Here is a 144,179-nt window from a genome sequence, read left to right as displayed (position 1 = left end):
AGCAATTGTTGGCTGCTTTTCTTTCACTCTGCCATCGAACTCATCCTAAACCATCTCAATTGGGTTGAGGTCGGGTGATTGTGGAGGCCAGGTCACCTGTTGCAGGACTCCACTACTCTCCTTCTTGGCCAAATAGCCCTTACACAGCCTGAAAGTGTGTTGGGTCATTGTCCTGTTGAAAAACTAATGATAGTCCCACTAAGCACAAACCAGATGGGACGGCGTATCGCTGCAGAATGCTGTGGTAGCCGTGCTGGTTAAGTGTGCCTTGAAATCTAAATAAATCCCTGACAGCGTCACCAGCAAAGCATTCCAAGTGAATCTGGTTGAGAGAATGCCAAGAGTGTGCAAAGCTGTCATCAAGGCAAACGGTGTGTACTTTGAAGAATTTGTTTAACAATTTTTTGGTTACTATATGATTCCATATGTGTTATTTTATAGCTCTGATGTCTTCGCTATTATTCTACAATGTAGAAAATAGTAAAAAGGAAAGAAAAACACTTGAATGAGTAGGTGTGTCCAAACTTTTGACTGGTACTGTATATCAATCAGTAGCGCTGACTACTAGGCATTTTGTGTGTGTAGTGTTGTCTACAAGTAGGCCTAATCGCTGGCACTTGGGATGCTGTCTGTGGTGCTGAAGTCGTCTGTTCATGCAGGGCAATTACGTGGGGCACAAGCTATTATGGCCTGTGTGAATGTGTGTTTAAGTGCCAACCAAACTGCAAGTGTTTGATGTTTGGTTGTGGTTGTGTCATACCGACGAACACCATAGCAAAAATCTGCAGCAAAAAAACGCACATTAGTGGGCTTTATGAAGTACATTTGATCGATTGATTCAATAGATGTGTGATTTCCCTGAAGGGCAATTATTGGGCACTGTAAAAAAGACATATACAGTACATACATAAAACATACGCTCAGCAATATACAGAGACATGGGGATTTGTTTAAACCATGAACAAGAGAATGCCATATACTTGACCCGAAGGCCAATCAAATGATTGATTTGCTAAATGTTAGAATACTATATACAATGTAACTTTTCCATCTTTCATAAAGGACAACAAATCAATATGACACATAATACAATATAGAACTAGAAGAACCAGTCACACCAAGGGAACCTCTTCGCAACCAGTGGGGAACAATGCCCCAATCCAAATAAAATTTTCAACACTCTAGTCCCCATTCTAAACACACACAGTGTAGCTCACTAATGGGCTATACACGTTCCACATATGTGATGATTAATCTCACCTCCCTCCCTACATTCCCTCTGCAAGGTGAGGCTTTGGCGCTGAGATCATATCCTGTGTGACACATCTGGCCACCAGTGGCCTGTGTTTACAGCCATAGAATGGTAACGGGCCAATAATGGACCTTGTCTTGGCTGTGGAGGGTCGTGCCTGGGGGCATCAGCATAAAATTTGGGAGAGTGATGGAACCTATTACCCAAACCATTACAAGTGTTTTTCTCACGCTAGGGATCATGGGTGTCGCGTTCTGACCATAGAGAGCCCCTGGGGTTCAATAGGTCAGAGCGTGATTTGGGGGTGTTCTAGTCTAGAATTTCTATGTTGGTGTGAGTATGGTTCCCAATTGGAGGCAGCTGATGATCGTTGCCTCTAATTGGGGATCATACATAGTGTGGTCCTTTTCCCACCTGCGTTTGTGGGATATTGTTCCGTTTTGGTTTAGTGCTATAAACGTTTGTTTATTCCTTTTTTTTTTTTTAAGGTTCACTTTAATAAATATGTGGAGCTCCCCTCAAGCTGCGCCTTGGTCCGCTCATTATGTTTACGACGAACGTGACAGAATATCCCACCACTACAGGACCAAGCAGCGTACCATGGAGGTAAAGGAGAGCTGGACATGGGAGGAAATAATGGGTGGATGCGAGACCCTTCTTTGGCAGGAGTCGCCAAGGAGTTTAGGAGGACAGCGACGACGCCGGGGTCCACGGCCACAGAAACCCCAAGATTTTTTTTGGGGGGGGGGGGGGGGGGGCGGCACAAGGGGCTGTTGGTCGAGCCGAGGAGAGAGCTAGAGACCATCTGGGAGTCGATGGAGCTGTTGGAGGAGGGAGATCGGAGAGAGATGTTGGTTAGGTGTATTCTGCACGGCACTCACCCTGAAGAGCGTGTAATCAGTCCGGTGCCACCTGTGCCGGCTCCATGCACCAGGCCTCCAGTCTGCCTCCCCAGCCCGGTACGTCCTGTGCCAGCTCCCTGCACTCGCCCTGAAGAGCGTGTCATCAGTCCGGTGCCACCTGTGCCGGCTCCACGCACCAGGCCTCCAGTGCGCTTCCCCAGCCCGATACGTCCTGTGCTGGCTCCCCGCACTTGCCCTGAAGAGCGTGTCATCAGTCTGGTGCCACCTGTGCCGGTTCCACGCACCAGGCCTCCAGTGCGCCTCCCCAGCCCGGTACGTCCTGTGCCGGCTCTCCGCACTCGCCCTGAAGAGCGTGTCATCAGTTCGGTGCCACCTGTGCCGGCTCCACGCACCAGGCCTCCAGTGCGCCTCCCCAGCCCGATACGTCCTGTGCTGGCTCCCCGCACTCGCCCTGAAGAGCGTGTCATCAGTCTGGTGCCACCTGTGCCGGTTCCACGCACCAGGCCTCCAGTGCGCCTCCCCAGCCCGGTACATCCTGTGCCGGCTCTCCGCACTCGCCCTGAAGAGCGTGTGTACAGTCCGGAGTCTCCAGTGACGGTCTACAGCCCAGAACCTCCAGCGACGGTTCACAGTCCAGAGCTTTCAGCGATGATCAACGGTCCGGAGCTTCAAGTGACGGTCAACGGTCCGGAGCTTCAAGTGACGGTCAACGGTCCGGAGCTTTAAGTGACTGTCAACGGTCCGGAGCTTCAAGTGACTGTCAACGGTCCGGAGCTTCCAGTGAAGGTCAGCCGGAGCCTTCCCCTGCGCCGGTGCTCAGTCCAGGCACGGCGTCCAATCCCGCTCCATGGCCGGAGCCTTCCTCTGCGCCGGTACCCAGTCCAGGCACGGCGTCCAGTCCTGCTCCATGGCCGGAGCCTTCCCCTGCGCCGGTGCTCAGTCCAGGCACGGCGTCCAGTCCCGCTCCATGGCTGGAGCCTTCCTCTGCTCCGGTGCTCAGTCCGGGTATGGCGTTCAGCCCGGCTTCAGGGCCAGATCCGCGATCCGAGCGGGGGCTATGTCCCGCACCGGAGCCACCACCGACGCTAGTTGCCCACCCTAACCCTCCCCATCCAGGTTCAGGTTTTGCGGTCAGAGTCCGCACCTTTGGGGGGGGGGGGGGTAATGCCACATCCTGACCATAGAGAACCAATGGGGTTCTCTATGGTGCAATAGGTCAGAGCGTGACTAGGGGGTGTTCTAGTGTAGAATTTCTATGTTGGTGTGAGTATGGTTCCCAATTGGAGGCAGCTGATGATCGTTGCCTCTAATTGGGGATCATACTTATTGTGGTCCTTTTCCCACCTGCGTTTGTGGGATATTGTTTCGTTTTGGTTTAGTGCTATGTGCGCTACAAACTTCTTGTTCGTTTATTATTATTTATTTTTTTAAGGTTTACTTTAATAAATATGTGGAACTCTACTCACGCTGCGCCTTGGTCCGCTCATTATGTATACGACGAATGGGACAATGGGACACAATTGAGCTTGTTAGAAGGTGTCTTCGAGTTTTGTATCTGCTTGTTAATCATTAATATATGTCAGAGCCAAATGTACTGTAACTCTACATTTACATTTTGGTCAATTAGCAGCTTTCTTTTATACAGAGCAATTTACAGTCAGTGCAGGTAAGACATCCACATATCTCTCCTTCCTGACTTGTCCCTTATCCATATACGTTACTGATGCATGCAGTATTACTTTCATGCTTTAGCAGTGTTTCTTTGTTCTTGTTGAAAGTGCCCTCAGGTTAGAACAATGCAGTTCCTTATGCTTTGGCTGTGTTCTCTTTTATGTTACCTCATGGTACAGCTCTGTATTCAAATATTGACACAGTACACTAGCACAGCAAAAAAATATTAGCATATGAATTATTATTACTGAGTCTTTGAGCACACATCATAACGATATCATTGTCCTTCACATAACTATAGGTTACATGAGCATAATTTGTGTACATACTTCTGTTATAATATTTGAACACGGAAAGGACTCTTTACATGTTATTTGTACTCCTGACGGCATAACATTTTCAGACATGCTCGGCACGTTTGCTAAGCTCTGAGACCATGTCAATATAAATGATGTGTTACCATTGGTGTAATTTGATTTCAATGCCAACTCAGTCAGGAGTATAAAACTTTGACCACGTTTAAAGCTGAGGGTTCAAAACCTTTTTATCATTTTGTTTCATTCATTTTTAATGCTTTACCATAACCTCGGTTAACGCTACGGATCCCTTTTACGGGATCATTTTCCCAAAAAACGCTGAATTGCAGGGCGCAAAATATTACTAAAAATATTTATAAATCATGCAATCACAAGTGAAATATACCAAAATACAGCTTAGCTTGTTGTTAATCCACCTATCGTGTCAGATTTTGAAAATATGCTTTACAGAGAAAGAAATCCAAGCTTTTGTGAGTGTATCAATCAATGCTAGAACAGCTAGCCCCAAATTAGCATGGTCACGAAAGTCAGAAAAGCAATAAAATTAATCGCTTACCTTTGATAATCTTCGGATGTTTGCACTCACGAGACTCCCAGTTACACAATAAATGTTATTTTTGTTTGATAAATATTACTTTTATCACAAAAAAACGCCATTTGGGTTGCTCATTATGTTCAGAAAACTACAGCCTCGTTCCTGTCCTGAAAGCCAGAAGAAAATTCCCAAACGTATCAGATTCAAAAATATTACAAAAAATATTTATAATCATGCAATCACAAGTGAAATATACCAAAACACAGCTTAGCTTGTTGTTAATCCACCTATCGTGTCAGATTTTGAAAATATGCTTTGCAGCGAAAGCAATCTAAGCTTTTGTGAGTGTATCAATCAATGCTAGAACAGTTAGCCTTATATTAGCTTGGTTAGCTTGGTCACGAAAGTTAGAAAAGATATACAATTAATCGCTTACCTTTGATAATCTTCGGATGTTTGCACTCACGAGACTCCCAGTTACACAACAAATTTTATTTTTGTTCGATAAATATTACTTTTATAACAAAAAAACACCATTTGGGTTGTGCGTTATGTTCAGAAAACCAAAGCCTCGTTCCGTTCGACGAAAATTCCAAAAAGTATCCGTAATGGTCGTAGAAACATGTCAAATGTTTTATATAATCAATCCTCAGGTTGTTTTTAACAAACATAATCGATAATATTTCAACCGGACCGTAACCTATTCAATAAGAGAGAAAAAGAAAATGGAGAGCTACCCTCTCGCGCGCAGGAACTAATCAGAGGACACCTGACTAGATTTTAAAAATCTCGCTAATTTTTCTAAATAAAAGCCTGAAACTATGTCTAAAGCCTGGTCACAGCCTGAGGAAGCCATTGGAAAAGGAATCTGGTTGATACCCCTTTAAATGGAAGAAAGACGGGCCAGGAAACACTGTTTTTTTTATTTTTAAATAACTTCCGGGTTAGATTTTCACAGGTTTTCGCCTGCAGAATCAGGTTTGTTATACTCACAGACAATATTTTGACAGTTTTGGAAACTTTCGAGTGTTTTCTATCCTAATCTGTAAATGATATGCATATTCTACAATATGGACCTGAGAAATAGTCCGCTTACCTTGGGAACGTTATTTAAAAAATAAAAATAAATCTGACCCCTAGCGTCAAGAGATTTTAACACAGAACTAAAGTCTTGCAATATTGGTCAGAGGCTCGATAAAGTTCTGGATCCATACGGTACGCGTTAAAAAGAGAAGAAAGAGAACGAGGCTCGGAACCAGAACAAAGAGCGCCGGAACTAATGCTGCTCAATCTCATTGAGATTGTTGTATCTTGCCAGATCTACGGTACCGTTTATGTTTACGCAGTCTGTCCAAGAGATTATCTTTACCATAATGAGATAATGAAAACATAATTTTTTTATTGCAAATTGCAGTCTTCTGGCAAATTAATTTAGAGGATTAAAGAAAAATATAACAGAATGAATTAAGACCAATATTTATTAATAAAGGGGTCATTCTTGAATTGCGGTGGCATTTAAACTTGCATTTTACTTTCTTTACCAAAATGTATTATACAGTGGCTTCAGAAACCAGTCACACTCCGTGATCTCTTCCACATTTTGTTGTGTTACAAAGTGGGCTTAAAATGTATTTAATTGCCATTGTTGGTCAACGATCTACACAAAATACTCTGTAATATCAAACTGGAAGAAGAATTCTAACATTTATTACAAATTTATGAACACCAAAACACTAATGTATCTTGATTCGATAAGTATTCACCAACCTGAGACAATGCATGTTACAGTAGAAACATCTTTAGCCATGATTACAGCCGTGAGTCTTTTGAAGTAAGTCTTAAAGTGCTTTGAACACCTGGATTGTACAATATTTGCTGATTATTCTTTTCTTAAATTCTTCAAACTCTGTCAAGTTGGTTGTTAATCATTGCTAAAATGCCATTTTCAAGTCTTGCCAAAACTGTAACTAGGCCACTCAGGAACATTGAATGTAGAAATTATGAAAATAAAGAAAAAACGTTGAATGAGTAGGTGTGTCCAAACTTTTTGACTGGTACTGTATATTATTATAATTGTTTATATATTTTTTTCCCAATTTTGTGATATCCAATTAGTAGTTACAATCTTGTCCCATCGCTGCAACTCCCATATGGACTCGGGAGAGGCAATGGTCGAGAGCCATGCGTCTTCCGAAACACGACCCTGCCAAGCTGCACTGCTTCTTGACACACTTCTCGCTTAACCCGAAAGACAGCCACACCAATGTGTCAGAGGAAACATCGTACAACTGGCGACCGTGTCAGCGTGCATGCACCCGGTCCGCCACAGGAGTCACTAGAGCACGATGGGACAAAGACATCCCGGCTATATAAACCCTTCCCTAACTCGGACGATGCTGGACCAATTGTGCGCCATCTCATGGGTCTCCCAGTCGCGGCCGGCTGCGACACAGCCCGGGATTGAACCCGAACATGTAGTGAAGCCTCAAGCACTGTGATATAGTGCCTTAGATAACCGTACCACTCGGGAGGCCCAACAATTAAGTATATTTAACATTTATATATTTTACCACATAAATATGAAATAATTTATATTTACTTCACAAATCTAAAAACTAAATGATACTACAACCAAATGATGGTAAATATGCATTTGAATATTAATGTGGATTGTAGGGTGGCACACAATTGGCCCAGTGTCGTCTGGGTTTGGCCAGGGTAGGCCGTTATAGTAAATAAGAATGTGTTCTTAACTGACTTGCCTTGTTAAATAAAAATGAATTACAAAATCCTTGAAAAGAATAAGCACATTACATAAGGGAAAGAATATATTTCCTTTTGGCAGCATATGCAAATTAACTCTACTTTTGCTAAAATAAGAGTATGTTTTGGTCCATTCTTATTTTAGAAAACATTATTTACATGTCTAATCATGTTTGATAAGAATAAAGTTTTATAATTAGCTAAAATTAACCCCAGTTGGTAATCTGTGTGTAAATTATGTTGGTAGTTTGAGGGTTAAATGCTAAATAGGAATGTGGAAATGATAAATGATTTTTTTTTCATGAGCGTGCCACTATTAAATTGCAAAATGTAAATAGAAAATGGTTCAATTAAAATTGGAAATGGTGTAAATAGTGTAAATAAGAATTTGTTCTTAACTGATTTGCCTAGTTAAATGAAGGTTATATTTATTTACCATTTTCTGTTGACCATTTACCATTTTCTGTTTACCATTGCCATTTTGATTTAGAATTTCTGTTTGGGCGATTCCATGCCAGCTTAGCCCGACACTTTTGGAGGTGTGTCTGAATTTGTCCTGACAATTCTTACATAGAAACTCAATTGGGAAGAAAGATGTTTGACATGCTTTCTAAATTTGTATCACAAATTTGTTTTGAGAATCATAATGAAATTGGCATTTTTTTTTACCCTTTTTAGACCTATACATGACTTCTTTAAGACCCTATGATCCAAGAACCGTACATGATACATACAACATATTGGTGTCATTATACCCCTTTATATTGTGTTCTCAAATATGGAGTATGTCTTGATTATTCAACATACTGTATACAAGAGCTTGAGACTATAAGGTTTTATCTGCAAAAAGATAATTCTGAGATAATTTACTTTAAAGTTCCAAACACTCATTGGTTTAAATAGTATGTCAGGGCTATGTTAAAACAAGTCTATGTTAATAACAGCATTTTTACAAAAATGCAAATAGAAGCTCTCTAAAAATGAACAAAATTAAAAAGAGTAGTTTTGAGATATTCATATTAATATTTTTTATGTAGAAGAAATGAATGTTAAAATGTGATACTCTGTATGTTAGAGCACACTGTAAAGAGTACAATGAAACCAATATGTTGTCTGTATCATGTACGGTTCACAGATCATAAGGTCTAAAAGGGGCATAAAAATTTCAATTTTCATTATGATTTTCTTAACCCCCAAAAAATGATAAAATGAACAGCATTTCAAACATCCTTCCTCTCGATTAAGTTTCTATGTGAGAATTGCCAGAACAATCTGAGATACCAAAATGTTTATTTATTATATCACCCTTTTACTGTTTCCAATTTCCAATCAACTATTTTCGATTTTCATTTTAACATTGCAATTTCAGTGTGAAATTAATCATATGCACTGATATGAAAATGTAAATGCATTTATTAATTTCCTATTTGGCACTAATCACTCCACATACTCAAGGATGTTGTATGTTTAAAATGTTTTCTTTCCTTTTAAGTGATAACAAGAATTACATTAAATTGAGGGACAGGTATTCCTTTTAAATTATTTAAACAATTTTGTAACAATATATTTTGTTTGGTTATATTGTAAAACTTTTGGCATTCAAAATAATATATACAGTATATTTCTGTTGATCTACTCAAAACACCTCGACACATGACCATCGTGAAAAGCCAATTTGCTTGCCCTCAGTGTTTTCTGCAGTCATACACATATATATGTTTTACAGTATGAATGACTGACATATGTTTTCTTATTAAATAACAGTTTAATAAAATGAACCATGTATTATTTGTATTTGTTATTTTTTTGTGTTTTTACATGGTGCCAAATTCCAAGGACAGCATTACAGCACAATTCAAGAATAACCCAAAGATATATTTAGACTTTGTCTTCTTTAGTTGCCAAGGAACTAAATTAAATGGACCTTTATTCGAAGAAGAAAAAGTATTTAATGGATTTAATCTAACCTCAGGAAAAGTGAATCTGTCAATCTTATGGGGAAACAACTCATCTTGACTCGAAATGCTAATTACTTGGCCTCGGCTAAGTGTGGGAACTGAACGCAAGATTGTTGGCTTCATCTTCTGTGACAGCTTGTAGAAGATATCACATATTTGGCCAGTTTTGCAGGGTTCCTTTCCTGTCCCCAAAGTTACAGACCGGCAGTTTGCAAAGCATGCCACATCGTGGGCTATTACCACAGTTTTGCTGGTTAATTTCCTGTTCTGAAGCATTAGTGCTTTTAAGTGTCCCTCCAGCATCTCCCACTCTGATTTAACACCAATTTGTCTTTACCCCCACTCCTTTCCAGCTTGAGAGTGTTTTACTTTAGGAGTGCCACATGGAAATAGCCAACGAGCAGAAGAGACAGTAGTCTTTCAAATAACAACGGGTGTTAAGATACATTTAGTTGGTGTCATCCTTGGATCATGTGTATAGTGCCAGGCGCCATAGGAACAGATGGCACAAGGATACCCTGTATAGGGGAAAATTATTTGTGATCTAAAACAGATTGAGTTTGCCTATAGTGTGTATGTATGATATCTGCTAGACATCACCTTGTTAACATGTACTTATTATTATCCTCCATTTTCTCTTCTTATGGCTGCAGGGGCAGTATTGAGTAGCTTGGATGAAAGGTGCACAGAGGTGCCCATAGTAAACTGCCTGCTCCTCAGTCCCAGTTGCTAACATATGCATATTATTATTCATATTGGATAGAAAACACTCTGAAGTTTCTAAAACTGTTTGAATGATGTCTGTGAGTATAACAGAACTCATATGGCAGGCAAAAACCTGAGAACAAATCCAAACAGGAAGTGGGAATTCTGAGGTTGGTAGATTTTCAACACAGCCCCTATTGAACAAACAGTGGGATATGGATGACTTTGCACTTCCTACGGCTTCCACTAGATGTCAACAGTCTGTAGAACCTTGTCTAATGCCTCTACTGTGAAGTGGGGCCAAAGGAGACAGGAAATAGTCAGGTCTACCATGACCTGGCCATGCTCTGACCATGCGCGTTCACATGAGAGGGAGCTCTGTTCCATCGCATATCTGAAGTCAATGTAATTCTCCGGTTGGAACGTTACTGAAGATTTGTTAAAAACATTCTAAAGATTGATTCAATACATTGTTTGACATGTTTCTACTGACTGTTATGGAACTTTTTGACATTTCGTCAGATTTTAGTGAACACGCTTTCTGACTTTGGATTTGTTTACCAAACACGCTAGCAAAAATAGCTATTTAGACATAAATGATGGACATTACCGAACATTTCTTGTGGAAGTGGGAGTCCTGCGAGTGCATTCCGACGAAGATCATCAAAGGTAAGTAAAGATTTATAATGCTTTTTATGAGTTTTGTTGACTGCACAATTTGGCGGGTAACTGTATGGCTTCCTTTTATGGCTGAACGCTGTTCTCAGATTATTGAATATTGTGCTTTTGCCGTAAAGCTTTTTGAAATCTGACAGCGGTTGCATTAAGAACAAATGTATCTTTAATTCTATGTAAAACATGTATCTTTCATCAAACTTTATGATGAGTATTTATGTTATTTGACGTGGCTCTCTGCAATTTCTCCAGATATTTTGGAGGCATTTCTGAACATCGCGCCAATGTAACTGAGGTTTTTGGATATAAATATGAGCTTTATCGAACAAAACATATGTATTGTGTAACATGAAGTCCTATGAGTGTCATCTGATGAAGATCAGCAAAGGTTAGTGATTAATTTTATCTCTATTTCTGCCTTTTGTGACTCCTGTCTTTGGCTGCCATAAGAAGTTTTAAGGAGAGTACTGGGATCATTGGATCATCTTTATATCAAAATAAATCACATTTTATTGGTCACATACACATGGTTTGCAGATGTTAATGTGAGTGTAGTGAAATGCTTGTGCTTCTAGTTCCGACAGTGCAGTAATATCTAACAAGGAATCTTACAATTCCACAACAACTACCTAATACACACAAATCTGAAGGGATGGAATAAGAATATGTACATATAAATACATGGATGAGCAATGACCGAATGGCATATGCAAGATGCAATAGATGGTATAAAATACAGTATATAAATACGAGATGAGTATGTAAGATATGTAAACATTATTAAAGTGGCATTATTAAAGTGACTAGTGATCCATTTATTAAAGTGGCCAATGATTTTGAGTCTGTATGTAGGCAGCAGCCTCTCTGTGTTAGTGATGGCTGTTAAACAGTCTGAAGGCCTTGAGATAGAAGCTGATTTTCAGTCTCTCGGTCCCAGCTTTGATGCACCTGTACTGACCTCGCCTTCTGGATGGTAGCGGGGTGAACAGGCAGTGGCTCGGGTGGTTGTTGTCCTTGATGATCTTTTTGGCCTTCCTGGCCAAAAAAATCGTGCCCAAATGAAACGGCCTCGTACTCTTTTCTAGATCATACAATATGCATAGTATTATTACTATTGGATAGAAAACACTCAGAAGTTTCTAAAACTGTTTGAATTATGTCTGTGAGTAAAACAGAACTCTTTTGCAGCAAATTTTGCAGCAAACTTCCATGCAGGAAGTGAAAAATCTGGAAACGAGGCTCTGTTTCAGGGCCTGCCTATTCAATTACCTTATATTTATCGATATGCATGCACTTCATACGCCTTCCACTAGATGTCAACAGGCAGTGGAAGGTGGAATGGGGTGTCTAGTTTGATCTGAGGTCGAACAAGAGCTTTTGGAGTGGCAGGTCAGGAATTTCCTTTGTTTACCAAGGCGCGCGAAGCACCTCGATATTGTCTTCTAATAAGCGTTCGGTTTACACGGCGAATATCTCCGGCTCTGACTTTATTTGATACATGTGATAATAACATCGTAAAGTAGGTTTTTTCAACCGAGTTTTATCAGATTATTCAACGTTTATTGGGACTTTGAGTTTTCCGTTCTTTGCGTCGAGAGAAAATGGGAACGTTATCAACATTGGCTAGCATTGTGGCGCGAATTCGACAGAAGAAAAGGACATTCTAAAACCAAACAACGATTTATTCTGGACCAAGGACTCCTTGTACAAGATTCTGATGGAAGCTCAGCAAAAGTAAGAACAATTTATGATGTTATTTCGTATTTCTGTGGAAAATGTTGATTCCTATTCTCCGCCGTTTTGGCGAGCGCTGTCTCGCAATAACGCAAGCTGTTTGTTATGGTAAAGTTATTTTTTTAAATCTAACATGGCGGTTGCATTAACTTCTTGCAACTATAGGGGGTGCTGTTTCGCATTAGCATAATTTGCTCTACAGATTAAACTGCCTAGTACTCAATTCTTGCTCGTACAATATGCATATTATTATTATTATTGGATAGAAAACACTCTCTAGTTTCTATAGCCGTTGGAATTTTGTCTCTGAGTGAAACAGAACTCAATCTACAGCACTTTTCATGATAGGGAGTCAGATTTCAGACATCTTGGCCCCTGATCTGGAGTCAGTTTAAAGGTCCGTGTAAATGCTATGGAGAAACAGACACTTCTTACGTCTTCCCCTGGATGTCAGTACGTGATGACGCTTTGAATGGAGTCGATTGCGCAATCAGTGCCTCTATAAATCACCAAATACCGGAAGTAGCGTTCTTTTGGACTCTGCGCTCAACGCAAGAAGGACATCTGACTGGCCTTTTTCCAAGCCTTGGTTTAGCCAGTAATATAGCGCCGGTCATGTTTTTACTCGTAATAGGTGTTAAAAACATCATAAGGTAGTTAATTTAAACCGTTTTATAGCAATTTATATCCGTTTAGTGCGATTTTGAGGCATTGCTTTGTAATACACTTTGAAGAGCCGGGCACGTTTCGGGGTCCCGGTCGTACGTTAGTGGGCATTTCGACGGACAAGTGGACATCTTTCGACCAAAATAAGATTAGACCCAAGAAAGGATTCATTGGCCAAGATTCTGATGGGAGAACAGCTCATAGTAAGAACAATTTATGATGATAAATCGTGTTTCTGTCGAAAAATGTTATACGCTTATGCCGCCATTTTGTTTGCTATAGCTTCGCTTGGCGCAACCTGTATTGAAAAGTAAGGATAATTTAAAAAATGTAATTCCGCGATTGTATTAAGAATTAAATTGTCTATCAATCGCTGTCCACCCTGTATTTTTTAGTCAAGTTTATGAGTATTTATGTATAAGACTAGATCACTGTCTAATATGGCGCACGACATTTTCTGACCAGCTGGGCTACTTTTATCATTGTCTAACCATGATTTTGGTGGCTAAATATGCACATTTTCGAACAAACTCTATATGTATGTTGTAATATGATGTTACAGGAGTGTCATCGGAAGAATTCTGAGAAGGTTAGTGAAAAAATTAATATATTTTGGCGATGATAATGATATCGCTCTCTTTGGCTTGAATCAGTGCTCGGGTAACGTTTGCATATGTGGTATGCTAATATAACGATTTATTGTGTTTTCGCCGTAAAACACTTAGAAAATCTGAAATGTTGTCTGAATTCACAAGATCTGTGTCTTTCCATTGCTATGTGCTGTGTATTTTTAAGAAATGTTTTATGATGAGTAAATTGGTAATACAAGTTGCTCTCTGTAGTAATTCTAGTCGCTTTGGTGAGATTTGTGATGGTGGCTGCAATGGCAAACTATGATTTATACCTGAAATATGCACATTTTTCTAACAAAACCTATCCTATACCATAAATATGTTATCAGACTGTCATCTGATGAGGTTTTTTCTTGGTTAGTGGCTATCAATATCTTAGTTTAGCCGAATTGGTGATAGCTACTGGTGGAGAGAGAAAATGGTGGACAAAGAAAAATGGTGTCTTTTGCTAACGTGTTTAGCTAATAGATTTACATATTGTGTCTTCCCTGTAAAACATTTTAAAAATCTGAAATGGTGGCTTTATTCACAAGATCTGTATCTTTCATTAGGTGTCTTGGACTTGTGATTTAATGATATTTAGATGCTACTATTTAATTGTGACGCTATGCTAGCGATGCTAATCAGTGTGGGGGGGGGGGGGGTGGGGGGTGCTCCCGGATCCGGGGTTGAGGCTCGTGAAAGGTTAAGAACCAGTGTATCTTTCATTTGCCATACAACAAGTATTTTTATGTAAAGTTTATGATGAGTTCTTTGGTCAGATTAGGTGAGTGTCCAAAATAGCTCCGGACATTCTGGGGAAATGTTCTGGGGAAATGTTGCTACATATTCACAATGTATAACCACGGTTTGCAACTCTAAATATGCACATTTTCGAACAAACCATAAGTATTGTATAACCTGATGTTATAAGACTGTCATCTGATGAAGTTGTTCAAGGTTAGTGATTCATTTTATATCTTTTGCTGGTTTTTGCGATAGCTACCTTTTGCGGTGAATAAATGCATTTGTGTGTTTGGCTATTGTGGTAAGCTAATATAATTCTATATTGTGTTTTCGCTGTAAAACACTTTAAAAAATCGGAAATATTGGCATGATTCACAAGATGTTTATCTTTCATTTGCTGTACACCATGTATTTTTCATAAATGTTTTATGATGAGTATTTAGGTATTTCACGTTGCTCTCTGTAATTATTCTGGCTGCTTCGGTGCTATTTGTGATGGTAGCTGCAATGTAAAACTATGATTTATACCTCAAATATGCACATTTTTGTATAACATGTTATAAGACTGTCATCTGATGAAGTTGTTTCTTGGTTAGTGACTAATTATATCTCTATTTGGTCGGTTTTGTGATAGCTACCTATGCGGTAGAAACATGGTGTAAATATACGGTTGAGTCTTTGGCTATTGTGGTTAGCTAATAGAAATACATATTGTGTTTTCGCTGTAAAACATTTTAAAAATCTGAAATGATGGCTGGATTCACAAGATGTTTATCTTTTATTTGCTGTATTGGACTTGTGATTTCATGAAAATTATATTATATGATATCCCTGTCCCGTTAGGCTAGGCTAGGCTATGCTAGTCAGCTTTTTTGATGAGGAGGATCCCAGATCCGGGAGGGTGACTCGTTAGAAGTTAAAGTAAAAACTAGTAAAGTGGATCTGAAAACTAACTGAAACTAAACTGAATTTCAAATAAATATCTGAAGACAAATAGAATGTAAACGGAATGTAAACTTTAATAACCTTAGTGTGAAAAATGTGAAAACATGTCCGCAACATCCCCAGTCAAATGAAAACCCCAGCAGTGAATCCATTGTAGTTATCACGACTCAGGTTAAGACCCAGATGCAGACAGTTCGAAACACAGATGTTTATTGACCAAACAGGGGGCAAGCAAAGAACAGGTCAAGGGCAAGCAGAGGTCCGTTATCCAGTGCAGAGTCAGTAAAGTACAGAACGGCAGGCAGAGGTCAGTAATCCAGGGCAGTGTCAGACAGGTACAGGAAGGCAGGTAGGCTCAGGGTTAGGGCAGACAGAATGGTCAAAACCGGTAAAAGAGATAAACAGGAATACGGGAAAATCACGCTGGTAGGCTTGACGAGACAAGACAAACTGGCAACAGACAAACAGAAAACACAGGTGTAAATGCACATGGGATAATGGGGAAAATGGGGGACACCTGGCGGGGGGTGGAGGAAGCACAAGATGTGAAACAGATCAGGGTGTGACAGTAGTAAATACTGTAGCATTGTAATAGAAGAGAATAAGGAGTGTGCTTCTGCCTACATTGAGAGGATTACTCAATTAACAGTAATGCTGGAAGGAGAGAATAATGTGTTTACCTTTCTCAAGGATGTGACATCCTGCATAGACAACGATTAGTGTTGACACACGCCCTAGGCCTTAGAAACTGACTGTTTCAATCATTGCCCCAAGGCCTATAGCTAAAGCTTATAATGAGAATTGTCAATGCCAAAACACACTTGTGGATTCAGAGCTTACTTCAGTGGTGAAGACAGACAAATAAGTGGTACTTTATGGTAATATAAGGTGTTTGACACCTGGTGTTGTTTAAATATCTCTCTTACATGTGTACAAGGGTGTCTTCTAAGGGGGCCCTAAAGTGGCTTTTACACATTTTGCGACTTCACACGCACAGTTCCTGCAAAGACTTTTATATGCATGTGATATACAGGAAGCATTTGACCACAGGGTACATGTGAAACAACATGGTGGTGAAAATGTTCTTCAAATGCATGTATGATAGTGTCGAATTGTATACTTAGCAATCTGTAGTCGTTGTATCGTGTTTCGATGCACCTGCTGTTGCCGAATCCTCCTTCATTCAGTAGAAAAACATTGTTTTCAGGCAGTAAAGATCTTTCGTTCCTTTCAAATTTTTTATTTTATATATTTTATTTTATTTCACCTTTATTTAACCAGGTAGGCAAATTGAGAACATGTTCTCATTTACAATTGCGACGTGGCCAAGATAAAGCAAAGCAGTTCGACACATACAACAACACATAGTTACACATGGAGTAAAACAAACATACAGTCAATAATACAGTGAAAAATAAGTCTATATACAATGTGAGCAAGTGAGGTGAGATAAGGGAGGTGAAGGCAAACAAAATATATATATAAATAAAAATATAAAAAAGGCCATGGTGGCGAAGTAAATACAATATAGCAAGTAAAAAAAAACACTGGAATGGTTGGTATGCAGTGGAAGAAAGTGCAAAGTAGAGATATAAATAATGGGGTGCAAAGGAGCAAAATAAATAAATAAATACAGTAGGTAAAGAGGCAGTTGTTTGGGCTAAATTATAGATGGGCTATGTACAGGTGCAGTAATCTATGAGCTGCTCTGACATCTGGTGCTTAAAGCTAGTGAGGGAGATAAGTGTTTCCAGTTTCAGAGATTTTTGTAGTTCGTTCCAGTCATTGGCAGCAGAGAACTGGAAGGAGATGCGGCCAAAGGAAGAATTGGTTTTGGGGGTGACCAGAGAGATATACCTGCTGGAGCGCGTGCTACAGGTAGGTGCTGCTATGGTGACCAGCGAGCTGAGATAAGGGGGGACTTTACCTAGCAGGGTTTTGTAGATGACCTGGAGCCAGTGGGTTTGGCGACGAGTATGAAGCAAGGGCCAGCCAACGAGAGTGTACAGGTCGCAGTGGTGGGTAGTATATGGGGCTTTGGTGACAAAACGGATGGCACTGTGATAGACTGCATCCAATTTATTGAGTAGGGTATTGGAGGCTATTTTGTAAATGACATCACCGAAGTCGAGGATTGGTAGGATGGTCAGTTTTACAAGGGTATGTTTGGCAGCATGAGTGAAGGATGCTTTGTTGCGGAATAGGAAGCCAATTCTAGATTTAACTTTGGATTGGAGATGTTTGATGTGAGTCTGGAAGGAGAGTTTACAGTCTAACCAGACACCTAGGTATTTGTAGTTGTCCACATATTCTAAGTCAGAGCCGTCCAGAGTAGTGATGTTGGACAGGCGTGCAGGTGCAGGCAGCGATCGGTTGAAGAGCATGCATTTAGTTTTACTTGTATTTAAGAGCAATTGGAGGCCACGGAAGGAGAGTTGTATGGCATTGAAGATCGCCTGGAGGGTTGTTAACACAGTGTCAAAAGAAGGGCCAGAAGTATACAGAATGGTGTCGTCTGCGTAGAGGTGGATCAGAGACTCACCAGCAGCAAGAGCGACATCATTGATGTATACAGAGAAGAGAGTCGGTCCAAGAATTGAACCCTGTGGCACCCCCATAGAGACTGCCAGAGGTCCGGACAACAGACCCTCCGATTTGACACACTGAACTCGATCAGAGAAGTAGTTGGTGAACCAGGCGAGGCAATCATTAGAGAAACCAAGGCTGTCTAGTCTGCCGATGAGGATGTGGTGATTGACAGAGTCAAAAGCCTTGGCCAGGTCAATGAATACGGCTGCACAGTATTGTTTCCTATCGATGGCGGTTAAGATATCGTTTATGACCTTGAGCGTGGCTGAGGTGCACCCATGACCAGCTCTGAAACCAGATTGCATAGCGGAGAAGGTATGTTGGGATTCGAAATGGTCGGTAATCTGTTTGTTGACTTGGCTTTCGAAGACCTTAGAAAGGCAGGGTAGGATAGATATAGGTCTGTAGCTGTTTGGGTCAAGAGTGTCCCCCCCTTTGAAGAGGGGGATAACCGCAGCTGCTTTCCAATCTTTGGGAATCTCAGACGACATGAAAGAGAGGTTGAAAAGGCTAGTAATAGGGGTGGCAACAATTTCAGCAGATAGTTTTAGAAAGAAAGGGTCCAGATTATCTAGCCCGGCTGATTTGTAAGGGTCCAGATTTTGCAGCTCTTTCAGAACATCAGCTGACTGTATTTGGGAGAAAGAGAAATGGGGAAGGCGTGGGCGAGTAGCAGAGGGGAGGGCAGTGCTGTTGACCGGGGTAGGGGTAGCCAGGTGGAAAGCATGGCCAGCCGTAGAAAAATGCTTATTGAAATTCTCAATTATAGTGGATTTGTCGGTGGTGACAGTGTTTCCTATCTTCAGTGCAGTTGGAAGCTGGGAGGAGGTGTTCTTATTCTCCATGGACTTTACAGTGTCCCAGAACTTTTTTGAGTTTGTGTTGCAGGAAGCAAATTTCTGCTTGAAAAAGCTAGCCTTGGCTTTTCTAACTGCCTGTGTATATTGGTTTCTAGCTTCCCTGAAAAGTTGCATATCACGGGGGCTGTTCGATGCTAATGCAGAACGCCATAGGATGTTTTTCTGTTGGTTAAGGGCAGTCAGGTCAGGAGAGAACCAAGGGCTATATCTGTTCCTGGTTCTACATTTCTTGAATGGGGCATGCTTATTCAAGATGGTGAGGAAGGCATTTAAAAAACATATCCAGGCATCCTCTACTGACGGGATGAGATCAATATCCTTCCAGGATGCCTCGGCCAGGTCGATTAGAAAGGCCTGCTCGCTGAAGTGTTTCAGGGAGCGTTTGACAGTGATGAGTGGAGGTCGTTTGACCGCTGACCCATTACGGATGCAGGCAATGAGGCAGTAATCGCTGAGATCTTGGTTGAAAACAGCAGAGGTGTATTTGGAGGGCAAGTTGGTTAGGATGATATCTATGAGGGTACCCGTGTTTACGGAATTGGGGTGGTACCTGGTAGGTTCATTGATCATTTTTGTGAGATTGAGGGCATCAAGCTTAGATTGTAGGATGGCTGGGGTGTTAAGCATGTTCCAATTTAGGTCGCCTAGCAGCACGAGCTCTGAAGATAGATGGGGGGCAATCAGTTCACATATGGTGTCCAGAGCACAGCTGGGGGCAGAGGGTGGTCTATAGCAGGCGGCAACGGTGAGAGACTTGTTTTTAGAGAGGTGGATTTTTAAAAGTAGAAGTTCAAATTGTTTGGGAACAGACCTGGATAGTAAAACAGAACTCTGCAGGCAATCTTTGCAGTAGATTGCAACACCGCCCCCTTTGGCCGTTCTATCTTGTCTGAAAATCTTGTAGTTAGGGATGAAAATGTCAGAATTTTTGGTGGTCTTCCTAAGCCAGGATTCAGACACGGCTAAAACATCTGGGTTGGCAGAGTATGCTAAAGCAGTGAACAAAACAAACTTAGGGAGGAGGCTTCTAATGTTAAAACTTCTACTTCCTCCCAATCCCGGGTCCGGGAGCACCCCCACCAGTAAAAAAGCTGACTAGCATAGCCTAGCATAGCGTCACAAGTAAATAGTAGCATCTAAATATCATTAAATCACAAGTCCAAGACACCAGATGAAAAATACACATCTTGTGAATCCAGCCATCATTTCTGATTTTTAAAATGTTTTACAGGTAAGACATAATATGTAAATCTATTAGCTAACCACGATAGCAAAAGACACCACTTTTTTTGTCCACCATTTTTTTCCTGCATAGGTAGCTATCACAATTTCGACCAAATAAAGATATAAATAGCCACTAACCAAGAAACAACTTCCTCAGATGACAGTCTGATAACATATTTATTGTATAGCATATGTTTTGTTAGAAAAATGTGCATATTTCAGGTATAAATCATAGTTTACCATAGCAGCCACCATCACAACTCTCACCAAAGCAACTAGAATAACCACAGAGACCATCGTGTATTATCTAATTACTCATCATAAAACATTTCTTAAAAATACACAGCGTACAGCAAATGAAAGACACAGATCTTGTGAATCCAGCCAATATTTCAGATTTTCTAAATGTTTTACAGCGAAAACACAATATAGCGTTATATTAGCTTACCACAATAGCAAACATCACAACAGCATTGATTCAAGCCAAAAATAGCGATAACGTATAAACCACCAAAATATATAAATTTTTTCACTAACCTTCTCAGAATTCTTCAGATGACAGTCCTGTAACATCATATTACACAATGCATATAGAGTTTGTTCGAAAATGTGCATATTTAGCGGCACAAATCGTGGTTATACAATGTGATTAGTGGCCAAAACTTCAAGCAATCTGTCCGGCGCCATCTTGGAGAGGCACCTATTCTAATCGAAAACTATTCATAAACTTGACTAAAAAATACAAGTTGGACAGCAAATGAAAGACAAATTAGTTCTTAATGCAATCGCTGTGTTACATTTTTAAAATTAACGTTACTTCAGCATACAGCGTGCGCTAAAGCGAGACCGCACCGAAATTCATGGCGGAATTATTATTTGACATTTGTCAACATAAATACGAATTAACAACATAAAGATTGCTTACTATTTGCCGAGCTTCCATCAGAATCTTGGGCAAGGTGTCCTTTCTCCAGAACAATCGTCTTTTGGTTGAAAGATGTCCTCTTCTCATGTGGAAATAGCAGCTAACGATAGCCACCCACTGGAGAGGTGTCCAACACGTGAAAGCGCATCACAAAGAAATCCAGGAAAATCGCAATAAACTGATATAAACTGCTATAAGTCGGTTTAAATTAACTACCTTATGATGTCTTTAACACCTATAACGAATAAAACATGACCGGAGATATAGAACTGCTAAAACGAAAGCGTTTGCAGGACGCCATTGTGATGTCCCCTTGCGCCAGATGCCCCGTTGAAAAGAAGGCTACTTCCGTTCCATGATCCTTTATAGTGGCCCAGATTGCGCAATCCACTCCATTCAAATTCTCCCCGCTTACTGACATCTAGAGGAAGGCGTATGCAGTGCATGTAGCCCGATGGCTTACATGGGGACTTATAAACTGACCTCAGAACAGGGACCTCGATTTCTGAAATCTCACTCCCTGACAGGAAATGTGCTGCAGAATGAGTTCTGTTTCACTCAGAGAAATAATTCAAACGGTTTTAGAAACTAGAGAGTGTTTTCTATCCAATAGTAATAATAATATGCATATTGTACGAGCAAGAATTGAGTACGAGGCAGTTTAATTTGGGAACGTAAATATTACAAAGTCCCAACAGCACCCCCTATTGAGAAAAGGTTAACATGCATGAAACCAAGGCTATTACGGTTACAGAAGTCATCAAAAGAGAGCGCCTGGGGAATAGGAGTGGAGCTAGGTACTGCAGGGCCTGGATTCACCTCTACATCACCAGAGGAACAGAGGAGGAGTAGGATAAGGGTACGGCTAAAAGCTATGAGAATTGTTCGTCTAGAACGTCTAGAACAGAGAGTAAAAGGAAGTTTCTGGGGGCGATAAAATAGCTTCAAGGAATAATGTACAGACAAAGGTATGGTAGGATGTGAATACAGTGGAGGTAAACCTAGGTATTGAGTGATGATGAGAGAGATATTGTCTCTAGAAACATCATTGAAACCAGGTGATGTCATTGCATATGTGGGTGGTGGAACTGAAAGGTTGGATATGGTATAGTGAGCAGGGCTAGAGGCTCTACAATGAAATAAGCCAATAAACACTAACCAGAACAGCAATGGACAAGGCATATTTACATTAAGGAGAGGCATGCTTAATCGAGTGATCATAAGGGTCCAGTGAGTAGAGGTTGGTTGGGGTCACGGCGATCCAGACAGCTGGCCGGGTAGCTGGCTATCGGTAGCAAGATAGCATAGGATGGAGGTCTATTTTTAGTCACCTCGTGCGTTTTCGTCGGTAGATTAGTGGGGTTCCGTGTGGTAGAGGGGATCAATCCAATTGGCAAAATAGATATAGTGACCCAAGAAAAATTGTCCGATATACTTATTCAGATAGCAGCCGATAAGACAGCTAACGATTAGCGGGCCCCAGATGAGCGTTCAGGTAACGTCGCGACGGAGGTGCCAGTTGGATAACTCCCTCGGGCAGATAACGTCGGTAGTCAGTCGTGAAGGCCCTGTGGGGCTCCGCATTTGTAGTAAAAAAAAAACGGGTCCGGATAGGTGATTGTAGCCCAGGAATGGCTGATGGAACTCTTCAGCTGGCTAGCTCCGGAATAATTTAAGTTTGCTCCGGATCGACGTAAGCCAATAGTCACACGGTTTGCAGCTAGCTAGCTGCGAAATCAAGGTGTAAATGTCCAGAGCTTGCGGTTGAAATCCGGGGATATTGAGAAAAATAGCTCCGGTATGTTCTGGTCTGAGTCGCGTTGTACAAAAGTGCCGATAGATTATCGAGCTAAAGGAATAGCTGATGACCACAAAACGTGGGTAGCTGAAATACTAACTTCTGGGTAGTTTCAGGTTAGCTTCTGGCTAGCTTCTGGTTAGCTTCTGGCTAGCTTCTGGCTAGCTTCTGGCTAGCTTCTGGTTAGCTTCTGACTAGCTTCTGGCTAGCTTCTGGCTAGCTTCTGGTTAGCTTCTGGTTAGCTTCTGGCTAGCTTCTGGTTAGCTTCTGGCTAGCTTCTGGTTAGCTTCTGGCTAGCTTCTGGCTAGCTTCTGGTTATTCAATTGTGAATTTTCAGATTTGAGGTAAATAATACTTTTTTTCTGTAATTGGTGAGGCGGGTTGCAGGAAAGCTTTTTGTAGTTGAGTTCTTGGATAATAAAATATATAAAAGATATGCGAAGAAAGGTGTAAATATATATATATACAGGACACGACAATACGAGGACAAAATGACGTCTGAACTGCTATGCCATCTTGGAAGCCGAAGTATATAGGCTGGCTGTTTTCTTAAAAGATCTAACTTAATTCTTCCATCCAGAAACTATGCACACATCAGTTCATCTCGCGGTCTCCTCATGACTCCTTTTGTGTACTCTAGAGGAATTTGACTTGGAGTCAAGCAAACAGCACAATCTCTGCCACAGGCTTTGCATATGTGTCTTCTTGTTCTGCCTCAGCCAAGAAATAGATTTCAGTAAACATACCTGAATGTCATGTTCAAATGTTGAACAGGGATAACATCATTGTCAGTCTCATCACATTGTAGATGGATAGTACGGACAAATACCTGTATACACAGTCATGCACGCGTGCATATATGAAGAAGATAACATTTTGTTTAATTCCGCTTTTTACTTAGATTCTATCTTCATTTTCGTCTTCAATCAGATTTAATAAATGTTTCATTACAGACCCAGAGGGCACTATAAAATATTTACAGACTGTGTTAATTCATGTTTTGTTGCTCAGGGAAGCTTCTCATGGAATTCTTTTTTCAGAAATGGGCTTACTTTTTTTTTTTTTTTTTTTGTCAGAGAAGTGAACGTATTACTTAGTCAAAGAAAGCTACCAAGTGAGTTTATTTTTGCTATTTTGGGACAAGTCCTTCTTATAAAGGGAGTTTTTTAATTTCAATGGGATCACCTATGAATAAAATGGTGCTTTATAAATAAATAAAACGTAGAATTACCTGTGTAAGTGCCTTTCTTATCCTCCAATCTCAGACAAGGAAAGAAAAGCTTAATTGTCTGAGCTTTCTTGATCACAATGCTCTGGTCCTCTGAGAAGAAAAGCGTGGAATAGGGTGCAGTCATAGTACTGTACAGTATCTCTGGCCCTCTCACTACATTCTTTTTCATGGAAATACTCCTTTTGTATAAAAGATTTCCCAGAAGTGACATTACTGTACTTGTGCTTATTCATTTGGGGAAAAAACGACTTCAACAATGGTATTTTTTTCCATTAATCTCTGTACCACTTCACATCACTTACTTTGCCCAATTCAGGAAGTGTTTGGTTTGTATTTGATCATACTCCTTTTCTTCCAATCCTCTACTTTTCTAACAAATATAAGTTTCTCAAGGGGCGATAGTCTGCATTTTTCAGTCATTTTTGCACCAGAGTGTGAAAGGCTATGGTCTGTGAACCAAACAGGTAGAATGAATTAAACATTTTTGTGGGGAAAATGCTTTTAACTAACACTTCCCTAAACCTTCTTACCTCTCTGAACATTGTCAATGTATGTGCAATTTGACGTATCGGTGGCTATTTTTGATTAATTTGCATCAGCCTGCAATACACAAGCCAAACCTCATATTCACAGGCAATTTCACAGTTGGAGTTTTTCTAAGATGTTTTAATCATTTTGGTAGCATGCAAGTATTTGTCTCCAGTTCCAGCAATCCTGTACCTGCACCCTTGCTTCTTTCTATTTGAATACCTAAGACATTACCTCTCAGTCAATAAATCACAATATGACATGGTTTTGCTATAACAGGGGCAGACAAATAAAGCTGTAAGACTTGTGGATAGCAAACAGTACAGTGCTTCCGCAGTGAAGTCTAGGTTGCTATGAGAACTGCAAATGTGTTTTTACCTGCATTCTCAGTGGGGCATCATTAAGCCATTTCCTGTGTATGCCTTCATGTTGTGCTGAAAATAGGTGTCATTATGGGTGTCTTCCAAAAAATCTTCCAAAAAAGAATTAGGTCTTTTCAAGATCGCTCTTGACCTGCCCCTAAAAGCCAACTAATCCCTTTGAAAACAGAACAATTTATTCTAATGTCAAAATGTATTACAAAGTGTAAATAGGATCATTTTGGTCATAAAGTCAGTCTCGTCAAAAATGGAGTGACCTCAGGGTGTCACAACGAGTAAATTAAGGTTGGGTTTGGATTACAATTATGTCAACAAATCATGCCCCCTTTTGCCAAGCTCACGTGCAGTCTACTTTGTGACACCCACAGAACACAACTGTGAAGAGATTATACAAATATTAGCATTGTACCTAATATTACGGGACTCTGAAACCACTGAAATGAGCCACATTTAGCTACCAGTCAACCTACTATGTGTAGCTTATTGGACATTCATATTGCATTGTACAGCCTTACCGTGGATTGTGTCTCAATGAAATGAGGTTGTCAAATTCCCGAAATAAGCTCTGTGATGATAATATGTATATAAACTCTTCGTAGTTGTGTTCTGTGAGTGTCATTAAGTAGACTGATACTCCATTTCATTGATCCACAATATAGGTCAGGCTGTAGAGTGAACTATGAGTATGCCCCCAATGCAATTCTGAAGTCTAATACATCCACAGTGCGATTTAGACATTCTTTTTTTTTGTACAAATATGGTATGATTCCACAATTTGTATCCATTTACCTGCTCCTGTACTCCTTGTTTATCCACGACTGCGTGGTCAGGCACAACTCCAACACCATCATTAAGTTTGTAGATGACACAACAGTGGTAGGCCTGATCACCGATGACGATGAGACAGCCTATAGGGAGGAGGTCAGTGACCTGGCATTGTGGTGCCTGGACAACAAGCTCTCCCGCAACGTCAGCAAGACAAAGGAGCTGATCATGGACTACAAGAAACGGAAGGCCGAGCATGCCCTCATTCACATCGATGGGGCTGTAGTGGAGCAGGTCGAGAGCTTCAAGTTCCTCAGTGTCCACATCACTAAGGATGTATCATGGTCCAAACACACCAACACAGTCGTGAAGAGGGCATGACAACGCCTCTTCCCCCTTCATTCACTGTTCACTTGCTATTTTCACAACTTGTCATGCAAGACCTCAGAATAAAAGTGTGTCATGTGACACAAGTACCCATATGACACCTCCTCTATTGTTGCCAGTCTTTCTCGACTAGTATGAAAAGGACACAGGATAACAAGGCCTCTAATAGTGAACCGAGTTACTGCCTTGATGACACAGACAGCTTCATCAACATGACAGGTAATGTGAAAAGCTCTATATAAAAATGCCCGGCTTGATAAACTAGTAGGCGCATTCTCCGGCAAAGCAGATACAACTAGTAGAGTCATTTTGGTTGTGAAGTGCATTAGCAGAAAGCTTTTTCCTTTCTTTAGAACAAAACTCAATTTACCACTTGACTGTCTATTATATCACCCTGTCACTTCATAAGATTGCCTGCTGCAGTTGTCCAAGAGTTTGCAGCCGAACATGCAGCATAGACCAGCAAGGGGGCCTTCACCAGCGGCATGTAGACATGGCCTTGCTATGAGCATTCCTATGAATGGAACAGTCAGACACATGTTGGCAAGTATCCTGCCAGCAACCTACACCTCTCAGCGGCAACAGCTTTCATAGGCGCATCATTTGTACAAATACAGAAGGTAAACCACTTCATTGCTTTGATATATTTGATTGTGAAACATTAGTTATGTAAACTGACATTTCTTGCGTTTTTTCTACTTCTTAGATGTATATCAGTGGAGGCTCCTCAGAGGAGGAAGGGGAGGACAATCCTCCTAAGTGAATTTCATAAAAATATTTTTAAACATTTTAAAAGTTATCCTTTTTAGATAAAACTATACTAAATATAATCACGCCACCAAATAACTGCTTAAAACACACTCTTTTGCAAAGAACGTGTACAGTAGCCTCAACAGCACTCTGTAAGGTAGCACCATGGTGTAGCCGGAGGACAGCTAGCTTTCGTCCTCCTCTGGGTACATTGACTCATGGTTCTCACCCCCTTTCATAGACTTACGAAGTAATTCTGACAACTTCCGGAGGAAGTCCTCCAGCCTATCAGAGCTCTTGCAGCATGAACTGCAAGAGTATTAGGATCAGAGTATGAATCTAGTACTGAAAGCATAAACTACAGATAGATAGCACGGCAGTGTATAAAATGTGGTGAGTAGTTGACTCAAAGAGAATGAAGGAGAAGTAAGAAAGAAATAGAGAAAGAGAGAGATTGACATTTTTTTTCACTTTCAGTTTCAATTACTTACAGTAGCTAGCAAATGCAGCTGTCTAGTATAGCCTACTGAAACACCCTGCTCAAACAGAGGGATGCTATGTTAGCTAGCTGGCTATGACTTTCCAACTCAACACTGGAACTCTTCCAAGTCAAGGTAAGCTTTTTGGTATTACTAATTTATTGCCACTGAGGCCCGCTGGTGTAAGTGCTTATGACTGTACACTAACGTTACTGCATGGTTGTAGCGGGTTTACTAACACTTTAGTTCTATTAGCAATGCTGACTATGACGTTACTTTAGGTAATATGTTGACAATGATGTAGGCTGTTTGTAGAGGTTTGGCTTGGAAAGGTTTTTTGCCTGGTCACATACAGCTGATTTGTTGTCCACAAGCGAAGCGAAGAGAAGGAATACAACATGGCTGTTATGAGAGTGAACTCTGCTTACTCGTGATCAGGGGTGTATTCATTCCGCCAATTCTGTTGAAAAAGTTTCTTAAACGGAAGCAAATGCAACAAAACATGGATAAACATACCTGCAATTGTCCAATAGAAACTCTCTTTTGCAACTGTTGGACTAAGGATTACACCCTATATCAGCTCGATGCACAGACCTGTGTGCACCTACATTGTAAACTTTCTTTCATAGGCTAGGTTGTAGCAACCTCATGACATGTATAGGGAACAACAGAGAATTGAATATGAATGACAGTCATCAAATATGCTGTAACAGAAATAAGGCCATTCTCATGAAAAAAATAAAATCTTAAACAGCACTGACCACCATTGATGCATCTAATGTCCAGGGCATAACCTAGCCTGATGTAACCAGCCTGATCACTGTGTTCATCATTATTTTTCACTTCACATTTTATGTTATCTGAAGCAAAATAGAAAGATGAACGCAAAGAATGGAGAGAATGTGTCTGAATGGATAGAGACCTGGCACTCAGCTCAACAATTTTACTAGAAACAACATTTACTTGTATTGTCTTATTTAAAATGATTGAATTGAATGGCATCGGTCAATATGGGGAGGGAGAAACAATGTGTATTCTGCACCACGATCAGGGAACTCCTGTTGTATACTGGGTAGAGCTGCTGCTTTCAAGGAGCGGAACTCTAACCCGGACACTTATAAGAAATCCCGCTATGCCCTCTGACGAACCATCAAAAAGCAAAAGTGTCAATACAGGACTAAGATTCAATCGTACTACACCGGCTCCTACATTCGTCGGATGTGGCAGGGCTTGCAAACTATTATAGACTACAAAGGGAAATACAGCCACGAGCTGCCCAGTGGCACAAGCCTACCAGACAAGCTAAATTACTTTGATAGTGTGCCTCGCTTCGAGGCAAGCAACACTGAAGCATGCATGAGAGCATTAGCTGTTCCAGATGACTGTGTGATCACGCTCTCTGTAGCCGATGTGAGTAAGACCTTTAAACAGGTCAACATTCACAAGGCTGCGGGGCCAGACGGATTACCAGAACGTGTACTCCGAGCATGTTCTGACCAACTGGCAAGTGTCTTCACTGACATTTTCAACCTGTTCCTGACTGAGTCTGTAACACCAACATGTTTCAAGCAGACCATCATAGTCCTTGTGCCCAGGAACACTAAGGTAACCTGCCTAAATGACATCCGACCCGTAGCACTCATGTCTGTACCAATGAAGTGCTTTGAAAGGCAGGTCATGGCTCACATCTTAAATAAGCATGCCCCTTTCAAAAAATGTAGAACTAAGAACAGATATAGCCCTTGGTTCACTCCAGACTTGACTGCTCTTGACCAGCACATAAACATCCTTTCGCATACCGCACTAGCATCGAATAGTCCCCGCGATATGCAAATTTTTCAGGAAAGTCAGGAACCAATACACACAGTTAGTTAGGACTGCAAAGGATAGCTTTTTCAAACAGCAATTTGCATCCTGCAGCACTAACTCCAAAAAGTTTTGGGACACTGTAAAGTCCATGTAGAATAAGAGTACTGTGCAGCCGTCTTCATCGACCTGGCCAAGGTTTTTCGACTCTGTCAATCACCGTATTCTTATAGGCAGACTCAACAGCCTTGGTTTCTCTAATGACTGCCTCGCCTGGTTCTCTAACTACTTCTCAGATAGAGTTTAGTGTGTCAAATCGGAGGGCCTGGTGTCCGGACCTCTGGCAGTCTCTATGAGGGTGCCACAGGGTTCAATTCTCGGGCAGACTCTTTTCTTTGTATATATCAATGATGTTGCTCTTGCTGCGGGTAATTATTTTATCCACCTCTACGCAGATGACACCATTCTGTATACATATGGCCCTTCTTTGGACACTGTGTTAACAGACCTCCAAACGAGCTTCAAAGCCATACAGCACTCCTTCCGTGGCCTCAAACTGTCCTTAAATGCAAGTAAAACGAAATGCATGCTCTTCAACCGATCGCTGCTCGCACCCGCCCGCCCAACTAACCACACTACTCTGGATGGTTCTGACCTAGAATATGTGGACAACTATACATACCTAGGTGTCTGGCTATCCTGTAAACTCTCCTTCCAGACTCACATTATGCATCTCCAATCAAAAGTTAATGCTAGAGTTGGCTTCCTATTTCACAACAAAGCATCCTTCACTCATGCTGCCAAACATACCCTTGTAAAACTGACTATACTACTGATCCTTGACTTCAGCGATGGCATTTACAAAATAGCCTCCAACACTACTCAGCAAATTGGATGCAGTCTATCACAGTGCCATCCGTGTTGTCACCAAAGCCCCATATACTACCCACTACTGTGAACTGCATGCTCTTTTGGCTGGTCCTCGCTACATATTCGTCGCCAAACCCACTGGCTCCAGGTCATCTATAAGTCTTTGCTAGGTAAAGCTCCGCCTTATCTCAGCTCACTGGTCACCATAGCAACACCCACCCGTAGCACGCACTCCAGCAGGTATATTTCACTGGTCATCCCCAAAGCGCCTCCACCTGTGACCGCCTTTCCTTCCAGTTCTCTGCTGCCAATGACTGGAACGAATTGCAAAAATCACTGAAGTTGGAGACTTATATCTCCCTCACTAACTTTAAGTGTCAGCTGTCAGAGCAGCTTACCGATCGAAGCAGCTGTACACAGCCCATCTGTAAATAGCCCATCCATATCAACTACCTACCTCATCCCCATATTTGTTTTTGTTTTTCTGCTCTTCCGCACACCAGTATTTCTCCTTGCACATCTGCACATATATCACTCCAGTGTAAATTGCTGAATTGTAATTACTTCGCCAGTATTGGCCTATTTATTGCCTTACCTCCTTACTTCATTTGCACACACTGTATACAGATTTTTCTATTGTGCTATTGACTACACGTTTGTTTATCCCATGTGTAACTGTCACAACTTCCACTGAAGTCGGCTCCTCTCCTTGTTCGGGCGGTTTTCGGCGATCGACGTCACCGGCTTTCTAGCCATCGCCGCTCCATTTTTCAGATTTCTATTTGTTTTGTCTTGTTTCCATACACACCTGGTTTTCATTATCTAATCATACTGCATGTATTTAGTCCTCTGTTCCCCTCCATGTCTTTGTGTGTAATTGTTTATTGTTATGTGGGTATGTTCACGCGCAAGACTTTTGTACATGTTCCATGTTTTGGGCACTTTGATGTCATTTTGTGCTTACTGATTGACCGGAATAAAAGTGTGCCTGTTAACTCTACTCTGCTCTCCTGCACCTGACTTCGCCTCCCGTACACACCCATAACAGTAACTAAGTGTTGTTGTTTTTGTCGCACTGCTTTGCTTTATATTGGCCATGTCGCAGTTGTAAATGAGAACTTGTTCTCAACTGGCCTACCTGGTTAAATAATGGTGAAATAAAAAAATACAAATAAATAAAACATCAACACCATTATCCTAGAAACCCTAGACCCACTCCAATTTGCATACCACCCCAACAGATCCACAGATGATGCAATCTCTATTGCACTTCACACTGCCCTTTCCCACCTGGGCAAAAGGAACACCTACGTGAGAATGCTATTCACTGACTACAGCTCAGCATTCAACACCATAGTGTTCAGGCCTACCTAAAGCTCATCACTAAGCTAAGGACCCTGGGACTAAACACCTCCCTCTGCAACTGGATCATGGACTTCCTGTTGTGCTGCCCCCAGGTGGTAAGTGTAGGTAACAACACATCTGCCACGCTGATCTTCAACACGGGGGCCCCTCAGGGTTGCGTGCTCAGCCCACTCCTGTACTCCCTGTTCACCCATGACTGCATGGCTAGGCACGACTCCAACACCATCATTAAGTTTGCCGACGATACATCAGTGGTAGACCTGATCACAGACAACGATGAGACAGCCTATAGGGAGGAGTTAAGAGACCTGGCCATGTGGTGCCAGGATAACAAACTCTCCCTCAACGTGATCAAGGCAAAGGAGATGATTGTGGACTACGGGAAAAAGAGGACCGAGCACTCCCCCATTCTCATCGACGGGGCTGTACTGGAGCATGTTGAGAGCTTGAAGTTCCTTGGTGTCCATATTACTAATAAACTATCATGGTCCAAACACACCAAGACAGTCGCGAAGAGGGCATGGCAAAGCTATTCCCCTCAGCAGACTGAAAAGATTTGGCATGGGTCCTCAGATCCTTAAAAGGTTCAACAGCTCTGCACCATCAAGAACATCCTGACTGGTTGCATCACTGCCTGATATGGCAACTGCTCAGCCTCTGACCACAAGGTATTACAGAGGGCAGTGCGTACGGCCCAGTACATCACTGGGGCCAAGCTTCCTGCCATCTAGGACCTCTATACCAGGTGGTGTCAGAGGAAGGCCCAAAACATTGTCAAAGACTCCAGCCACCCTAGTCATAGACTGCGGTACCGGAGTGCCAAGTCTAAGTCCAAAAGGTTGCTTAACAGCTTCTATCCCCCCGCCATAAGAGTCCTGAACAGCTAATCAAATGGCTACCCAGACTGTATGCATTGTGTCACCCCCCCCCCCCCCCTTTTACGCTGCTGCTACTCTCTGTTTAGTAAATATGCATAGTCACTTTAACTCTACCTACATGTACACTACTGTTCAAAAGTTTGTTGTCACTTAGAAATGTCCTTGTTTTCCATGAAAACATACATGAATAGCAAAATGAATAGGAAATATAGTCAAGAAATTGACAAGGTTATAAATAATGATTTTAATTGAAATAATAGTGTCCTTTGCTTTCTAAGATTCCTCCATTTGCAGCAATTACAGCCTTGCAGACCTTCGGCATTCTAGTTGTCAATTTGTTGACGTAATATGAAGATATTTCACCCCATGCTTCCTGAAGCACCTCTCACAAGTTGGATTGGCATGATGGGCACTTCTTACGTGCCATACGGTCAAACTGCTCAATAGTGTTGAGATCCGGTGACTGTGCTGGCCACTAAATTATAGACAGAACACCAGCTGACTGCTTCTTCCCTAAATACATTTGAAGTTGGATGTTTCCATACACCTTAGCCATATACATTTAAACTCAGTTTTTCTCAATTCATGACATTTAATCCTAATAAAAATTCCCTGTCTTGGGTCAGTTACGATCATCACTTTATTTTAAGAATGTGAAATAGGGACAACAAAGTCAAGGTATTGGAGTGGCCATCACAAAACCCTGACCACAATCCTATAGACCATTTGTGGGCAGGACTGAAAAAGCCTGTGCGAGCAAGGTGGCCTACAAACCTGACTCAGTTACACCAGCTCTGTCAGGAGGAATGGGCCAACATTCACCCAACCTATTGTGGGAAGCTTGTGGAAGGCTACCCCAAACGCTTGACCCAAGTTAAACAATTTAAAGGCAATGCTACCAAATACTAATTGAGTGTATGTAAACTTCTGATCCACTGGGAATGTGATGAAAGAAATAAAAGTTTAAAGAAATCACTCTCTCTACTATTATTCTGACACTTCACATTATTAAAATAAGGTGGTGATCCTAACTGACCTAAAACAGGGAATTTGTACATGTCAGAAATTGTGAAAAACTGAGTCTAAATGTATTGGCTAAGGTGTATGTAAACTTCCGACTTCAAATGTAGGTACAGGCACGTATAGAAAATCCAGATCAAAGGATGCAAACTGATCTCATAACGTGACTCCATGGCTTTTCTGCTCTGCATGTCCGTTCTAAAGATAGACAATCAAGTACTAGGCCTTGTGACAAACTTACCATCTCTTTTTGTGAAATGATCAAAACGCAAAGAATGCTAGAAGAGCTGAGGAGGAAGGTATTTCAATGAATAATTCTTCCATGAATTTGGAAAAATCCTCAGTGGAAAAGATGGGCTATTTTCCATTCAATTTAATATCAATTTACTATCTGAATTTACAGATTTTGACCCTAACCCTGATACCCAAACTGTATGGAATATGGAAAATCTTAAATCAGCCAAAAGGTAAGCCAAACAGACCATGACGTAAACATCCTCTCGAAGTGTTCTGTCCCAGGCAAATTTCTTTGAGGAACATATTTTCTTTGACATTTCAGAATTTCAGGGAAAGTGGAGGGGGTTGACAGAAAGGGTCACGTCTAGATGGGATACAGCTTATGTCAAATTAACGCTGCTGGTAAGTTCTCCAAACCTGCTACGAAAGGTCAATTTTTATATAAACTGTACTCCATCTAGACGAAACCGACATAAAATCGGGGCATAGAAAAATTGCAGACAGGGATCGAACCCCCAGAGTTGAGAGCATTACCACTTGACCAGACTCGGGCACATTTCAGGACTTTGAATGATCTAGACTAACCAACACCCTGTGACATTTCCATTTGACACATGGTGGATCTAAATGCCATTATATTGAATTTTAAGGGACTGTACATGACTTAAATCACTGAATCAGGAAAATCCTGAATATTGAAGGATCTACACATCTGAGCTAATGTCCTCAGATGCTACATTAGTGTGGCGGTGGAATGAAGCAAGTCTATCTCCTTAGTTCTCACCATAATAACACTGTGTCTGAATGTCACCATGATTCCACATTGAAGAGAGATAATGGTTCCTAAGCAACACGTCTGCCAACTGTAGGTTTACTATAATACACCCGTTAACCCTCAAGACTGAGGCTTTGCGTTTCTGACTCCATAAATGTGAGTCTAATTAAATTTGGCTTTAGACTTAAAGGAAAACACCACTCAAAAACAATATGTTGGTATTTGTTTCATTAGTCCACTGTTGATATATTTTGCGCTAAAGCAATCAAGTTTTCAAGATATAGAACTTTCAATATACAGAAAGTGTCAGAGTATGATGCGTTTTGGGTTTTGCAAAACCTTTAACTGACATGCTGACCACACCACTCATGTCACGTGCGCGTCAACGAGAGTCTGCGTAGCTAGGCGCTAAAATAGAACCTGGTTCTATTTGTGATGCTTAAGGCGCTGCAAGTTCCGCCTCTCCCATCTCCTCATTGGTTTTTAGGAGCATATACCCACGTGGGTGATTGACAGATGAACTGAGGTCCACACTCCAGTACAATCGGTAGTGGTAATGCACCTTAAAGTTGGTTGCCAACTGCCATATAAAGTCCCCAAAAAAAGAAGAAGCCTGAAGGAGGAGAGAATACTAGAAATCAAACTTTTACCCTTTTATCTGTGGATTAATTGTCGGAATAGAGGACCTTGTGCATTGCAGGTAAAATAACAACCCAATGTTAATATCCCAGGTTAATATCCCAAATTAGCTAGTAACAGCAAGCTAGCTAGCTAAATTGACATAAATGTTTCATGCTTTTCGACCTGCCCCCAAATTAATATAGTTGGTTCATAGTTTGTTTTGATATTTCAACCTGTGTGTCCTGATCACGTCTGGTGTGGGGGGACAAAATCAATATGTGCGCGTGTGGTCTGGTCAGCATGTTAGCGTGAAGATGAACGTGTGTGGATGATTAAAGGGCATGAATTCCCTTTGGTAACCCCTCGTTTGAGTGACAGCATGTCGTTTTTGGGTTGCTGCAGATGTGCTTTGGCTGTAGGTCGGGGTGAAGACACAAGAGGTGATTAGGTGGTACACACACACACACACACACACACACACACACACACACACACACACACACACACACACACACACACACACACACACACACACACACACACACACACACACACACACACACACACACACACACACACACACGTTTTCCCCCTCCAAATCCTCCATGCAGTAACTCCCTCTGGCTGATTATGATGTACAATGTGTCTGATAAGAACAGTCCTGTGTGTTTTAGAGTGCTGGCCGCCACCCCTCGTCTCTGCACCTCTCAGGTAATCAGCCGAGGGCTCCTCTTTCTGAGCACCCTTTCCAGGCTGGAAACAAGGGGGCTCCATTACTAGCCTACTAGGGGGCAGTGGACAGCATGAGTGGCATTGATGAAAGGACTGTGTGTGTATGTGTGTGCCTGCTTGTATGTGTGGGTCTGCGAAAAGGTACACTCTAAAAAAAAGGTGCTATTTAGAACCTAAAACAGTTCTTCAGCTGCCCCCATAGGAGAACCCTTTGAAGACCCCTTTTTGGTTCCAGATAAACCCTTTTGGCTTCCATGTAGAACCTTGGAGAACCCAAAAGGGTTCTGCCTGGAACAATAAAGGGTCCTACCTAAACCCAAAAAAGGTTCTCCTATGGGGACAGGCGAAGAACCTTTTGGGTTACCACACCATCGGAACCTTTCCAGTTGAATAAGGTTCCTCTAGGAACCGCTATGAAAAGAGTATTCAAGGAACCCCTGAGTAATGGTTCGAACACGAATCTTTATGTGATGGGAGGACTTCAAATTTGAATCATATATTTTAGAGGCGGCACCCTATCAGATTGGAGGTGTGGCTTATTGGAGGCTCGGCTTGGTGCAATATTCTATTATGCTGTTCAGATTGTATTCATTTGAAATGGTTAGATTTATATGCACTTTGTTTATATACATTAAAAAGTGATATTTTAAATGCAAACGTTTAATAGCATTCTTTTTCATAACAAACCAATGCATTTCAAAATACATTGTGGTTAAGGTAGAGTATGACTTCATTTAATAATGTAATTAGAATTCTTTTAACACCAATCATAGTCAAACTATCACAAACTGTTTGACTTGAAAAAATACAAAACATATATTTTTTAAAGAGCCGTTTGGGAGCCAAAAGAGCCGGCTCTTTTTGGTGAGCTGAGCTGAGCAAACCGGCTCACTGAAAAGAGCCGGAATGCCTATCACTACTCAACATGTCACAAGAATACATCAGAACAGATGAACAGGAATGACATTTAATCTAATGGGTGGCCCAAAAAATATCTAACTTAAAACCACACCCTTTCTAAGCCACGCCTCCACTACATTGAACCATTAAAAGTTCCTCCAATAACCCCTCAACTAACCGCTGGTGCAAATATGAACCATTGAATAGCAATGGTTCCTTGAGGAACTCCAGGGGTTCCTTGAGGATCTCCAGGGTTCTTTGAGTCACCACTAATTCTAAGAGTGTACGTGTGCTTGCGTTCGTCGTTTGTGGGAGCATTCTTGCGTGTATACATGCGTGTTCTGAGAGAGTATGTGGGTGGCTGGCTAGCATATACTTCACAGGCTCTATCTTCATAACCATAGATGTATGACGTCTGTTTGTTGGACAGATGGGGGTTGAGTCAGCCACAAAGCCATGGTGGCATACTGTGGCACAAAACTAATGACATTCGAGTCAATCAATAGACTAATTTGTCACATCTAAAAGGCCTCCACAACTAGAATTTCATTTTTTACAGAAATCTAAAATTCAAATCCTTTTTTTGTATCTATCTTTTGAAAGATACCCGCAAATGGGTTTCTTTGTTGGGTAATAAAATAAATGCCCTATAATGCTTGCAAGTAAGACAAATCACCACAGAAGCCCCAGAGGCTGGTGTACGTACACATTTCAAAGAATTCATGAATAATAGAGAACCTTGCAATAACATCAATATATCACTGTAGCTACACCATTTTTTTTCAGAGGAGCTATTGTCCTGAGGGAGACCTACACAACAAATTGGCCAGTATCGATTTTTCAGTGTTACGTTTGTAGTGTTGATTCAGAACTTAAAGTGGAACTGGCAGCATTTTAGCAACATGTCTTCTTGTTAAAATCTATTCTTATAGACATACAGGAAGAATATGACATGTTTTTTTTTATTTGGGGGACAAGAGAGCACTTAGATGTGGTCATTTTCATGTTTCCATAAATTCATAGAATGTTTGGGAATGACGTAAGGCATTTGTGAAAATTCTATAGCAATATAGAGTGGGAAAGTGGCCGTGCACCTGGACAATTAATAGATACTGCAATAAATAAAAACAAATAAAAACATATGTCCTGTCCAGGACCGGAGTCTATGCAGACCGGTGTGCCATAGCCAATCAGATCTACAGTAGGCCTCTATGCAAATATGCTATTTGCCACATTGGCCTGCCATCATTCACTTTGAACTGGACTGTGTGTTTACAGGCAGTAGCAACAGTGTGACTTTAGATCATTATAACGCATTCACCAAAAGCCACAAAATACTCCTGAATGGATTTCTGCAAATTTGTAAATACCACGGGAGTTCTCTTATATTTGGGAACTTCACAATCCTATTGATCAAACAAGTATGAAAAGGTAGGCTCTCTCTCCCTCAGTTGCCTATGCACATCAACAACAACAAGATCAACAACTAATGCCATCCAGAGCGAGATGAGCTAAAATCTAACGAGAGAACTGTCAGGATTTGGCCAGGATTGTTCAGGTTTTGGTCACTAGATGCCCCCATTGCGCCTTTTTGAACCTTTTGTTTTTCCCTTGTTCTAGTTATTATTTGCACCTGTGCCTCATTTCCTTGTAGGTATTTAAACCCTTAGTGTTCCTCAGTTCTTTGCTCTGTGTTTGTATGTTAGCACCCAGCCCCAGCCATGCTGTGAACATTTATTTCTCTAGTTGGATTTTCCTGAGGTACTCTGGTTTTGTTCTTGTTTATTTTTTGATTATTCTTTTGAGGTTTGTTTTTCCCTGCTGTTCTTACCACTTTGTGGATTTTCATTGTATCTTGGAGGATATTCATTTTTTCTCTTGGCATTACTTTTGACGTTGTTTTTTTTGCCTGAAGATCTTTTTCCTTTATTAAACCACCGTCTCTAGTACTGCTGTGTCTGCCTCATCTTCTGGGTTCTGCCGACTATTAGTGACTGTTTCTCACACCGGGTCCTGACAAGAACATTAGATAAACTCTCTCAAACAACTAGTTTGCCTTCAAAACTGCACTGATAAACGATGGAGAAATGTAGCCTGCTCATCAATCTGCAGCTTGCCTGAAAATAAATGCTCTTCCCAACCCACATTTTGACAACTGAATGGGAACTTGCCTGCCCACCCATTTGATCGATGCCAAATACATTTGATTGACAACTAAGCGATATGCTAACTGCGGATAACAGTCGTTCAAGTTCAGCATAGCTACCTAGCTAGCAAAGTGATTCACATTTCTTGCTAGCTAAGTAAATGACACCTGCAGCATATCTAGCTGTAGCCAACAAAAAACGATATAAGGGGAAAAAGTTGGTCACTCACCCACTCCTCGAAAGACATGACATCCTCCCATCAGCTAGCTAGTTAGCTAACGGTAGGCTCCGTGTTTTTAGCTGGCTAAATAAATAGCTAGTTACATAAATAGATACACTAGCCCAGGGATATGCCTGCAGATGCAAGCAAAGCTTTGGTGCTATGCTTGCAGATGTGCATAATATGCTGTGACCCTAATCAAAAAGTATTTAATATCTACAAATAACAATAACTTAGCTATAATTTGTTGTAACAATTAAAACTTAAAACATGTTTTAATTTTTTTTGCACTGTATGGATCAATGGTGCAGTTCAATGCAGCATTGCTGTATGGTACACTCAAAATGTATTGTAGTTGAGTAGCAAACCTAGGCTACTGCTCAAATGTTGCTGTAATAGGCCTACATCACGTCAAATCCTTTCCACTGAGGGCCGAGTGTGGGTTTTCCTTCCACCCTTGTACCTGATGGATGAACTAAGGTCACTAATTAGTAAATAACTACCGTCACCTGGTTGTCTAGGTCTTAATTGAAAGGAAACACCAAAAACCCGCCGACACCCCTGGCCTACATGTTTCTCTTTTGCACTGTGTTTTGTTGAAGGTTTTGTTTTTTGCTTATTCATTGTCAAGCTTTAAAACATATTAGTTGCTTTGGCTGTACACTTTCCCTCCGCAACGCTGTAAACGGGCTACAGGAAAGCACTGCAATTGAAGTTGAATTCACCAATGCCAGCGAATCAGGCTGTAATTTCATAAAGTAGATGACTCAACTGTTGACTCATTCAGACTCACTTGCGTGTCCGATTTGGCCCGCGGGCCTTGTGTTTGACACATTTGTGCTAGGATATTAGCCACACTATGACTGACTTGTGATCATTGCCCTTGCTAGTTTGATTGTATTGGCATTTCCAGCCTTAGTTACAGTCTTCCGTTCTTGTTCAAAATGTTGAGTCATTGAAGCTGAAACGGTGCATCCCAAATGGGTGGAGGCAGGAAACAACATCGCAATATGTTTTGACCATGACAGGTTACAATCTAGGGTTACTCCAAGCAGTTTAGTCATCTCAACTTACTCAATATCAACATGATGTATTACAAGTTCAGTTGAGGTTTAGGGTTTAGTGAGTGTTTTGTTCCAAATACAATGCTTTACGTTTTAGAAATATTTAGGGCTAACTTATTCCTTGCCACCCACTCTGAAACTAACTGCAGCTCTTTGTTGGGTGTTGCAGTCATTTCAGTCGCTGTAGTAGCTGACGTGTATAGTGTTGAGTCATCCGCATACATATACACTCTGGCTTTACTCAAAGTCAGTGGCATGTCGTTAGTAAAAATTAAAAAAGCAAGGGGCCTAAAAAGCTACCCTGGGGAATTCCTGATTCTAACTGGATTATATTTGAGAGGCTTCCATTGAAGAACACCCTCTGTGTTCTGTTAGACAAGTAACTCTTTATCCACATTATAGCAGGGGGTGTAAAGCCATAACACATAAGTTTTTCCAGCAGCAGACTATGATAGATAATGTCAAAATCTGTGCTGAAGTCTAACAGCCCCCACAATCATTTTATCATCAATTTTCTATAATAGTCATGTACTGTATAGCAAAACCTCTAGGGTTGATGGTGGAATGAAATCCATCTGTCTCCATTTTAATGTTGAATTGCTGTGCATTTTTTCCACCATCACAATGAGCCTGGGTGCAATCAAGAAAACATGGTAACACTTTACTATAGGGGGGTATGCACAACACCTTTACAGTGACGTTTGGTCATGGTAGGCAGTGTAGTCAGATATTATTATCAAAATAACTGTAATATACTAATATGCATTTTCCATAATTTTTTGTTAATTTTAAGTTATCCATTTTTTTTGTAACACTTCATATTAAGGTACACATATTAGCCACTAAATTGTAGTTTATAAGTATGTATAAGTAGCTTATAAGGCCTTTATTATGTCTTATTAGCCATGTACAATGAGTGTGTGTTCTTCATTGATCAAACTGTTTTATCAACACAGTGTGTTGCCTGTGTGAGAGTTTGAGTTTAAACACCTTTACAACCACATGTTGTGTTGTGTGTGTTATATACACTGAGTATACACAACATTTAAGAACTATTTCCATGACATAGATTGACCAGGTGAATCCAGGTGAAAGCTATAATCTCTTACTGAAGTCACCTGTTAAATCCAATTCAATCAGTGTAGATGAAGGGAGGAGACAGGTTAAAAAGGGAGGTGCCAGGCGCACCAGTTTGAGTGTCAAGAACTGCAACTCTGCTGGGTTTTTCACACTGATCCATTTCCTGTGTGTACCAGTCAAAAGTTTGGACACACCAACTCATTCAAGGGTTTTTCTAAATGTTTGAGCTATTTTCTACATTGCAGAAAAATAGTGAAGACATCAAAACTATGAAATAACACATATCCAAAAAAACAATTCCAAATACATTTTATATTTCAGATTCTTTAAAGTAGCCACCCTTTGCCTTGATGACAGCTTTGCACACTCTTGGCATTCTCTCAACCAGCTTCATGAGGTAGTCACCTGGAATGCAATTCAATTAACAGGTGTGCCTTCTTAAAAGTTCATTTGTAGAATTACTTTCCTTCTTCATGCATTTGAGCCAATCAGTTAGGGGTAGGGGGTATACAGAAGATAGCCCTATTTGGTAAAAGACCAAGTCCATATTATGGCAAGAACAGCTCAAATAACTTTGAAAGTTTCTTCAAGTGCAGTCTCAAAAACCATCAAGCGCTATCATGAATCTGGCTCTCATGAGGACCACCAAGGGAAAGGAAGACCCAGAGTTACCAGCCTCAGAAATTGCAGCTCAAATAAATGCTTCACAGAGTTCAAGTAACAGACACATCTCAACATCAACTGTTCAGTGGAGACTGCGTGAATCAAGTCTTCATGGTCAAATTGCTGGAAAGAAACCACTACTAAAGGACATCAATAATAAGAAAAGACTGGCTTTGGCCAAGAAACACGAGCAAAGGACATTAGACCAGTGGAAATCTGTCCTTTGTTCTGATGAGTCCAAATTTGAGGTTCCAAACCACCGTGTCTTTGTGAGATGCAGAGTGGTGAATGGATGATCTCTGCATGTGTGGTTCCCACCGTGAAGGTGTGGGGGTGCTTTATTGTGATACTGTCAGTGATTTTTTTTTAATTCATTGCACACTTAACTAGCATGGCTACCTCAGCATTCTGCAGTGATACACCATCCCATCTGGTTTGCGCTTAGTGGGACTATCATATATTTTTCAAAAGGACATTGACCCAACACACCTCCAGGCTGTGTAAGGACTATTTGACTAAGAAGGAGAGTGATGGAGTGCTGCATCAGGTGACCTGGCCTCCACAATCACCCGACCTCAACCCAAATGAGATGGTTTGGGATGAGTTAGAGCACAGAGTGAAGGAAAAACAGAAAACAAGTGCTCAGCATATGTGGGAACTCGTTCAAGACTTTTAGGAAAGCATTCGAGGTGAAGCTGGTTGAGAGAATGCCAAGAGTGTGCAAAACTGTCTTCAAGGCAAAGGGTCGCTACTTTTAAGAATCTAAAATATAAACATATTTTGATTTTGTTTAATACTTTTTTGGTTACTACATGATTTCATATGTGTTATTTCATAGTTTTGATGTCTTCACTATTATTCTACAATGTAGAAAATAGTAAAAAATATAGAAAAAATTATTGAATGAGTAGGTGTGTCCAAACTTTTGACTGGTACTGTAAGTATTCACACCCCTGAGTCAATACTTTGTAGAAGCCCCTTTGGCAGCAATTACAGCTGTGAGTCTTTCTGGGTAAGTCTCTAAGAGCTCTCCAAACCTGCATCAAGCTGTCAAACTGGTTGTTGATCATTTCTAGACAACCATTTTCAGGTTTTGCAATAAATTTCAATTCAATTTAAGTTAAAACTTTAACTCGGCCTCTCAGGAAAACTCACTGTCTTCTTGTTAAGCAACTCCAATGTAGATTTGGCATAGTGTTTTGGGTTATTGTCCTGCTGAAAGGTAAATTAATCTCCCATTGTCTGGTGGAAAGCAGACTGAACCAGGTTTTTCTCTGGTATTTTGCCTGTGCTTGGCTCCATTCCGTTTCTTTTTTATCCTGAAACACTCCCCAGTCCATAACAATTACAAGCATACCCATAACATGATGCAGCTACCACTATGCTTGAACATAGAGTTGTACTCAGTAATGTGTTGTATTGGATTTGCCCCAAACATATCACTTTGTATTCAGGACAAAAATATAATTACTTTGCCTAATTGTTTGCAGAATTACTTTAGTGCCTTGTTGCAAACAGGATGCATGTTTTGGAATATTTTCAGTCTGTCAATTAGGTAAGTATTGTGGAGTAACTGGAATGTTGTTGATTTATCCTCAGTTTTCTCCTATCACAGCCTCAGGGTGAAATCCCTGAGCAGTTTCCTTCCTGTCCAGCAACTGAGTTAGGAAGGATGTCTGTATCTTTGTAGTGACTGGAAGTATTTATACACCATCCAAAGTGAAATTAATAATTTCACCATGCTCAAAGGAATATTCAATGTCTGCTTTTGTATTTTTATCAATCTACCAATAGGTGCCCTTCTTTGCGAGGCATTGGAAAATCTCTCTCATCTTTGTGATTGAATCTGTGTTTGAAATGAACTGTTCGACTGATGGACCTTACAGATGATTGTACATGTTGGGTTATGAATACTTTCTGAAAGCACTGTACATGTGTTTCTCTCTCTCTCTCGACCGTCTCTGTGCTTCATCGCTCTGCTCGCAGGCTCAGCGAGCCTGCGAGGAGAAGGCCTACTGCTTCTACCTGCCCTGTAAATTCGTGGTGGTCCGTGAGTGGCTGTGTGTGTCATCCTGGAGAAGGTGTTCCTGCTGAAACCGTGTGGGACGGAGGTTACACAGAATCAAACGGGGAGCTTTCTGAAGGCTCTGTACGCCATACAGCCAACATTAAAGTGAAATTTTTATGTAATCAACTAAACGTTCATATTTCATTATATAAATGTAGGCTGTAGAAGATTGTTATGAATCGCAAAGGGGCACACCTCCCCAAACCCTTGAGCAAAAGCGTATAATGTTTGCCTGAAACTGAGGATTTGTGTAGTTTAATGACATAGTACATGTATTCATAAATAGTGCTGTGAAAAAGTATTTGCCCCCTTTTTAATTTTCTCTACTTTTGCATATTTTTTTATACTGAATGTTGTCATATCTTCAACCAAAACCTAATACAACATTTACATACTTATTTAATTTATTCCATAACCAAAGAAATGCAACACCCAATGCCCCTGTGTGAAAAAGTAATTGCCCCCTTACACTCAATAACTGGTTGTGCCACCTTTAGCTGCAATAACTCCAACCAAATGCTTCCTGTAGTTGGTCAGTCTCTCACGTTGCTATGGAGGAATTGTGTCCCACTCTTCCATGCAGAACTGCTGTAACTCAGCAACATTTGTGGATTTTCAAGCAAGATCTGCTCGTTTCAAGTCCTGCCACATTTAAATTGGGACTATGTCTGAACTTTGACTAGGACATTCCAAAACTTCTAATTTGTTGCTTTTGAAAAATGTTCATGTTGACTTGATTGTGTGTTTTAGATCATTGTCTTGCTGCTGTTACGTCCGTCGTTGGAAGGAGAGCAAGGTGCATCGTGGTAGGCGTACATTTTTCTTTATTTTCAAATGACACCAAAAACAACAAACCACGAACAGAACGTAAAGCTCTGTAGCGCTAAACAGTAACTATACAAAGACACCCTCCCACAAACAAGGGTGGAAAACAGGCTGCCTAAGTATGATTCCCAATCAGAGACAACGATAGACAGCTGCCTCTGATTGGGAACCATACCCGGCCAACAAAGAAATAGAAAACTAGAATGTCCACCCAAATCACACCCTGACCTAACCAAATAGAGAAAATAAAAAAGGCTCTCTAAGGTCAGGGCGTGACAGTTGCTTAATCCAGCTGTGCTTCAGCTTCAGTTTACAGATGAATGGCCTGACAAGTTGCTATGCATACCCCCCTATTTAATTTATTTAATTTAATGTAATGCCCGGGGTGTCGTGGATGAAAGGAGTCAAACGCAGGAGACAGAGAGTTCAGAGTAGCGTTCCAAATTTAATTCCCCACACGGGTGAAAACACGACGCTACTCTAAAACAAATGCTTCACCACAAACAAAGTGAGAAACACGAATAAACACAAACCAACGAGCACGTACCCTGACACACAAGAATGTACAGACTGTACACACAACAATCCCGCACACCCAGCAGGCCGGGCTGCTGGGTAATAAAGCCCCACAAATCACCCTAACCACAAACAGGTGTCAATAATCAACAAAAAGGGAGGGGGAGGAAAAGTCAGTAGCAGCTAGTAGGCCGGTGACGACGACCGCCGAGCGCCACCCGAACAGGAAGGGGAGCCACCTTCGGTGGGAGTCGTTACATTTAACCTTTATTTAACTAGGCAAGTCAGTTAAGAAAAAAAACGTATTTTACAATGACACGGCCAATATCTTAACTTCATGAAGGTTATAGTTATAGTGATTGCAGATATTGTAATTTTGAGTTCATTGTTAAATCAATTGGGAAATTATTTTTCAAGGCTCTCAGGCTTTTTAAAACACAACAGTGTCATGTCGAGCTGAGAACTTTCTTTGACAAAGTGAAAGAATATCAATTTGTCTCCCTTTTGGTCAATACAGCAACATTTGACATGTTAATGTCATGTTTTGTCTTTGATCATGTCTTGTCCCTGTGCTTCCCTCTGCTGGTCTTATTAGGTTCTTTCCCTCTTTCTCTCTCTCTCTCTCTCCTCCTCCCTCTCTCCCTCTCCCGCTCTCTCTCTCTATCGTTCCGTTCCTGCTCCCAGCTGTTTCTCATTCTCCTAACGACCTCATTTACTCTTTCACACCTGTCCCCTATTTTGCCCTCTGATTAGAGTCCCTATTTCTCCCTCTGTTTTCCGCTTCTGTCCTTGTCGGATTCTTGTTTGATGTTTGCTGTTCCTGTGTCCTTGTTCCGCCCTGTCGTGTTCTTTGCCTTCTTCAGATGCTGCGTGTGAGCAGGTGTCTATGTCAGCTACGGCCAGTGCCTTCCTGAAGCGACCTGCAGTCTGTGGTCGCGTCTCCAGTCGTTCCTCTCTATTGACGAGAGGATTTCAGTTTCCTGTTTTGGATTGACCATTGATAATATCCAGGAGAATCATTATTTGTTTAATACTGGAATAAAGACTCTGTTACTATTACGTCGCTTTTGGGTCCTCATTCACCAGCATAACAGTTAAACTAACTTACTGTATGTAGTGTTAATTTTAACACTTGTGAGGTGTGTGTATATGTAGCCACTCTCAACAGAGTGAATTTCACACCATCAAAAGTGTTTAAATGTTAACATTTAAACACACACTGTAACCCAATATATATTTTCCCACAATGATTCTAGTGGTTTTTATGCAAATTGCTAATACTGCATCAAAGGCTCAGATAGTTGCCAGGGTATGCTTCATATGTACAGGCTTAATAATGTTGTGGTAGAGGCACACAGCGTCTTTGAGTATTTAGGCATGTCTACCAGTGGAGGCTCCTTAGAGGAAAAAGGAGAGGACCATCCTCCTCAGTAAATTTCATAAAAATAGATAAAACTATACTAAATATATTCATGTCACCAAATAATTGATTAAAACACTGTTTTGCAATGAAGGTCTACAGTAGCCTCAACAGCACTCTGTAGGGTAGCACCATGGTGTAGCCAGAGGACAGCTAGTTTCTGCCCTCCTCAGGGTACATTGACTTCAGTAACAAAGCTAGCAGGCTCGTGGTTCTCACCCCCTTCCATAGACTTACACAATAATTACGACCACTCCGGGAGGACGTCCTCCAACCTATCAGAGCTCTTGCAGCATGAACTGACATGTTGTCCACCCAATCTAAGGATCAGAGAATTAATCTAGTACTGAGAGCATAAGCTACAGCTAGCTAGCACTGCAGTGCATACCATGTGGTTTGTAGTTGACTCAAAGAGAGAGAAAGACAACAGTTGAACAGTTTTGAACAAATGTATTTCTTCAAAATGTACGGAGAAGCAAGAACTTGGGCTGCATCAGGGTTTATTTGTGAGTAAATCTGGCTTTGATAATAGATAGTGCCCACTTCACCTCACGTCACTGCACCTTTATGAGTCATAACACCTTTACCATCTTCGTTTATGTTGTTGAAACACAAATGTGTTAAAACTGCACTGTGACACAATATTGATACAACAAATGCAGTAAAAAAAATTGGATGGAGTAGATTAGTTAAGCAGCCCCATCACATAAAGCTGTGTTTCCAGAATGGAAAAACACATTCAGCATGTACTTTTCTGAACCACCCAGCAGAAATACTGTTGATATAAGGAATACTGCCATGTTATTTTTACTCATTACTGTTATTCGTTATTCACTATGTATTTATTCCTTGTGTCAATATTTTACATGTTTTATTGTCTTTTTTTATCTTTAACTCTGCATTGTTGGAAAAGGACCCATAAGTAAGCAGTTCACTGTTAGTGTACACCTGTTGTTTACGAAGCATGTGACAAATATCTGATTTGATTTGAAATACAGTATATCAGAAAGGTTATGAGATTATCTGGGTAATACTCCTATTATCTTCTTAGAGTTTACCACTGCTGTAGAGCAGTTAGACATTAGCAGAAGAGGGATTTTAAATTCCTAAAATACTATATCCCTCTTCATGCAGAATTCTAGAATTTGCCCCGCAGTTCTCTCTGACTCTGAACTAAATCCAGAGTTCTGTTGCTATGTGTTCTGAATAATTATTTCTGTCACACACACACTCTTTCACACCCCGACTGACGCACAAATGCACAGACAAACATATGCCCACATACACAGAACGCAAGCTCATATGGATGAACACACACCCACCCACACACACACATACGCACACCCACACCCACGCTAACAGCATGTTAGGATTTCTCATTGATTTTCATACAGTACCCGTGGAGCAAATCTTTGAAACCAAATATTCTGGGAACCAACACTGTATACCAGGGTTGAGAGCATAATTGTCCCTTGCAATACCATTGCAATACCTTGAAGTTAATAGTCTGCCCTTGAGAGAGAGACATTGTGTTCTACTCTAATACACAGGACTCATCCCTCAGACACAGGGTGTATGGTGATAGAGACTGGAGAGGGGATGTTGTTAGAATACAGTATTGGCATTGGCAGCACAGCACAGCACGGCAGCAGTTGCGTTCGAATATATTGGCACCCCATGCATAGAGCGGGGAAGATAAACCATATGGATCACTTATCGCAGGCATTTTGCTGATATTGTTCATTACGATAAGAAGCCGATACGAGAGAAATGTGAAGATTGAAATGGAATACGTTTTCTAATATGGGTGATCGTTAGTGGGACAATTGATGGTTACAACCATCAGACTACTAGTAGTAGTTTAATTAACAGATAATGAAATCAAACTGTAGAGCACATTAATGTTATAAACGTATTGTTCTATTTATCGTTATCGCATCAATTCAGGCAATTTTTCCTGATATGGATTTTTGTCCATATTGCCCAGCACTTTTCTTAAATAATTCACAATTTCTGCTGATTTCATGATGCCTTTTACACATTCAAGGCCCCCACTACCAGAGGCAGAAAAGCAACCCCGCAGCGTTATCGAACCTCCCCCATGTTTGATTGTAGGGAGGGTCTTCTTTTCTCTGACTGCTCGACCTACGACCAAATGAAGTATTCAACGCAAATAACCCTCCTTACAATCAAACATGGGGACATCATAAAATCAGTAGCTTATCAAGGTGTTTCGGAGCGCAATGTTCAACCCAGTGTCCCAAAACTGGGTCTCCGTTAAAGGTTGTTGGTTTTTCCAGCAGGACAACAACCCCGAACACACATCAAAAAGCACTCAAGAATGGTTCATAAAGCACTGGACTGTTCTGGAGTGGCCAGCGACAGTGGAGGCGTCTCAGAAGAGGAAGGGGAGGACCATCCTACTCAGTGAATTTCATAAAAGTAAAAACAGTGAATCATTAAAAATATATCCTTTTTAGATAAACGTTTACTAAATATAATATTAATATGTCCCCAAATAGCTGATTAAAACACACTGTTTTGCAATGAAGGTCTACAGTAGCCTACACATCAGTGTAGGGTAGAACCATGGTGTGTAAGGTGTGCGTACTGGCGGTAGAGAAGTCAGGCGCAGGTGAGCAAAGACTGTGTTACAACGGCGCAGTTTAACCTCTAATTCCTCCCCCATCAGTAAAAAAGCTGACTAGCATAGCCTAGCATAGCGTCACAAGTAAATACTAGCATCTAAATATCATTAAATCACAAGTCCAAGACACCAGATGAAAGATACACATCTTGTGAATCCAGCCATCATTTCTGATTTTTAAAATGTTTTACAGGGAAGACACAATATGTAAATCTATTAGCTAACCACGTTAGCAAAAGACACCACTTTTTTTACTAGGTAGCTATCACAAATTCGACCAAATAAAGATATAAATAGCCACTAACCAAGAAACAACTTCATCAGATGACAGTCTGATAACATATTTATTGTATAGCATATGTTTTGTTAGAAAAATGTGCATATTTCAGGTATAAATCATAGTTTACCATTGCAGCCACCATCACAACTCTCACCAAAGCGACTAGAATAACTACAGAGAGCAACGTGAATTACCTAAATACTCATCATAAAACATTTCTGAAAAATACACAGCATACAGCAAATGAAAAGACAAACTTTCGAAGAGTTTGTTCGAAAATGTGCATATTTAGCGGCACAAATCGTGGTTATACAATGAGAAAAGTAGCCAAGCTGCAAAGAAAATGTCAGGAGAAATCTTGGGAGAGGCACCTATTCTAATCGATAACTAATCATAAACTTGACTAAAAAATACAGGTTGGACAGCAAATGAAAGATACATTAGTTCTTAACTTCTTGAGCCTATGGGGGCGCCATTTCGACTTTGTTAAAATGAGTTCCCAAATTAAACTGCCTCGTACTCAATTCTTGCTCGTACAATATGCATATTATTATTACTATTGGATAGAAAACACTCTCTAGTTTATAAAACCGTTTGAATTATTTCTCTGAGTGAAACAGAACTCATTCTGTAGCACATTTCCTGTCAGGGAGTGAGATTTCAGAAATCGAGGTCCCTGTTCTGAGGTCAGTTTATAAGTCCCCATGTAAGCCATCGGGCTACATGCACTGCATACGTCTTCCTCTAGATGTCAGTAAGCGGGGAGAATTTGAATGGAGTGGATTGCGCAATCTGGGGCCCTTTATAAGACCGTGGAACGGAAGTACCGTCCTTTTCAACGGTGCGCCTGACGCATGAAGACATCACAATGGCGTCCTGCAAACGCTTTCGTTTTAGTAGTTCTATATCTCCGGTCATGTTTTTATTCGTTATAGGTGTTAAAGACATCATAAGGTAGTTAATTTAAACCGACGTATAGCAGTTTATAGCAGTTTATTGCGATTTTCTGGGATTTCTTTGTCATGCGCTTTCACGAGTTGGACACCTCCCCAGTTGGCGGCTAACATTAGCGGCTATTTCGACCGGACAAGAGGACATCTTTCAACCCAAAGACGATTGTTCTGGAGAAAGGACACCTTGCCCAAGATTCTGATGGAAGCTCAGCTAATAGTAAGCAGTCTTTATGCTGTTAATTCGTACTTATGTTGACAAATGTCAGATAATAATTCGGCCATGAATTATGGTGCGGTCTCGCTTTAGCGCACGCTGTATGCTTGAAGTAACGTTAATTTTAAAAATGTAACCCAGCGATTGCATTAAGAACTAATTTGTCTTTCAATTGCTGTCCAACCTGTATTTTTTAGTCAAGTTTTGGAATAGTTACTGATTAGAATAGGTGCCTCTTCAAAGATTTCTCCTGCCATTTTCTGGGCAGCTTTGCTACTTTTCTCATTGTATAACCACGATTTGTGCCGCTAAATATGCACATTTTCGAACAAACTCTATATGCATTGTGTAATATGATGTTATAGGACTGTCATCTGAAGAATTCTGAGAAGGTTAGTGAAAAAATTAATATCTTTTGGTGGTTTATACGTAATCGCTATGTTTGGCTTGAATCAATGCGGTTGTGATGTTTGCTATTGTGGTATGCTAATATAACGCTATATTGTGTTTTCGCTGTAAAACACTTAGAAAATCTGAAATATTGTCTGGATTCACAAGATCTGTGTCTTTCAATTGCTGTACGCTGTGTTTTTTTAAGAAATGTTTTATGATGAGTAATTAGGTAATACACGTTGCTCTCTGTAGTTATTCTAGTCGCTTTGGTGAGAGTTGTGATGGTGGCTGCAATGGTAAACTATGATTTATACCTGAAATATGCACATTTTTCTAACAAAACATATGCTATACAATAAATATGTTATCAGACTGTCATCTGATGAAGTTGTGTCTTGGTTAGTGGCTATTTATATCTTTATTTGGTCGAATTTGTGATAGCTACTCATGGAGTAAAAAACTGGTGGAGTAAAAAAAGTGGTGTCTTTTGCTAACGTGGTTAGCTAATAGATTTACATATTGTGTCTTCCCTGTAAAACATTTTAAAAATCAGAAATGATGGCTGGATTCACAAGATGTGTATCTTTCATCTGGTGTCTTGGACTTGTGATTTAATGATATTTAGATGCTAGTATTTACTTGTGACGATATGCTAGGCTATGCTAGTAGCTTTTCTACTGATGGGGGTGCTCCAGGATCCGGGTTTGGGAGGTGTTAGAGGTTAATGCAATCGCTGTGTCACATTTTTAAAATTAACGTTACTACGACATACAGCGTGCGTTAAAGCGAGACCGCACGGAAATTAATGGCGGATTATGCATTTTACATTTTTCAACAGAACAACGAATTAACAGCATAAATAGTTCTTACTTTTTGATGTGCTTGCATCAGAATCTTGGGAAAGTTGTCCTTTGTCCAAAATAATCGTTGCTCGGTTGTAGAATGTAGTCTTCAACGTTGCAATTAGCAGTAAACATTAGCCATGTGGGCCAGACATCACCAACTCCCTAGAACGCAACACTAATAAATATCCGAAAATCGCAATATACTGACATAAACGGATATAACTCGGTTTAAAATAACAACATTATGATGTCTTTAACAGCTATATCGAATAAAAACAGAGCCGGATATATCTAAGAGCTATAACCGGAGCTTTCTACTACGACATGCCAAGGTCCTTCCTGCGTCAGAGCGAAGTGAACAAAGACAGGACCCTTCGTTCCCAAGCTATTTATAACCTCTCAGATCTGCCTAGAGACTCCATTTCAAATCTCACTATTCGCTGACATCCAGGGGAAGGCGTATACAGTGTATCTCAACCAATAGAAGACAGGCAAATTAATAAACTGACCTGGGAACAGCTTGCATAATTCTGCATTCTCACATCCTCATAGGAAAAATGCTCTAACTCGAGTTCTGTTTAACTCACAGATATAATTCAAATGGTTTTAGAAACTAGAGAGTGTTTTCTATCCAATAGTAATAATAATATGCATATTGTACGAGCAAGAATTGAGTACGAGGCAGTTTAATTTGGGAACGAAATTATTACAAAGTGCAAACAGCACCCCCTATTGAGAAGAAGTTTTAATGATAAAAATCACCGTGAACAAAAACAATACATACAATGGGACAAAAGCCCCAGACATAACGTGCACAAGCACTTACAATAAACAATACCAGACAAGGACATGTGGGGAACAGAGGGTTAAATACACAACATGTAATTGATGGAATTGACACCAGGTGTGTGGGAAGACAAGACAAAACAAATGGAAAATGAAAGGTGGATCGGCGATGACGTCGACCGCCGAACGTCGCCTGAACAAGGAGAGGGACCTACTTCGGAGGAAGTCGTGACATGGTGTCGCTGGAGGACAGCTAATTTCTGTCCTCCTCTTGGTGCATTGACTTCAATACAAAACCTAGGAGGCTCATGGTTCTCACCTACTTCCATATATTTACAAACTAATTATGACGACTTCTGGAGGACGTCCTCCAACTTATCAAAGCTCTTGCAGCATGAACAGACATGTTGTCTCTCCAATCAAAGGATCAGAGAATGAATCTAGTACTGAAAGCATAAGCTACAGCTAGCTACTGTAGTACTGCAGTGCATAAAATGTGGTGAGTAGTTGACACAAAGAGAGAGAAAGACAATAGTTGAATAGTTTTGAACAAATACATTTCTTCAAAAATTAAGGAGAACCAGCAGAGAAACGGCGAGACAGAGAGATATTTTGTTGTATTTATTTTTTCAGTTTCACTTACTCTAGCTATGCAGTTAATTTAGCCTACTCAACAACCTGACTCAAATAGAGAGGAATTCCATTTTTGTTAGCTAGCTGGCTGTTACGTTTCCAATGGTGAATGAAGGAGTCAGGCGCAGAGAGCAGGGTAGTTTCGAGCAAGTGGATATACTTTAATATTCCAAAATAGAATATAAACGAGACGGCTACGCCACACAACAAAAGGGCGCGTCAACATCCAGTCCACAATAAACAAGGACAAAACCCACACGAATACAAACACCACAAACAGAATAACAAGCCCGCACAAAAGCCAGCGGGCCTACTGCCCTTAAATAGCCTACCCACAAAACTAAACTCAAAACAGGTGCACCCAATCAGCCCAAACTAACAGAAACAAAAAGAAGAGAATCGATGGCAGCTAGTAGGCCGGTGACGACGACCGCCGAGCGCCGCCCGAACAGGAAAAGGCACCATCTCCGGCGGGATTCGTGACACTGGCTGAGGATATCCAACACTCCAACTCTTCCAATTCAAGGTAAGCTTTTGGTTTTATTAATCTTTTGTCACCGGGGCTCCCCGGTGTAACTGCTAAACTGCTTGCTGTACACTACTCCATCATAGTACACATGGATTGGATTGTGGGTTTACTAACGTGTTTGTTCTAGTAGCTATATTGACTATGACGTTAGCTAATATGGTGACAACTGTGTAGGCGTTGTGTAGCGTTTATGGTTTGGGTTAGGATTGTAAAAAAAATCTACGCAACATGCAACAATTTCTAAGATTTTACTGAATTACAGTTCATAGATGGAAATCAGTCAAATTAAATCAATTCATTCGGCTCTAATCTATGGATTGCACATTATTTGGGAGCCAGGCCCACCCAATGAGGAGTCAGTTCCAGCCAATCAGAATGAGTTTTTCCCACAAAAGCGCTTTATTAAATACAGACATACTCCATGGTTACACGTGGTCTGTGGTTGTGAGGCTATTTGGATGTACTGCCAAATTCTCTAATTTCACGCACCCTCAAAGCTTGAGATATATGTGGCATTCTGTTGTGTGACAAAACTGCACATTTTAGAGTGACTTTTTATTGTCCCGAGCACAAGGTGCACCTGTGTAATGTTCATGTTGTTTAATCAGATTATTGGTATGCCACACCTGTCAGTTGGATAGATTATCTTGGCAAAGGATAAATTCTCACTAACAGTGTTAGTAGAAATACAAATAAGCTTATAGAAATAAGCTTTTTGTGCATATGAAACATTTCTGGGATCCTTTATTTCAGCTCATGAAAAATGTGACCAACACTTTACATGTTGTGTTTATATTTTTGTTCAACATAGTAGCCTAAACCTATCGATGTGACCTTGAGCTAGGTGAATGGAATATGAATGACAGTCATCCAATATACTGTAATAGAAATAAGGCCATGCTCATAAAAAAAACTGTACACAGCTGCTAAAAGGAAGCATCTCAGATCACCTGACGTGACTAAGTCCTGGATTCAATCAGATTGAGCGTTAACCAGCATTGGCCGACACCCTCATAGCAGTGTTGGAGTGTGTAACTGCGGTATGAACTGTCATATCGGTGAGTGGCTGCTCTTCTGTGTCACAAACAACTCCCTTCCTCATTATCCCTACCGTGTTAGATGTTCAAAACGGCGCTAGAAAGTGTAGGCTCTCAAATGTCTAACCAGTGATGTTAAGCTAATGCATGTTTTCATGTTAATTTGGATGGAGGATTTTATGCCAATCAGTCTAATTTGAGTGTTTGAACTTGGAACGTGGTTGCATGGGATTTGTCAGATTATTTGGGTGTGGTTTCGTTGCATCCAACACAATGAGCCGCTACGCGGATGTCAATCTGGTTGAATCTTGCCCTACATCCTTGCTATGTTAGCCCTAAGGGTACAGTCTTAGTTGTATTCACATACACAGGTAGTGCCCATAAGTGGGGAGAAAGGTTTATGCAGAGAAAAGAATGCCTGAGCAGAAATAACTACAATTGCATCCAAAAAGGTGCCATTTTGGATGCAGACAATAACCCTTTTTATACCTGGCACTAAATCACGTGTCCTGATCTTGTCCACATTCTGATTGTTCCCACATTTTTAAAAATGTGTGTACAAATGGTATTAAAATGTGTGTCTTATCTGTGTCCGCATTGTGACTATACTACCTGGTCCATCCCTCTAGGCAAATTATTCACAGCTATTCTTTCTAAATAATATTTATTAATTTATTTATTTTAAAACACGTATTGTTGCCTGGCCTCGCGAGCCAGCTTGACTTCGCGAGCTTACATAAATTATTCGCCAGCGAAGACAAATGATGAGCTTGCGAGATCAGGCTGGCTGGCGGGGCTAAATGGTACCACCTGTCAATGATTTTAGTGGGCAGGATAATGATTATTTAAATTGTTTCACTGTCCAGATCTGTCTCCACTTGTAAGTTATTCAGCCACGATATGTGCCTGACTACCTCCGGAAGATCGTCTTGTAAGGAAGATCTGATCACAATCAGATGAGAATGTGTCTATTAATTGTCGACATTTGTCAAAAATGTGGGTACAATCAGAATGTGAAATGAGATCAGTACAAAGGACGCGTGTTAAAACTAGGAATAAACGGGGCTTCCGCCTATCAACAGTCACACAATTATTCATGGACATGAAACGGAACTGTTACACTCCCATTTGCTAGTCAATGCATCTACAGGTGTTAAAGTTTAAAAAAGCAAAAGACAGCACTGACTGAATTTTAACACAATGTTTGCAGTGTAACTTCACCATAGATGAGAGCAGCAACTGACACCAGACTAATACTTTGACACAGCACTGTTCTCCCAACCAACACCTTCAGTTTCACACTCAGTGGTACTGATGTGACTCATTAGTGTTATAGCGTTACTCATTACTGTTATAGCGTTACCGATTAGATAACTTACTCCTAGAGATGACTCTCCATACAGAAGGCATAATATTACAATGGTCATATACATTACATTACATTACATTACTACACATTGGTCATTGGGGTTGACAGGTAGCTTAGAGCAGTGGTTCCCAACTGAATTTTGCTCTACCCAGAGTCCCCATGAAATACCACCTCATGTACATTTTACCAGCAAGCCTATGGTCTCATGAGTCTTTTCATGTTCCCCCTGTGGATAGACCAAGTTCTCCCACTGGGCCTAGTACCCCTGCTTGAGAAGCACTGGCCTACAGGTTACGCAAATCCCACGTCTGAAAGTGAAAAATCTGGGCAGGAGTGGGCTGGCAACTGGAGGGTTGCTGGCATCAGCATCTTAGATGCCATCTCCTGCTGTTGTACCCTTGAGCAAGGCATGTAGCCCTTAAACCTCTAAACGGTTTATACATATAACTACTAAGCATAAACAGCATAATATGATTAGCAAATGCTACCAGGGGTATATCAAATCCCTGGGGATACATTGTCAGAAAATGAGCCTATTAGCTATACTTTTAGGACCACCTACATCAGCACCATTATCTAACTTAACACATCAGACTAAACACATCCCTCTGCAAATGGATCCTGGACTTCCTGACAGGCCGCCCCCAGGTGGTAAGGGTAGGTAACAACACATCTGCCACGCTGATCCTCTACACGGGGGCCCCTCAGGGGTGCGTACTTAGTCCCCTCCTGTATTCCCTGCTCACCCACGACTGCGTTGCCAACCATGACTCCAACACCATCATTACGTTTGCTGACGACACAACAGTGGTAGGCCTGATAAACGACAACGATGAGACAGCCTATTGAGAGTAGTTCAGAGACCTGGCAGTGTGGTGCCAGGACAACAACCTCTCCCTGAACGTGAACAAGACAAAGGAGATGGGCGTGGACTACAGGAAAAGGAGGGCCTTGGAGAGGGTTGAGAGTTTCAAGTTCCTTGGTGTCCACATTACCAACAAACTATCATGGTCCAAACACACCAAGACAGTCGTGAAGAGTGCACGACAACACCTTTCCCCCTCAGGAGACTTAAAATATTTGGCATGTGTCCCCACATCCTCAAAAATGTCTATAGCATCACCATCGAGAGCATCCTGACCGGTTACATCACCGCCTGTTATGGAAACTGCTCGGCATCTGACCATAAAGCTTTGCAGAGTAGTGCGTACGGCCCAGTACATCACTGGGGACAATTTACATTGCCCCCCCCCCCCTCTGATTTTACTCTGCTGCTACTCACTGTTATATAATTTGATTAATGTCCACACTGGATGAAGCTCTGGCTATATAGTGGCTATGTAATGACATCTTGTGGTGCAGGAGAGCATTACTTCATACTACATGTGGGTATCAGTATGTGTACTGCAAAGTTATGACTCATTAGTCACACTCCTCTAGTGGCTTCACACCTGCAATGCCAGTGAGGATATTGTGACGGTATTTTTCCTAGGATACGCTTACAAATATTGGCTGCATTCTACGCTAACAACATTGCAGGTGCCTGCCAGATCTCACAATGGCTGGATAAGTGTTTAACATTTCAGCTAATGACATCATATGATATAGGAATCTGATCGATTGGTTGATGCTTTGCAAGATCTGCAATGTAGTCGGCCTGGAACCGATGGGCACGTTCGAGCTGATCACTTTTGTCAGTCAGTGGTCACACTTTTCAAAGTGTTTTGCTTTCTGGGGATAAAAATTGTCTGACTTGCATCTAAATGTCGACTGCATGAACTTTAGTTTTGACTGCATATGACTGCACGTTTCTGCAGTTGATTTTCAACCACTTCATCCTGCAGCCATCTCATGCAACGTGGGAGGCTCTATTGTCAACGAATCGTTCCGGTGTTTTTGTTTTACCCATGCGAACGTGACCAAAGAGTGACTGAGACAGAGACTCACTCTCACTAAATGATTGTACTGTGCATTCAGAAAGTATTCAGACCCCTTGACTTTGTCCACATTTTGTTACATTTCAGCCTTATTCTAAATTGGATTGAATCATTTTTTCCCCTAATCAATCTACACACAATACCCCATAATGATGAAGTGAAAACAGGTTCTTTGACATTTGTGCAAATGTATTAAAAAAATTAAACAGTAATACCTTATTTACTTAAGTATTCAGACCCTTTGCTATGATACTCGAAAGGAAGCTGAGGTGCATCCGGTTTCCATTGATCATCCATGAGATGTTTCTACAACTTGATTGGAGTCCACCTGTGGTAAATTCCTTCGATTGGACATGATTTGGAAAGGCATACACACCTGTCTGTATAAGGTCCCACAGTTGACAGTGCATGTCAGAGCGAAGACCAGTCTTGAGGTCGAAGGAATTGGGATCTAGAGGGGGAGCCTGGGCAACTGAAACGTCTGACCTTTTTCAACAGTCTGACTGTGGACATCTGTCCAAAAAACAAATTAAGGGAGACATAGATATGATTAAAAAACAACTGTTGATGCAATATGAAAATAAATGGGTGGAGAAGATGAATCATAAACCCTAATTGAGAACCTTTTGTTTGATTAAGGGTGAATTTGTGTGTGAGAGATATATTAAGTATAACCTACCTAAAAGCAAGAGATCACTATGTGCACGGGTAAGATCAGGGATATTTCCTCTGCGTATAGTTTTTTTGTCCATTGTGTATTTCCATTTGCAGAATATTTAGATAAAGCCTGGAATAAAAGAAAAATGGCTACCTATAATTCAATTATAAAAAATATTTAGCTTCTATATGGTAAATGGCACGTGTGTATATAGATTGTGTATAGATTGTTCCATATGAATCATATTTTTTGTGCCAGATGTTTCAAATGTGTTCTGTTTCTTTTTTTCTGTATTTATTTATTTATCTGTATATGTTATGTATGTATGTATGTAAGTATGTATGTATGTATATTCTTTTACTACTCCAGGGATATTATTATTGTTTGGAAAACCTTATTTACTACTAAGAATTTTTACCTTACATTCTTTCACTCTTTATGTGATACGCAATGCAGAGAAAACCGTAAGAATAATTATTATTTATTTACCATAGTAAATTATTGTAATGTTTGTTTATGTGTCAATTAATACCATAAGGGATGGGTTGCCAATTGGCGATTTGACACAAAAAGAACATTTCATTCATTTCGTTCATTCATCTGTAGAGCTCCGAGACAGGATTGTGTCGAGGCACGGATCTGGGGAATGGTACCAAAACTGTTCTGCAGCATTGAAGGTCCCCAAGAATACAGTGGCCTCCATCATTCTTAAATGAAAGAAATTTGGAACCACCAAGACTTTCTAGAGCTGGCCGCCAGGCCAAACTGCCAGGCCAAACTGAGCAATCGGGGGAGAAGGGCCTTGGTCAGGGAGGTGACCAAGAATCTGATGTTCACTCTGACAGAGAACCTTCCAGAAGGACAACCATCTCTGCAGCACTCCACCAATCAGGCCTTTCTTAGAGTGGCCAGATGGAAGCCACTCCTCAGTAAAAGGCACACGACAATGCGCTTGGAGTTTGCCAAAAGGCACCTAAAGGACTCTCAGACCATGAGAAACAAGATTCTCTGATCTGATGAAACCGAAGACTAAACTCTTTGGCCTGAATACCAAGCGTCAATTCTAGAGGAAACCTGACACCATCCCTACTGTGAAGTATGGTGGTGGCAGCATCATGCTGTGGGGATGTTTTTCAGCGGCACAGACTGGGAGACTAGTCAGGATCGAGGGAAAGATGAATGGAGCTAAGTACATAGAGATCCATGATGAAAACCTGCTCCAGAGTGTTCAGGACCTCAGACTGGGGTAAAGGTTTACCTTCCAAAAGGACAATGACCCTAAGCACAGCCAAGACAACACAGGGGTGGCTTTGGGACAAGTCTCTGAATCTCCTTGAGTGGCCCAGCAAGAGCCCGGACTTGAAACCGATCAAACATCTCTAGAGAGACCTGAAAATAGCTGTGCAGCGACGCTCACCATCCAAACTGACAGAGCTTGAGAGGATCTGTAGATAAGAATGGGATAAATTCCCCAAAGACAGGTGTGCCAAGCTTGTAGCGTCATACCCAAGGAGACTTCATCGCCGCCAAAGGCACTTCAGCAAAGTTCTTGTTAGATGACTTGTTAGATATTGCTGCACTGTCGGAAATAGAAGCGCAACTGGAAGCACCAGCATTTCGCTACACTCACAATAACATCTGCTAACCATGTGTATGTGACCAATAAACATGTGATTTGATTTGATTCAGCAAAGTACTGAGTAAAGGGTCTGAATACTTATGTAAATGTAATATTTCATTTATTTTTATTATTTTCTGTTTTTGCTTTGTCATTATGGGGTATTGTGTGTAGATTGATGAGGGGGGAAACAATTTAATCAACTTTTGAATAAGGCTGTAACATAAGAACATTTGGAAAAAGTCAAGGGATCTGAATACGTTATATATTCACTGTTTAATGTACACACATATTATTTCAGTTTGTGACTGGGTGACTTTTTTTCAACATTATATAAACCTTTTATAAACAATGGCAACTTTGCCATGTTGATCTGAGCCTTGCAGTTGGAAAACCACATGAATTTCCAAATTTCGGCTGTGGCAGATGCACCTCCCAGACTTCACTCCTCGACTTTCATCTAATCGGTTGCTTAAGCCATACCACTCAACCGCGTCAACAATCCGGGGCCCAGATTTACTAAAGTTTTGCACTAGATTGATGCCTTTTTTTATTAAAAGGGAATTAAACAATGAAGACCGAAACAAACAAACAGTGAGAACAGCCTACCTTAATATGGTTCTCAATCAGAGGAAACGTAAAACACCTGCCCCTGATTGAGAACCATATCAGGCTAGTTGACAATGAACCCAACATAGAAACACATAACATAGAATGCCCACCCAGCTCACGTCCTGACCAACTAAACAATACAGAACAAAGGAAATAAGGTCAGGAACGTGACAACTGTTTCATGTTTTAGCTGAATTTTTTAGGTTTTATGCCTTTCTGAAAAAAAGCTGCAAAACTGCACCTGGTGCAGATGCAGAGTAAAACTAGACCTGGAAGTTTACTTGTTCAGCAAAAAAGTGCCGCCTTTTTGCTATTGTTTGAATCCCAGATTGCCCACTTACCACAGAATGTTGGCCAAATTCAATTGGTCTGGCTATAGGCCTACAGTCAGGTAACCGTGGTCAGTGGTACAAAATAAAATACAATACAAAAGAAAGCAGACAACAATCATATTTAACATAATTTATATTTTATTTTGAACAAAATTTTAATAAATCTGGCTGCATTCCTCTTACGTTCAAAAAAGATGATGACTTTCGAGACGCATTATAAATTATTTCATCAAACTCTTTTGTAGAAAAAGAAAAGACAATTGCAAACCAAACTAAAGCATCTATCTTATGATAATATGACAATAGTAAGATAAATAAGGTATCTGTGTTCATTTTTTTTTTTTTTTACAATTTTCATCATAATTCCCACCTTTTTCTTCATTATTTTCCTTGCACACACCTATCACACCTTTTCCCAATCCTCTCTCCTACTGATCTGACTTACAATGCTGTAGACAGTTCTTAACAAGGTCCAACTTCAAACGAAGTACAACATTAAAAGGCTTTATAAAGCATGCATAAAGTCTTCACAAGCACTACATACTGTAGATGCGTATAAAGCCTTTACAAGTTGTAGCTTGTTTGAAGTGAGACCATTAACAGAAAATGCAACCAAAAACAAGAAAAACAAACACCAGAAGCTTTCCCTAAAAAGAAAAACAGAAAAATCTTGAATATCTCACTTCTCTAGGACATATTTACACCAGTTAACACTCCAGTTGCTCAACTGAAGTACAATGCGTATGGCATAACATGTGGCATATGGCATAACATCGTTTTTTTTCTTCAGAAAAATGATTACACAACCATTGTGCAGACAAACTCTCTGTTGAATCACAAAAACATCAGTTGTATCACAACCATTGTGCCAAATGTGTTGTACATCAGTTGTGCAACTTGAGTACTGTATATACGGGGCCAGACAGGGGTAGGACATCTGCATAGATCCACAAAGTTCAGATCATGAATGTTTGGGGGAGTGTGTTGGAGGTTATTTCTACAGAGAGGGGGTTACATCCGCTGCTGTCTTTTGGGGGAATGAAGTAAATGTGAGGGAAACAATGAAGTCATGTTGTTGATTGATGGTTACAAAGAACAGTTCACCTCGATGAGTGTCTGAGAAAATCAACTGTTACGAGAACCTAAGGGGGAAACAGTATAATGTGAAAAGGCTGAAGCACATAGCCTTTCAGGGTGAAGTTTTCCCTAGGTAAAGATCTAGGATCAGTTTTCCCTCCCCCAATTCTAACACCTAACCATTAGTGGGTTAAATGCTAAACTGACCCAAGATCAGCGTATTGAAGAAACTTCACCCTAATCCTCAGATTGATGTCTTCATGCCCGAGTACGGTTGACTTCAGAGTTATTCCGACAGTACTGATTATATGTACGCGTAGAAAAAACAAAGGTGCCATAATATGCACTACTCAGTTGAATGGGAAGGATAAGACAAGGATGTCAAGGTCAAAGGGGAAAGCATAAAGAGCCTATCAGATGTCTTCCTCTACATGCCATATCAATGAGTGCCGGTTAGCAGCAGTCACACCAACGGAAGTAAATACAGTATGTAGAGCCAGCCCTTGAAAACTCCTTAGCCTCACACAAACGCCTACTAGCTAAGGCCTTAGCTCTGTGTAAAGATACAAGGTTATTATCTTGGTCACGAGGATAATAAGGTCAAATAGAGACAAAGAGGAGAGGGTATGTATGATCCATCCTGGGTTCAAATTGTGTCCGTTTTCTGTCAAATGGGTTGAGCATTCGATTGAGCTTGTCTGGAGATGCCACATGGGCAGGGTTTTCATTTATACTTTTGGGACAATCCCATTGGGTACATTGCGCCAGGCAAGCTCAATTGAGTGCAGCTAAAATATTTCAAAGAGAACAAATACTATTTGAACCCAGGTCTGAGTATGGTTGATCTTTTCAATGCTACTCGGCTAGCACTTTCACATGTAAAAACGACTCAGTAAGAGATATATTTTGTTTCGATGTGTTCCTGTGTCTCCCCTTGTGACACCTCTCCCACTGTGTGAAGAGAACTGGCTGTAATGTACTGGTATGACGTACCAGAGACTTATATTGAGAAATATATGAGTCAAATATAAAAGCCAGACGTACAGTTCTAGGACGTACTGCTTTAGAAAAACAGAGTCTATCTGAGCCAACAGGTGACGTGATTTGAGGTAAATTGAGCTTTGTTGATCCGACGTCCCCTTTGGGCCCATCACATACAAACACATGGACGCAGGATAATGAGAGAGAAACTTATTGGCTCAAATAATATGAACTCCGAGGTACACTGAAGCCAATTGGTGGGACAGTTTTGAATCCAAGTGACAAGACCTCCACTGCTACCCTATTCACACTACTGAGCCAAGCTAAGACGAGCTGAGCTGTACTGTACTGCACTGGCCTGGTTACACATTCAGCATATTTTCTGGAAGCATGCTGCAACCGTGTAAAGAAAATAATCCAAGCGAGCACAATACGGTTCAGGTCGGCAAAAGAGTGTAAAAAGGTATACTACATCTGCTCTTCACTGGCTCTGGATTAGAGTTCTATGTACTGCCATGAGAGACCGCTGTTATGACTGATATGTTCAATGTATCCACCAGGACAGGCGGGCGGATCTATAAGTGTTTACTCTTTCTGTTTGTGAGTGTTTGAGTTAAGAACATTGTTAGCATATCCACTGTCTGTTACCTCAAAAGAAGCTAAATGTTACTGGTGATGAGAGGGGTGGATAAAAATACACAGGTTGGTGATACCTTTTTCAATATTCTCTGCCTCTTATATGTTCTAAGACAACCAATTCACAATTCCAATAAACTCCACAAACAACTGAACAAGGAGGAGAGAGAAAATGATATCGTACATTCTGATGAAACAAGAGACAGAAAAGGTGAACTCAGGTTTAGATTGACACGGTGATATGATATTGATCCTTTGGTCTGAGGTGTGTTGGTTCCGCCCATGTCGTCGCCTCTCCACATGACTACAATTACCAGCATCCTTTGCTCCTGGTGAATTGCTCTCACTTCCTGTGGCCCAATGAGGCTTTGACAGCACATACCAGGGACGTTCCAGGGTTCTCTCTGAACAGAGACGCAGCAGCCAGAACTGGTCAGAACCGGTTTTTCAACTCACTCACCCAGATAAAACCCTGAGTTTTTTTTGCAATTTTTATCCATTATTCCTCACTGGAGGAGCTTTCCTCCAGGGGGAAAATGGCCGCCACACCGACGACCCCAGTGGAATTGTGGGAGGCGGTGGTGATGGTGACTACAGTGTGCAGGAGAACAAAGACCAGCAGGCACAGCTTCAGCCGGCCACTGCTGCTGCACAGTCTGGTGGGTGTGGCGGCCGAGGTGACTGATGTCGACACCCCCTGTTGGTGATGGCAGGAGGGTGTTGGAGTCCTTTTCAGCGTCCCACGGGAGCGGTTGTCCGGTTTAGAGTCCCACCGGATGTCGCAGCACTCTGCCTGGCTGTTGGGCTGCCCATGGCTCCCCAGTAGCCCTGTGGGGGATGAAAAGAGTAGTGGGTGAACACTGATATAAGCCATAAATGCTCATGTCTCTGTGCATCCCTCTCATGCACCCCTGTGTGTCTATATCATCCATGCCTGTGTCTGATGATGATGATGACAAACTCAATTTCCCCAATACCAATAAAGTGTATTCATTCATTCAGATGACCCACAATAAGCTAAATAAATTACCCAGCATAGTTCCAGCCTTACTTGCAGTGTGCTAACGCAGTGTTTTGTTGAAATGTATCACCAAAAAAATACATATTACCATGTGCATAAGAGCATAAATACCAGTCAGTATGCACGGTTAAACCATAATCTTCATACGACTCAACTACCAGTATCATTATGTCATATGTTGTATCACAACCTAACAATAATGACCCTATACTAAACTCAAAATGAAAAAAAGTCACATTTTGTAGCGACCCCATATTGCAGCACGGTAAATATAATCTACACCGCTGCCCACCAGGACACCTACAGCACCTGATGTCCCTGTAAGGCCAAAAAGATCATCAAGGACAACAACCACCCGAGCCACTGCCTGTTCACCCCGCTATCATCCAGAAGGCGAGGTCAGTACAGGTGCATCAAAGCTGGGACCGAGAGACTGAAAAATAGCTTCTATCTCAAGGCCATCAGACTGTTAAACAGCCGTCACTAACACAGAGAGGCTGCTGCCGACATACAGACCTGAAATCATTGGCCACTTTAATAAACAGATCACTGTTCACTTTAATAAGGTTCATATATCTTGCATTACTCATCCCATCTGTTGCATTTTGCCTATGGCACTCAGTAATCACTCATCCATATATACTTTTATTTTATTTAACCAGGCAAGTCAGTTAAGAACAAATTCTTATTTACAATGACAGACTACCCCAGACAACACTCGGCCAATTGTGCACCACCCTATGGGACTCCCAATCACAGCTGGATGTGATGCAGCCTGGATTTGAACCAGGTACTGTAGTGATGCTTCTTGCACTGCAATGCAGTATCTTAGACCACTGTGCCACTCGGGAGCCTCAAAGAGTGCATATTTATATATATATGTATATATTCTTATTCCATCCCTTTACTTAGATTTGTGTGTATTATTTGTGTGTTAGATTTTACTGCACAGTCAGAACTAGAAGAACAAGCATTTCGCTACACTCGCAATAACATCCGCTAACCATGTGTATGTGACCTATAAAATGCGATTTGATTTGATGTCACGCCTTGTGTAATCTCTTTTCAAAGCAACTGTCAGTTCCCACTAAACGAAGACATCAAATGAGGGGCTGATGCACAAGTAATATTCAATTACGGTATTGAAATAATTCAAACTTTGAGGGCTGGGGGAAGAAATGACAGAGCACCCCACTGAGATCAAATCAGGACAGGGTAGGTCATTTTATTCTGGTTCTGCTCTGATCCTTGTGGAGTATTAAAATACTACCCTGTAGTTGTACCCCATCACAGTGATTTCTCAGCAATACACTTTACACTTAGAGGGAAGTGTCATTGATTTTACTATCACTGCCTTGTGTGGCAGCTAGATGTCGCCAGTGACAAGTACTATAATTCATTATTGGCTAGGTTCACAGAGTTCAAAACCATACAACTTTATCGATACCACTGAAAAGTAATAATACAAGGCATCATCTGGGGCACAAGAGCACTATTAAATATATCCTCCAACATACAATTCCATCCAAATTCCATCAAAATTCCTACATTGAGTACATTTCAAAATTAATTGACCCAAACCCATCTATCCTAGATCTATGGTGCATCTCAGCTAAACAGCGTAGCCCTAGAGTGGATATACGCCCACCCGTATAAGCTGTGTGTAACGGTTTTCCTCCTCGTCTGAAGAGGAATATGAAATGTCGGAACAATGTGCAGCGTGGTAAGTGTCCATTCTAATAATACAACTGAACACTACAAAAATAACAACGTGAAAGAACAAACGAAAATCGAAACAGACCCGTATGGTAACAAATACAGACACAGGAAACAACCACCCACAAAACACAAAGGAAAACAGGCTACCTAAATATGGCTCCCAATCAGAGACAACGACTGACACCTGCCTCTGATTGAGAACCATACTAGGCCAAACACATAGAAAAAGACAACCTAGACATACAACATAGAATGCCCAGCCACATCACACCCTGACCAAACAAAACATAGAAACATACAAAGCAATCTATGGTCAGGGTGTGACACCGTGGCTACAAATCACACTTGATTGATTGACTGGCTGATTGATCAGTCCACACCACCACACCCACCTGTACATATGAAGCTGGGGCTTCCTCCATGGATGAGATCATCATTGTCCGGCAGTATGAAGGGACACCTCTGCTGAACCTCCAAGCAGTACTGGAGACACGGTACTGTCCTCCCACAATGCCTCTGTGTGGTGGGGAAATACTGTGCACACAGCCACGGTTTGTAGGCAACCTTAAAGGTAGAAGATAGAGCATGTTAGTTAAACCAAATGAAACCCATATGTAAATGCAAACAACTTGAAAGGGTAAGTTCAGTTTTAGCCATCATGAATAAGCAATCTATTACTTTGACACCAAGACTAAGCTATGTCTGTTCAATAACAAAGGTCTCCGTGGTCTTCTGTTTGGCTCTGAATTTTAGTAAATAACATCCATCCTATCTTTAAAACGAGAGATTTGTCAGTACACATATTTCCAGAAAATACTATAGGCATATTTCATACACAGAGATTCAATCATTTCTCACAGATCTTGCAAAATCCCATTTGTGTGAGTGATACATGACTATAAAATACAACCAGATGCCAATCACCATTTGTCAATGTAAACCACCCCATGACATGTGACTAAATCGTATTTGTTGTGATTAGGAATGCTTTGATTAAATTCAAGTATCTCGAGGAGAACAAGGAGTTGTGGCAGTGTGCCCTAGCTGAGTTATTTTGGTAAATACAGAGGCAAGTTTCCTCTCATACTACAGTGCTTGTACTTATGTCCTGCCTTTTATACTTATACTACTTTCATACTTACCTGATACCTAAAAGGAGTATATGAAAACAATATGAAAAGAATAGCAGAAGGTATAGAGTTGCTGTCACGTCCTGACCATAGTTCTTATGTGTTTTTCTTGTTTAGTGTTGGTCAGGACGTGAGCTGGGTGGGAATTCTATGTTGTGTGTCTAGTTTGTCTGTTTCTGTGTTCAGCCTAATATGGTTCTCAATCAGAGGCAGCTGTCAATCGTTGTCCCTGATTGAGAATCATATATAGGTGGCTTGTTTTGTGTTGGGGATTGTGGGTGGTTGTCTTCTGTCTTTGTGTTCTGCACCAGATAGGACTGTTTTCGGTTTTCACATTTATTGTTTTGTTGTTTGTAGTGTTCTCACATTCTTTATTAAATTATGTTTAACACTAGCCGCGCTGCATTTTGGTCCTCTCCTTCATCCCAGGAAGAAAACCGTTAGAGTTGCAAAATTCCAGTAACTTTCCCATAATCTTGGTTGGAAGATGATTGGCATTAGGAGGAAATAAACAGGAAGTAGCCTATGGCAATCCTCCAAACGGGACTTCTGGACATTTTTGGAAAGTTACTGGAATTTTGAAAAGGATTTTGAATTCAATGATTCTACTAATGACTGTTTAGTACACTGTATTTGGAATCACCTGGGCCTGTACTGGGCCTGTATTCATAAAGCTTTCAGTTCTTCAGCACTACTAGGGCAGCAGGTAGCCTAGTGCATTGGGCCAGTAACCGAAAGGTTGCTAGATCAAATCCCCGAGCTGACAAGGTAAAAATCGGTTGTTTTCTTCCTAGGCCTTCATTGTAAATACAAATGTGTTCTTAATTGACATGCCTAGTTAAATAAATGTTAAAATAAAACTCCTACTCTTGCTACTATGACCTATATACAACCAGCAGAGGGGAATGTCTCTTCCTAATTGATCCTCAAGATAAGGTTCTCTGATACCCAGCCTAGCCCCATAACATATGACATTTACCTATATTGGTAGTCCCAGCGGGAATCAAACCCACAACCCTGGTGTTGCAAGTACCATTCACTACCAACTGAGCCACACAAGACCATTCATAGTGCTGTTACTGCCAATATACTCCAAAATTGACTCTGCCCTTAAACAAAATGATGGCCCCCATCCCCCAGTGCAATCTCCCTTTCTCCCAGTAGACGACACTACCTTCACACAAAAATGCATAATGTACCTATCAGGGTTTAACAGTTAAAAACTAAAAAATGAAATCACATACACATTTATGTTATTGCGGGTGTAGCGAAATGCTTGTGTTCCTAGTTCCAACAGTGCAGTAGTATCTAACAATTCACAACAATACACACACATCTAAAAGTATCACATCAAGCCGTGGTTAGGAGTCCCATATGGCAGCACACGACCGGGCCAGCGTCGTCCGGGTTTGGCCGGGGTAGGCCGTCATTGTAAATAAGAATTTGTTCTTAACTGACTTGCCTAGTTAAATAAAGTTACAATAAAAAAAAGATTTAAAAAAAAAAAGAATGGAATTAAGAAATATATTATTATTAGGAAGAGGAATGTTGGAGTGGCATTGACTAAAATGCAGTAGAATAAAGTATATGCATATTAAATTAGCGAAGCAGTATGTAAAGTCCAAAATCAGGTCCTTCGTTTTGTTGACGTTGAGGGAGAGGTTATTTTCCTGGCACCACTCCGCCAGGGCCCTCACCTCCTCCCTGTAGTCTGTCTGGTCATTGTTGGTAATCAGACTGTTTAGTTAGTGGTTCAACGGATCAGTCTATCTAGGCCCACACAATAGTAAAGGTCAGGGGATCAGAGCTGGCAAAGCTTCCTAGAGTTGTAGTATAAATTAGTCTTTGAGCATGCTAAACAGCGATAATGATGATATCGACCCGAACGGCCCGTGTCATTGGCTGAGAGCCAAGGTCAGAATTTAAGTGTCACTTTTTCCAATGGCTTCAGCATGGCCATGCTCCAATCAGAGGAATCAATAAAGAGTGAAAAACTGGTGCAATGATATTGGTCATGTCCAACATCACTACTCTAGACGGCTTTGACTTAGAATATGTGGACAACTACAAATACCTAGGTGTCTGGTTAGACTGTAAACTCTCCTTCCAGACTCACATCAAACATCTCCAATCCAAAGTTAAATCTAGAATTGGCTTCCTATTCCGCAACAAAGCATCCTTCACTCATGCTGCCAAACATACCCTTGTAAAACTGACCATCCTACCAATCCTCGACTTTGGTGATGTCATTTACAAAATAGCCTCCAATACCCTACTCAATAAATTGGATGCAGTCTATCACAGTGCCATCCGTTTTGTCACCAAAGCCCCTTACACTACCCACCACTGCGACCTGTACACTCTCGTTGGCTGGCCCTCGCTTCATACTCGTCGCCAAACCCACTGGCTCCAGGTCATCTACAAGACCCTGCTAGGTAAAGTCCACCCTTATCTCAGCTCGCCTACCTGTAGCACGCGCTCCAGCAAGTATATCTCTCTGGTCACCCCCAAAACCAATTCTTCCTTTGGCCGCCTCTCCTTCCAGTTCTCTGCTGCCAATGACTGGAACGAACTACAAAAATCTCTGAAATTGGAAACACTTATCTCCCTCACTAGCTTTAAGCACCAGCTGTCAGAGCAGCTCATAGATTACTGCACCTGTACATAGCCCATCTATAAGTTAGCCCAAACAACTACCTCTTTACCTACTGTATTCATTTATTTATTTTTGCTCCTTTGCACCCCATTATTTCTATCTCTACTTTGCACTTTCTTCCACTGCAAACCAACCATTCCAGTGTTTTTTTTACTTGCTATATTGTATTTACTTCGCCACCATGGCCTTTTTATATTTTTATTTATTTTTATATATATTTTGTTTGCCTTCACCTCCCTTATCTCACCTCACTTGCTCACATTGTATATAGACTTATTTTTTCACTGTATTATTGACTGTATGTTTGTTCTACTCCATGTGTAACTATGTGTTGTTGTATGTATCGAACTGCTTTGCTTTATCTTGGCCAGGTCGCAATTGTAAATGAGAACGTGTTCTCAATTTGCCTACCTGGTTAAATAAAGGTGAAATAAAAATGTTCAGGAGTGTGCAAAACACTAAATGTTGCAGATAGAAATGCCACGAATAAAGCAGACATTATTCCTTACCCTACATATACTGTGAGAGGCATGTCCGTTCTCATAATGTATTTCTAACTGAACATTCCATAACATTGTGCAGTGCTGAATGCGACCCTGGAGTAACCTGAACACAACTCGAACTCATAAAAGAGATAAAGAATCATTTACCAGAAAACGTCATCATCACTCATTCTCCATCTGGGACGCAAACCATACACCACTCTTTTACATTACCAAACACAGGGGTTTTTGAGCACATGCACACAGGCACGGACCCACCCACGCACTCTCACACACACAAACACACAGACACACACTCACTCACTCACTCACTCATCTGTTCACACACACCCTCAGGAACACGGTTAGATAAAGCTATGTCTGTATAAACTGTGAATAAATATACATCAGCTTTCCCAAGGACATCACTGTTTCAGCACCATGGACAGCATCTATCAGGTTACATTAGCCTTCCACCAGTGACTGTAAAGCGGAATTGTCCATTTCAGCACCATCTACAGCTTCGACCAGGCCTCCCACAAAACTGTGGGAGGCCTGGTCTGTGGAGGTCTGTGGAGCTTATAGAGATAGTATCTGTGCCATTATGGCATCTGTGACATCTATTTTCATTTTAAGGTTGTCCATGTATTTATTATTTTGTGTTTGAAAAAAGCATAAAGCTAATATTGGTGATTCACAGGAGCCTACAGTGCTGGAGTCCTGAACCAAATCTTGTCTGTCATTCAATTCTTGTGGCCATTTGATGGTGGTCCTCTGTAGCCCATTAGGTAGAGCATGGGTTTGATTCCTGGAACCAACCATATGTAAAATGTATACACACATAACTGTAAGTCGCTTTGGATAAAAGTGTCTGCTAAATGCCATGTATTATTATATTATGATGGTAATATAGCTTAAAGCCATACGCTTTAGTCACGCAGCCGCCATTTTGAAACGAAAGCGAGGCTGAGGTGGGAAATCCTAGGGGGGAACACCGGAGGTCAAAACAACAATTGTGTGGACTTCTAGTTTTTCAAGTTTGACGTTTTAACGTCACGTGCACATAGTTTACAACTGTTGCCGGCTATAACATCGACTTATATTATTGATAAATGGCAGATGAAGATGTCGGACTGCCCAAGGCAGTCCAACTAAAATGTTACAGTAATTGGATCGAGGTGTCACGACTTTAACCGAAGGTGGCTCCTCTCCCTGTTCGGGCGGTGCTCGGCGGTCGTTGTCGCCGGCCTACTAGCTGCCACCGATCCATTTTTCCTTTTCGTTTGTGTCTGTCTGTATTGTTTACACCTGTGTCTTATTAGTTGATTTCGGTGGGTATATTTACCTCCGCTGCCTGCTAGTCTTTGTGCGGGATTGTTTTCTGTGGTTACGTTGTTAGGGGTGCGTGTCTGCACCACGGGGTTTTCTTTTCTCACGGCAGTAGTGCCGTTTGGTATGAGTTTAGGAGTAGAGGTTTCTCCTCCGTGTGTAGCGTTTATTTCCCTGTGTGTGGCGACCTCGTTTGGGCGTGTTTCCGTCCCATGTTGTAGTTGAGTTGGGACTGCTCATTAAACTATTTTGCCACTGGGACTTCCTTGCTCTCCTGCTCCTGATTCCTGCACCTCTCTCCTTTAGGAGGCACGTAACACGAGGGTTACATTCACGATGTACAAGGTAAGATTGTGTATGTACGTATTTTTGCAGACAGTTTTGTTGCTAGCCCAATTCCCATTTTCATTTCAATCCGGAAAAATGCAATGATAAAATAATCAATAGCCACTCTGCCATGCTCAAAATGTCGCTGAAATGACACCAACGTTATATTCCGCCGGTTTCAGTTCCAACATGATTTCAAATCTGCTTGCTAAACACGCTGCTGAAATGCTAATGGGTTATGGATCTTCCATTAGATTTAGTAGACCCAAATTGAATAATTTTGGCCCTACCAGTTACAATTAAAACATATTTTTTTAAACCTATCACTACTGAAAACTCTGAAATCTATTCAATAATCAAAAATGTTGTTTTCGATTTCAGGTAAGTAACCTTTTTTGCATTGTTCCGCTTTTGGTTTCTGCTTTGTTATTGCATAAGTTAATGCATTATAAAATTGTATGGACAATCCATATAATTTGTTATTTGTGTCCCTTATGGTGTATTAAATATTAGGTTGTCTTGTCTAACTCAATTCTGTTTTTACTTTGTTTCCAGGTAGAGTTCTCCCCTGAAAGTCCATTCATCATGGAGACTAAATAGAACTGCAAAGCGGGCCAGGGTCGGTGCAACCATGCCATCGGTTTACTGTACACCGTAGCTCATTACATTAAAATGGGCTACCCGTCTTTTCCACCAACAGAGAGCAAACATCCTTGCCTCAAACATGGCACATTCCCACACATATGTCAGGTCTGCAGTCTAAACCTGTTAATACAGTTCAAATATTGAAAGTTAAGCCACCAAAGAAAGACATGGCACCTGCCAACAAGATCCAGAGGACTTGTGAGTGGATTGTGCCAAACCTCTATTGTCCAGTCCCTACACCATTGCCCAGTAAAGAGTTTGCAAGAAACGTCCTGCAAAACCTTGCAGCAATTCGAAGCAACTGCCAGATGTAAACCTTTATGGCCTCAAACTCAGAGCAATAGTATGTGCCTTCTGAGTATGGTGAGCTGCCCTTTGGATCCGGTCTGACCTACCAAGTACACAACAACCCCCATCTATGGCCTCCTGGAGATCAAGTGCCGAGACCAGAGCAGTTTTGCTGGATGCAAGTACCTGACCAATAGAGAAGATGGAACCTGCAGCCTGAAACGAAATCACGAGTAGCCCTACCAGGTCACAATTGTATTCATCACATGCTTTGTAACAACATGTGTAGACAACGACAATGCAGAGGGAAAGAAAATAGATAAATAATAGACATGTAATAACACATTGTAATTAAAGTAATAATAAATACACAATAATTAGCTATAACTTGGCTATATACATGGGATACCAGTACCGAGTCGATGTGCAGGGAGGATGTGTTAATTGAGGTAGATACTGTATATAACTATGAATAAAGTGACTAGGCAACAGGAAAAAAGTTAGTGCAGAAAGGGTCAATGCAGATAGTCCAGGCAGCTTTTTGGTAAACCAACTGGCCTGTTAATCCGTCTGGCCCTGCAGCCTTGTGAATGTTAACCTGTTTAAAGGTCTTACTCACATAGGCAACAGAGTGCGTGATCGCACAGTTGTCCAGAACACCTGGTGCTCTCATGCATGGTTTAGTGTTGCTTGCATCGAAGCGAGCTTAGAAGGCATCTAGCTCATCTGGGCAGATCGTGGTTGGGTTTTCCTTTGTAATCTGTGATCGTTTGCAAGCCCTGCCACATCCAACAAGAGTCAGAGCCAGTATAGTAGGATTCGATCTTAGTCCTGTATTGATGCTTTGCCTGGTTGATGGCTTGTCAGCGGTTGTAGCGGGATTTCTTATAAATGTCGGAATTTTGTGTCCTGCTTCTTGAAAGCGACAGCTCTTGCCTTTAGCTCAGTGCGGATGTTTCCTGTAATCCATGGCTTCTGGTTGGGATATGTATGTACGGTCACTGGGGGGACATTGTTGTCGATGCACTTATTAATGAAGCCAGTGTCTGATGTTGTAAACTCCTTTTTTTTTTTTAAGGTAGGGGTGTGGATCAGAACCAGTCATTAACTGCAGTGATCACCAATTGCCTCATGCAGTGCAACACATCTCCTTTGCATAGAGTTGATCAGGCTGTTGATTGTGGCCTGTGAAATGTTGTCCCACTACTCTTCAATGGCTATGTGAAGTTGCTGGATATTGGCGGGAACTGGAACATGCTGTTGTACATGTAGATCCAGAGCATCTCGGACATGTTCAATGGGTGACATATATGGTGAGAGTGAAGGCCATTGAAGAACGTGGGACATTTTCAGTTTCTAGGAACTGTGTACAGATCCTTGCTACACGGGGCCGTGCATTATCATACTGAAACTTGAGGTGATGGCGGCGGAGGAATGGCACGACAATGGGCCTCAGGATCTCGTCATGGTATCTCAGTGCATTCAAATTGCCATCAATAAAATGCAATTGTGTTCATTGTCCAAACCTTATGCCTGCCTATACCATAACCCCATAACCACCATGGGCACTCTGGTCACAACGTTGACATCAGCAAACCGCTCGCCCGGTACAGTTAATACCTATGATTCATCCATGGAGAGCACACTTCTCCAGCGTGCCAGTGGCCATCGAAGGTGACAATTTGCCCACTGAAGTCGGTTACGACGCCGAATTGCAGTCAGGTCAAGACCCCTGTGAGGACAACGAGCACACAGAAGACCTTCCCTGAGACGGTTTCTGATGGTTTCTTGTGCAGAAATTATTTGGGTTGCAAATCCAAAGTTTCATCAGCTGTCTGGGTGGCTGGTCTCAGACGATCCTGCAGTTGAAGAAGCCAGATTTGGAGGTCCTGGGGTGGCATGGTTACACGTGATGTGCGGTTATGAGGCCGGTTGGACGTACTGCCAAATTCTCTAAAACAACGTTAAAGTCAGGTTATAGTAGAGAAATGAACATTCAATTATCTGGCAACAGCTCTGGTAGACATTCCTGCAGTCAGCATGACAATTGTACGTTACCTCAAAACTTCAGACATCTGTGGCATTGTGTTGTATGACAAAACTGCACATTTCAGAGTGGCCTTTAATTGTCCCCAACTGTCACTACTCCCGCCGAAGTCGGCTCCTCTCCTTGTTCGGGCGGCTCTCGGCGGTCGACGTTACCGGTCTTCTAGCCATCGCCGCGCCACCTTTCATTTTCCATTTGTTTTGTCTTGTTTTCCCGCACACCTGGTTTACATCCCCTCATCACTCTACGTGTATATTATCCTCTGTTCCCCCCCATGTCTGTGTGTGTAATTTTTCGTTACGTTTATTGTGTGACGAGTCAGGCAGTTTTTTTCCGGGTATTGTTTTGAACCCGTGGTATTGTATTGTTGTACATTATTTTGTGTGACCAGTGCGCTATTCGCTTTTGCCTTTGTCTGGAGTGTTGTGGCGCTGTTGCGTCCGACTGATTTGCTTCTGCCAATTAAAGTGTGCCTGTTCACTCATCTCTGCTCTCCTGCACCTGACTCCAGGTGACCAGTTCCGCACACAATCTGACACCAACACAAGATGCACCTGTGTAATGATAATGCTGTTTAATCAGCTTCTTGATATGCCACACCTGTCAGGTGGATGGATTATCTTGGCAACGGATAAATGTTCACTAACAGGGATGTAAACAAATTTGTGCACATCATTTGAGAGAAATAAGCTTTTTTGTGCATATGGACAATTTCTGGGATGTTTTATTTCAGCTCATGAAACATGGGACCAACACTTTACATGTTGCGTTTATATTTTTGTTCAACGCATATTTCCTGAGCTTTCTTATATCTGCAAGATATAGGACAGACACTTCAAAACATTTTCCATATTTATTTTTTGACTGTCTTTTTTGCCATTTATGAATGTGTTATTCAATGCTTTTTGGGGGGTAAATTCAATATTTTATCAATTTTTATATATATATATATATATATTTGGGTCCTAACATTTTAAAATCAAACAGCTGAGTAGCGGAAGGATGGGACTAAAAACAAACAAAAGATAACTAATGTAAAATATTCTGTGTCCGTAAAATGTATATAGTATGTATAAGCTGGAAGTAGAGGCCTAGTGCCAAGTGTTGTTGTCCAATAGTTTACTCAAATTAGGAGAAGGGTGGTAGGGTCTAAAATAATACATATATATATATACATATATATATAGTACCAGTCAAAAGTTTGGACACACCTACTCATTAAAGGCTTTTTCTTTATTTTACTATTTTCTACGTTATAGAATAATAGTTAAGGCATCAAAACTGTGAATTATCACATTTGGAATCATGTAGTAACCAGAAAAGTGTTAAACAAATCAAAATATATATTTATATATTTGAGATTCTTCAAAGTAGCCACCCTTTGCCTTGATGACAGCTTTGCACGCTCTTGGCATTCTCTCAAGCAAATTAGTGAGGTAGTCACCTGGAATGCATTTCAATTAACAGGTGTGCCTTGTTAAAAGTCAATTGTAGAATTTCTTTCCTTCTTAATGCGTTTGAGCCAATCAGTTCTGTTGTGACAAAGTAAGGGGGGTACACAGAAGATAGCCCTATTTGGTAAAAGAACATGTTCAAATTATGGCAAGAACAGCTCAAATAAGCAAAGAGAAACAACAGTACATCATTACTTTATGCCATGAAGGCCAGTCAATATGGAACATTTCAAGAACGTTGAAAGTTTATTCAAGTGCAGTTGTAAAAACCATCAAGCGCTATGATGAAACTGGCTCTCATGAGGACCGCCACAGGAAAGGAAGACCCAGAGTTACCTCTGCTGCAGAAGATAAGTTCATTAGAGTTCCCCGCCTCAGAAATTGTAGCACAAATAAATGCTTCACCGAGTTCAAGTAACAGACACATCTCAACATCAATTGTTCAGAGGAGACTGCATGAATCAGGCCTTCATGGTCGAATTACTGCGAAGAAACACTAATAATAATAAGAGACTTGCTTGTGCCAAGAAACATGAGCAATGGACATTAGACCGGTGAAAATCTGTCCTTTGATTTGATGAGTCCAAATTTGTGATTTTTGGCTCCAATCACTGTGTCTTTGTGAGACACAGAGTAGGTGAGTGGATGATCTCTGCATGTGTAGTTCCCACCGTGAAGCATGGAAGAGGAGGTGTGATGGTGTGGTGGTGATGGTGACACTGTCAGTGATTTATTTAGAATTCAAGGCACACGTAACCAGCATGGCTAACAAAGCATTCTGCAGCGATACACCATACCATCTGGTTTGGGCTTAGTGGGACTATCATTTGTTTTTCAACAGGACAATGACCCAACACACCTCCAGGGTGTGTAAGGGCTATTTGACCAAGAAGGAGAGTGATGGAGTGCTGCATCAGATGACCTGGCCTCCACAATCACCTGACCTCAACCAAATTGAGATGGTTTTGGATGAGTTAGACCGCAAAGTGAAGGAAAAGCAGCCGTCATATGTGGGAACTATTTCAAGGCTGTTGGAAAAGCATTCCAAGCGACTACCTCATGAAGCTGGTTGACAGAATGCAAAGCTGTCAACAAGGCAAAGGGTGGCTACTTTGAATAAACATATGTTGATTTGTTTAACACTTTTTTGTTACTACATGATTCCATATGTGTTATTTCATAGTTTTGATGTCTTCACTATTATTCTACAATGTAGAAATAGTAAAAATAAAGAAAAACCCTTGAATGACTAGGTGTGTCTAAACTTTTGACTGGTATATCTATTTACCTCAAAAATATATGGGGGATTGAAAATGATGCAGACAATTACATTGATAGAAGCCACAATCTATCTTCAAAATTAAAGCTATCTAAACCCTAAACATAAAAAAGCTCAATTATCCATGGTATGATCTTAAAACAATTCCATTTGTCAGCTTAGACTCTTAAGAATTAGATAAGTGACTAAATTCAGACATACACATTAATTAATGAGGCAAATATTTGTCCTACTTTTTAACTCTGCACTGTTGGGAATGGGCTCGTAACCAAGCATTTCACTGTGAAGTCTACACCTGCTGTATTCGGCGCATATTACCAATACAATTGGATTTGATTTTGAGTACAGTCATAAAACTTGCACTTGAGAGCGTGTTTGCAGTCAGATACATTGATCAATGCTATTTCAAGGATCTCACTGCCACTTTTTGCACTTGTCCAGAATCATTTACAGCACCAGAAATAGCACAGACATCAGGTCAAGCTGTTCCAGCACAACAAAAATAACATCTTGACCGGACTAGGAACAACTTTGGATCTGAAGTGGGTGGATTGTTGACCCTAGTCAAAACATAGATTGCGTGTGCATCTTTCTTTCATACGCATCTTACTCAGTAGGCGATACACTAGGCTAGGATAGATTAGGCTACCGTCCTTACAGATCAGTGGTTATAGTAGTCAGGAGTTTTCCTAATGGCACCATATGGACTGTTCCCTATATAGTGCACTACTTTGGGGCCCAGGTCAAAATATATATAGGAAATAGGGAGCCATTTGGGAAGCACTATGTGATTAGAAATCTCTGCTTCTTTCACTGTAGTCACCCAATGCTAGAGTTAAGGTTCAAAAGGGACAAAAATGTGCATCGAGTTGCTCTTTATATGGTCCTTTACACGTGAGATGTGTCAACAACAGAAAAAAGGTATATTTGCACTGAAAAAAATGGAAAACATGTAAGCTCTACCTGCGCAAATACCTTTTAACTTGCTGCGCTACGGTCCTATTTGCAATGCAATCACACAATGATGGGTTGTCAATCAAAAATAATTGTACGTAAGGCGACATACTTATTGGGTCATGAAAGAGGAAGACATCACAAAACAGTAATGAAATCTGGGACTTGAAAAATACGAACAATCTCAAAGCTATACATTTTGCAGATAGAACCTTATAATACCATGTCCTTGATTATTCATATAATAGGTTCTGGACCTCTTTTAAATTTACTTTTTTTTTAAATCACCGCTTTTTCAGAAGGATGGCCATAACGTAAGCTCTTTATGGTAAAAACAAATAAATACAGGTGCCTTAGAGCATGTTTAAGGTCCTTGGGACTGCCTCTGCTGTTTTTGTCTTGTCCTATGTATATCAATACCAAAACATCCATGGAAGGGAAATTTCATTAAAATTACAAACTTACCACATTTTATTAATAACTAGCAAGTACTTTACTGTCTTTGTGTGACAGAGACCAGAAAATATATCAGTTTACTAATCCAGTGCTAAGCTTTAGCAATGTTGCTACTTATCCATAGGTTATAATGTATTTGTCATTTTCGGTAACTATCGCTTTAACAAATGTGTGATGAACATTAATTCATATATTTGAATATGTGATTAGAAAGAAGGGAGGGTTTTCTCTCTATTTCCTCATTAAATGTCTTTACTTTTCCAAAGGAACTTAAATAATTAAAAAAAGAGAACCATAAGGTTGAACCCAGATTGACATTTCAGGGTGTTACGGATACAGGTATCCTGTGTGTATCCTATGTGTATTTCTTTTCTCTCCTTCTCCCCTCACAGGTGGCAATCATCATTCCCCAATCAGTCGCTAATCAGAAGACACCTGCTCCTTTTCTCTTACAATATCACATTCCCTTTCCCTTGGTTTAAAAACCCTGTCAGTTGTTTTCTCTGGAGCTCAATCTATCGGTCATGCAATCTCTCTGTAGATCTCTTGTTTGGTTTAGCAACTACATGTCACTTTGTCCGTTATCCTGTGAGTATTGTTTTGTTATGGTGTTTGACTGTTTGTTTGATGGTGGGAAAAGGGGGTACCAAGACAAGTCGCCCATGGGCATACACTACCCGTAGGAATACTTTGTCTAAGAACACCAGTTAGAACTGGGCGGACCACCCACTGTATTTTTGGTTAGCTGTATTGAAGTAGGCTAGTCTAGCTTAGGGTTGTTTTTGGATATTAGCTTCTTTCCTTGGGTCCAGCTCACACCCCCCCCCCCCCCCCCCCCCATTACAGTGTGTTTACAAATAAACCATGAGTGTTTGACGGTAGATTTATGTTGTCTGTGGTTATTTGTTCTCACTGTTACTTTTTCACTGTTATAATTTGCATGAGTTATGTTACGGGTCTCGTTGCCATCCCCCCTAGACTGTGGAGCAAAAGGGATTCATAACACAGGGATTGAAGAGGGGGGTCTGGCATTTGCACATGACTTGAGTTTTCAATTGCTATTAATCAGTAGTGCACTGTCCTATGGGACTCCCAATGATGGCCGGATGTGATACAGCGTGGATTTGAACCAGGGACTTTAGTGACACATCTTGCACTGAGCTGCAGTGCCTTAGACCGCTGCGGCACTCAGGAGCCCATTTCATAATGGGTTACGAAAGAATTCACAAAAAAAACTGTTCTGAGATCTGGGATGTGAAAACTTTGATGCTCAATATCTCGAAACTATACTTTGCGCAAATGACCTTATATTCCCAAGGTTTCGCAGTGTGAAAGACAACACCTCGGTCATGTTCCCAGCATAGAAATACATTGGTGGGTACCCATGAGGGTGCAGTCAAATTGCCATGGTCTGAGGGGATTTTCCCATACAATTATATTTATATGGTTCCCATTCATTATGTGGACAAATAACTGTCGGTGCACCTGTGTGTGTGCTTGATTGCATAATGGAGTGAGTAGCCTAGTGCCTTCAATGGGTTTCAGTATCGTTTCAAGCGACCTTTTCAAAGCATTGATGACCATCACCGTGACCAATACACATTCTAACCAATCAGGATCCGGATGGGATTAGTCACTATATACACTGCTTTAACGGCCAGAGAGAGAGGGGGGTTAAAACATGGCCAGAACCTCTGTTTAAAGCCTTGCAAGTGAAGTTCCCCTTTTAAGCTATGCGCACACACACAAATACGCTATACACTACATTTGAAAAGTATTCAGACCCCTTGACTTTTCCCACATTTTGTTAGTTTACAGCCTTATTCTAAAATTGATTAGTGTTTTTTTCCTCATCAATTTACACACAATACCCAATAATGACAAAACAGGATTTTATAATTTTTTTATAATTTATTCAATATAAAAAACATATCACAATTACCTAAGTATTTAGACCCTTTACGCAGTGCTTTGTTGAAGCACCTTTGGCAGCAATTACAGCCTTGAGTCTTCTTGGGTATGACTCTACAAGCTTGGCACACCCATATTGGGGGAGTTTCTCACATTCTCCTCTGCAGATCCTCAAGCTATGTCAGGTTGGATGGGGAGTGTTGCTGCACAGCAATTTTCAGGTCTCCCCAAAGATGATAGATTGGGTTCAAGTTTGGGCTCTGGATGGGCCACTCAAGGACATTCAGAGTCCCGAAGCCACTCCTGCGTTATCTTGGCTATGTGCTTAGTTGTCCTGTTGGAAGGTGAACCTTCGCCCCAGTCTGAGGTCCCGGGCGCTCGGGAGCAGGTTTTCATCAAGGATTTCTCTAAATGTTGCTCCTTTCAAATTTGCCTCAATCTTGACTAGTCACCCAGTCCCTGCCACTGAAAAATATCCCCACAGCATGATACTGCCACCACCATGCTTCACCGTACCTCCAGAAGTGACGCTTGGCATTCAGGCCAAAGAGTTCAATCTTAGTTTCATCAGATCAGAGAATCTTGTTTGTCATGGTCTGAGAGTCTTTAGGTTCCTTTTGGCAAACTCCAAGCAGGCTGTCATGTGCCATTTACTGAGGAGTGACTTTCGTCTGGCCACTAACATAAAGGCCTGATTGGTGGAGTGCTGCAGAGATAGTTCTTCCAGAAGGACCTCGCATCTCTACAGAGGAACTCTAGAGCTTTGTCAGAGTGACCATCGGGTTCTTGGTCACCTCCCTGACCAAGGCCCTTCTAACCTCGATTGCTCAGTTTGGCCGGGAGGCCAGCTCTAGGAAGAGTCTTGGTGGTTCCAAACATCTTCCATTTAAGAATGATAGAGGCCAATGTGTTCTTGGAAAACTTCAATGCTGCAGAAATGTTTTGGTACCCATCCCCAGATCTGTTCCTCAACACAACCCTGTCTCGGCGCTCTGCGAACAATTCCTTCGACCTCGTGGCTTGGTTTTTGCTCTGACATGCACTGTCAACTGTGGGACCTTATATAGACATGCGTGTGCCTTTCCAAATCATGTCCAATCAATTGAATTTACCACAGGTCGACTCCAATCAAGTTGTGGAAACATCTCAAGGATGATCACAGGATGCACCTGAGCTCAATTTCGAGTCTCATAGCAAAGGGTCTGAATACTTACGTTAATAAGGTGTTTCTGTTTTTTATTTTTAATACATTTGGCAACATTTCTAAAAAACAGTTTTTGCTTTGTCATTACGTGGTATTGTGTGTAGATTGCTGAGGATTTTTATTTATTTAACCCATTTTAGAATAAGGCTGTAATGTCGCAAAATGTGGAAAATGTCAAGGGGTCTGAATAGATTCCGAAGGCACGGTATATACAGAACTATGTGGACACCTCTTTTTTTTAAATGGATTTGACTATTTCTGCCACACCCGTTGCTGACAGGAGTATAAAATCAAGCACACAACCATGCAATCTCCATAGACAAACATTGGCAGTAGAATGGCCTTACTGAAGAGCTCAGTGACTTTCAACATGGCTACCTTTCCAACAAGTGATTTCATCAAATTTCTGCCCTGCTAGAGCTTCCCCGGGTTAATTTAATAACTGATATTTTTAAGTGAAAATGTTAATGAGCAACAGCGGCTCAGCCGTCTGTTCTCGATAGTCTGACGGACTGATCTGGGTTTGGCGGATGCCAGGAGAACGCTACCTGCCCAAATGCATAGTGCCAACTTTAAAGTTTGGTGGAGGAGGAATAGTGGTCTGGGACTGTTTTTTCAAATCAAATTTTATTGGTCACATACACATGGTTAGCAGATGTTAACAATGCGAGTTTAGCGAGATGCTTGTAGTTCTGACAGTGCAGTAATATCTAACAAGTCATCTAATAATTCCCCAACTACCTAATACACACAAATATAAAAGGGGTGAATGAGAATATGTACGGATGAGCGATGGCCGAGCGGTATAGGGAAGGTGCAATAGATGATATAGAATACAGTATATACATTTGATATGAGTAATGTAAGATATGTAAACATTATTAAAGTGGCATTATTTAAAGTGGCATTGTTTAAAGTGACTAGAGATTGGGTCTCAATGTAGTCAACAGCCTCTCTGAGTTAGTGATTGCTGTTGAGCAGTCTCTCGGTCCCAGCTTTGATGCAACTCTACTGACCTCGCCTTCTGGATGGTAGCGGGGTGAACAGGCAGTGGCTTGGGTGGTTGTTGTCCTTGATCTTTTTGGCCTTCCTGTGACATCGGGTGCTATAGGTGTCCTGGAGGGCAGGTAGTTTGCCCCCGGTAATGCATTGTGCAGACCGCACCACCCTCTGGAGAGCCTTGCGGTTGAGGGTGGTGCAGTTGCCGTACCAGGCTGTGATACAGCCCGACAGGATGCTCTCGATTGTGCATCTGTAAAAGTTAGTCAGGGTTTTGGGTGACAAGCCAAATTTCTTCACCACACTGTCTGTGTGGGTGGACCATTTCAGTGTGTCTGTGATGTGTACGCAGAGGAACTTAAAACGTTCCACCTTCTCCAGGGCTGTCCCTTCAATGTGGATAGGGGGGTGCTGCCTCTGCTGTTTCTGAAGTCCACGATCATCTCCTTTGTTTTGTTGACGTTGAGTGAGAGGTTGTTTTCCTGGCACTACACTGAGTGCCCTCACCTCCTCCCTGTAGGCTGTCTCGTCGTTGTTGGTAATCAAGCCCACGACTGTTGTGTCGTCTGCAAACTTGACGATTGAGTTGGAGGCGTGCATGGCCACGCAGTCGTGGCTGAACAGGGAGTACAGGAGTGGGCTGAGCACGCACCCTTGTGGAGCCCCAGTGTTGAGGGTCAACTAAGTGGAAATGTTGTTTCCTACCTTCACCACCTGGGGGCGGCCCGTCAGAAAGTCCAGGACCCAAAAGCACAGGGCGGGGTTGAGACCCAGGGCCTCAAGCTTGAAGGGTACTATGGTGTTGAATGCTGAGCTGTAGTCAATGAACAGAATTCTTGCATACAGTATACAAACACATACACAGATATTGAGTTTTACCCCCCCCTCACCCCTTTCCCCTCAGAATGGACTCTACAAGGTGTCAAAAGTGTTCCACAGGGATGTTGACGCCAATGCTTCCCACAGTCATGTCAAGTTGGCTGGATGTCCTTTGGGTGGTGGACTGTTTTTGAAACACATGGGCAACTGTTGAGTGTGGAAAACCCAGCAGAGTTGCAGTTCTTGACACAAACCGGTGAGCCTGGCACCAACTACCATACCCCATTCAAAGGCACTTAAATATTTGTTCTTGCCCATTCACCCTCTGAACGGCACGCATACACAATTATCCATATGTCAAAAGTCTCAAGGCTTCAAATGTAACTAAAATAATTGCCCAAAAGTAATTATTTATCATGAGAGGGCCATAAACAATAACTAGTAATGCTACATACTCTAAGAAAGGTTAAAATCTCACCTTTCTGGTAAAGATAGTTATAAATTGCTGAGGTGTGTCCTCAAAAGTGATGACAAGCTCAAGTACAGTAGACAGTACAAATATGATACAAATATGAAAATACGATTTTTTTTGTATGATGTATTTCCTATTCAACAAAACTACGTAAGGCTTTAAATGACTTCTATTTTTCTAAATATTTGTATAATCAATTTATTAAATGAATGACTAAAATTTCACCTTCCTTACAACTGTAAAATACATATTTGTATATTTTTTAAAGGTCTCTCTTGATCAACACATCTGCTCCCATCGATGTGAACGTCTCATTGAGCTGCGGCTTGGCTTCCTAAACTCATTAGGAACTTGCCTTTCATCTCATATTAATCATGTCCATCTATGACAAACAGAAAGTTTATATATATATTTTTTTAATCTATTAATAATTTTTTGAATACTGGCTATAAATTGATCTCTGAATGTGGTACAGCGATGAAGCAACTCTCTCCTGCTGGGTTATGATGTAAGGATACCAGGCATATGTGTTGTTAGTGGCTGTGAAGTAGGGTTCATCCAGGAGTTGGACAGTCAGAAGAGCACTTGAAGCTGGAATGTCTCTTCTACCATTTCATTCGGTGTCAGATTTCGATCTACGGTGTACACAGATTGACTTATAAATTAAAATGTAGGTCAAAACCGGTACCAGAACAGCGCAGGTCCCATAAACCATGGGATTTACATCAAAGAGGTTAAAAATCCTTCTTTAACCTGTCCTCTCCTTCATCTACAGGGATTGACGTGGATTTAACAAGTGACATCAATAAGGGATCATAGCTTTCACCTGGATTCACCTGGTCGGTCTGTCATGGAAAGAGCAGGTGTTCTTAATGTTTTTAAATTCGGTGTACTTACACAAAACACGTGATTGTAAAGTTATGTTTAAACTCAATCTCTCTCCTACAGGCAACCCATTGTGTTGATAAAGCAGTTTGATCAATGAAGAACACACACACACACACACACACAGGACACAAACACTATACACAATAGTAGACACAAGTGTTTTTGGAGATTATATTTTTTTTTTACTACTCCACACATTTGCATTTAGATTATAAAGAAGAACTGATGACAAAGAAGAACTCTCTCTGCCTCTTTCTCTCACTCCTCTCCATCTCGCGTGCATGCCTTCCTCTCCTTTCTGCCTGGACCTAACGTGTATCCCCTGAGATCCTTTCACATGCAACGCTCCTCTCCCTCCTCTCCTGTTCTCTGCACGGGGAAAGAGAGGAAGAGCGCACAGCACATCAGGGGGAGGGAATTGAGAGTTGCACACTGACATCTATCGTGTGAATGCCACGAATACTATTGAGGAATACACTACACAAAATGTCAACGTAACATGTTGGTCCTCATCTTTTGACTAAAAGTGTCTGAAGAGAGGACAATTACTACATAACAGAGTCTGTGTAACGGTCGTCTTGTGGTGAATGAGCGGACCAAGGCGCAGCGGGTGATGAATACATAATGAATATTTATTAACAGAACGACGAAACACGAAAACTCTTTAACAAACTACAAAACAAATAAACGACGTAGACTGACCTAAAACATGAGAACTTACAAATACACGAAGAACGCACGAACAGGTACAGACTACAAACAAACGCTACAGTCCCGTGTGGTACGAACATACATACGGACACGGAAGACAATCACCCACAAACAAACAGTGAGAACAGCCTACCTTAATATGGTTCTCAATCAGAGGAAACGTCAAACACCTGCCTCTAATTGAGAACCATATCAGGCAACACATTAAACCCAACATAGAAACACAATACATAGAATGCCCACCCCAACTCACGCCCTGACCAACTAAACACATACAAAAACAAGAGAAAACAGGTCAGGAACGTGACAGTCTGGCTTTATAATCTTGGTAATTATGATTTGTTAGGCGGATATGCAAGGCTAAGCTTTGCACTATAGGCCTACGTGTAAGAACATGTTGAAGTGAAATCCTCCAAAAACGTGTAAAACAAGCTAGAGAATTCAGGCAGTGATGCAGAATCCAATAAGGCGATTAGATGACCCAATGACACAGAGGTATTGCATAAGTTTTATGTGGCAGCTGACGCTGCCATTTGCTAAATAATACTAATGCAAAGTGACTGTTGCAAGGCACTGGCTAATGCTATGCTAACTGTGGAATGAAGTTTAGCTCTGGGTAGGTTGGCTGAGTTGGTGCTCACAGTTCAGCAAGTAAGAGGATTGAGCTAGTTTATGTAGAAATCAGGCCCAAATCTGTTGCCTGATATAAATAAAGAATGATTCAAAAGCTGTGATCTCCTATACAGTACATCATCGCCATTCCCCATCCTAACATCACAGTGTAATGAACTTGAGGGGAGACAGAGCTGCTTTCAAGCGCAGCAGGTGTTTATTGCAAAGGACCACATGAGGAGGCAGGTAGCTGGGTCCAGGAGCAGGCAGAAGGTCATGCACAGGGGGTCCAAAAGGGCAACAGTACAGGCAGGGAAAAGGCTAGTAACGTAACATAGTCCGGGAAATCATGCAATAGGTAGATAGCAGGAAATCCAATAGGCTAAAGTACAGGCAGGGAATAGGCAAAGTCAGTGAGGCAGTCCAAAAACTATCATACACAGGAGGCGTACATCACGGGAACACCAGCACTCCGAAAGACATGCGTCACAAACAAACACTACCTCACTGATGTGGTGCAAAGAACTGAACTAAATAGTGTGATAATGACATACAGGTGTGTGAACAGGTGATTAGAATTCAGGTGATTGGAATCTGGAGAGTGAGCTGCATTCAGGGGATGGTAGGTGTTTGAGAGTTTGAGCTGGGAAGTGGTTGGAAAGTGAGCTGCGTTCAGGGGATCTACGTGTTTGAGCGTGTGAGTTGGAAGCAGATGTTACACACAATCCCAATTGAACCCCTGACCCCATATCCCTATATCCCCTAACCACGTATGTAGATCTGTGAGGACTGGATAGACATGTGCAATATGGTGGAAAGTCTACACCTGTTGTATTCGGCGCATGTGACAAATAACATTTGATTTGATTTGAAAATATACCTAACCTAACCTATCGATCGCAAGGTGGAGCTACTTCCATATTGCCTATACCCACACAATCCTCTCAAATTTACACCACTGCCTAGGCGAGAGCGGCTGATTTTGGATTGGGCAGAAGGGTAGCGGGTAGTATCATGCCTTGGCAGCACAGCACGTATGTTTGTAATTATCTCTCCATCAAGCTGAGGCATGTCCATTTTCCCCCCAAATAAGGCACAACTGAATCAAATGCGCTTCACTTCAGTCTGAGGCTGTGGGGTGGTGGAGCGAAGCAAAGCGTATCCCCCTGATTTGGGGAACCAGCCAAAATTCACTGCCACCCGCTGCTAGCCTTAAATCTGTCGGCTCCTTCGTGGTAATGCCACCCGCCACAAACAAAAAAAGCATCAAATACAAATCACATTGTCGGTTATTGTCAGGATGATTTTCATTATGGCGCAGACTCATGAAGTGCCTCTCTCCCCTCTGTTGGCTTGACCTGTCCTTGTGCACATCCTGCCCTGCTCATGCTCCCTTCCCCCATCTCTTCAGTCTACACATCCTGGAAGCCCACTGGAGCTTTCACTGGAGGAAAGATATGGTGCATCACAAATGACACACTATTCTCTACAGATGTAGGATCTTAATTTTATCCCTCTTTGTCGCTGAGAAATGTCCTGCACAACACGAAATGCAAACGTGTAGTGCATTCAAGGTTTAAAAATGTGACTTGATTTGCCATAACAACAAAATATATCAACCCCTACAACAAATGTCCATTAATCATCATCCACATAATAATTCACATTTCCTGTTGCTGCAGTATTTGTTTCCTGCTTTAGAAAAAGGGTTCAAATTAAGATCATACATCTGTATATAATGCACTGAGCCCTGGTCCATAGTGCACTAATTTCAAGTTCAAGTCCTCTGAATGAGGTATAAAGTATGTGACGAATAGGCTTACAGTGCCTTCAGAAAGTATTCATACCCCTTGACTTATTTCACATTTTGTTGTGTTACCGCCTGAATTCAATACGGATTCAATAGATTTTTTCTCACACATCTACACACAATATCCCATATTGACAAAGTAAAAATGTGTTTTGGGAATTTTTTGCAAATGTATTGAAAATGAAATACAGAAATATCTCATTTACATACTGTAAGTATTCACACTCTTGAGTCAATACTTTGTAGAAGCACTTTGGGCAGTGATTACACCTTTGAGTCTTTCAAAGAGCTTTCCACAATTGGATTTTGCAACATTTGCCCATTATTCTTCAAAAAAAATCTTCAAGCTCTGTCAAATTGGTTGTTGATCATTGCTAGACAACCATTTTCAGGTCTTGCCATAGATTTTAAAGTAGACTTAAGTTGAAACTGTAAATTGGCCACTCAGAAACATTCACTGTCTTCTTGGTAAGCAAGTCCAGTGTAGATTTGGCCTTGTGTTTAAGGTTATAGTCTTGCTGAAAAGGTGAATTAATCTCACATTGTCTGGTGGAAAGCACACTGAACCAGGTTTTCCTCCATCTCTGTAGTGACTGAGTGCATTGATGCACCATCCAAAATGTAATTAATAACTTCACCATGCTCAAAGGGATAATCAAAGTCTGTTTATTATTTGTATCCATCTACGAATAGGTGCCCTTCTTTGCGAGGCATTGGAAAACCTCTCTGGTCTTTGTGGTTGAATCTGTGTTTGAAATTTTAATTAAAACATTTTTATTTCACCTTTTTTTAAACACTTATGCCAGTTGAGAACAAGTTCTCATTTGCAACTGCGACCTGGCCAAGATAAAGCAAAGCAGTGAGACACAAACAACAGAGTTACATATGGGTTAAACAAACGTACAGTCAATAACACAATAGAAAAGTCTATATACAGTGTGTGCAAATGTAGTAAGATTAGGGAGGTAAGGGAATAAATAGGCCATAGTGGTGAAATAATTACAATTTAGCAATTAAACACTGGAGTGATAGATGTGCAGAAGATGAATGTGCAAGTAGAGATACTGGGGTGCAAAGGAGCAAAAGATAAATAACAATATGGGGATGAGCTAGTTGGGTGGGCTGTTTATAGATGGGCTGTGTACAGGTGCAATGATTGATAAGCTGCTCTTACAGCTGATGCTTAAAGTTAGTGAGGGACATATAAGACTCCAGCTTCAGTGATTTTTGCAATTTGTTCCAGTAATTGGCAGCAGAGAACTGGAACGAAAGGCGGCCAAAGGAGGAGTTGGCTTTGGGGATGACCAGTGAAATATACCTGCTGGAGTGCATGCTACGGGTGCTGCTATGGTGACCAGTGAGCTGAGATAAGGCGGGGCTTTACCTAGCGAAAACTTACAGATGACCTGGAGCCAGTGGGTTTGGCGACAAATATGTAGTGAGGGCCAGCCAACGAGAGCATACAGGTCACAGTGGTGGACAGTATATGGGGCTTTGGTGACAAAAACGGGTGGCACTGTGATAGACCACATCCCATTTGCTGAGTAGAGTGTTGAAGGCTATTTTGTAAATGACATCGTAGAAGTCAAGGATCAGTAGGATAGTCAGTTTTACGAGGATATTTTTGGTAGCATGAGTGAAGGATGCTTTGTTGCGAAATAGGAAGCCGATTCTAGATTTAATTTTGGATTGGAGATGCTTAATGTGAGTCTGGAAGGAGAGTTTACAGTCTAACCAGACACCTAGGTATTTGTAGTTGTCCACATATTCTAAATCAGAACCGTCCAGAGTTGTGATGCTAGACGGGCGGGCGAGTGCGAGCAGTGATCGGTTGAAGAGTGCATTTAGTTTTACTTGCATTTAAGAGCAGTTGAAGGCCACGGAAGGAGTGTTGTACGGCATTGAAGCTCGTCTGGAGGTTTGTTAACACAGTGTCCAAAGAAGGGCCAGAAGTATACAGAATGGTGTCGTCTGCGTTGAGGTAGATCAGAGAATCACCAGCAGCAAGAGCGACATCATTGATGTATACAGAGAAAAGAGTCGGCCCGAGAATTGAAACCTGTGGCAATCCCATAGAGACTGCCAGAGGTCCGGACAACAGGCCCTCGGATTTGACACACTGAACTCTATCAGAGAAGTAGCTGGTAAAACAGGCGAGGTACAGTGGGGCAAAAAAGTATTTAGTCAGCCACCAATTGTGCAAGTTCTCCCACTTAAAAAGATGAGAGAGGCCTGTAATTTTCATCATAGGTATACTTCAACTATGACAGACAAAATGAGAAGAAAAAAATCCAGAAAATCACATTGTAGGATTTTTTATGAATTGATTTGCAAATTATGTTGGAAAATAAGTATTTGGTCACCTACAAACAAGCAAGATTTCTGGCTCTCACAGACCTGTAACTTCTTCTTTAAGAGGCTCCTCTGTCCTCCGCTCGTTACCTGTATTAATGGCACCTGTTTGAACTTGTTATCAGTATAAAAGACACCTGTCCACAACCTCAAACAGTCACACTCCAAACTCCACTATGGCCAAGACCAAAGAGCTGTCAAAGGACACCAGAAACAAAATTGTAGACCTGCACCAGGCTGGGAAGACTGAATCTGCAATAGGTAAGCAGCTTGGTTTGAAGAAATCAACTGTGGGAGCAATTATTAGGAAATGGAAGACATACAAGACCACTGATAATCTCCCTCGATCTGGGGCTCCACGCAAGATCTCACCCCGTGGGGTCAAAATGATCACAAGAACGGTGAGCAAAAATCCCAGAACCACACAGGGGGACCTAGTGAATGACCTGCAGAGAGCTGGGACCAAAGTAACAAAGCGTACCATCAGTAACACACTACGCCGCCAGGGACTCAAATCCTGCAGTGCCAGACGTGTCCCCCTGCTTAAGCCAGTACATGTCCAGGCCCGTCTGAAGTTTGCTAGAGAGCATTTGGATGATCCAGAAGAAGATTGGGAGAATGTCATATGGTCAGATGAAACCAAAATAGAACTTTTTGGTAAAAACTCAACTCGTCGTGTTTGGAGGACAAAGAATGCAGAGTTGCATCCAAAGAACACCATACCTACTGTGAAGCATGGGGGTGGAAACATCATGCTTTGGGGCTGTTTTTCTGCAAAGGGACCAGGACGACTGATCCGTGTAAAGGACAGAATGAATGGGGCCATGTATCGTGAGATTTTGAGTGAAAACCTCCTTCCATCAGCAAGGGCATTGAAGATGAAACGTGGCTGGGTCTTTCAGCATGACAATGATCCCAAACACACCGCCCGGGCAACGAAGGAGTGGCTTCGTAAGAAGCATTTCAAGGTCCTGGAGTGGCCTAGCCAGTCTCCAGATCTCAACCCCATAGAAAATCTTTGGAGGGAGTTGAAAGTCTGTGTTGCCCAAAACATCACTGCTCTAGAGGAGATCTGCATGGAGGAATGGGCCAAAATACTAGCAACAGTGTGTGAAAACCTTGTGAAGACTTACAGAAAACGTTTGACCTCTGTCATTACCAACAAAGGGTATATAACAAAGTATTGAGATAAACTTTTGTTATTGACCAAATACTTATTTTCCACCATAATTTGCAAATAAATTCATTAAAAATCCTACAATGTGATTTTCTGGATTTTTTTTCTCATTTTGTCTGTCATAGTTGAAGTGTACCTATGATGACAATTACAGGCCTCTCTCATCTTTTTAAGTGGGAGAACTTGCACAATTGGTGGCTGACTAAATACTTTCTTGCCCCACTGTAGTTATTTGAGAAACCAAGGCTGTTGAGTCTGCCGATAAGAATGTGGTGATTGACAGAGTCGAAAGCCTTGGCCAGGTCGATGAAGATGGCTGCACAGCCATGTCTTTTATCGATGGCGGTTATGATATCGTTTAGGACATTAAGCGTGGCTGAGGTGCACCCATGACCATCTCAGAAACCAGATTGCATAGCGGAGAAGGTACGGTGGGATTCGAAATGGTCAGTTATCTGTTTGTTAACTTGGCTTTCGAAGACTGGCAGGGTAGGATAGATACAGGTTTGTAACAGTTTGGGTCTAGAGTGTCTCCCCCTTTGAAGAGGGGGATGACCGCGGCAGCTTTCCAATCTTTAGGGATCTCAGACGATACAAAAGAGAGGTTGAACAGGCTAGTAATAGGGGTTGCAACAATTGCAGCGGATAATTTTAGATAAAGAGGGTCCAGATTGTCTAGCCCAGCTGATTGGTAGGGGTCCAGATTTTGCAGCTCTTTCAGAACATCAGCTACCTGAATTTGGGTGAAGGAGAAATGGCGGATGTTTGGGCAAGTTGCTGTGGGAGGCGCAGAGCTGTTGACCGGGGTTGGGAAGCCAGTTGGAAAGCATGGCCAGCCGTAGAACAATATTTATTCAAATTCTCGATTATCGTAGATTTATTGATGGTGACAGTGTTTCCTAGCCTCAGTGCAGTGGGCAGATGGGAGGAGGTGCTCTTATTCTCCATGGACTTCAGTGTCCCAAAACTTTTGGGAGTTTGTGCTACAGGATGCAAAGCTAGCCTTTTCTTTCCTAACTGTGTATATTGGTTCCTGACTTCCCTGAAAGGTTGCATATCGCGGGGGATATTCGATGCTAATGCAGGATGTTTTTGTGCTGGTCAAGGGCAGTCAAGTCTGGAGTGAACCAAGGGCTATATCTGTTCTTTGTTCTACATTTTTTGAATGGGGCATGCTTATTTAAGATGGTGAGGAAAGCACTTTTAAAGAATAACCAGGCATCCTCTACTGACGGAATGAGGTCCATATCCTTCCAGGATACCCGGGCCAGGTTGATTAGAAAGGACTGCTCGCTGAAGTGTTTTAGGGTGCGTTTGACAGTGGTGAGGGGTGGTCGTTTGACCGCGGACCCATTATGGACGCAGGCAATGAGGCAGTGATCGCTGAGATCCTGGTTGAAGACAGCAGAGGTGTATTTGGAGGGCAGGTTGGTCAGGATGATATCTATGAGGGTGCCTGTGTTTCCGGATTTAGGGTTGTACCTGGTAGGTTCCATGATAATTTGTGTGAGATTGAGGGCATCTAGCTTAGATTGTAGGACGGCCGGGTTGTTAAGCATATCCCAGTGTAGGTCACCTAACAGTACAAACTCTGAAGATAAATAGGGGGCAATTCATTCACATATGGTGTCCAGGGCGCAGCTAGGGGCTGAGGGGGGTCTATAACAAGCGGCAACGGTGAGAGACTTATTTCTGGAAAGGTGGATTTTTAAAAGTAGAAGCTCGAACTGTTTGGGCACAGACCTGGATAGCATGACAGAACTCTGCAGGCTATCTCTGCACTAGATTGCAACTCCACCCCCTTTGGCAGTTCTATCTTGTAATGCACTGCTTGATTGAGGGACCTTACAGATAATTGTATATGTGGGGTACAGAGATGTGGTAGTCATTCAAAAATCATGGTAAACAGTATTATTGCACACAAAGTGAGTCCATGCAACTTATTATGTGACTTGTTAAGCACATTTTTACTCCTGAACATATTATGGCCTGCCATAACAAAGGGGTTGAATACTTATTGACTCAAGACATTTGAGCTTTCCGTTTTTTTAATTAATTTGTAAAAAATTTGAAAAACATAATTCCACTTTGAAATTATAGGGTATTGTGTGTAGGGCAGTGACAAACAATCTAAATGTAATCAATTTTAAATTCAGGCAGTAACACAAGATAATGTGGGAAAAAAGTCAAGAGGTTTGAATACTTTCTGAAGGCACTGTATGTTGAAAAGCCAAGGCAATAGAGAAAACAATACGTGTGTGTGTGTGTGTATGTGTGTGCATCCAAGCTGTGTGTGTCTGTGCATCCAAGCTGTGTCTGTATGACTGACTGTGTTGCGTGTCTTGTGTCTGTGCGCAGAAAGAGAAATGTGTCCGAGGGGGAATTGAGTTATGTGTATGGCTGCAGGAAGCAGACCTCTCAGACAGATTAGATCAGTCAGTGTAAATGTGCTGGCTTTCTCTCTTATTACAGGGAACACGCGCGAGCACGCACGCACGCACGCACGCACGCACGCACGCACGCACGCACGCACGCACGCACGCACGCACACACACACACACACACACACACACACACACACACACACACACACACACACACACACATCCCAGGCCGAATACATTGCAGACATTACATTCTATCAACCACCGGTTGTCACATCGTCGTCTGCGCAGTCGGGCATCAGATTGCTATATTATATAATTTTAAACACATATCTAGACATTGTGAGATCTGGCATGCGTCTGCAATGTAGTTAGCCTGGAACATGGCCTTCATAACTAGTTTCAGCATTATATCATGAAATGAGAGAAAATGTACACCCTGCAACCATACACATCTGTGGAGGGATGAATCTACTAGGAAAACTGAGATAATGATGCCAATAAATCATATTGTTATTTTACTGTAGTCTCTTGACTGCTGCCTTTTGGGAATAGGTTTGTCTTGTCATAAAATGTAGCTTTAATCTCAATGGGATCCACCTGTAAAAATTAGAAATAAATCTAAACGAAAAACAGTCCATTGAACAGAGCATCATCAGTTGAGCAAGTCCTGCTCTTCTCTGGAAAAGACAACTTGACATTCCTCCTCCTCTCTTCCATAAAGAAATGGGAAATCCCTCTCTTTGTTTCATATTTTTATCTCCTCTTTTAAAATCCCTCTCTTCCAAACAAAACACAGGTCTCCACTCCATCGGTGCACACGGCCAAAAGAGTTAGTTCTTTTTCCTACAGAGAACCACACTTCAAAGGAAGCCTGCTGGCTTTGAGTGACAGCTCCTAGAGCTGAGGAGCCTTGACTGCCACCATCTCTTCAAAAGCAACCTCTTTCCACATTCTGTTGAACACTCTCATTCAGCCTCAGCTCCTTTCATATACCTGTTGTCTGCCTGACTGATGGAGAAGAAATGAAAGGAGGAGAGGAAATGTGGCAGGGAACATTGTGAAATTCAGTTGGCTGAATACACCAAAAGGCACATTCTGTATATCCGGTGGGTGTGATTACAACCATGTAAAAACATTTTTAAAAATTGCAAAGAAATAGCAAAAGATGTCATCAAGATGTCATTGCTAACACTTTTGCAACTTTTGCTCCCTGGGTTACAGTTTTTATTATTGCTTTGGTGCTATTTTCACAAGTATGTGGTAAATTTTATAAAGTCTTAGTACAAAACACAGCCGGTCTTACATTCAAAACCTTTCATTGTGCATTCATTTTGTTTGGAGACATCTTTCGCCACACAACCATTGATCCAAAATATAAGTTTACTGTGAAGACTACAAAGGGAAGCACAGCCGCGAGCTGCCCATGGACACGAGCCTACCAGACGAGCTAAATCACTTCTATGCTCGCTTCGAGGCAAGCAACACTGAGGCATGCATGAGAGCATCAGCTGTTCCGGATGACTGTATGATCACGCTCTCCGTAGCCGATGTGAGTAAGACCTTTAAACAGGTCAACATACACAAGGCTGCGGGGCCAGACAGATTACCAGGACGTGTGCTCCGGGCATGTGCTGACCAACTGGCACGTGTCTTCACTGACATTTTCAACATGTCCCTGATTGAGTCTGTAAAACCAACATGTTTTAAGCAGACCACCATAGTCCCTGTGCCCAAGAACGCAACCTGCCTAAATGACTACCGTAGCACTCATGTCCGTAGCCATGAAGTGCTTTGAAAGGTTGGTAATGGCTCACATCAACACCATTATCCCAGAAACGCTAGACCCACTCCAATTTGCATACCGTCCAAACAGATCCACAGATGATGAAATCTTGATTGCACTCCACACTGCCCTTTCCCACCTCGACAAAAGGAACAGTTATGTGAAAATGCTATTCATTGACTACAGCTCAGCGTTCAACACAATTGTACCCTCAAAGCTCATCAATGGTTAGGATTGGGGGAATGGGAACTGATCCTAGATCTGACTTCAGCAGTGCCAAAAGTGTTACATCACAACAACCCAAGAGTGGTGCTCAGAGCTGAGGGAGACAGCCAGGAGGTCAAGCCCCTACTGTAGATCACAAGACTGTCGAGTCACCAGTCATGTTGACTTTTCAGATTTGTTCATAAAACCCATTCAACAGCCAGAGAGCATCTCAATTGCAGAGCAGAGAGAGAGAGTGTGTGTGGGGTATTCTCACGTTAACCTTTTAGCAGGAGCCTTTGACAATATATTTATATTTTTGAGCTGTGTGGGCTGTTATCTCCATATAAACTGTTGAAAATTCATAGTGCCATGTCAAATACAGCAAATACTGTATGTTCAAACAGGTAGGCAAAGACACTCCATGTTGCAAGTACAGGCAGCTGGCTGGTAAGGTCAATTATTAATTTCCCTTAACACATATCTCTGTTGCCACCCTGTATGCAGTAGTCAAAATGTGTCTCAGCTGAATTCACCACCCTAAGAATTACCAGCCTTCTCACTTTTACATCCGTTTCCCACTTGCTCCACAGTCACAGACTACAGACATGTCACGACCGTGCACAATGACTCTCCAGCACTTACAGTAAATGGTCAATCTGTGATTCAAACAACAACAAAGTGCACCCAACCCCCCCAACACTTTTTTGGCAAACAGATTGCCCCTTTAACTCTTTCAAACAGCCCATCTCGTGTCTGTTTTGAGAGATGACATCCTGAGTGAGCTTGCTATTCATCCACCAGAGCGCTGCATTTAATCGGTCAGCCATTCACTCCAGAGCCCCAAATTCTTGGTCTACTGCCATAATTACATAACTACAATTCTTTGTCTATTGCCATACTTACAACGTTCCTCAACTAGTCATTCAAAACAACACCGTTTCTTAAACTTCTGCAACGTTTTCCTCATCCCTGAACTCAGTCCAGACTAACAACCGTGCCGTTTATTACCTCCAGTCTACAGTGATAGCATGGGTGCATCCCAAATGGCACCCTATTCCCTTTGGTGCACCACCCTATGGCCCTGGTCAAAACTAGTGCACTATGTAGGGAATTGGGTGACATTTGAGACGCAGCCTATGACTCTGAGGATAGTGGAGATTCCTCCCATGAAGTAAAAGTACCTCACCAGTGGGAATCAATGGGAGAAGCTGGTTTTGAGCACCTATGAACGGTGGGAGAGTGGTGAATAGTCCAATTCAGTTGCTATATCAGATATGAACATAATACATTGGTATTACAATGCAGTCCGTTTCGATTTACATGTTTTATTTATTTGTGTCTGAGCATTTTACAGCTATCAATGAAGTGCAGAAGACGTCCAATCTGCCGCGTAAATGCGCATCGCTTTCTGTGAGCATGAGTGAGGCAACTGTCCAATATGATGTAGGCTTCAATACGAAAGACTCTTTAGGCTACTTTAGAGCTGGACGCAGTATTGTACTGTGGCATCCAACCAAAGTGCCAGTAGGTACTTAATTCAACTGGGCGGTGTGTATTTTTTTTTTGAGGGCAGGACAACTGTGAAATTGGTCAAATGTATATACTTTCGTTGTACAGATTCGTTCACACTTCAAGGATATTTGTACAAGATGCGTCTTTAATCACCAGAGGTGGTGAGGAAGATCTCATCATAATCAGATCAAAATGAGTCTTTTGATTGCCTACACCTGTTGACAAATGTGGGCAAGATCAGGACAACGGACGCATGTTCAAACCAGGTATAAACGGGGCTTTAGACAGGCCAACACAAACACACACCACTCTCTGCCTGTCAGCAAGGCTAATGAGAGGGGAGAGAGCTGGGACATCGAGCACAAGAGCAGACTGTTTGTATAGCTATACTGGCTCAGAACGTAGAGGAGACCCGGGTTTGAAACCCAGTCGCTCACTTTGGTGCCGTGACCCTGATGGGTCTTTGCAAAGGAGGTCAAAGGCAGGTAAAGTATAACAGTGGTTGAACCACGCTCACTTGATGAGTACCCTTTCTTGAGACCTGAAGACTCACGTTAACTCCCTGAGCTTATGTCTAGGCTTTAGCTCAGTGGGCTTAAACTGTTTTGTTGCACACAGGAATCCTTGGTTTGAATCAGTCAGTAACATATGCATGTGTGCGTGTCTGTGTTGAGTTGTGTTCGTCTCTCAACGGGGCATGGGGTGCGCCCCCAGTGAGTGAGCGACAGTCGAGGCCTCCCTGTTGGGTCTCTGTAGAGAGCCTGCAGGTGACCAACATTACAAAGCAAACACAGCAGCAACCCCCCGGTCCTACACACACACACACACACACCATGTGCCTAGACAGCCAGCCCTGCAATCTGCAGAGTAGAGAGGCTAATGTCACCAGATATGCGAAATGCTTAAGGTCTACAATGCACCGACCGATGAAACACCTCAAATACAGCACCTAGGTGGTAATAGCCGCAATTCGTATCTATGTGGTATCTATGCGATTCTTATTATTCAACCCTCTTATTGTAACTAAGCACTGATTATGACTCCAAATAAAAGAGCCGGAATGCTTGAAAAAAATTCTAAACAGGATTGTAAAATACAGATGGGTTGTTTACCTTACCCTACAGTAAATATCTGAACACAAAACCATTTTGTTAACTGCTGGACTGTATAATTTGACTTCCCTGTTCTCCCTCCATTCCCATTGATCCATACGGAAGCAGGATTTGAATTGTGTCTGTGTTCCAGGTTGTTCATTGCAGCACTGGTTTTAGCTTCGTGTGCTTCATTAAAATTCCAGTCACAGGTGTTCATTCATAAAAGCCTGCCATGGAGTTCTAGGCTGCCAGGCTCGCTGTGTGGGTCAAAGCCTTGCCAAGGTCAATGTCCTCAAGCACTGCAGAGAGGCATCACAGCAGGGTCATGAGTGGGGGTGGTGTGAGAAATGCTTGCACAAACACAAGCATACAAAGACATATACGCACACGCATGTATGAATGCATGAGTGGGGTGTGTGAGACACACACACGCACACACGCACACACACACACACACACAGACACACACACACACACACGGATGGATGCACTCGATCGAGGGAAAGTCAGTTGCGAAAGCTCCTCTAATGGTGGAGCAGCATAAACAGATGAACATAACACAAATATCATAAACAGATGATCACACACTATCAAAATTCAGTGTCATGTATGTCACACGAGCTTCTATTGCCACAGACAGCGAGATGGAGAGGAAACGGTGCTGTGAGCGAGGCTAGCGGTGAGTAGCGTCCCTCTGTGCTAGGCTAATTCACCCTTCCGTTGCGCAACGGCAGGAGCTCTTAATGACAGTAATCTTCGCCTCCCTACCGGCTGATTGGTTGATCGGCTGAACCAAACCGCAGGGATTACGTGTGATAGGTCCCGCTGGGCTGATAAGACCAACAATGGATGAGAAAGACACAGCCTCTTTTCTTTTCCGCTTCAAGGTAGAAACCTAATATTAGCACTACTCTTAGCAAGAACTCCTGGCGCGGGTGTCAAGAGACCTGCAGGTCTCATATACAGTAAACATACACATGCCCAAATACTGATCCTAGATTAGCACTCCTATTCTGAGACGCTTCGTGCATACAGATCTTGATCCTTCACATTACATACAAAGAGCTATAGGGCAAAAAGACCCGAGACGACTATTTTACAGAATACACACAGGACACCAGCCACAGCTAGGTAACACACACACACACATACACACACACAGTTTTCACACTGCAGAAAGAGAAGTTAGGTGTAAAGGTCGAGAGGGATTCTGTAAACACCTTTGATTGTGAAGCAGAGGTCCGAGGAGTCATTGATATCTGCTGATGTAAAAGGGCTTTATAAATACATTTGATTGATCGATTGATTTATTGGAAAGTATCGGAGGTACATCACATGGTCCATCTACACTGTTTGATGCTCTGCATTAGGCCGCAATGATCACGGGTACTGCGGGTGTTTCATGTCAATCTCAGAGGTGGACTCAACTTAGGCCTTAAAAGTCTTAAGAGTAGGTCTTAGTACAGCAGTTTTAAGACCTTGACCAACTCGTCTTAATAAGAGTTATTTTGGCCCCCTTAGCTGACAAACCCACCTATACAAACAAAGGTTAAATGTTGTTGTGTGACATTTGCATGGCAGTCTATGGTGATTTACAGGATGAATCCTGGTCTTGATGTTACAGTTTAACACCACCGTTCAAACTCCTAAGGCTATACTGTACAATAAATACCGAACAGCGTGCTTGAATTAGTCCAATGACAATGAACTGAACGTATGCTGTTACTTAGACACATTCCCATGACAAAACTACAAGCACATACAGTAGATCAATGAAATGTAAGGGGATATTCCTTTGGTAGATCATTTAAATGTAAGGGAATATTCCTTTGGTAGATCATTTAAATGTAAGGGAATATTCCTTTGGTAGATCATTTAAATGTAAGGGGATATTCCTTTGGTAGATCATTTAAATGTAAGGGAATATTCCTTTGGTAGATCATTTAAATGTAAGGGAATATTCCTTTGGTAGATCATTTAAATGTAAGGGGATATTCCTTTGGTAGATCATTTAAATGTAAGGGAATATTCCTTTGGTAGATCATTTAAATGTAAGGGAATATTCCTTTGGTAGATCATTTAAATGTAAGGGAATATTCCTTTGGACCAGTGGCGACCTTGCAGGCTTCCTCCCTTAGACTTTAGGCTGCAATAGCCTTCATAGGAAGTATCCTATCAATCCTCCTGATGTCACTTCCTACTTTATTATTTGTCCCGGTACCTCATGCGATAAGTTGCCTATAACAGAGCGTAACATTCAAATTGTTGACGATAGATACATAACACCGAGGAAAAACAGACTTATTGCACTCCAAAAGTGTCCCAAATGGCACACGTTTTCCTTCAGGTAACACGATCAGCAACATTTCAACTAACTATCTACTAACCTTAAACCTTGCCCTAGTTCTAATCCTAACCTGAACCGTTATTCTAAACCTAACCCTAACGGTAACCTTAGCAAGCAGTTACTTATCAAAAGATAGTTTGTTGATAGTATGAAAATCCAAATAAAGTATGACTTCCCTTTACTATATATATTTTGGGGTATTTTACCCCCCAATTTCATCATATCTAATTATGATCTTGTCTCATCACTGCAACTCCCCAACAGGCTTGGGTCGAAGGTCGAGTCATGCGTCCTATGAAACATGACCCGCCAAACTGCACTCCTTAACTCCCACCCACACCATTGTGTCTTTGTGAGACGCGGTGTGGGTGAACGGATGATCTCTGCATGTGTATTTCCCAGCATAAAACATGGAGGAGAGGTGTTATGGTGTGGGGGTGCTTTGCTGGTGACACTGTCTGTGATTTAATTAGAATTCAAGGCACACTTAACCAGCATGGCTACTGCAGCATTCTGCAGCGATACGCCATCCCATCTGGTTTGGGCTTAGTGGGACTATCATTGGTTTTTCAACAGGACAATGATTCAACACACCTCCAGGCTGTGTAAGGGCTATTTTACAAAGACGGAGTGATGGAGTGCTGCATCAGATGACCTAGCCTCCACAATCACCCAACCTAAACCAAATTGAGATGGTTTGGGATGAGTCACACCTGTATTTGGGGAGTTTATCCCATTCTTCTCTGCAAATCCTCTCAAGCTCTGTCAGGTTGGTTGGGAAGCGTCACTGCTCAGCTATTTCCAGGTCTCCAGAGATGTTCGATCGGGCTCTGGCTGGGCCACTGTTAGGAATTTTGTTAATAATAATTAAAACAATTTCTAGATTTAGATAAAACTATAACTAATTGAACTCTGCACGCCTAGTGAAAAGAGATTTGTGCTATGGGTTATAAAGTAAGCAGAAAGGGTCGTTAAACTATGGTTGAACTGACCCAATTTAGCCCTGAGATGTTTAGATAAGGTAGTGAGTAACTTTTTAGGTCTTCCATTATCTTGAGTTGTCTGCTAAAGTGGTAATAAATTATAGTGAGCCTTCAGGAGAATAGATTATATTGTGTGTCATGTGTGTGCGCTGGGAAGTTGGAATGAACTTTTGAACCTGTTTTATATTGGTCAGGACGAGGAGATTTATTCTGTAACCTATGACGTCATATCTTGTATATAAACTGTTGTTTATTGTCAAATGGGAGCGTGCTCCGAGAATAAATACTATTATCTAATTTTAATAAGACTGTATCCTGTCTATTTTATGTTAATAAGTATCTTACAAATTCTTATAAATAGACAGATTGATTTTAATTAATGAGTACATTAGAGGAATTATTTAATTCCCTCAACAGCCACTCAAGGACATTCAGAGACTTGCCCCGAAGCCACTCCTGCGTTGTCTTGGCAGTGTGCTTAGGGTTGTTGTCCTGTTGGAAGGTGAATCATCGCTCCAGTCTGAGGTCCTGAGCGCTCGGGAGCAGGTTTTCATCAAGGAACTCTCTGTACTTTGCTCCGTTCATCTTTCCCTCTATCCTGACTAGTCTCCCAGTCTCTGCCGCTGAAAAACTTCCCCACAGCATGATCCTGCCACCAGCATGCTTCACTGTAGGGATGGTGCCAGGTTTCCTCCAGACCTGACACTTGGCATTCAGGCCAAAGAGTTCAATCTTGGTTTCATCAGACCAGAGCTTCTTGTTTTTCATGGTCTGAGAGTCCTTTAGGTGCCTTTTGGCAAACTCCAAGCGGGCTGTCATGTGCCTTTTACTGAGGAGTGGCTTTCATCGGTGCACTCTACCATAAAGGCCTGATTGGTGAAGTGCTGCAGAGATGGTTGTCCTTCTGGAAGGTTCTCCCATCTCCACAGATGAACTCTGGAGCTCTTTCAGTGACCATTGGGTTCTTGGTCAACTCCCTGACCAAGGCCATTATCCTCCAATTGCTCAGTTTGGCCGGGCGGCCAGCTCTAGGAAGAGTCTTGGTGGTTCCAAACTTCTTCCATTTAAGAATGATGGAGGCAACTGTTCTTGGGGACCTTCAATGCTGCAGAAATGTTTTGGTACCCTTCCCCAGATATGTGCCTCGACACAATCCTGTCTCGAAACTCTACGGACAATTCCTTCGACCTCATGGCTTGGTTTTTGCTCTGACATGCACTGTCAACTGTGGGACCTTATATAGACAGGTGTGTGCCTTTACAAATAATATCCAATCAATTATATTTACCACAGGTGGATTCCCATCAAGTTGTAGAAACATCTCAAGGATGATCAATGGAAACAGGACGCACTGAGCTCAATTCTGTGTCTCATTGCAAAGGGTCTGAATTCTTATGTAAGGTATTTCTGTATTTTATTTTTAAGAAATTAGCAATAATTCTATAAACCTGTTTACGTTTTGTCATTATGGGGTATTGTGTGTAGATTGATGAGGAAAAAATGTAATTTAGTCCATTTTAGAATAAGGCTGTAACATACCAAAGTGTGAAAAAAGTCAAGGGTTCTGAATATTTTCCGAATGCCTTGGTCAGATACCACACCTCCTCGGGTCTTATTGCTCATCCTATATTACTACTACTGCACACACCTTTTCTATTCATATACTGTCCATAATGTCTATACACACACCATCGTATACACTGACTATACAAAACATTAAGAACACCTGCTCTTTCCATGACATAGACTGACCAGGTGAATCCAGGTGAAAGTTATAATTACTTGTTAACTCCACTTTAATCAGTGTAGATGGAAGGGAGGAGACAGTTAAAATAAGTATTTTTAAGCCTTGAGTAAATTGAGATATGGATTGTGTATGTCTCATTCAGAGGGTGAAAGGGCAAGAAAATAGATTTAAGTGCCTTTGAACGGAGTATGATAGTAGGTGCCAGGCACACCGGTTTGTGTCAAGAACTGCAAAGCTGTTGGATTTTTCATGCTCAACAGTTTCCCATGTGTATCAAGAATGGTCCCCCAACCAAAGGACATCCAGCCAACTTGACACAACCTTGGAAAGCATTGGAGTCAACATGGGCCAGAATCTCTGTGGTACGCTTTCCAAATCTTGTAGAGTCCTGATGAATTTAGGCTGCTCTGAGCGCAAAAGGGGAGTGGGGGTGCAAATCAATATTAGGAGGGTATTCCTAATATTTGGTATACTCAGTGTATATTTATATTCCGGATTCTGATATTGCTCATTCTAATATTTCTATATTTCTTAATTCCTTTCTTAATTTATTGTGTATTGTTAGGTAATACTGCACTGTTGGAGCTAGGAACATAAGCATTTCGCTACACCCGCGATAACATCGGCAAAATATTTGTACTCGACCAATAAAATTGGTTTGTTTGGAACATTAGCTCGAACTATAGAAATCTGGAGCGTATGCAGCCATTATGCAGAATTAAATTGAGTGTAGGTAAGTATCTGCTCTCTGGTAGGGATGAGTTAGTTTGTATCCTAAACGCCACCCAATTAATACGTAGTGCATTGCTTTTGACCAGAGTTTTTTGGGTCATGGTCAAAAATAGTCCACTATATAGGGAATAAGGTTCTATTTGGGACGCAGCCTTAGAGTGCACTCTTGGCTAAGCTGCATGCATCCCATCAGGATGATTAAAATGGTCAGGATGATGACATGGCCAAGCCAGCCTGCTAAATGAATTGAATATGTCAGTGGAGTGAAGGACTTGAATGTGGATAGAGAGATAGAGGCATAGTTGATATCAAGATGCAAGTGGAGGGAGGGGATACTTTCATCAACACACACACACACACACACACACACACACACACACACACATATCTACAGTGGTTTCTCCTTTAAAAGTTGCAGCGTACTGCGGCGCAGCTTGCATGGTGCCGCAGAATTCTACGGCAAGTTATTTAAGTGTGAACCACTGGTACCATTAATGCTAGTTAGTGCTAGTTCGACCACCAGAGGGCATCTTTGAGAAGCATTTGATAGCTTTCAATAATGGGTGTACTAGAGAAGGCGGGCACACGGGAGACCGGGGTTCAATTTCCCAATGGGGAGGAAGGAGTAGGCTGTCTTTGTAAATAACAATTTGTTCTTAACTGATTCCATATATGTGTTTTTTCATAGTTGTGATGCCTTCACTATTATTCTACAATGTAGAAAATAGTAAAAATAAAGAAAAATCCTGGAATGAGTAGGTGTGTCCAAACTTTTGACTGGTACTTCATTTGATTAATATTATGGTGTTTCTATTCCAAGGGAAACGAAAAACCCTCTGGGTTTCCATTAGGATGGAACGGAAAATATGGCGCTGTAAAACGTGATGGTCGGGAGTACAGTACTGGGCTATTTAGCTAAAGAATCCAGTGCGGGAGACCGGGGTTCAATTCTCAGACAGGGAGGAAGGAGTAGGCTGTCCTTGTAATTAAGAATTTGTTCTTAACTGACTTGCCTAGTTAAATAAAGTTTACACTAAGGGCATAACATTTCTACACCCTAATTGTATAATATATTTTTTTAATGAATGCATAAATATGCCATTATTACTTATAATGTTTTAGTTTGAATGTGCAGACTGGCACTAAGAACAGAACAGCGGGAACGTTTCCCTAGGCAGCTCCATTATTAGTGCAATGCCCTTAAAATGGGTGGGGGTCCACCTCCCCCTTCCTCCTCCTCCCTTCCCCATGGGCTAGGTCGGTCTTCTGTGTGCGGCTCTGTGGCCCATCCCGTTCCCCCTGCCCTCGTGCCTTGAACCTTGGGCACTTTCAGTGGATACAGCTGGAGAACTGCTAGGCAGTCCCATTGTGCGCCACTCGGGAGCCATGACCAATATGACCAATATATATTGTCCTGCTAATAACAGGGTTAATAATATATCTGTGAGAATATCCAACGGGCTTTCATATAATTCTAAATTAATAATAATTGCTTTGTTTAAAAAAATATATATATATTTTGGAGATGATTTCGTTTTCAAATAACGTAAAATCAGCGAGAAAAATACCATTCTTGAAAATGGGGTGAGACATTATTACTAATTTGTAAATAAATCCAGTTTGTTACTTAGAAATATTTATTTATGTTTTTAGAGGGAGAAAAACCAAAAACCTACAATCATCTCATGGGTCTCCCAGTCCAGCACAGGTATTGAACCAGCATCTTAGTCCGTTGCGCCACGCTGTACAACGTGACCAGTCGGGAGTGGCCTACAGTACTACAGTAAGAGTAAAATAGTCCTAACAAAATAAAAGAATAAAAACCTTAGTGTAACAACAGTTTTAGTAAGTAATACTGAAGTTGTGCACAAATATCAGTTTCTATTTAGGTTTATGTCGCCCAAAAGCATAATCAGTGCTCTATCTCCCCCTTGTGCTGGTCTGGAGCAATGAAGTGGTGACGCAGGGTACCGTACTAAACCACAAAGGACCTCTAAGTCCCGCGGCATAAACTCGCAACTTTTAAAGGAGGAACCACTGTATATATTTAGCTCAGTGTGGATGTTGCCTGTAATTCATGGCTTCTGGTTGGGGTATATACATATGGTCACTGTGGGGATGACGTCATCGATGCACTTATTGATAAAGCCAATGACTGATGTGATGTACTCCTCAATGCAATCGGAGGAATCCCGGGAACATATTCCAGTCTGTGCCAGCAAAACAGTCTTGTAGCTTAGCATCTTCTTCATCTGACCACTTTTTTATTGATCTTGTCACTGATGCTTCCTGCTTTAATTGTTGCTTGTAAGCTGGAATCAGGAGGATAGAATTATGGTCAGCTTTGCCAAATGGAGGGCGAGGGAGAGCTTTGTATGTGTCTCTGTGTGTGGAGTACAGGTGGTCCAGAGTTTTTTATCCTCTGGTTGCACGTTTAACATGCTGATAGAAATGAGGTAAAACAGATTTAAGTTTTCCCTGCATTTAAGTCTCCTAGGAGCGCCGCCTCTGGGTAAGCAATTTCTTGTTAACTTATGGTGGAATACAGCTCATTCAATGCTGTCTTAGTGCCAGCCTCTGACTGTGGTTGTATGTAAACAGCTACAAAAAATACAAATGAAAACTCTCTAGGTAGATAGTGTGGTCTACAGGTTATCATGGGATACTCTACCTCAGGCAAGCAATAGCTCGAGACTTCCTTAGATATCGTGCACCAGCTGTTATTTACAAAAATACATAGTCTGCCGACCTTTGTCTTACCAGCCAGCTGTATGTTGATAGTGTCGTCGTTCAGCCACGATTCCGTGCAGCATAAGATATTACCGTTTTGAATGCCACATTGGTAGTTTAATCTTCCGCGTAGGTCATCTATTTTATTGTCCAAAGATTGCACGTTTGCTAGCAGAATGGAAGGAAGTGGGGGTTTATTCGATTGCCTACGAATTCTCAAAGGCAGCCCGCCCTCCGGCCCCTTTTTCTCCGCCTTCTCTTCACGCAAATCACGGGGATCTGGGCCTGTTCCCGAGAAACAGTATATCGTTCGCGTCGGGCTCGTCAGGCTCGTTAAAGGAAAAAAAGGGTTCTGCCATGGTGAGTAATCACAGTCCTGATGTCCAGAAGTTATTTTTGGTCATAAGAGATGGTAGAGGCAACATCATGTACAAAATATTTTTTTGAAATAAGTTACAAACAACGCAAATAAACGAACAAAAAAACATAATCGGTTGGGGGAGCGTAAACGTCTGATTCTTCTCTGGCACCACTTATACTCTAACCAGGAAGCTTTTAAGAAATCCCACTATGCACTCCGACGAACCATCAAACAGACAAAGCGTCAATACGGGACTAAGATTGAATCATACTACACCGGCTCTGATGCTCGGATGTGGCAGGGCTTGCAAACCATTACAGACCACAAAGGGAAGCATAGCCGAGAGCTGCCCAGTGACACGTGCCTACCAGATGAGCTAAACTACTTCTATGCTCGCTTCAAGGTAAATAACACTGAAAGATGCAACAGAGCACCAGCTGTTCCGGAAGACTGTGTGATCACGCTCTCCTCGGCCGATATGAGTAAGACCTTTTAACAGGTCAACATTCACAAGGCCGCAGGGCCAGACGGATTACGAGGACATGTACTGCGAGCATGCGCTGACCAACTAGCAAAAGTGTCTTCACTGACATTTTCAACCTCTCTCTGTCCGAGTCTGTAATACCAACATGTTTTAAGCAGACCACCATAGTGCCTGTGCCCAAGAACACTAAGGTAACCTGCCTAAATGACTACCGACCCGTAGCACTCACGTCTGTAGCCATGAAGTGCTTTGAAAGGCTAGTCATGGCTCACGTCAACACCATTATCCAAGAAACCCTAGACCCATTCCAATTTGCATACCGCCCCAACAGATCCACAGATGATGCAATCTCTATTGCGCTCCACACTACCCTTTCCCACCTGGACTCCAACACCATCATTAAGTTTGCCGATGACACAACAGTGGTAGGCCTGATCACCGACAACGACGAGACAGCCTATAGGGAGGAGGTCAGAGACCTGGCCATGTGGTGCCAGGACAACAACCTCTCCCTCAACGTGATCAAGACAAAGGAGATGATTGTGGACTATAGGAAAAAGAGGACCGAGCACGCCCCAATTCTCATCGATAGGGCTGAGAGCGTTAAGCTCCTTGGTGTCCACATTACCAACAAACTAACATGGTCCAAGCACACCAAGACAGTCGTGAAGAGGGCATGACAAAACCTGTTCCCCCTCAGGAGACTGAAAAGATTTGGCATGGGTCCTGCATGACTTTCGGACAGTCATTAATAGCCCAATGCTGACCACTGTCCCACGTTTAATGACCATTGTTACACAATTATAGGAACAGTTAAAAGGCATATAAGAGTTATATAACAACCATTGCCACTGACTTATAGTTGCATTTTGCCCTAAGATCTGACCTGCATATACGTAACATTTGTTTGTCTCTCTCATGCAGGGTGACTAGTCACTCTCTGGCCCCCTACACACTCAGGCTGTAATAAACTGACTGATGTACAACACATTTGACACAATGGTTGTGATATGACACATTTTTTTATGCCTTTTAGTTAATACAACATTGAAGTAACAAGACAATAAACTGACATTTTTGTGATAAAACAGAACGTTTGTCTGCACAACATTTTGAAAGAAACTCAGTATATCACAAACATACTGTATTGTACATCAGTTTTGTACATGGCCTCTCACAGGGATCATGTTTCAAGAGATCCAAAATAGACACAACACCTAAGTGTCAACAGTATGACTGTACCAACCCGAAGAGTGGTGTATCAATACACCCAGTCACTATAAAGATACTTCCTAACTCAGTTTCCAGAGAGGGAGGAAACCGCACAGGGATTTCACCATGAGGAGGATGGTGACTTTAAAACAGTTACAGAGTTTAATGGCTGTGATTGGAGAAAATTGACGATGAATCAACAACATTGTATTTACTCCACACAATACTAACATAACATGGAAACATTACCTTTAAATGTAAATCGTGCTATAACTCTGATCTTCTTTGCTACGGATTGAATTGAGCCATATTGTAATGAGTCATGCCAGCCCACAGCATGTGTACTTAAAATCTAGGGAAATCAAAGGTTAACTATTGTTTTCCGGTTTGCTTGAGGGATTCTGGTTGTGTGATTTGTACATTTTTTCCACATGGGTTTAACAATATTGGAAACTCACTTCGTAAGTCAGGTGCTTTTAAATACATGAAGAAAAGTGTGCAAGTTGTGCAAGTGCACACTTCTGGAAAGGCCTTACGACAGACTAGCGTCCTGTCCAGGGCAGGGGTGTACATGTATGTCAAGCTGCCTCATGTTACAGAAACAGTAGATAGGCTCCTGCCCTTATTGGCCATTCTGAATCAAACAATGCTATTTAAACATCTGGAAAATAATTGAGGATCCGGAACGCAGCCAAAATATCCTCTCCCCAAAAGCTTCAAGTTTGTACCTGAAACGAATTAACACCGAACATGGTCAGCCCTTGAGAACAATACACAAAAGGTAGGGAATTGGATCAGACAACCAGTCAATATCTGGTGTGACCACGATTTATCTCATGCAGCGTGACACATCTCCTTCGCACAGAGTTGACAGGATTTTGATTGTGGCCTTTGGAATGACGGCCCACTCCCCTTCAATGGCTATGCGAAATTGCTGGATATTGGCGGGAACTGGAACATGCTGTCGTACACGTTGATCAAGAGCATCCCAAACATGCTCAATGGGTGACATGTCTGGTGAGTGTGCAGACCATGGAGGAACTGGGACATTTTCAGCCTCCATGAATTGTGTACAGATCCTTGCAACGTGGGGCCGTGCATGATCATGCTGAAACATGAGATGATAGCGGTGGATGAATAGCACGACAATAGGCCTCTTGATCTCAGACAATGCTATTTCCACATCTGTAAAATTATTGAGGATCCGGAACGCAGCCAAAATATCCTCTCTCCAAAAGCTTCAGGTGTGTACCTGAAATTAATTAACACCGAACATGGTCAGCCCTTGAGAACAATGCAGGTAGGGGAGTGGATCAGACAACCAGGAGGATCAGACAGCCAGTCAACCACGATTTACCTCATACAGTGCTACACATCTCCTTCGCATAGAGTTGATCAGGATGTTGAGAGTTGATCAGGATGTTGATAGTGGATCAGGATGTTGATTGCGTCCTTTGGAATGATGTCCCACTCCTCTTCAAGAGATGTGTGAAATTGCTAGATATTGGCGGTAACTGGAAAATGTTGTTGCTGTGCTTTCAAATTGCCATCGATAAAATGCAATTTTGTTTGTTGTCCGTAGCTTAAGCCTGCCCATACCATAACCCCACTGCCAACATGGGGCACTCTGTTCACAACGTTGACATCAGCAAACCGCTCGCCCACACGATTCCATACACGCTGTCTGCCATCTGCCCAGTACAGTAGAAACCGGGATTCATCCATGAAGAGCACACTTCTCCAGCGTGCCAGTGGCCATCGAAGGTGAGCATTTGGCCACTGAAGTCAGGTACGACGCCAAACCGGAGCCAAGTCAAGACCCTGGTGAAGACGACGAGCACGCAGTTGAGCTTCCCTGAGACGATTTCTGACAGTTTGTGCAGAAATTCTTTGGTTGTGCAAACCCAGTTTCATCAGCTGCCCAGGTGGTTCGGTTCGTCTCAGACAATCCTGCAGATGAAGAAGCCGGATGTGGAGGTCCTGGGCTGGTGTGGTTACAGTTGGTCTGCAGTTGTGAGGCCATTTGGACGTACTGCCAAATTCTCTAAGATGACAATGGAGGCAGCTTATGGTAGAGAAATGAGCATTCAATTCTCTGGCAACAGCTCTGGTGGACATTCCTGCAGTCAGCATGCCAATTGCAGGCTCTCTCAAAACTTGAGACATCTGTGGCATTGTGTAGGGCCCCGTGTGGCTCAGTTGGTAGAGCATGGCGCTTGCAACGCCAGGGTTGTGGGTTCAATTCCCACGGGGGGCCAGTACAAAAAAAAAAAAGTATGAATGAATGTATGTACTTGTAAGTCGCTCTGGATAAGAGCGTCTGCTAAATGACTTAAATTTAAATGTGTTGTGTGACAAAACTGCACATTTTAGAGTGACCTTTAATTGTCTCCATCACAAGGTGTAATGATTATGCTGTTTAATCAGCTTCTCTATATGTCCCACATGTTAGGTGGATGGATTATCTTGGCAAAAGAGAAATGCTCACAAACAAGGATGTAAACAAATTTGTGCACAACATTTGAGAGAAATACGTTTTTTGTGCATATGGAACATTTCTGGGATCTTTTATTTCAGCTCATGAAACATGGGACCAACACTTTACATGTTGTGTTTATATTTTCGTTCATTGCAGATCTACTCAGGGTTTTCTAAAGCTAACCAGCTTCAGTTAGCTTCACATTCCAGCTCAGGCTTCATTTGTTCTGCTACGATGGATATTGCTCGTCCGCCTGCCACTAACTCTTGCGGGCTTGTAACTGTGCATGCTTTACGCACATGGCTAGTTAAATGCCAAACTCTTCATTGAGACAATGCTAAAACATCGATCCATGGGCGAGTCAGTGCCACCTTTTCATTTGTGCCAAAATCAAAATGAAAGAAAAGTTATTTAGCAAATTCAGCAAGCTATGATGTGAAATAGGCTTTTAGAAGTGATGTCATTATTACTTATCATTAATGCTGACTTTGGTGTGCTTACTGTATCTATCCCACTTCTGTTGATAAAATAATTGTATTAAGTTGTAGAAAAGTGTGTGAAGTTTAAAATAAATTTTGTCATTACTAAATTTGTAATGTGATATATTTAACATAAAAAAATGTAAACACAAATAAACATTTGATTAATAAAATATTGGTTCTGTCATCTTTCAAAAATGAAGGGGGTGATGATGCAATCTTTGCAAGAGGGAGGAAACCTAATTTCATTGGTCCTCAACTCGTGGCTCAGCAGTAACAGTGCGTTGGTCAAATCACTGGGGTAGCCAATCCAGAAAAAAGGCAAATAACAACCTGTGTGTTGTGATAATTGCGTTGTTTGCTTTATAACCTGTTAGTTCATATGCCTTGACAGTGTGATCTGTAGGCCTAAGGCCGAGACAATAAGAAGTCACAGTGACAGAATAAATTAAGCCATATATTTGTTTCGTTACAAAACCGGAGAACAACATCTGTCCCGTGAAGTTCACAAAACATATTGCATGCAACAAACAGTCACATGACCTACAGCATGGTCAAGCAAGGTAATGTTTCCGACATTTTTGGACTACTAAACTATTGATTTAGAACACCGGAAAGTTACTGCAAGTTGCAAAGCACCATTTCAACTTCAACATTTCAACATCATCTAATCACCTATGCTTAGTCTAATACAGTGACAACTAAAAGATACCAAAAATTATTTAGACCAATCACGTCAGGTAAATATGATGTGGCTGTCCATGGTACTGATTTCTGTGTGTGTGTGTGTGTGTGTGTGTGTGTGTGTGTGTGTGTGTGTGTGTGTGTGTGTGTGTGTGTGTGTGTGTGTGTGTGTGTGTGTGTGTGTGTGTGTGTGTAGAAAAAACATGTTGACTCATCCTCATCCAGTATTTATACTGCAGTAGTTTGTGTCGGGGGGCTAGGGTCAGTCTGCTATATCTGGAGTATTTCTCCAGTGTCCTGTGTGAATTTAAGTATGCTCTCTCTAATTCTCTCTTTCTCTCTTTCTTTCTTTCTCTCTCTCAGAGGACCGGAGCCCTAGGACCATGCCTCAGGACTACCTGGCATGATGACTCCTTGCTGTCCCCAGTCCACCTGGCCGTGCTGCTGCTCCAGTTTCAACTGTTCTGCCTGCGGCTATGGAACCCTGACCTGCTACCTGTCCCAGACCTGCTGTTTTCAACTCTCTAGAGACCGCAGGAGAGGTAGAGATACTCTCAATAATCGTCTATGAAAAGCCAACTGACATTTACTCCTGAGGTGCTGACCTGTTGCACCCTCGACAACTACTGTGATTATTATTATTTTACCATGCTGGTCATTTATGAACATTTGAACATCTTGGCCATGTTCTGTTATAATCTCCACCCAGCACAGCCAGAAGAGGACTGGCCACCCCTCATAGCCTGGTTCCTCTCTAGGTTTCTTCCTAGGTTTTGGCCTTTCTAGGGAGTTTTTCCTAGCCACCGTGCTTCTACGCCTGCATTGCTTGCTGTTTGGGGTTTTAGGCTGGGTTTCTGTACAGCACTTTGAGATATCAGCTGATGTAAGAAGGGCTATATAAATACATTTGATTTGATTTGATTTAGTTGTAGAGAAACACAAATGCCATCCTTCTCTTTAATGATGCCTAAACAGTCTATGACTCTGTAATACAGTACATGCTTTTAGTTGTTGCTGTCCTAGGCTACCTGGCTAAAATACTTGCTTGCTAACCTAACTCCCACCAGGCTAGCTAGTTAACATTAGCTTACAACATTTAGCTACATGTTGATCTTCCATCCTCTCAGGTCAGGGGCACAATGTATTGATTTATGGTTGGAGAATTAAATAAAACCACAAGTCCAAATCCCTATCTCCATCCATGGCTAATTTAGGAAAGGGGCGGTTTTAGCTACCTACCTAGCCCCTGGTGGACAACAACACAACAAGATGCAACAATTTTTTTTTAAATCTGTCAATATTGACGTTTGCCTTGTGATGTGATTGGTCTGAAGCCAAATTCAAACTGGCTTCCCTTGACACTTTGTTTTGGTGCAATAGGAGCATTCACAGCTGAACTTGCTCAGTTTAGCTCAAAGCTGATTGGCTATTATGTTATATTTGTTTCTATCAAGGGAGGTCAAATGCTAGTTGGCTTCCCTTGCATTCAATGGTATGGGCGGAAAGAATATCATACTCTTTCTGACCAGAAAGCATCAGATAGATAAGCAACACATACAGGACTACTGTTTAGTTCGCTCGGATGCTTTCTAGGGCGAGATACATTCAGCCTCTTGCGAACTGAAAGAAAATTATGAAACACAGAGAGGAAAGATAAATTATTTATTTTTTTAAATGTTTTTTTTCTTGGTACATTTTTGGGAGAAGCCTGGCTTCCTTTGGCAGCCATGAATACATGTCAAATGTAATTCAGGGTAAGTGGAGTTAGCCATGAGTTAGCCTGCACTAAAGCAGGGTAGGTATGAAGGATTCGTTGCCTGGCGAAAAGGTTTGCCACTTTTGTATGACCAGTTACCCCGAGTTGAACTCAGAGTTGGCCAAAGTTACATCGCTACCTCCTAAAATCTGTTTCCTAGGATACCCATTACTCAATTACCCAACAACCCAACTAAGTGACCCAGCCGGCTGGTGAACCAGAGAGAGTGAACCAGAGAGAGAGAGAGAAAGTGGGAGCAAAGAAAGAGAGACCAAGAGAGAGAGAGCTCTGTGCTCCTCCCGCAAGGCCCTAGAAGACGATAGCATTGGTGCTAATGAGAGACACAAAGGCTCCTGTGCGCACCTGTGAAACAGAGACCCCTCCATTCATGAACATAATTAGAAATGTTGTGCAACGCTAACTAGCATTTGCATTTGCATTTTCTCTCTCTCCATCTCTCTCTCACTCTTTCTCGCTCCCCCTCTCACTGCTAACACTCACTCATAATGTCCAGGCCCTCCAACATGCAGATACAATTTCAAGAGGGGGCAGACAGGTAGAACCCCTCCCCCCCCCCCCCCACACACACACACAGAGTCATGAACATGCTCATACACACAATACATACACACACACACACAGTCATCATGAACATGCACAGACACACACAGTCATGCCCACACAAACACACACAGTCATGAATACTCATAATGTTCCATTTATGTCCATTCATGATGTCGATATGTTTCATTAAACAGAAAAAGGTTAATTATTCGTCATATGTCTTACAAGCCTGGAAAGGGGGGGTTCTACTAAGCTAATGTATGGAATTGTTTTAAGATGGTCTGGCCATGGATCATTTAGCTATATGATTTTGAATTTTAGGAACGCTTTGGGTATTTTTTTTTTTTTTTCATTTGATAAAATATTGAATTTGGTATTCACTACCGTAGCCCATAGAAACGTATTGAATTACACATTCATAAATGGCACCAAAAAAAAGACAGTAAAAAAAGACATAATAATGAATAAGGTTTTGAAGTGTCTGTCCTATGTCGAGGAGATATAAGAAAGATCAGGAAATATTTTTGTTTTTTTTGACATATTTCACCGCTTATTTTTGGTGGCACAAAACTACATCCATACTTCCATTCATTTGTAAAGGTTACCTTCTTACGAGTCCTGTGACACTTTTTGGGGTCATAAGGCAATGTTCAGGAGAGTCTCATATTTCCATAGAGTGGTCATATTTGTAGACCCAACCGTTGGGACGTTGCAGTCGTTTTCGTGAGAAGACCAATTTTCGAGATGTCTCATAGTCTGACAAACACCACTGTAGCTCAGCCACCTTCCACCGCAGATGCGAAAGGCCGACATAGACGGATGTGGTGGATTGAGACGGAGCCCATGATCTGTAGTTTAAATTGACTGATTTTGACGGGGATTTTTAATTATGTTATTTAGATTGTCACACAGGTCCGTCAAAAGACTCTTAATTATTTTTACAAAAATCAATTGCTAACATGCATTGGTCAAAACTGAAGTCACATTGTCAAAACTCTTCACACAGTCAGCGAAACAGAAGTGTATGTGGACAAAACTGTGAATCATTTTTCATTGCTTTCACACAAAACGCATTCAATGACCACATTCTTCGAAATCCATTAACTCTTTTCTCATTCATACTCCACCACCTGCAAATCTATATATTTGTAGCACATGTTTTTCAAATGCTAACACACTGTTTCCAAAACTGTTAAAAACACATTCAAAACAGAATGATGGCAAATGTTGTGCATTTCTGCAGTAACCATATTGAAACATATAGAATATCTCAGCTGAAAGCCTACCCAAGTGTCCTGTTTTTAGTCTCGTTGCCAAACAGGGTACATACACAGCTATGCGTAATGTAAAGTACTGTAACACTGTATATTTACTCTATTTTGGAGAATAATGGAGATGGAAGCCAGGCAATCTGCACATACATTCATCTTTGTGGATGAAGCTGGATTCAACCTGGCAAAAAAACGCTGCATGGGAAGAAATGTGATTGGACAGAGAGCAACCATGGATGTCCCAGGCCAGAGAGGAGCTAACATCACAATGTGTGCAGCACTGTCCAATGATGGTTTGCTGTTACACAAACCACTCATTGGCCCCTACAATACAGAGAGTATCATTTACTTTCTGGATGACCTGCATAAACAACCTTCGTTGTTGTGTGGGATAATGTGGCATTCCACCACTCTGCTGCAGTCACAGGCTGGTTTGCTGCACATCCCAGGATGTCAGCACTATTCCTGCCTCCATACTGTGTGGAGACACTTCTCCTGAAGACTGCCAGGGTTGGATTAGACATTCCAGAAGATACTTTCCAAGATGCATCGCCAGAGAAGACATAAGATGTGATGTTGATGAGAACTTGTGGCCAAATGCAGGAGAGGGAGAACTAGAACACCCACAGTACTGTACAGTATGAGTGGTTAGACTATACATGTTGTTGATGTAATTGTTTTGTAATTATTATTGCAGCCCTGGAATTTCGGGGATTTGTTTTTTTGTTTAAACTTTTTATTTTTCACAAGTACATTACTGTACGCAAAGATATAGAAACAAAATCAAGGCTATTCAAGCAAATTGCTGCATTTCTGATTCATTCTTGTACATATACTTAGGAACAGTCATTAAAGTAAAAAGGTGTCATTCTATAATGAAATATGTGAAAAATCATTCAAACTTCAGAGAGAAAAGTTCATAATTCATGTAATGCTCCCTGTTGTTAGTGTTTTGTAGGTCAGTGTGTTATGGGTGACAATGTATGCTTTCTGAGTGAGAATTGTTGCCAGTGTTTTGGTCGAACGAGTTTATTTTGAGACATGTATGAAGCGTTTTGGTGGTTTGAGTGAGTTTTGGAGGTGAGATTAACTGTTTGGCCAAGATGCATGTTGGTAATGCAGACTGTGTGAAGAGTTTTGAAAAACCCTGATATACATTCACTCAGGTATTTCATCTTTACGATTTACCTTTCACCATGATGATGTGGTCCAACCGCTGAGTAACTTGAATTTCGGCATTACTTATTGTAACTTACTATAGCTTTACATTAAAAAAATACTTACAGTAAAGCTATAATAAAACTTCAGAGTGAAGATATTATAATGGATGGATAGATGGATGGGTGGGTGGATGGATGGACTGACTGATCATGTTTACTATCTTTCAAGAGGAAAATGTTTCAACAGCTCACAAATGACTTACACAACAACATACATTATGTGATGTACAGTACCAGGCAAAAGTTTAGAAACACCTACTCATTCAAGGGTTTTTCCATATTTTTACTATTTTCTACATTGTAGAATAGTAGTGAAGACATCAAAACTATGAAATAACTTCATGGTTGATTTGCTGGAAACAAACCACTACTATAGGGCACCAATAATAAGACGAGACTTGCTTGGGCCAAGAAACACAAACAATGGAAATCTGTCATTGGGTCTGATGAGTCCAAATTTGAGATTTTTGGTACCAATCGCTGTGTCTTTGTGAGACGCAGAGTAAGTGAACGGATGATCTCCGCATGTGTGGTTCCAACCGTGAAGCATGGAGGAGGATGTGTGATGGTGTGGGAGTGCTTTCCTGGTGACACTGTCTGTGATTTATTTAGAATTCAAGGCACACTTAACCAGCATGGCTACCACAGCATTCTGCAGCGATACGCTATCCCATCTGGTTTGCACTTAGTGGGACTATCATTTGTTTTTCAACAGGACAATGACCAAAACACACCTCCAGGCTGTGTAAGGGCTATTTGACCAAGAAGGAGAGTGATGAAGTGCTGCATCAGATGACCTGTCCTCCACAATCACCCGACCTCAACACAATTGAGATGGTTTGGGTTGAGTTGGACCGCAGAGTGTAGGAAAAGCAGCCAACAAGTGCTCAGCATATGTGGGAAATCCAAGACTGCTGGAAAAGCATTCCTCATGAAGCTGGTTGAGAGAATGCCAAGAGTGTGCAAAGCTGTCATTAAGGCAAAGGGTGTCTACTTTGATGAATCTAAAAACTAAAATATATTTTGATTTGTTTAACACTTTGATGGTTACTACATGATTCCATATGTAATATTTCATAGTTTTATGTCTTCACTATTATTCTACAATGTAGAAAATAGTAAAAATAAAGAAAAACCCTTTAATGAGTAGGTGTGTCTAAACATTTCACTGGCATTCGGAAAGTTCTCAGACCACTTGACATTTTCCACATTTTGTTACGTTAATGCCTTATTCTAAAATTGATTAAACCATGTTTTCCCTTCACCAATCTACACGCAATATATCCCATTATGACAAAGCAAAAACATGTTTTTAGAAATGTTGGAATACTTATTTACATAAGTATTCAGACCCTTTACTCAGTACTTTGTTGAAGCATCTTTGACAGCAATTACAGCCATGAGTCTTCTTGGGTATGACGCTACATGCTTGGCAAACCTGCATTTAGGGAGTTTCTCTGATTCTTCTCTGCAGATCTTCTCAAGCTCTGTCAGGTTGGAAGGGGAGCATTGCTGCATGGCTATTTTCAGGTTTCTCCAGATGTATGATCGGGTTCAAGTCCGGGCTCTGGCTGGGTCACTCAAGGACATTCAGAGACATGCCCCGAAGCCACTCCTGCGTTGTCTTGGCTGTGTGCTTCGGGTCATTGTCCTGTTGGAAGTTGAACCTTCGCCCCAGTCTGAGGTCCTGAGCGCTCGGGAGCAGGTTTTCATCAAGAATCTCTCTGTACTTTGCTCCGTTCATCTTTGCTTCAATCTTGACTAGTCTCACAGTCCCTGCCGCTGAAAAACATCCCCACAGCATGATGCTGCCACCACCACGCTTCACCGTAGGGATGGTGCCAGGTTTCCTCCAGATGTGACGCTTGGCATTCAGGCCAAAGAGTTCAATCTTGGTTTCATCAGACCAGAGAATCTTGTTTCTCATCTCTGAGAGTCTTTAGGTGAGTTTTGGTAAACTCCAAGCGAGCTGTCATGTGCCTTTTACTGAGGAGTGGCTTCCAACTGACCACTCCACCATAAAGGCCTGATTGGTGGAGTGCTGCAGAGATGGTTGTTCTTCTGGAAGGCTATCCCATCTCCACAGATGAACTCTAGAGCTCTGTCAGAGTGGCCATTATGTTCTTGGTCACCTGCATGACCAAGGCCCTTCTCCCTCGATTGCTCAGATTGGCCAGCCGGACAGCTCTAGGAAGAGTCTTGGTGTTTTCAAACTTCTTCTATTTAAGAATGATAGAGGCTACTGTGTTCTTGGGGAACTTCAATGCTGCAGAAATGTTTTGGTACCCTTCCCCAGATCTGCACCTCAACACAATCCTGTCTCGGAGCTCTACGCTCAATTCCTTTGACCTCATGACTTGCTTTTTTTCTCTGACATGCACTGTCAACTGTGGGACCTTATATAGACAGGTGTGTGCCTTTCCAAATCATGTCCAATCAATTGAATTAGCCACAGTTGGATTACAATCATGTTGTAGAAACATCTCAAGGATAATCAATGGAAAGAGGATGCACCTGAGCTCAAATTTGAGTCTCATAGCAAATGGGCTGAATATCAAATAAAATAAAATAAAATTTTATTTGTCACATTCGCCGACTACAACAGCTGTAGACCTTACAGTGAAATGCTTACTTACAAGCCCCTAACCAACCATGCAGTTCTAAGAAAAATAAGTGTTAAGTAAAAAATAGATAAGTAAAATATGTAAAATAAAAAGGAAAATGTAATTAAAGAGCAGCAGTAAAATATACGGGGGTACCGGTACAGAGTCAATGTGCGGGGGCACCGGTTAGTCCAGGTAATTGAGGTAATATGTACATGTAGGTAGAATTAAAGTGACTATACATAGATAATAAACCGAGAGTAGCAGCAGTGTAAAAGAGGGGGGGGCAATGCAAATAGTTTGGGTAGCCATTTGATTAGCTTTTCAGGAGTTTTGTGGCTTGGGGGTACAAGCTGTTAAGAAGCCTTTTGGACCTAAACTTGGCGCTCCGGTACCGCTTACCGAATACTTACGTAAATAAGGCATTTCTGTTTGAATGGGGGGGGGTTGCAAAACTTTCTAAAAACCTGTTCTAGCTTTGTCATTATGGGGTGTTGTGTGTAGATTACTGGGGGAAATTGTTTATTTAATCCATTTTTTGAATAAGGCTGTAACGTAACAACATTTGAAAAAAAGTCAAGGGGTAATGAATACTTTCCAAAGGCACTGTATACACACCTTATACAGTACACCACACTGACAATGAAGACACAGATGACAACTTAATTTAGTCATATTTATTTCCTGTTGTAATCCTACACAACCACACACACATATCCTGAGACATCATTCATTGCCTTTCACTAAGTCACAGTATCTTTATCCGCCACCCTCGAGGGAGACACCTGTCAAGTCCTCCTAGTCCTCCTACTCCTCCTCCTCCTGAGATTCCCTCCCACTCATCACAGTTGGCTGTTGTTGTTCGGTCTCTCTCTCTCTCTCCCCTCCACACACAGAATATTTTTCTATCTCCTTCTCTATAATATAATAATATATCTCACACACAAACACATTCATAATCTATCTTTTTTCCCTCGCTCCCTCATTCTCTTTCTCTCTCTCCCTGCCTTTCCCTCTCTTTACACACACATACACAGAAACACATACAGAATCTCTCCCCTTCTCTCTCTCCCTCTTTCCTCCCTCGTTCAGGAAAACAAGCATACCGTATTTGTGATTGAATTGGGCTGTATCTCATTTAGGAATGGTGGGAGGAAAGGAGGGAGGGAGCGATGGTGGGGTGGTGTACCCGCAGGGTGTACCCACAGCATGTAGTATAGCGCAAGACACACACACACACAACAGTAGAGGAAAGGAGAGCCTTATCCTCCAAGGAGACACACACGCAGCCACAATGCTGTTCCATCGGGCGGGGGGTGGGGGCAGAGTCACGGTGACCAGTGACCGGTGGCGGTGCTGACATGCTAACTCAATCAGCGGCCAGTCGATTCAGGAGCCAGCCCTCAGCCCTGGGAACCGAACTGTAGCCACAGTGGCTTGCGAAAGTATTCACCCCCTTTGCATTTTTCCTATGTTATTGCCTTACACCCTGGAATTAAAATTGATTTTTGGAGGGTTTGTATCATTAGATTTACAGAAAACTTGAGCGTGCATAACTATCCCCCCCTCGAAAGTCAATACTTTGTAGAGCCACCTTTTGCAGCAATTACAGCTGCAAGTCTCTTGGGGTATGTCTCTATAAGTTTGGCACATCTAACCACTGGGATTTTTGCCCATTCTTCAAGGCAAAACTGTTTCAGCTCCTTCAAATTGGATGGGTTCTGTTGGTGTACAGAAATCTTTAAGTCATACCACAGATTCTCAATTGGATTGAGGTCGGGGCTTTGACTAGGCCATTCCAAGACATTTAAATGTTTCCCCTTAAACCATTAATAAGTTATATTCTTCAAGAATCAATGGATATATATATACAGTTGAAGTCGGAAGCTTACATACACCTTAGCCAAATACATTTAAACTCAGTTTATCACAATTCCTGACATTTAATCCATGTAAAAATGTCTTAGGTCAGTTAGGATCACCACTTTATTTTAAGAATGTGAAATGTCAGAATAATAGTAGAGAGAATGATTTATTTCAGCTTTTATTTCTTTCATCACGTTCCCAGTTGGTCAGATGTTTATAGACACTCAATTATTTATTTGTATTTGTATTTGGTAGCATTGCCTTTAAACTGTTGAACTTGGGTCAAACGTTTTGGTAGCATTCCACAAGCTACCCACAAAAAGTTGGGTGAATTTTGGCCCATTCCTCCTGACAGAGCTGGTGTAACTGAGTCAGGTTTGTAGGCCTCCTTGCTCGCACACGCTTTTCAGTTCTGCTCACAAATTTTCCATGGGATTGAGGTCAGGGCTTTGTGATGGCCACTCCAATACCTTGACTTTGTTGTCCTTAACTTCTTTAGGGTAGGGGGCAGCATTCGGAATTTTGGATAAATAGCATGCCCAAATTAAACTGCCTGCTACTCGGGCCCAGAAGATATGATATGCATATAACTGGTAGATTTGGATAGGAAACACTCTAAAGTTTCCAAAACTGTTATAATAGTGTCTGTGAGTAAAACAGAACTGATTTGGCAGGCGAAAACCTGAGACAAATCCATTCAGGAAGTAGTTTTTCTTTTTGGTTTTGTAGTTTTCTATTCAATGCCATTACAGTATCCATTGACTTAGGACTCAAATTCCAGTTCCTATGCCTTTCACTAGATGTCAAGTCTTTAGAAATTGTTTCAGGCTTGTATTCTGAAAAATGTGGGAATAAGAGCAGTCTGAATGAGTGGACCTGCCGTGTCACAGAGATTTTTCATGCACCCAACCAGAGAGAGTGCCTTTCTTGTTTACCTTTTATATTGACGACGTTATTGTCCGGTTGAAATATTATCGATTATTTAGGCTAAAAACAACCTGAGGATTGAATATAAACATCGTTTGACATGTTTCTATTAACTTTACGGATACAATTTAGATTTTTTGTCTGCCTGTTTTGACTGCGTTTGAGCCTGTGGATTACTGAAGAAAAGAGGTTTTTGGATATAAAGAGACTTTATTGAACAAAAGGACCATTTATTGAGTAAATGAATATCTTCTGAGTGCACCCATATGAAGATCATCAAAGGTAAGGGATTCATTTTATCTCTATTTCTGACTTGTGTAACTCTTCTACTTGGCTGGTTACTGTTTGTAATGATTTGTCTGCTGGGCTATGTTCTCAAATAATCGTAAGGTATGCTTTCGTCGTAAAGCATTTTTAAAATCTGACACCGTGTTTGGATTCACAAGAAGTTAATCTTTAAACCTATGTAAAATATTTTTAGTTTTCTGAATTTTTATAATGAGTATTTCTGTATTTGAATTTGGCGCCCTGCAGTTTCACTGGCTGTTGAAGAAGTGGGACGCTAACGTCTCACGTACCCTAGAGAGGTTAAGCCATTTTGCCACAACTTTGGAAGTATGCTTGGGATCATTGTCCATTTGGAAAACCCATTTGCGACCAGGCTTTAACTTCCTGACTGATGTCTTGAGATGTTGCTTCAATATATCCACATCATTTTCCATCCACATCATTTTCCATCCTCATGATGCCATCTATTTTGTGAAGTGCAACAGTCCCTCCTGCAGCAAAGCAACCCCACAATATGATGCTGCCACCCCCGTGCTTCACGGTTGAGATGGTGTTCTTCAGCTTGCAAGCCTCCCCCTTTTTCCTCCAAACATAACAATGGTCATTATGGCCAAACAGTTTCTGTAACAAAAATGAAATACGAAATGATGTGAAATTGAATGAAACAATAATGTATGTTGACGGTAATATGATGTACAATATTCCATTATGTTTCTATATGATAACAATAGCATAATATATTTAATATGCATATACTCTTTTTTAACAGTTTCACTAATTAATTGTTATTAGCTTAATGATTATGACACACCCCTCACAACTGTCATTGGTTACACTAATTGCTCTGTGTGTCTACATAACCTGGTTCAAGTATTCATGACATTATCCGGAGGAAGGCACAGTGATGCCGAAACGTTGGTAAATTGCTGGGATATTATATATGGAGTGTGCAACTTTCTTTCTTTTGATAGTTTATAGTTTATTCGCCATTAGTCAGCAACTCCACACAAACTATTATTCTGGGTGTGTGGCAGCTCTTGTTTTTTTGATCTACTATTATCTCTCACTGACAGTTCCCAATCAGTCAACTCCCTAACCAACATGGGAACTGAACCACATTCAAACGATACCCAATAGAGCCTTTTTGAATACAGCCAACAACAACGAGACAACGTTTGAGTAACAGAGTCTATTTTATTGGCCAGAAGGCACCTGGGAAAATCTTTGTAAAGAATTCCAAGACTGTTCATTCAAGAAAACTAGAACACACCTGCACATCGTCACTTTAAGTGAGTATGTTCGAAGTGGAGTTATCCCACACGGACTACGAATAATAGCACTGTAGAGATTTGTGAACGATGGTGTGCTATACTAAATAAATGTTCATTGGACCTGATGACTCTGATCATTGAACAACTTAAAAAAGGATATTGCAGAGATCAAAACCTCCATAGACAACTCACATCAAGCTCCAACGAGACAAGCTTAATAACCCTATTAAACCGGATGATCTCATTCAGAGTAACGCTGACCTTCAGACTAAGATTACGACCGGACTGAAGGAGAGGAAAATCAAGAAATATAAACACGATTTGGATGATAAGAACAATGGACTAATATATCTCTGGCGAGACTCTAAGCACAAGAAACCACAAAAACGGAAGAGACAAGCCGATGACCGATGCAGAGTGCCTCTGTCAGACCAACTATCCACAGACAGCGCTAGCTCTAGCTCCTCTACCAACGGTGAGCGTTTTTTCTACAACAGAGGTCGGGGACACTGGGGACAATGTCGAGGCCAACACCCCCAGCACGTAAGAGGGTTCGACGCATACATCGGGGGATGAAGACATCCACTACCACCCCGCGACACCTACCAATTGAGACCCAGGACGAGCCCACAGTCCAACAGGAGCTAAATGTCTTCAACTTATCAAGTAAGACCCTGACATCCGCTCACCTCAGTGTTCTCAATAAGGGGTTAATATTTGTACCCACAGCATACATTAATGACTGGTGTCCAGGTAGATCTATTAAAGTTTTTCCGTAATCTGAGATTGCGGGAGATGTTTGATAAGAGTGAAATTTACATGACTCCACTTGAAATGTCATCCTCAGTGAGATGTATACATAGGTCTACCACGCTAATCAATAGACTTATCTGTCCTACCGTGAGTCAAGGAGGAGATGGAGACATTAACCCAGCTAAGGTATCTGAGAACTCTGAGAGAACTACATTAAGAGCAAAAAGTTCATTTGTACCTCACCCCAAACGCAATGCCTCCATATAAACTTTCTGTAGGATTGCTGACAATGATGTAGGTGACTTACTGAAAGACAAAAAGAAACACAAATCCTATGATAACCTGAGTAGAGACGAGAGAATGGCTCTTAAGGACTTAAAGTCAGATCCTTCGATTTTCATAAAAAAATGTGACAAAGGTGACAAAGAGTTTGTATAAAAACAAATGTGTCTATGTGAATGAATGTCGCCGACAACTATTTAAAGGTGACTTCTATTGAATTGTGACCCTACCCTGGAATTCCAGCATATTATCTCATCCACAGTGGAAAGCAGTTTGGAATCAGGACAAATCACTAAACAAGAAGTTGAATTTCTATGTGTGAAATTTCCCAAGATACCAACTTTCTATGCAGTCGCTAAATTACACAAACAAGTGTCTTCTCCTCCAGGTAGACCCATTGTAGCAGCAATCGACTCTGACATCCAACATTTCTAAATGTGTGGATTACCACATTAAACCGATGGTTGAGAATCTCCCATCTTATGTCAAAGACACTAGTCACATGATCTCATTGATAGAGGGCTTAGGAAGGATACCAGAGGGCACCCTGCTTTCCACTTTTGATGTGGAGAGCTTGTACACTAACATCCCACACACTGGAGGCTTGCAGGCGCTACAACACTTCGTTCAGCAGAGAGACTCTACCCTTGCTTCATCCAATGATTGCATCTTACAACTTACTGAACTGGTATTATCCCATAACTACTTGTCTTTGAGTCAGACTTTTTCCTTCAGATTTGGGGTGTAGCCATGGGCTCCCCTTTCCCCCCCAACTATGCAAACCTGTATGTTGGACAACTTGAAGAAGCATTCCTTTTTAAAACAGAGACACACCCCATACTTTCTAAAACACTCCTATGGAAGAGATACATAGATGATGTCTTTGTGCTCTGGGAAGGAAGTCAGCAGGAACTAAATGAACTCCAAACGCTACTAAACGAGAGCTCTGAATACCTCAAATTCACCATGTAGACTGATAAGAGAAAAATATCCTACCTGGATTTATGGATTATCAAAGAGAATGATGCATTCCACACAGACTTATACACAAAGCCCACAGATCGCAATACCTTGCTATGTGAGGATAGTATGCATCCCCTTCCCTTCAAGAATGGTCTACCATATAGCCAGTTATGCAGGGTTAAAGAAATCTGTGGCCACCAGTCAGATTTTGACAGCAATGCTAAGAAAATGACAGATAAATTCAAAATGAGAGGCTACAAGGACAAAACTCTTAATGCGGCAACGATGAAAATATCTCAAAAACCAAGAGCGGAATTACTAAAAACTCAACCAAAGAAGAAAAACATTGCAACCCTCTTTTGTACTAAGTACACCAAGGGTTCGGAGAAAATGAAAGCAATCCTGAAAAAATCCTGGAATATTCTGCAATCAGACAAAAAAATCGCACACCTCTTCAAGGAACTCCCACTGGTGGTCTATAAGCGTGGTCGCAATATTGGAGATAGTTTGGTGAGATCTGACATGCCCCCTGAGCCCACTCAGACACTCTTGTCACCTTTCCCAAATGGGAACTGCAAATGTGGCTCATGCGCACAGTGTAATAGCACCATAAAAACGTCTTTCTTCAGACACCCACGTACAGGTCGAAAGATCCCTGTTAGGGGCATCATCTCATGCAAGACCAAGGGAGTAATCTATCTCATCACCTGTTCATGTGGGAAAGCCTATGTAGGACAAACGGAAAGACAATTAAAACAACGCATAGCTGAACACCGCAGATCAATCAGGTGTAAGAACATTGACTATCCAGTAGCAGCTCACTTTGTTGAAGCTAACCATCCCATCTCGTCCCTCAAATATACAGGCATTGAGCATGTTGCTCTACCAAGGAGAGGAGGTAACATTGAGATCCTACTACTACAAAGAGAGGCTTACTCGATATCCTATCTAAAAACATTGACCCCTAGTGGTCTGAATGTCGACTTTGATCTCAGGCCCTTATGAACACATTTTCCTTTATGAACAAGTCTTATAGATTGAAAAATTATTTGTACAGCTTATTAGCGTACACCTAATGTGCTCCCCCTGTTGATGATGATCATTATATATTAAGGTTGAACCAATATTACATGTAACAAAAATGAAATACGAAATTATATGAAATTGAATGAAACAATAATGTATGTTGACGGTAATATGATGTACAATATTCCATTATGTTTCTATATGATAACAATAGCATAATATATTTAATATGCCATACACAATTTTTTAACAGTTTCACTAATACATTTTTATTAACTTAATGATTATGACACACCCCTCACGACTGTCATTGGTTACACTAATTGCACTGTGTGTCTACATAACCTGGTTCAAGTATTCATGACATTACCCTGAGGAAGGCACAGTGATGCCGAAACGTTGGTAAATACCCATTAAATTGCTGGGAGATTATACATGGAGTGCGCGACTTTCTTTATTTTGATAGTTTACAAGTAATTTTTCCAACAATTGTTTACAGACAGATTATTTCACTTATAATTCACTGTATCACAGTTCCAGTGGGTCAGAAGTTTACATACACTACGTTGACAGTGCCATTAAACAGCTTGGAAAATTCCAGAAAATCATGTCATGGCTTTAGAAGCTTCTGATAGGCTAATTGATCATTTGAGTCAATTGGAGGTTTACCTGTGGATGTATTTCAAGGCTTATCTTCAAACTCAGTGCCTCTTTGCTTGACATCATGGGAAAATAAAAAGAAATCAGCCAAGAGCTCAGAAAAAAAATTGTAGACCTCCACAAGTCTGGTTCATCCTTGGGAGCAATTTCCAAATGACTGAAGGTACCACGTTCATCTGTGCAAACAATAGTATGCAAGTATAAACACCATGGGACCACGCAGCCGTCATTCCGCTCAGGAAGGAGACGCGTTCTGTCTCCTAGAGATCAAACGTTTTGTACATCAGTTGTACAATTTGAGTGTGAACGGGGCCTATAAGAGTCAGTAGGCAACTTGATCTCATAGTTTCACTTCGAGATTTGACGTATTTGGATGAACGTCGATTTTTGACCCATTAATTCCACGTGGTTACAGGGTTAGAACAGAAACATCTCAAAGGGTTAAGTTTAGGTATTAATTCCAAATGGTTAGGGCTATGGTTTGGTGGAGAAAAAAAATGGAAGGGTTATTTTTCTGGTGAGTGCCGAGGATGGCATATATGGAAGTCCTCAGGACCTTTTCAAATGTCTGAAATTTACGTGTTTCTAGTGACCAGCCTGCAATAGGAGCCATATACTGTGCCTTGCAAAAGTATTCACCCCCTTGGCGTTTTTCCTATTTTGTTGCATAACAACCGGTAATAAAAAAAAAAAAAAAATGGATTTCATGTAATGGACATGCACAAAATAGTGGTGCAGTTAAATGGTGAAGTGAAATGAAAAAATCACGGAGTTTTGGTAAGACAAGGATTTGCAATTTGAATCCTGTAGTACAAACTCAAAAGTTCTGGGACACTAAAGTCCATGGAGAATAAGAGCACCTCCTCCCAGCTGCGCACTGCACTGAGGCTAGGAAACACTGTCACCACCGATAAATCTGCGATAATTGAGAATTTCAATAAGCATTTTTCTACGGCTGGCCATGCTTTCCACCTGGCTACCCCTCCCCCGGTCAACTGCCCGGCACCCTCCACAGCAACCTGCCCAAGCCCCATCCACTTCTCCTTCACCCAAATCCAGATAGCTGATGTTCTGAAAGAGCTGCAAAATCAAAACCTCAGCCACGCTCAAGGTCCTAAACGATATAACTGCAATCGATAAGAGACATTACCGTGCAGCTGTATTCACCGATTTGGCCAAGGCTTTCGACTGTCAATCACCACATTCTTATCGGCAGACTCAACAGCCTTGGTTTCTCAAATGACTGCCTCGCCTGGTTCACCAACTACTTCTCTGACAGAGTTCAGTGTGTCAAATCGGAGGGACTGTTGTCCGGACCTCTTGCAGTCTCTATGGGGATGCCACAGGTTTCAATTCTGGGGCTGACCCTCTTCTCTGTATACATCAATGATGTCGCTCTTGCTGCTGGTGATTCTCTGATCCACCTCTACGCAGATGACACCATTCTGTATACATCTGGCCCTTCTTTAGACACTGTGTTAACTAACCTCCAGATGAGCTTCAATGCCATTACAACTCTCCTTCCGTGGCCTCCAACTGCTCTTAAATGAAAGTAAACTAAATGCTTGCTCTTCAACTGATCACTGCCCGCACCTGCCCGCCTGCCCAGCATCACTACTCTGGACGGTTCTGATTTAGAATATGTGGACAACTACAAATACCTAGGTGTCTGGTTAGACTGTAAACTCTCCTTCCAGACTCCCATTAAGCATATCCAATCCAAAATTAAATCTAGACTCGCCTTCCTATTTCGCAACAAAGCATCCTTCACTTATGCTGCCAAACATACATCGTAAAACTTACCATCCTACCAATTCTCAACTTCGGCGATGTCATTTACAAAATAGCCCCCAACACTCTACTCAACAAATTGGATGCAGTCTATCACAGTGCCATCCGTCTTGTCACCAAAGCCCCATATACTACCCACCACTGCGACCTGTATGCTCTCGTTGGCTGGCCCTCGCTTCACACTCGTCGCCAAATCCACTGGCTCCAGGTCATCTACAAGTCTCTGATAGGTAAGGCCCCGCCTTATCTCAGCTCACTGGTCACCATAGCAGCACCCACCCGTAGCACGCGCTCCAGCAGGTATATCTCTCTAGTCACCCCCAAAGCCAATTCCTACTTTGGCCGCCTTTCCGTCCAGTTCTCTGCTGCCAATGACTGGAATGAATTGCAACAATCACTGAAACTGGAGACTCTTACCTCCCTCACTAGCTTTAAGCACCAGCTGTCAGAGCAGGTCACAGATCACTGCACCTGTACACAGCCCATCTGTAAATTAGCCCATCCAACTACCTCATCCCCATACTGTATTTATTTATGTATTTATCTTGCTCCTTTGCACCCCTGTATCTCTACTTGCACATTCATCTTCTGCACTTCAATCACTCTAGTGTCTAATTGGTATATTGTAATTACTTCGCCACCATGGCCTATTTATTGCCTTACCTCCCTTTTCTTACCTCATTTGCACACACTGTATATAGATTTTCTTCAACTGTATTATTGACTGTGTGTTTTGTTTATTCCACGTGTAACTCTGTGTTGTTGTATGTGTCAAACTGCTTTGCTTTATTCTTGGCCAGGTCGCAGTTGTAAATGAGAACTTGTTCTCAACTTTCCTACCTGACTAAATAAAGGTAAAATAAAAAAATAATTAAAAAAAGGAGGGCAATAATCAGAGAGGGAACAAAGAGACCAAAGATAACCCTGAAGGAGCTGCAAAGCTCCACAGCAGAGATTGGAGTATGTGTCCATAGGACCACTTTAAGCCGTACAATCCACATTGATGGGCTTCACGGAAGAGTGGCCAGAAAAGAATAAGCAAACATGTTTGGTGTTCGCCAAAAGGCATGTGGGAGACTCCCCAAACATATGGAAGAAGGAAATCTGGTCAGATGTGACTAAAATTGAGCTTTTTGGCCTGGCGCAAACCCAACACCTCTCATCATCCCGAGAACATCATCCCCACAGTGAAGCATGGTGGTGGCAGCATCATGTTTTTCATCGCCAGGGACTGGGAAACCGGTCAGAATTAAAGGAATGATGGATGGCGCTAAATACGGGGACATTTTTGAGGGAAACCTGTTTCAATCTTCCAGAGATTTGAGACTGGGACGGAGGTTCACCTTCCAGCAGGACAATGACCCTAAGCATACTGCTAAAGCAACACTCGAGTGGTTTAAGGGGAAAAATGTAAATGTCTTGGAATGGCCTAGTCAAAGCCCCGACCTCAATCCAATTGAGAATCTGTGGTATGACTTAAAGATTGCTGTACACCAGCAGAACCCATTCAACTTGAAGGAGCTGGAGCAGTTTTGCCTTGAAGAATGGGCAAAAATCCCAGTGGCTAGATGTGCCAAGCTTATAGAGACATACCCCAAGAGAAAATATTGACTTTGGGGGGGTGAATAGTTATGCACGCTCAAGTTTTCTGTTTTTTTGTCTTATTTCTTGTTTGTTTCACACCAAAAAGATTTTGCATCTTTCAAGTGGTAGACATGTTGTGTAAATCAAATGATACAAACCCCCCAAAAATCTATTTTAATTCCAGGAAGAAAGGCAACAAAATAGGAAAAATGCCAAGGGGGTGAATACTTTCGCAAGTAGAAAGCGATGGGTTAGAAGAAGCCTACATCACCAACCCATAAAGTAAAATGTAACATTCATATATGGCCAGCTATGTAAACTTTAACACTGATTTATCCTGCAATATATGTCGTTCAATTGGTAGCATAGATCTTAGTCTTCTTCTAATGCCTCTTAAAAGGGAAAGTAATCTAAAAGTAACGGAATGTAATCAGATTACGTTATTGAGTTTGGGTAATCCAAAAGTTACATTACTGATTACAATGTTGGTCAGGTAACTAGTAACTGTAACGGATTACATTTAGAAAGTAACCTACCCAACCCTGATTGTACATGTCCTGGTCGTCTGACAAGGGGGGGAATCCAGAGGGATCACTCACTCACTTGTGGTGAGGGAAGGATGACTGAAGGTAATGGCTGATACCATTCCATTAATTCTGTTCCAGCCATTACTAGGAGCCCGTCCACCAATGTAAAGTGTTACCAGTCACTACTTAAACACACACATAGACACACACACCCACAAGCGCCATGCTCTACCGACTGAGCCACAAGTATCCATGTCCAGATGTTTCCATACAACTCTCTGAAGAGTGACCTCTCTGTGAACCTGCCCCTTGTGACAGCAGTCAATTGGCAGAACGCACTACATCAGGCACGCTATATTGTGACATAGCGACTCTAGCCTGGTCCCAGATTGTGCTATCTTGTCAACTCCTATTCTCATTGTCACACCAAACATTGACAATAGGAATTGGCAAGCCAGCACAAACAGATATAGGACCAGTCTAACACAGTGACTCTATGGCAAAAGCATGTAGTTAAAGATAGAAACAACACAAAAATCCCCCTATTCCTTACTTAGTGCACTACTTTTGAGGGCTCTGATCAAAAGCAGTGCACTATATAGGGAATGGGGTGCCATTTGGAATGCAAGCATGATTGTTGGAATATGGTTGGAATAACTGTTCCAATACTGAAGCTCTGTAATACTTTACCGTAATTGGACAGTGAGATATATACCAAAGTTAATAAAGGGTGGGTGACCGTGCTATCACCTCTCTGAGTTCATATACACACCACTGGGACAAGACTCGCTGTCCATGTCTCATCAATGAGAGAGAGAGAGAGAGAAACACACCCTTTACACTTTAAAACCGGATAAGTTCTGGCTACTCAAACATTTTCAGTAAAACGATTTCCAAAAAAATATGTTAAGAAACTTAACTTAAATAGCTGTCGTGAGCAGTAATACAAATGGTATATTATTAAGGTACATTATTAATTTACCGCCTCAACTAAGCCACGCCTCCAATCAAGATGGTGCTGAAGAACATTTCTGATGTTTTACAATCTCCCAACCAATTGTGCTATTTTTTTTGTATTTTTGCATTTTGTGTAACAATTTTTTAAAACTTATTGTGTACATAATGTTGCTGCTACCGTCTCTTATGACCGAAAATAACTTCTGGACATCAAAACAGCGATTACTCACCGTGGACTGGAAGAAACTTTTTCCTTTAACGAGTCCGACGAGAAGGATATCTTGCTTTCACTGGAACCGGCCCAGATCCCCGCCTTTTGCGTGAAGAAAAGATGCAGGACAAGGGGACGCAGATCGGGCAGCCTTCTGAGAATCCATAGGCGAGTAAACTCCCACTGCCATCCGTTCTTCTTGCTAATGTGCAATCATTGGAAAATAAAATTGATGACCTACGATTAAGATTATCTTACCAACGGGACATCAAAAACTGTAACATCTTATGTTTCACCGAGACGTGGCTGAACGACGATACGGACAATATAGAGCTAGCGGGATTTTCCATGCACCGGCGAGGGGTGTGGGTGTGTGTCTACTTGTCAATAAAAGCTGGTGCGCAATGTCTAATATTAAAGAAGTCTTGAGGTATTGCTCGCCTGAGGTAGAGTACCTTATGATAAGCTATAGACCACACTATCTACCAAGAGAGTTCTCATCGTAGCCGTCTATTTACCACCACAGAATGAATCTGGCACTAAGACCACTCTCAACCAGGCCATAAGCAAAGAAGAAGATGCTCACCCAGAAGCGGCACTACTAGTGGCCGGGGACTTTAATGCAGGCAAACTTAAATCAGTTTTACCAAATTTTTACCAGCATGTCACATGCAACCAGAGAAGAAAAAATCCTAGACCACCTTTACTCCACACACAGAGATGCACACAAAGCTCTCCCCCGCCTTCCATTTGGCACATCTGACCATAATTATATCCTCCTGATTCCTGCTTACAAGCAAAAACTAAAGCAGGAAGTACCAGTGACTCGCTCAATACGGAAGTGGTCAGATGACGCAGATGATACGCTACAGGACCATTTTGCTAGCACAGACTGGAATATGTTCTGGGTTTCATCCAATGGCATTGAGGAGTACACCACATCAGTCATTGGCTTCATCAATAAGTGCATCGATGACGTTGTCCCCACAGTGACTGTACGTACATATCTCAACTAGAAGCCATGGATTACAGGCAACATCCGCATCGAGCTAAAGGCTAGAGCTGCCGCTTTCAAGGAGCGGGAGACTAATCCAAACACCAATAAGAAATCCTGCTATGCCCTCAATGACCCATTAAAAAAAGCAAAGCGTAAACACAGGATAAAGATTGAATCCTACTACACCGGCTCTGACGCTCGTTGGATGTGGCAGGGCTTGAAAACTATAACGTAGTACAAAGGGAAACCCAGACGCGAGCTGCCCAGTGACGTGAGCCTACCAGCCTTTTATGCTCGCTTCGAGGCAAGCAACACTGAAGCATGCATGAGAGCACCAGCTGTTCTGGATGACTGTGTTAACGCTCTTGGATGTGAACAAAATCTTTTAACAGGTCAACATTCACAAAGTCGCTGGGCCAGACGGATTACCAGGATGTGTACTCAAAGCATGTGCGGACCAACTGTCAAGTGACTTCACTGACATCAACCTTTCCCTGACCGAGTCTGTAATACCTACATGTTTCAAGCAGACCACCATAGTCCCTGTGCCCAAGGAAGCAAAGGTAACCTGCCTAAATGATTACCACCCCGTGGCACTCACATCGGTAGCCATGAAGTGCTTTGAAAGGCAGGTCATGGCTCACATAAACAGCATCCTCCCGGACATCCTAGACCCACTCCAATTCGCATACCGCCCCAACAGATCCACAGATGATGTAATCTCAATCGCACTCCACGCTGACCTTTCTCACCTGGACAAAAGGAACACCTATGTGAGAATGCTGTTCATTGACTACAGCTCAGCGTTCAACACCATCGTGCCCACGAAGCTCATCACTAAGATAAGGACTCTGGGACTAAACACCTCCCTCTGCAATTGAATCCTTGACTTCCTGATGGGCCGCCCCCCAGGTGGTAAGAGTAGGCAACAACACATCTGCCACGCTGATCCTTCACACGGGGGCCCCTCGGGGCTGTGTACTTAGTCCCCTCCTGTATTCCCTGTTCACCCACGACTGCGTGACCAAACACCATCATTAAGTTTGCTGACGACACAACAGTGGCCTGATCACTGACAACTATGAGACGGCCTATAGGGAGGAGGTCAGAGAAATGGCAGTGTGATGCCAGGACAACAACCTCTCTCTCAATGTGAGCAAGACAAAGGTGCTGATTGTGGACTACAGGAAAAAGTGGGCCGAACAGGCCCCCATTAACATCGACTGGGCTGTAGTGGAGCGGGTCGAGAGTTTCAAGTTCCTTAGTTTCAACATCCCCAATGAACTATCATGGTCCAAACATACCAATACAGTCGTGAAGAGGGCACGACAAAACCTTTTCCCCCTCAGGAGACTGAAAAGATTTGGCTTGGGTCCCCAGATCATCAAAAGGTTCTACAGCTGCACCGTCGAGAGCATCCTGACCGGTTGCATCACCGCCTGGTATGGCAACTGCTCGGCATCTGACTATAAGGCGCTACAGAGGGTAGTGCGAACGGCCCAGAACATCACTTGGGGCTAGCTTCCTGCCATCCAGGACCTATATAATAGGCGGTGTCAGAGGAAAGCCCATAAAATTGTCAGAGACTCCAGTTACCCAAGTTATAGAAATGTTTTTTCTGCTACCGCACGGCAAGCGGTACCAGAGCATCAAGTCTAGGACCAAAAGACTCCTCAACAGCTTCTACCCCCAAGCCATAAGACTGCTGAACAATGAATAAAATAGCCACAGGACAATTTACATTGACTATGCATATATAATAAACAGTGAGTAGAAGCAGTGGGGGTCACTGCTGTTTATTATCTATGCATAGTCACTTCACCCCCATCTACATGTACAAATTACCTCAACTAACTTGTACCCCGCACACTGACTCGATACCCTGCCCCCTGTATATAGCCTCGATATTGTGTTACTTTTTATTACTTTTTATTTTAGTCTACTTGGTAAATATTTTCTTAACTCTTCTTGAACTTCACTGTTGGTGAAGGGCTTGTAAGTAAGCATTTCACAGTAAAGTCTAAACTGTTGTAGTCAGCGCATGTGACAAATAAAGTTTGATTTGATTTTAATAATTTCCCAGTGTGCCTTGCCTTTTTTTGATCAATTTGTATAGTTTCCACCCATGACTGTATTTGATAGTGACTGAGACATGGTTGTTGAATTCATACATTTTCAGTCCTTTGTCCATCCCCCAAGTGAGTTCCTACGTGAATATTGTCATTATAATTGAACCATTACATATATCAGAAGGCCTTATTTAGTGGCCTGAAACTCATAGTTTACAAGTAGGGTTGCAAACTTTCCCAAACATTTTTCCAGTAATCTTCCAACCAGGATTTTTGGAAAACCTGGGAAATTTACTAGAATTTTGAAACACTAACTGTAAATGATATTATGCTGGCTTGCAAAGTGATGTGTAATTCCTATTGGAATCTAGTCTGTATTAATCTATACAACAGTTAAGATTTGTATTCACCCGCAACCTGCATTCATAATGACTGCTAGGGATTAGAACCATTTCACTTATCGATGCAAAAATTCAATGATTTGATTAGTTTACAAAAAGTATTTTGTGTAGCATAACACTGAATCAATCAATCACTCAATATACATGCACAAACACAGATATTAAAAACAATTCCAAAAAATCTACCTGCAGTAGAGTATGCTGGGAAAAAAGGTAATTTGTTATCATACTGTATCTTTAAAAAAAATTGTTGGTGTGACTTCTCATTTAGTTTTGAGTCAGTGCCATATTAACATTTTAAGTAATAGTGACTTTTCATTGACTTTGAGTACAACTTACTAGATGTATTTGTGTTAAAAAGGCTTTGGGGTTTAGAGTGATGTCCTCAACATCCATCATCTGCCTGTCAAAACCAGGGATGGAGGTAGTACTGGAGGAGAGGTTAAGACGGCATGAGAGAGAAAAAGAAGATGAATTTCAAAATATTTTTTTTTTACAAATTAACTGAAAATACTGATAAGAGAGAACTAATCTTAACCAACATTTCGTAGTGATGGAGATGTCCCTTGATAATTATCAAACAAATATGAGCATGTAGGCCAATGTTTTGGTTTTGTTACCTCATCATTATCGAACCACAATAAGCTCCACAAGGATGAAAGCATCGTGCCAAAAGTATCCTGCCAAAATCGTCATAAAATAGTGTGGCTGTTTCTGCATCCTCATCACAGTGATTCCAGAGATGGCGACTGTTGGTGGGAGGCTGGGAGCTGTCTTCAGCACCACGCACGCACACACACACACACACACACTATTATCATGACTCATATGTCGGGTTTACAGACACCTGTTTTCATAGAGCACTTCAGGTGGTGCCCCATTTCCCCCACCCCCAATTCTAGCCTTAACTATTAGTGGGAGAAATGCGAAACTGACCCAAGATCAGTGTCTAGGAGCAACTCAACCCCACACTGTGACCCCCCTGTGTGGCTTTGGGTATCATGTAGGCTAGGCCTATCTAATCTACTGGTGCATCATCAGCATATAGAGCATTACACTTCAACAGTCAACCAACAACAATATAGGCCTACTTTACGATTTCCACAACGCTGAATAAAACATTTTGAATCAATCTCCCTCTGTTTTGTTGATCTTTCACGTGGATTAATAAGATGAGGTGTGCTACTGTAGCCTATGTGGGCCTACAGATTCATAGTCATATTCAAGCAAATGCATTTATTTAATTGATGATTTATCATGATTTGTTTGTCTGTTGTCACTGACTGGTTCATGAATACTGACCGCCTGGCTGCCATTCGCTTGGAGCGTCACCTTTCTATATAGATGGATTTCAGCACCATGGACAGCTCTCACACACGTCCATGGTGGCTGTCTGGCTGTCGACTATTAAAAAAATAACATTAAAACTAAACAACAATTCTATACTGAAACTCTAAAAGGCACAGGAAATCTCACACCAAAAGCTCCGAATGCACTATAAACGATGTTTTCCAAGCAGGCTACTCGTGAATGTTGCATACAATTACCGAATAGAGATGGCAAGGACACACTGAAACATAGACCTCTATTTTAATGGCTCTTGACCAACCAGTCGGTGAAGTGTAAAACAATACTACAGGGTCGGAGCTTCCTCCAGGCCACATAGTCATATTTGAGGTATAAATGATGTGATGAAAAGAGAGCAGCTGTCGTAATTCTGTGTCAACGCCATTGTCGAGTTTACGACGGATAAAAGAGTGCCCTAGGGTACATACAGCAGGCGAATAACGAGCGGTGCCAAATGCGACGGGGGAAAAGGCCCTTCCAGCGGATTAGGCATGGAAGCCACCGGTGCTCTATTAACGTTATTAAAATGTACTCAATGTGGAGTGGAGTGGCCATGGCGGAACACCTGGCACCGAGTGGCCGCTACACCGCATGCGCAGCACAATACTGGAAAAAAGACCACTACCTGCGTGCGGTGCGGTGCGGGATGATGCATGAATAGGAAAAATAGTAGTAGCTATTGTAGTCTTTGCCATATATTAGCCAACATTTTACAGAAAGAATTAACATGTAAATCTGGCTGGTATGTGCTTGGAAATAATAGCCTATTTCTAGTGATATTATGAAGCCTGTGGAATGAAAGTTATGACACCTCAAGGCCTGGCTCATTCTCCATTCCACAACCGATTTAAAACTCCTCAATTGTGGAAAAAGCAACCAAAGACACACATGCAAGACTACAAGGCCATATGCTTCTCATCCTGTTTGAGCCTTCTGGTAAGAGAGCAGAGGATCTCCTTGAATCTGACATCCGTTACCATGACGATCGACGACTGTATGGGACCAAACTGCATCTATTTAGGCAAAACCAACAGATTGGGGGACGATCCCCGTCAGCCTACCTTACATTCATCCATGCATGTTCTCACTGAATATGCATCCGTTTCATATTTCTGAGTCATAAGCTCAAATTCCTCATATTTCTCCAGGGCGTGTTGGTCGTAGCGCTGGTACGCCTGGACGCACAGGCTGCACCTCGCCACATCGCCATCAATAATCACGTCAAGACTGCAGTTCAAATTGTCCGGACTCGTAGACCCGTAAAACAAATCCAAAAGAGAATAAGAATTACAAAAGGAAAGGTACAAATCACTTATATTTACAGTCCGGGTCCCTTCTTTATCCGAAAGGTCCTTGCACAAATGGTCGGCGTCATCAAAAGTAAAGCAGTTTTTAGATAAACTATCGCGATGGCAAGTTCCAAGTCGCCACAAAGGTTTGGTAGAATTCCCTACAAAAATAGCATATTCGTTTTCTCGGAGGCTGCTGTGTGCTAAATGGAGGTTGGATGATGGGATTGGGTTTGCAGATGGGTAAACTCCCATGTCCGTCAATGCAAACTTATCACGGGTCCTTGTCAATTTCGCCTCGGCGCAGAACCATAAGTGATCAGAGAGCAGAATGGTTACAAACAAGAGTGAAGCCAAGGACAGTCGCCATCTCTGGGCCCTCTCTGAGTCGGTGAATGGCTTTTCGTTCTCGCGGGGTTCTAGCCAGATTTTGAAGCCGTCTTCTTGCTGCAGACACGTCCAAGCACCCCTGGTCATATTTTGGTAACGCGCTTCTTCACCGGCCGACTCCACCGTGGGGGTTTCTCTGCCACAACATGCATTGACTTGGGGTATAATTTGCGTTTTTCACCTCTTAAATGTTGTGTCGTAGGTGGTGCTGCTGTACCTCCGCGATTATCTGTAATTCACATTCAATTAATGTGTTGGAGGAGATTAAGCCGTGATTTGATGGGGCCGCGTTCTCCATGGCTCTCCGATGAAGATGCTAGTTTCCTGTAGCAACGTGTCTCGCTTCCCCCTCCTCTGCTCTAGCCTGCGCTCAGCACTGGTCCTTTGTGTAGCCCCGTTTTACGGCAACCTGCATTTACGTTCGCCTTGAATCCGCCGGTGGTGGCTCTCGGATGAGGGCTGGGTTCTATGTCAGCCCAGTGATTTTCGCTTACGTGTCTGCTAGGCGGCAAAGTGCCTGAGATGTTGTCTTTTGATGTCCACTGTCATCTTGGTCCGGGGTTAGTTGTCCTCATTATGTTCTTCTTGGAACATTTTTTGGAGGTGCTGTGTCGTGTGCGACATCTTTAGAGTTGCGACCGTTCCATTCTGACGCACCTGAAGGGTCTGTTTTCAGAAGGTGCAGCATGAGTAGCCATCCAGCTACTCTGAAAGCTGAAACAGAGTCTAGAAAATAGTGAGGACTCGAGAGACAGGAGAGTTAGCTCAACAAGTAGCCTAATGGATGACAAAATAGAATATGAAATATTTAACCTCAGTCACAAAACGCGGCCATAGCGTTCGAGTGATAACCGGGAATGGTTTCATTTCTGTAAGCGTTCCCCCACTAGTGGAGTTGAATGCAAAACATTTAATGAATGATTCAAACGTTGCACCTGGTGTAAAGGCTTAGTTGATGTGACCCATAGGGGTTGATGTGTGATCTGTATGTAAAGCATGCATGCATTATTTTTTGAATTATTACTGAATTATGGCCATGTAAATACTTCCATCAAGATCTAAAGGAAGAAAAATACACAGACTCCTTTCATTTGCTTTGTCATGTTCATCAGGTACACCTCATTTTAAAATCATTATAACAACATAACATTTAATCATGGCATAAAACACCCAGGTTGTTGTCATGTTCTAGCACAAAGATAGAACACAATCAATCAGTCAGGGTGATATGGGTTCAGGATTGTATCCAAGGCAACGGATCATGTATTGTGTGGTTTGTTTGGCTGTGGACCTGTTTTTTCAGAGTGACATCATGTTTGTTTTTGTGTTGGTTTGTTTCTCTTTTATCCCACAGGCTTATCTTTCAGCAGTCCTTCAAAGACATCACTAGTATAGCCTAAACACTACAATAAAACCAAAGATACATTTGAAATACACCATTTAAAAAACAAAACAAAAGTTTTTCTTTCTCATTTATACAGTTAAATAACTGACACCCCAGAGTGGTATAGGTTGCATAAAACGGGTGAATAGCTAGATGAGCTTTGGTAAAGATTCCTGGAAACAAATCTCCTTGAACTAATTTCAGCACCAGGTGCTGTCCACCAATGCACAGACAGGTGGTGAACTGTACTCGCTCTCTTCTCTCCTGTAGAATACTTCTTAGTTCCTTCTCTATTCTCCACACAAATGTATTTACTACTCCTTCACAGATGCTTTCTTTTTTTTCTTTTTTTTTTTGTAAATACCCAGTTGACACAAAGTAAAGCATGAGAGAAGATCAGTGGAACGAAACAACCCGTCATGCATTTGGAAGTCTTCCGCATCACTTTGTGTCCTTGTCCTTGATGACTGCAATCTATAGGCAATTTACCACAGACGAGAAACTTAACTGAGGTCAGGGGTCATATTTATAAAACATCTCAGAGTGGGAGTGCTGATCTAGGATCAGGTCCCCCTTGTCCATGTGATTTTATTCAATATGATCAAAAGTTAAAACTGAAGCTGTATCAGCACTCATAGTATGAGATGCTTTAAGATTATGGGCCCAGTTGTATGAGAGCTAGCTGGTCTGAGAGCTGTGCTTTTAACAGTAGACTGTAGTGTAGAGGATGTAGACAAAGAAGCTGATCAGAAGTTTGCTGTAGAGGCAAAAGAGCAAGAAAATATGTGTCTTTCTGTCTTATTGAATTTCCTTCTTTATATCTCTCTCTCTCTCACATACAAACACACACAATGCTCACCTACAAAGACAAACATGCAGCAGAAAGTAATATAAACACGCAGAAACATAAATACACCATAGAAACACAATCATGCACTAATGTATATGCATATACTGCATATACACAAATCCAATTACCACACGCAAACACACTTGACATGACGGGTAAACAGGAGGGACGGATTGAAGATTTTCAGGATTTACACAGAATTGGTTATGCAAACATAGATGCATTCTAGGAAACAATTATTGATAGTATAGCATGCACATACACACACACGCTATGGAATATACAGACAGGCTACTATTTCATTGCTTATGAGAAACACCTGCTATTGGTAGTTTGTTGTGTGGTGTCTTTTTGAGATATTATGTACTGTTGTCTGATCATTTTTGCTACCTTGTCTTTTTTTATCTCATTAAAAACATCCTAAATTCTTAAGTATCAGTTCTGAATCAGGTATAGGGTATACTGGGGGAAAATGTTTCCTAGTGATCAAGCTTTTGGTGGCTTTCCCCCCAACTACATTGCACCAATGATTGTGCTCCACGTTATTTACATTTACATTTACATTTAAGTCATTTAGCAGACGCTCTTATCCAGAGCGACTTACAAATTGGTGCATTCACCTTATGATATCCAGTGGAACAACCACTTTACAATAGTGCATCTAACTCTTTTAAGGGGGAGGGGGGGGTTAGAAGGATTACTTTATCCTATCCTAGGTATTCCTTAAAGAGGTGGGGTTTCAGGTGTCTCCGGAAGGTGGTGATTGACTCCGCTGACCTGGCGTCGTGAGGGAGTTTGTTCCACCATTGGGGTGCCAGAGCAGCGAACAGTTTTGACTGGGCTGAGCGGGAACTGTACTTCCTCAGA

At 41.6% G+C, this 144,179-nt stretch overlaps 1 protein-coding gene across 1 annotated transcript; it reads right to left on the bottom strand.

Moving 5' to 3' along the window:
- Nucleotides 1-64,601: 64,601 nt before the first annotated feature.
- On the bottom strand, nucleotides 64,602-141,165 carry fam155a (family with sequence similarity 155 member A). Its single transcript, XM_038979450.1, has 3 exons — nucleotides 140,461-141,165; nucleotides 67,235-67,406; nucleotides 64,602-64,930 (listed from the first exon to the last, which is right to left on the bottom strand). Exons 1-3 carry the CDS (start codon nucleotides 141,163-141,165, stop codon nucleotides 64,602-64,604), a joined length of 1,206 nt encoding a protein of 401 aa, XP_038835378.1.
- Nucleotides 141,166-144,179: the final 3,014 nt, after the last annotated feature.

Source organism: Salvelinus namaycush, chromosome 40 (genome assembly GCF_016432855.1).
Source record: "Salvelinus namaycush isolate Seneca chromosome 40, SaNama_1.0, whole genome shotgun sequence".
Classification (NCBI taxonomy): domain Eukaryota; kingdom Metazoa; phylum Chordata; class Actinopteri; order Salmoniformes; family Salmonidae; genus Salvelinus; species Salvelinus namaycush.
Note: the sequence above shows the minus strand (reverse complement) of the source record. Positions and strands in the feature narration are given on the sequence as shown.

What these genes read in the sequence shown, in the direction of transcription:
- fam155a (XM_038979450.1), bottom strand. Translation starts at nt 141,165, where the DNA reads ATGACCAGGGGTGCTTGGACGTGTCTGCAGCAAGAAGACGGCTTCAAA. An exon ending in CATGCATGGATGAATGTAAG is followed by an intron (nt 67,407 to 140,460) that starts GTAGGCTGACGG and finishes TCTACCTTTAAG; the next exon opens with GTTGCCTACAAACCGTGGCT. An exon ending in CCCCAGCTTCATATGTACAG is followed by an intron (nt 64,931 to 67,234) that starts GTGGGTGTGGTG and finishes CATCCCCCACAG; the next exon opens with GGCTACTGGGGAGCCATGGG.